The sequence below is a fragment of the Prunus persica genome, chromosome G5 (assembly GCF_000346465.2).
Source record: "Prunus persica cultivar Lovell chromosome G5, Prunus_persica_NCBIv2, whole genome shotgun sequence".
NCBI classification, from domain to species: domain Eukaryota; kingdom Viridiplantae; phylum Streptophyta; class Magnoliopsida; order Rosales; family Rosaceae; genus Prunus; species Prunus persica.
This window is the reverse complement of record NC_034013.1, coordinates 13,022,882-13,158,166: the sequence shown is the minus strand read 5'-3', so window position 1 is coordinate 13,158,166 and position 135,285 is coordinate 13,022,882. Positions and strand designations below refer to the sequence as shown.

General features: G+C 37.4%; 26 protein-coding genes, 3 long non-coding RNA genes, 1 other non-coding gene and 1 pseudogene across 33 annotated transcripts in view; 14 read left to right on the top strand and 17 right to left on the bottom strand.

The window, feature by feature from the left end:
* The window catches only part of LOC18777816 (NDR1/HIN1-like protein 3), a 779-nt gene extending 336 nt beyond the window's left edge, over nt 1-443 (bottom strand). The window contains exon 1 of the mRNA XM_007210794.2: nt 1-443. This exon is cut by the window's left edge and continues 336 nt beyond it. Within this exon, the coding sequence (XP_007210856.2) occupies nt 1-360 (360 nt within the window). The 5' untranslated portion in view covers nt 361-443.
* LOC109949105 lies at nt 1,512-3,127 on the bottom strand. Its single transcript, XM_020563469.1, has 2 exons — nt 2,099-3,127; nt 1,512-1,663 (listed from the first exon to the last, which is right to left on the bottom strand). The coding sequence occupies exons 1-2, from the start codon at nt 2,388-2,390 to the stop codon at nt 1,551-1,553; spliced, it is 405 nt and encodes a 134-aa protein (XP_020419058.1). The 5' UTR covers nt 2,391-3,127; the 3' UTR covers nt 1,512-1,550.
* LOC18777416 (zinc finger MYM-type protein 1) lies at nt 3,350-7,019 on the bottom strand. The gene is made up of 2 exons (XM_020563468.1): nt 6,895-7,019; nt 3,350-6,676 (listed from the first exon to the last, which is right to left on the bottom strand). The coding sequence occupies exon 2, from the start codon at nt 5,394-5,396 to the stop codon at nt 3,609-3,611; it is 1,788 nt and encodes a 595-aa protein (XP_020419057.1). The 5' UTR covers nt 5,397-6,676; nt 6,895-7,019; the 3' UTR covers nt 3,350-3,608.
* On the bottom strand, nt 7,269-8,760 carry LOC109949102. The gene is made up of 2 exons (XR_002271584.1): nt 7,713-8,760; nt 7,269-7,608 (listed from the first exon to the last, which is right to left on the bottom strand). It is a non-coding gene; the product is annotated as an uncharacterized LOC109949102 (long non-coding RNA).
* On the top strand, nt 14,844-17,456 carry LOC18777058 (ethylene-responsive transcription factor ERF113). Its single transcript, XM_020563303.1, has 2 exons — nt 14,844-15,558; nt 16,509-17,456. The coding sequence occupies exons 1-2, from the start codon at nt 15,402-15,404 to the stop codon at nt 17,165-17,167; spliced, it is 816 nt and encodes a 271-aa protein (XP_020418892.1). The 5' UTR covers nt 14,844-15,401; the 3' UTR covers nt 17,168-17,456.
* Nucleotides 20,856-22,911, top strand: LOC18776660 (ethylene-responsive transcription factor ERF115). The gene is made up of 2 exons (XM_020564282.1): nt 20,856-21,523; nt 22,138-22,911. Exons 1-2 carry the CDS (start codon nt 21,391-21,393, stop codon nt 22,698-22,700), a joined length of 696 nt encoding a protein of 231 aa, XP_020419871.1. The 5' UTR covers nt 20,856-21,390; the 3' UTR covers nt 22,701-22,911.
* LOC18777394 (mitochondrial import inner membrane translocase subunit PAM16 like 2) lies at nt 24,324-26,389 on the bottom strand. Its single transcript, XM_007209718.2, has 5 exons — nt 26,248-26,389; nt 25,689-25,759; nt 25,105-25,192; nt 24,819-24,949; nt 24,324-24,699 (listed from the first exon to the last, which is right to left on the bottom strand). The coding sequence occupies exons 2-5, from the start codon at nt 25,689-25,691 to the stop codon at nt 24,571-24,573; spliced, it is 351 nt and encodes a 116-aa protein (XP_007209780.1). The 5' UTR covers nt 25,692-25,759; nt 26,248-26,389; the 3' UTR covers nt 24,324-24,570.
* Nucleotides 26,802-32,604, bottom strand: LOC18778079 (E3 ubiquitin-protein ligase ORTHRUS 2). Its single transcript, XM_007210523.2, has 9 exons — nt 32,037-32,604; nt 30,336-30,868; nt 29,833-29,958; nt 29,316-29,415; nt 29,158-29,219; nt 28,982-29,084; nt 28,642-28,786; nt 28,110-28,324; nt 26,802-27,924 (listed from the first exon to the last, which is right to left on the bottom strand). The coding sequence occupies exons 1-9, from the start codon at nt 32,481-32,483 to the stop codon at nt 27,094-27,096; spliced, it is 2,562 nt and encodes an 853-aa protein (XP_007210585.2). The 5' UTR covers nt 32,484-32,604; the 3' UTR covers nt 26,802-27,093.
* Nucleotides 35,903-38,317, bottom strand: LOC18776055. 2 transcript variants are annotated; one of them, XM_020563556.1, is made up of 5 exons: nt 38,172-38,317; nt 37,937-38,065; nt 37,171-37,851; nt 36,480-36,786; nt 35,903-36,361 (listed from the first exon to the last, which is right to left on the bottom strand). In XM_020563556.1, the coding sequence occupies exons 1-4, from the start codon at nt 38,307-38,309 to the stop codon at nt 36,484-36,486; spliced, it is 1,251 nt and encodes a 416-aa protein (XP_020419145.1). In that variant the 5' UTR covers nt 38,310-38,317; the 3' UTR covers nt 35,903-36,361; nt 36,480-36,483. The 2 variants fall into 2 exon arrangements, with proteins under 2 accessions (XP_020419145.1, XP_020419143.1); XM_020563554.1 differs by having other exon boundaries at nt 35,904-36,786.
* On the bottom strand, nt 44,243-46,737 carry LOC18777515 (floricaula/leafy homolog). The gene is made up of 3 exons (XM_007209120.2): nt 46,194-46,737; nt 45,499-45,923; nt 44,243-44,830 (listed from the first exon to the last, which is right to left on the bottom strand). Exons 1-3 carry the CDS (start codon nt 46,639-46,641, stop codon nt 44,456-44,458), a joined length of 1,248 nt encoding a protein of 415 aa, XP_007209182.1. The 5' UTR covers nt 46,642-46,737; the 3' UTR covers nt 44,243-44,455.
* On the bottom strand, nt 48,745-52,119 carry LOC18776064 (random slug protein 5). The gene is made up of 6 exons (XM_007210644.2): nt 51,640-52,119; nt 49,852-50,104; nt 49,676-49,712; nt 49,448-49,553; nt 49,223-49,333; nt 48,745-49,121 (listed from the first exon to the last, which is right to left on the bottom strand). Exons 1-6 carry the CDS (start codon nt 51,832-51,834, stop codon nt 49,014-49,016), a joined length of 810 nt encoding a protein of 269 aa, XP_007210706.2. The 5' UTR covers nt 51,835-52,119; the 3' UTR covers nt 48,745-49,013.
* On the top strand, nt 60,158-63,198 carry LOC18777436 (probable beta-1,4-xylosyltransferase IRX10L). The gene is made up of 4 exons (XM_007209129.2): nt 60,158-60,660; nt 61,281-61,669; nt 61,893-62,134; nt 62,468-63,198. The coding sequence occupies exons 1-4, from the start codon at nt 60,564-60,566 to the stop codon at nt 62,979-62,981; spliced, it is 1,242 nt and encodes a 413-aa protein (XP_007209191.1). The 5' UTR covers nt 60,158-60,563; the 3' UTR covers nt 62,982-63,198.
* On the top strand, nt 63,511-64,584 carry LOC18776321. Its single transcript, XM_007210565.2, has 4 exons — nt 63,511-63,847; nt 63,938-63,996; nt 64,157-64,274; nt 64,367-64,584. Exons 1-4 carry the CDS (start codon nt 63,594-63,596, stop codon nt 64,449-64,451), a joined length of 516 nt encoding a protein of 171 aa, XP_007210627.2. The 5' UTR covers nt 63,511-63,593; the 3' UTR covers nt 64,452-64,584.
* LOC18776386 (chromophore lyase CRL, chloroplastic) lies at nt 64,829-67,457 on the bottom strand. The gene is made up of 8 exons (XM_007209405.2): nt 66,889-67,457; nt 66,684-66,744; nt 66,551-66,586; nt 66,416-66,466; nt 66,032-66,124; nt 65,406-65,510; nt 65,155-65,247; nt 64,829-65,052 (listed from the first exon to the last, which is right to left on the bottom strand). The coding sequence occupies exons 1-8, from the start codon at nt 67,122-67,124 to the stop codon at nt 64,912-64,914; spliced, it is 816 nt and encodes a 271-aa protein (XP_007209467.1). The 5' UTR covers nt 67,125-67,457; the 3' UTR covers nt 64,829-64,911.
* LOC18776514 (uncharacterized protein At4g14100) lies at nt 67,778-69,123 on the bottom strand. Its single transcript, XM_007209471.2, has 2 exons — nt 68,400-69,123; nt 67,778-68,162 (listed from the first exon to the last, which is right to left on the bottom strand). The coding sequence occupies exons 1-2, from the start codon at nt 68,929-68,931 to the stop codon at nt 67,972-67,974; spliced, it is 723 nt and encodes a 240-aa protein (XP_007209533.1). The 5' UTR covers nt 68,932-69,123; the 3' UTR covers nt 67,778-67,971.
* Nucleotides 69,192-71,487, bottom strand: LOC18776238 (succinate dehydrogenase assembly factor 2, mitochondrial). The gene is made up of 5 exons (XM_007209611.2): nt 71,187-71,487; nt 70,963-71,070; nt 70,742-70,868; nt 69,766-69,834; nt 69,192-69,631 (listed from the first exon to the last, which is right to left on the bottom strand). The coding sequence occupies exons 1-5, from the start codon at nt 71,270-71,272 to the stop codon at nt 69,485-69,487; spliced, it is 537 nt and encodes a 178-aa protein (XP_007209673.1). The 5' UTR covers nt 71,273-71,487; the 3' UTR covers nt 69,192-69,484.
* LOC18776141 (carbonyl reductase [NADPH] 1) lies at nt 72,100-74,889 on the bottom strand. Its single transcript, XM_007209312.2, has 4 exons — nt 74,721-74,889; nt 73,863-74,121; nt 73,546-73,740; nt 72,100-72,984 (listed from the first exon to the last, which is right to left on the bottom strand). Exons 1-4 carry the CDS (start codon nt 74,819-74,821, stop codon nt 72,589-72,591), a joined length of 951 nt encoding a protein of 316 aa, XP_007209374.1. The 5' UTR covers nt 74,822-74,889; the 3' UTR covers nt 72,100-72,588.
* Nucleotides 76,079-78,829, top strand: LOC18776751. Of its 2 annotated transcripts, none has more exons than XM_020563305.1 (5): nt 76,079-76,275; nt 76,576-77,434; nt 77,578-77,739; nt 78,203-78,482; nt 78,569-78,829. In XM_020563305.1, exons 1-4 carry the CDS (start codon nt 76,169-76,171, stop codon nt 78,458-78,460), a joined length of 1,386 nt encoding a protein of 461 aa, XP_020418894.1. In that variant the 5' UTR covers nt 76,079-76,168; the 3' UTR covers nt 78,461-78,482; nt 78,569-78,829. The 2 variants fall into 2 exon arrangements, with proteins under 2 accessions (XP_020418894.1, XP_020418895.1); XM_020563306.1 differs by having other exon boundaries at nt 76,205-76,275; nt 76,509-77,434.
* LOC18776626 (calcium-binding mitochondrial carrier protein SCaMC-1) lies at nt 78,956-82,486 on the top strand. 2 transcript variants are annotated; one of them, XM_007209862.2, is made up of 4 exons: nt 78,956-80,404; nt 80,821-81,606; nt 81,736-81,826; nt 81,971-82,484. In XM_007209862.2, exons 1-4 carry the CDS (start codon nt 79,954-79,956, stop codon nt 82,158-82,160), a joined length of 1,518 nt encoding a protein of 505 aa, XP_007209924.1. In that variant the 5' UTR covers nt 78,956-79,953; the 3' UTR covers nt 82,161-82,484. The 2 variants fall into 2 exon arrangements, with proteins under 2 accessions (XP_007209924.1, XP_020418893.1); XM_020563304.1 differs by having other exon boundaries at nt 80,298-80,404; nt 80,807-81,606; nt 81,971-82,486.
* On the top strand, nt 85,011-87,265 carry LOC18777868 (pentatricopeptide repeat-containing protein At5g61800). Its single transcript, XM_007209106.2, has 2 exons — nt 85,011-87,055; nt 87,154-87,265. The coding sequence occupies exon 1, from the start codon at nt 85,394-85,396 to the stop codon at nt 86,984-86,986; it is 1,593 nt and encodes a 530-aa protein (XP_007209168.2). The 5' UTR covers nt 85,011-85,393; the 3' UTR covers nt 86,987-87,055; nt 87,154-87,265.
* Nucleotides 85,032-85,113, top strand: TRNAS-AGA. The gene has a single exon. It is a non-coding gene; the product is annotated as a tRNA-Ser (tRNA).
* On the top strand, nt 87,296-88,303 carry LOC18777914. The gene is made up of 2 exons (XM_007210998.2): nt 87,296-87,448; nt 87,554-88,303. The coding sequence occupies exons 1-2, from the start codon at nt 87,431-87,433 to the stop codon at nt 88,040-88,042; spliced, it is 507 nt and encodes a 168-aa protein (XP_007211060.2). The 5' UTR covers nt 87,296-87,430; the 3' UTR covers nt 88,043-88,303.
* LOC109949353 lies at nt 94,233-94,706 on the top strand. The gene has a single exon (XM_020564766.1). It carries the CDS (start codon nt 94,233-94,235, stop codon nt 94,704-94,706), a length of 474 nt encoding a protein of 157 aa, XP_020420355.1.
* LOC18776705 lies at nt 98,064-99,833 on the bottom strand (annotated as a pseudogene).
* LOC109949383 lies at nt 100,343-102,908 on the bottom strand. Its single transcript, XR_002271907.1, has 3 exons — nt 102,803-102,908; nt 101,397-102,220; nt 100,343-101,289 (listed from the first exon to the last, which is right to left on the bottom strand). It is a non-coding gene; the product is annotated as an uncharacterized LOC109949383 (long non-coding RNA).
* On the top strand, nt 103,204-106,009 carry LOC18777222 (calnexin homolog 1). Its single transcript, XM_007209816.2, has 6 exons — nt 103,204-103,357; nt 103,466-103,535; nt 104,048-105,177; nt 105,273-105,344; nt 105,428-105,541; nt 105,627-106,009. The coding sequence occupies exons 1-6, from the start codon at nt 103,268-103,270 to the stop codon at nt 105,774-105,776; spliced, it is 1,626 nt and encodes a 541-aa protein (XP_007209878.1). The 5' UTR covers nt 103,204-103,267; the 3' UTR covers nt 105,777-106,009.
* On the bottom strand, nt 109,793-116,340 carry LOC18777915 (ribonuclease TUDOR 1). The gene is made up of 17 exons (XM_007210340.2): nt 116,205-116,340; nt 115,641-115,836; nt 115,350-115,424; nt 115,135-115,248; nt 114,918-115,028; nt 114,600-114,806; nt 114,270-114,488; nt 114,085-114,192; nt 113,695-113,865; nt 113,402-113,599; nt 112,953-113,306; nt 112,625-112,855; nt 112,351-112,542; nt 112,191-112,271; nt 111,907-112,104; nt 111,022-111,399; nt 109,793-110,369 (listed from the first exon to the last, which is right to left on the bottom strand). The coding sequence occupies exons 2-17, from the start codon at nt 115,797-115,799 to the stop codon at nt 110,181-110,183; spliced, it is 2,985 nt and encodes a 994-aa protein (XP_007210402.1). The 5' UTR covers nt 115,800-115,836; nt 116,205-116,340; the 3' UTR covers nt 109,793-110,180.
* Nucleotides 120,703-123,844, top strand: LOC18777088. The gene is made up of 3 exons (XR_002271673.1): nt 120,703-122,543; nt 122,659-122,866; nt 122,960-123,844. It is a non-coding gene; the product is annotated as an uncharacterized LOC18777088 (long non-coding RNA).
* Nucleotides 124,099-127,908, bottom strand: LOC18776302 (putative amidase AmiD). The gene is made up of 12 exons (XM_007210203.2): nt 127,581-127,908; nt 127,342-127,443; nt 127,024-127,248; nt 126,860-126,942; nt 126,673-126,773; nt 126,224-126,347; nt 125,855-126,009; nt 125,491-125,627; nt 125,232-125,402; nt 124,894-125,118; nt 124,577-124,813; nt 124,099-124,454 (listed from the first exon to the last, which is right to left on the bottom strand). The coding sequence occupies exons 1-12, from the start codon at nt 127,698-127,700 to the stop codon at nt 124,341-124,343; spliced, it is 1,794 nt and encodes a 597-aa protein (XP_007210265.1). The 5' UTR covers nt 127,701-127,908; the 3' UTR covers nt 124,099-124,340.
* LOC18776852 (inositol polyphosphate multikinase beta) lies at nt 128,001-130,976 on the top strand. Its single transcript, XM_007209383.2, has 2 exons — nt 128,001-128,356; nt 129,908-130,976. Exon 2 carries the CDS (start codon nt 129,910-129,912, stop codon nt 130,756-130,758), a length of 849 nt encoding a protein of 282 aa, XP_007209445.1. The 5' UTR covers nt 128,001-128,356; nt 129,908-129,909; the 3' UTR covers nt 130,759-130,976.
* On the top strand, nt 134,165-135,110 carry LOC18777948 (germin-like protein subfamily 3 member 4). The gene has a single exon (XM_020564139.1). The coding sequence runs from the start codon at nt 134,188-134,190 to the stop codon at nt 134,881-134,883; it is 696 nt and encodes a 231-aa protein (XP_020419728.1). The 5' UTR covers nt 134,165-134,187; the 3' UTR covers nt 134,884-135,110.

Below are 135,285 nucleotides of genomic sequence, written 5' to 3'. Positions count from 1 at the left end.
TGCCGTTTCGTTCACCAAAGTCACAAAAGCAAACCTTGTCTTTCCATAATATGCAGTGACTTGGATGTCACTGTACTCGAGGCCGATGTACTTCTTGGAGTTTGTGATGGTGATGTTGAGGGCAAGGTTGTAGGAGAGAGAGTGGTTGGTTTTGGTGTAGTTGAATTGGGTAAGGGAAGCATTGTCGACGGAGAATTTCGGGACGGTGGGAATCTCTGTAATGTCGCTAAATATCATTCCGCAAACAAATATTATGATCAGGGCAAATCTCACTACGTCTGGCTTGGTAATTTTGAGATCGTCTGTTTCGTCCAAAGAAGGGAGGTAGCTGCTGCCAAAGCTGTCATCTTTTGCAGACATGGCTGGCTGCTAAAGAACGAGAAGAATATTGGAGAGCTTCAGCTAATTTGAGGGCTATAGAATTAGGTTAGAAATTTTTAGAATACAATGGTGTACAACACACAAGGAAGGAAGGAAAGTAATTATAGGGGAGTGGGGGAGAGGAGAATAATCAGGAAATTGATTATGCATATCCGGAATATTTCTAGAAAAATCTGGAAAATATATTTTATCATCATCCATGGTTTAAGGGATTGGAGTTGTAGAACAACATGGTACTAATCTTTAGGTGATATATTACGTACGTATACGTTTGAAACTCAAACTGAAAAGTCAAATTATGACCAAATCAAGTCACTACATTACAAAAGGGGTAGAAAAAGGAAGAAATCAACAAAATTTACTTCTTATACGTGAGTATTAATTAGGGTTTTCGGTTTGACCTTCACTTGTGTAGTATTACTAATTCACATATTACAATACATGTATTTAAATACTAATATTATACCTTAAGTAACATCACACACATGACGGTGTGATTATCACACTTCAATATTTTGTGAGAATTGTTGATTCCTTTTTTTTTTTTTTTTCTTTTTCCAAATGTTAGGGAGATTGCATTTATAAATTACGCTATAAGTGCAGTACAAATACAAAAGGCTCAAGGGCTAAAATAAACGCCTCTGAGAGGCTACCCCAAACACAAAATGGGAGCTTTAGTAATATACCTAAAATATGAGCTGAAATTATAAATAAATAAAATCCTACATGGAATGTAGTTTAGAAACATACCCAACAACTATTTACTACATACAAAATGAGTGTTGAATTTCCTATAAATTACATGAGTACCACTAACTAACTTAAAAGAAGCCCAATACAAAAAACACAAAAAAAAAAAAAAAAAAATCCAAAAAAAACCCAGCCCAGATTTTTTTAAACAACCCAAACTTAAGTTTTTTTTTTATTTTTAAAAACACGAAAACCAAGGGCATGTCCCCACGACCCTTCATTTTTCATCGAATCTCTACAAACCATGTCATAGAAGTACATTATTAATATCATGTCATACAAGTACATTGTTAATACCATTTCATAGAAAAAGATTGTTAATACCATTTCATACAAACCAAAAAAACATTGTTAATACCATTTCATACAAAAAAACATTGTTAATACCATTTCACACAAAAAACATTGTTAATAACATTTCATACAAAAAATCCAAAAAAACCCAGCAAAACATCCGATATCCTTTGTAGAAACCACCTCCAATTGTCTACAGTTTCACCAGATACAATCGCAAAGGCAAAAGGAAATACCTCTACAAGAAAAAAAAGAGTACATTGTTAATACTATGTCATAGAACCATATTCCTAGTAAAAATCACATTTTGCATATCATAAACTTCAAGTGCACAGCTATATATAGAGCAAAATATAGAGCATGTTTTGTTACTAAAAATCTGTTAATACTATCTCATAGAAGTACACTATTAATACTATGTCATAGAAATCAACTTAGTTGCAAGGTATGAACAGTATAACAACTATTCATACCACTTACTAGAAGTTAACAACTACATCATTTCATTTGCATAATAAGTACGATAAAAATTTACAACTCCATACCACTCAAAATCAACTACATCATTTCATTTGCATAATAAGTACGATAAAAATTTACAACTCCATACCACTCAAAATCAACTACATCATTTCATTTGCATAATTAATTGATCCTTCATTACTCTACATACCATAAACATTGAATCGGAGTGGCTCCCACACATACTTCTCATCATCATTGTGCTTGGTGGTAACAATGACCTTATCTGCAACAAGATAAGCACCAGCAGCCAAGGCTTCCATAAATTCCTTGGTGCCACCCTTGCAATGGTACCAAGGTTGTTCACCAAATCTGACAACAAGAAATAAGAACAAAATAATTAAGCATAATAGAATAATTGGAACAACACAGATAACAATCATAAGCCCGAAGCACATAACTGATAAGGTGAAATAGTATACATAATTTGAATAGTATGTCATTTCACTATAAACTACAGGGATAATATGAAACCATTCACTCCCCGCGTCAAAATTTCAATAGATATATGCTGAACCAATAAGAGAATAACATAGATTTTCTAAATTGAACTAAGAAATCCATATTCATAATTCAACATGGCAAAAAAAGCAAAGAAACTCCATATAGTAGATCAATAGAGGAAAATAAAAAGAGGATATCTTGTTTTTCATTCAATAGTAAGCTCTGTGGGTTAAGTCACAGCGCATTGTGCTACACTCAGGTTAGAGATGCATATTTAGCAAGCATTTCATACCGAAAATAGTCAATTTGATCATCCAAGAAATTAATATAAGTCTTTGCAGTCATCAAATAAGTTCATGTGTATAACAGATTCTAGAAACTTATTGCTTCAAATGAGAAATTGGTTTGATTTCAAAACGCAAAAAGCAATTCCTTATAGCTAAATCTTACAGCCAAATCAAAATGACTAGTGCTACTACATCAAACATGAAACAAGTAAGCCAGCCTCACACACTTGGGTACAAGCTCCTGCAAGGATTAAACTGAACAACAACTACAGATGAGAGACAGCAATGCATGAATTTTTTGCTAACACGTATGATCAATTCAAAATCAACCAACACCAGATAGCAAACTAAAATTCAGAAAACACCTACAAATTGTTTTTTTAATCCATTTTCCACATTTAAACCAGAGATAGAGAAAAAGAGAAAAATCAAATCAAATAGGCAATGCTCTGCCGCCACCTCCGCAGTTGCAACCCCCGTTACCACCACCGCCGCTTCCACAAGACTGGGCCTTGTTGACAGTGATGTTACGGTCGTCGAAGTTCTGGTCGTTCATGCCTTCGATCGCGTCCCTCATGGCATTCTCGTTGCTAAAGGTGACCAGGGCCGGCCCTAGGTGATTTAAGGCCTAGGGCCAAAGTTCAAGAATGTGCCCTTTATAAACAAATAAATAAATATAATTACAATTTTTTATCAAATAATAAATTTTATTAAAATTATAAGAGTTTACAACCAATAATATAGAAAACTTTGGGCCTCATTAAAACCTTGTTTGAGGAAATCGCAATGGGAATAAAACCTCAAACGAAGGAAAAAGAGTACCCGATTGAAACATTACAATCAACAACAAATTAACTTGCATGTCCCTATGCTTCACCTTCATATGCACCTACAAAATAAAAATAGCAATGAAATCCTAATCACAAAAGATCATTTAAAATGTCTTCTTGTTGCAGTTTTAGAAGCAAAATCATCAATTATACTATCATATTTAATGTTTTCCAACATATCTCTTTCAATGCATAATATAGCTAGTCCATTTAGCCTATCTTGAGCCATGGTAGTCCGCAAATAAGATTTTAATAATTTTAATTTAGAAAAACTTCTTTCAGCAGATGCCACAGTCACAGGTATAGTCAGTAATATCCTATAAGCAACCATTACATTTGGAAACATATCCACACTCTTTACAAATTCTAGAATTTTAATGGATGTCCATAGTTTATCTGTTTCAATTGCTTCACTTGGTAACATCACTTGCAACACCTGTAATTCTGACTCTAAATCTCTTGCATCAATATCAGTATCATTGTCATTTTTTAAAGCATTTTCAAGATTCAAACAAGAGCTTCTCAATTCATTTTCATCCAAAGAAGTCAATTTTGCAGCATCAAATAAGAACCCAAAAATAGATTCAAAGATATGCAATTGTTCAAACCTACTTTTCAATTCACCAAGAGCAATATCCACTATGACAAGAAAGTAATCAGTTCTAAAGGATTCTTTAGATGATTGTTGTTCCCTCTCATTATTGGAAATCTCATCAAAATGTCTCTTTCTACAGGTTTGACGTTTTTTAAGAAATACAGGCTCAATTTCCATATCTAATGCAATTACTTTAGCATCAATCATGGCAGAAGTAAACCCATTTATCCTATAGTTTTCAAAAAATAAAACAAGTCCTTCTAATTGTCTTACAGCAACATCAAGACGCATGTCTTCAGATTGTAATTTTTTACTAATTAAGTTAATCTTGTGCAAAATGTCATACCAAATAACCAAGCTTAATATAAACTCGAAACTTGAAAGCTCTCCTGATGCTAAACTTTCAGCATCCCTACTCAATTTAGCATCTTCACTAATTTCAGCTAATTTAAATAAAGCTTCTCTGATTTTAGAAGCTTGAGATTTTATTGCTTTAACACTTTCTATGTGACTTTCCCAGCGTGTAGTTGACAATGATTTCAAAGTTAAACCATCAATATAATCAAGTAACACATTCCACCTTTTTGTTGAATTAGAGAATACCGTATATATGCATTGACATGCTCCAAAAAAAGATTTTGCTTTGACACATGACTTGGCCATATCACAAAGTATTAAATTAAGACAATGAGAACCGCATGGCATGTAAAACGCTCTAGGATTTATATCAAGTAATCTTTTTTGTACACCCATATTTTTCCCTTTCATATTTGATCCATTATCATAGCCCTGCCCCCTTACATCATCAATATTTAGTTCAAGCTTTTTTATTACATCTTGCAATTCATTAAAAATTCCTAATCCAGTTGTATCTTGCACAATTAGAAACTCTAAAAAGTACTCTTCTATATTTATCGGAGTACATGAAACATCTACACACCTTAATATTAAAGTCATTTGTTCTTTGTGACTTGCATCAGGAGTACAATCAAGAATCACTGAAAAATACTTTGCCTCTTTGACTTTTTTAATAATTATTTGTTTAACATTTGATGCTAAAATATCTATCAGCTCATTTTGAATTTTATGGCTAAGATAATGATAATGAATTTTCTTATCTTGAATGAGACGAAAATGATGTTGCATTACTGGATCAAACTCTGAGATCATTTCAAGTAGGCCTAAAAAGTTACCATTGCCATCTTCAAAAACTTTTTCATTTGTTCCACGGAATGCCAAATTATGTGTAGCAAGACATTTCACAACAGCAATGATCGATTCTGACCATAACATTTTTCCAGTGTAATGTATCTTTCTTGATTAGCTCTTGTAGTTCTTTATCAATTGTTTGACTTGTTTTCAATCTTATTTGCAACTCAACACAAGACCTCAAGTTAGTAATGTGTTCAATACTTTTTTCATGTTGTTTAAGCTTATCACCAAGATGTTTCCAGTCTCTAGATCCTTCACTTGCTAACTGACTTCTAGCATGCATTGTTTTAAACAGCTTACAACAGAAACAAAACACTTTATCCAACTCCTTTGAGTACACTAACCATTTTCTATCATGAGTCTCCCCATTTGGTAATGTTCGAAGATAAAAATGTGAAGAAAAATGTCTGCATTGTTCATCAATAGGGAATTTGTGATTATTTTCTCTTATAGGACCATTTTCTAAAAGTAAATCCCTCATTTTTAGATCAAGATTATCCCAGACTCTTGGATCATAAATGTTCAAATTAGTTTCATTTTCATTTTCATTTGTGTTCTCATTTTCATTATGTTCTTCAGCTAAATTTGGTACTTCACGGTTCAAATTAGTTTCAATTTCATTTTCATTTTCGTTCTCCTTTTCATTTATGTCATTTTCATTATGTTCTTCAGCTAAATTTGGTGCCTCACTATTTTTAAGGAAATATTTATTTAAAGATCCTCTTAGGTTTTGAGCGATTTCTTCTTCCTTTTTCTTTTTTTGTCTTTTGAGATTTCCAGAAAGTTGCTTTTTAGAAAACATTTTAAAAAATTTATCATAAACACACAAGCAATCAAGAACAATAAAAGTAAAACTAATTAAATGAAGACAAAGAAAGAACAATAAAACCTGTATTTTGGGTCCTGTATGCTGTGCTCTGGTGTTGGTGCTCTCAATTTCGGAGAGAATAATCAGCTTCCAACTCAAAGTATAGCTTTGTTCCTTCCTTCCACACTTAGTTCCAGAGAGAATTAGAAATAAAAATCGATTTCAAGCCAAACTGCAGACAGAGAGGCTTTGCTTCTTGGGAAAACAATAAGGACGTTGACTTTGTTTTCTTCTAGATCTGTTGGCATCCTTTTGTATTATTGTTTTACAATACCAAGTAAAACTCTTAACTAATATCACATATGCCCTTCAACTTTTAGTTTTTATTTTATTTTTTTGCATATGCATATATATATATGGACTAAAAAATTTTTGTGTGCCCCAATCAATTGTGGGCCCCGGGCGATGGCCCTAGTTGCTCTGACCAAGGGCCGGCCCTGAAGGTGACGAAGCTGAAGTCCCTGGACCTCCCAATCTCACGATCATTGATGATCTAGAAACACAAAAAGAAACCAAATCAAATCAAATTCGTCCATCAAAACCAAAACGCCAGAGTATAATCAAACAAATACACAATAATAAACAAAAATGAAAAGGAATCTATCGATCTTCAATCTTTGGGAGAGAAAGATCAAGTAACATAGAGAAACAGAAGATCAAGTAGCAGAGAGAGAATATACGCCAAACGGCCCTTCGATTCGATGATCTCACCAACAAAGAAAAGGCTCTCTCCAGCGCATCATCGTCGGTGGCCCAGGAGAGGCCTCCGACGAAGCTTAGAATGATGAGGTTGAACAAAAATTGAGGTGGAATAACAAAAACTGAAAATTGGGGTTGAAGATGAAGATGAGAGACTGGAGGTCGTGAAATGAGTTTTGATATGGTGCTGATTAATTCAAATTTTATGTTAAAAGGGTAATAAAGGTATTTCATCTTAATAATTAAATTAAAAAAATATACAGTTGTTGATTTTTGAATTTATTTTGAATGTATTTATATACATTAAATAATATAGAATATTTTTATAATTTTATATATTTACCTAATTTTCTAAAAAAATTTAATTATGTTGTAAAATAATATGGTGGAGCCCCACATGTTGGAAGAGGCTTTGCCTATAAAATGGTTCACTCTTTTCTTTGTAAATATACAGATACATATGAGATTGAGAAAACTCTTAATAAAGATCAGATTTCTACTCTTTCTCTATACCTCAATTCTCTCTACAATTTCTTCTAGATTTATAACACGTTATCAGCACGAATTCGCTTTAACAATACCAGCTGAATTCTTTGATGAAACCCAGATCTTTTATCATTTTTCCCCTTGATCATTTGTCGAAACCTTGGCCGGGAACTTGCTCGATTTTTCTTGCCACTGAAAGATGAGCTGCTTGAACCTGAGCACATGGTTTCAAATCCAAACCTGTTCAAGTTCAAATTTACAGCAACAACATCACATGGGTTCAAACCCAAACCTGTTCAAGTTCAAATTTACAGCAACAACATCACATGGGTTCAAATCCAAACCTGTTCAAGTTCAAATTTACAGCAACAACATTTCAAGGCATGCCACCGAAGCAGTTGCAAGACAAATTACAAAACAAACGCAAAACGACGTCGGTTCACCTCCATTTTTCTCCGTCACTCTCCAGGCTCGCTAGGCTCCAGCGGCCTCGACCTAACCCAGGCCTTCTTCAAAGGCCATCGCTCAGACCATCCTCACCCAGGACCTGGCCAACGAGCTCGTCCTCGTCAACGCCAAACCAGAGAAGCTCCGCGGTGAGATGCTCGACCTCCAGCACGCCGCCGCCTTCCTCCCCCGCACCAAGATCATCGCCGATCTGATGCAATCTGATGCTTTTCTCGCCGTTGATTCTATCCTCCACATCGGAACGTCTGGTGCAATTTGGGGTTTGTGTTCCGCTCCCCACGAGGCTCGTAAACAAGGCCTAGGAGGGGTAGCTCAGGCCGCTTTTGTGGCGAGGTCGGCTAGCTCGTGTGGCTTTCAATATGGACTTGTTGCTGGAATCTGTACTGCTACTCACTGTGGGCTTCAAAGATATCGGGGAAAGAGTGATTGGGTGAATGGTCTGATTGTTGGTGCTGTCGCAGGGGGAACCGTTGCTGCTATGACACGAAGCTGGACACAGGTGGTTCCTATGGCTTGTCTGGTTTCTGCCTTCAAAGATGCCACTGACTATGCTAGAACAACTTGAAATACCTCTCGGTGGAAAACTGTGGCAGAGGAAGATTTTTGACCAAGGATGAAAGCCTTTCAATTGATACGCCCCCTTCATCCTTTGAATTCTGGGTGAAACTAAACTAGGAATGTGATGAAATTTCATTTGGGTGACAACAATTGTACTGGGAGGCTCATTCTTAGACATCTGGCTGGGTTACTTCTTTGGGAGTGCAGGTTCAATGTATGGTAGCACCCACCGAAATGATGAGTTTCCCACCAGCACCCACAAAACATGATAAAGAATATAACACGTTCTCAGCACCCACAAAACATGATAAAGAACAGCACTTTCACTGGATAACATATTATACACAGTAGCAATACTTATATATATAATTATAATATTAAATGGTAATATATTATATTTATTGTATGGTGTAGGTTTATTACCCATACAACAGTATTTTTTTTTAAAGGGTGGTGCGGGTTTATCGTCCACGCCTTTACTTTTATTTAAAAGTATGGAGCAGAATTAGTGCCCATACAAGCACGTTTAATTTATGAATTTACTTTACCGTACATTTAATTTTATTTAAGGTATGGTGCGGGATAAACGTCCATACAGCAAGCAATTTATTTTACCGCACATTTAATTTTATTTAAGGTATGGTGCGGGATTAACGTCCATACAGCAAGCAATTTAATTTATGAAATTAATTTACCGCACATTTACATTTATTTAAAAGGGTGGTGCGGGTTTATCGTCCACGCCTTTACTTTTATTTAAATGTATGGTGCGGGTTTATCGTCCATACCAGTAATTTATTTACCGCACATTTACATTTATTTAAAAGGGTGGTGCGGGTTTATCGTCCACGCCTTTACTTTTATTTAAATGTATGATGCGGGTTTATCGTCCATACCAGTAATTTATTTACCAGCAATTTATTTTATGGATTAAATGTGTTGTATGATGAGTTTTTTTTACAGTATACAGATCAGGACCAGAAGTTCCTTGATACTCATCATACAATTACATCAGGACTTGAAGATCCTTGATGATGATGTTAATATGAGAGCTGGCAGTCTCTCCAGTACTATATTTGTAAACATGTGATTGGACTTGAGGGTCCTTGATCCTTGACATGTAAATAAGGACATGGGGTTCCTTAATGATGTAACAGTACCGTATTAGTTCATAATGCCGTACACATGGATGATAACTGTACTGGCAAATATACTGTACACATGAATAGTACCGGATATATGAATAGTGATGTATACATAAATATTAACCATTTTGGGTAAACCATCACTATTCAAAAGGGGAACCTGCAGTTCCTTAAACTCATGAATGAGCAATTAAATGAGATGCCAGAAAAGTTCCAACAATTAAATGGACAACCCTTGAGGTATTATTGCAAATTGTGGTACGCCACATATTTCTTTGGCATAAGAGAATGACGAATTGAGACTCCCCACATATTTTGTTATATCTGGGCCGGAAGCTCATGAACCCAAATATATGAGATATTAGCATGGCTTTTACTCCATTCATATTTCATGTCCATTTGAAAAGGGCGAATAAATTCTGAGTTTGTGTTTAGCACAGGCCAAAAGTTACATACGTTGAAATATGAAATTTGGGAGAGTCGATGTGGTTATTTGAACCTATAAGGCACAAGGTTCCAAACCGTCATTTTGAAAAGACGTAAAAACCACAGGTGCAAGTTTAAGAATGTACGCAATTATTATAACAGGAACATACAACAGATAGATTTTTTCCCGCAATGAAGGTGCAGGCCCTGTAAAATCTATAAAAATACATTATGTTCTGGAAGCCTATGAAGGAAGAGGACGACGCCTCTTAAGCTTAGCCATGAGCCTCTCATGGTCTCCCAAAATTCTTTCATTGGAGACCTGCAACATGTCTAGCCTTCTCAGTGTATCAACAGAGTACGAACTCACCAATTTCAACAAGGCATTATTCTCTCCTTTAAGTTTCTCAACCTCCTGTTGAGACTCATGAAGCATTCTTTGGAGAGACGAATTTTCAATTGTTAAATTCTCAACCTCGTTTGCTCTGGCACGCAAACGATCAGCCATGTTAGAAACAGAAGCAGCACTCTGAATGCTAAAAGCCACTGTGTCATCAATAGCCTCTTCCTCTGATCTCCCTGTCAACAACATTTCATCCATTGGAGTAATGAAATTCCTAGCTACTATGACAGCAGTAGCATCATTCATCATCACAGAATCATTAACTGTGAGATGACGATTTTTGGATACAAAGGATGGACGCCAAACTTGGGCGTCACTGGTTGTTGTGGGAGTATCATTTAAATTGAAATAATTTGGGCAGGAAGAAGAGGAAGCCATTTTTAAGAAGGTTTCGAAGAAAGCCTTAAGAAAACTAAAGTTTCAGAAAATGAAGGAAGTTAAGTTGAAACGCAGTTGCTCCAATCAAGTTTTGCAAAGGCAATATCTATAGGAGGAAATATGGCTACAGTTTTTTCAGGATCCCAATATCTTTTCGGATCCCCATATTCTCTTTTTTCTTTCCCAGAGTCCAAAACTTCACGTGGCCTCCATTAATGTTTGTCGACACTTTCGGCGTTTTCAAAGTATTATTTTCGTCAAAAGCCGATCTTGCTTTGCGGATTTCACGGAACTACTTTTTCAAAAGTACCCCGAGAATCTCGCAATTTTCCTATGGTTAATTTGAAATTCACCTGTTCTACCTATTCCTCTTATTTGTGTATAAATGTGTTACTAACGAAATTTTCTTTGCAGAAGACATTCAGTTTTCTCCATACCTAGTGATGCGATCTCTACTTGTTTTTCTTATCAGTGAGCACTTCATATGCCCGAGAAGCAAGACTATCTCTGATCATCCATTCAGGAAGCGAGATTATCCCTGATCACGTTTCCGCCACATCAGGGAACTGTGAAGGCGACCTTATGCTCTAATCTCCGGAAGTTCTTCTAGACTAGGAGAAATGAGAGCTGGTTGTTTGCTCCCACCAGCTTCCTTCCTTGATTGCTGAGCTTGTTGTCTGCTCCCACCAGCTTCATTCCTTGATTGCTTACCTTCTCTTGCAATCAATATCACATTATTTTTGCATTTTTTCTCTTTTTATAACTCTCTGTTCATGAGAGATTTTATTTCTTTAGAATGAACATCTGAAGAAAGAATCCATGAAGTGATCCTAACTCTGAGGGTTATTTATTTTTGACAGAAAAAAGAGTTGTGATTTTGCTCTTGCAGGATATAACTAAATCATCAAGCGCTACATTTACTGGGCCGATACAAGCTCGAATGATACTTGAGAAAAGTTTCTCCCACCTAAGGATGTAAGCAATACTTGTGTTATTTTATGTTTATATCCTTATTTGATATTTTATCTTGAAAGGTAACCAAATGGGGAGATAAGTCTGTTCCAAAAGAATGGCTTGTATGTATCCATGAATTATTAATGCAAATTTTACAGATTGTAAGTTGGATACATTGATAATACACTGCATAGATTAAAGTCCCATAAGAACAGAATATGGCTATAGCAGTGATCAATATGATGCACTCCTGTTGCGTAGCAATTGATGTGGATTGAAGTCCCGAAAGGACAATCCTTTGACATGTCAATATTGATATTGTGCACGCCTAATGCGTAGCAAATTATATGGGTTAAAGTCCCATAATATGGGTTAAGGTCCCAGCAATTAATTGACATGAATGTATTAATCTGTGGCATGCCTGCAGCATGACAGATATATGGGTTCTAAATGTTCCAACTCTCTAAATAGAGATTATCCACGCCCTACTGTAAAATAACGCTCCATTGGAGGTTATAATCCACATTCTCACATAATAAAAGCCCCATGAAGTGGCTTGGGTACCCAAAAGCAAAGAAATGCTTATAATTGATGCATGCGCATGCAAATGAGAATGGTGGGATCATGAATTGATGAATGACAATTTTTGGTTTTGGAGTAGCTACTCAAATCATCAATGGGCTGTGTTGATTGGAACCACGTTCAATTATTAAATGTCGACAATATTATTGGCCAAAATGGAACGAGGTAATTCCATTATAAATGAGAATGAACGTGAAAGAACAAACCCACAGTATGAACCCCAAAAGATGTTAATACTGAAATTTATACTTGGGTGTTGGGAATAAAAGGGAATATACCTACTTTGTATAACACACTGTTTCTAGCAGAAACAAGGAATGTTGGGTTTTCTCCATATTTACAGATTCAATTGTGCCCCCATTTATTACACAATTACGAAGACCAACATATTATCTTTAAGGGTTATTAAATGCACGGAGCATATCGCCAGAAGCGATTTCCTAAAAGATGTATAAATAGCTGGGTAAAAGCTATATAATGTGTCATAAAGTTTAATCCCTTTTAAACAAAATCCGTTGAGAGGATTGACATTGCATAAAGCAAATCCCTAAAGGACATGTGCTTGAAGCACAAAATTTGTACTCAATATTAATATGCATAAATTACCTCAGTGAGTACATTGATTATAATGTGACTGCAACACATTAAAGCTTATGCAGAATTCATGAAATATTTGTCTCGATCGAGCATTATACCAACGAGATTCTTGCTTATACTAAGAAAGTATTGAAGCATTTTTATGAGGATTATTCGTTGGACACTTTAAGGATTTTCCGGAAGTATATTGGACCGTACATCGTATTTTCAGATAGAGCTCAACTCTATCACCATCATTTTGGGATGATGTGAGGCATATTTGATGCTATCTCAGCATAACACCATATACGGGCATATTTTTGAGTGAACTTACAAATAGCCCAAGTGTTATTAGATATGCGGACTCTGGAAATCTCTATGGTCGCTTACTGGAAAAAGCTAGTCATGAAGTTTTCAGGGGGAGCGTGGTATTAATAAAGACCTTCATACACTGTACTCTTTTTCCATCATCCAGGTTTTTATCCCACTGGATTTTTCCTGGTAAGGTTTTAACGAGGCAGTGTCGCTCAAGATTGACTCACAGAAGCAGTGTCAACTACGATATTCAGAAAGCTGATCAACAGTATGACTTAAAGATATTTTGCCAAGCATCAGGGAGAGCGCGCTATCAATAAAGATCTTCAAACACTGTACTCTTTTTCCTTCGTCCAGGTTTTTATCCCACTGGGTTTTTCCTGGCAAGGTTTTAACGAGGCAGTGTCGCACGCGCGTCAATATACATAGAATTTTATGTTACACATGATTATGTACTCTTTTTCCCTTTGACCAGTTTTTGTCCCACTGGGTTTTTACTGGCAAGGTTTTTAACGAGCCATATTCCATACATTGTGGTCTCCAAGGGGGAGTGTTGTAAAATAATATGGTGGAGCCCCACATGTTGGAAGAGGCTTTGCCTATAAAATGGTTCACCCTTTTCTTTGTAAATATACAGATACATATGAGATTGAGAAAACTCTTAATAAAGATCAGATTTCTACTCTTTCTCTATACCTCAATTCTCTCTACAATTTCTTCTAGATTTATAACAAATTATAATATCAAACTTATATGATACACCTCCAGTTAAACAAGATTAGTTGAACTTTTTTTTAGAGAGACTTGATGATTTGTTAAAGTCCATGGGTTTCTTCGGCAAATAAAAAAGTCCATGGAGGCTTTCATGTTAGTGGGCCACTTTACATAAACTATTCATATCATTTGAAAAACTTGGATTGGTCTTCAAAATTGGCTAGGTCTTCTCTGGACAAGTACTTTGAGTTAATGCATGAAACCTCTAATCAAGTTTAACACAACACACCTACCCTCGTCCCTTTTCCACTTTCGTAATAATTAAGACTTGAATGAAACAGCAAGTTCGGCAACTATTTAATCAAATTAATTAGTAATTAAGATGCTACAAAGTGCATATGGGGGGTGCTTAGGCAATTGCCGCAACTCTATTCAATTTTTTATTTATACCTTCCATCATATATTTGGTTTTTGGTATATATAATTTGAAGGTCGAAATCAATTTGTGTGTCTTTGCATGCAGTATTTAAGTCTTTGTGGTTGTTTATAAACTTTTGCCACATTTAAAAATTTCAAGCAAAGCATACATGGACTTCGACAAGTTGATTAGAGCGGGTGTGCTCTCCACTCTGCACTTGAGTTAAAATCTTTATCCTCATAATTTAAAATTAAAATAAAATAAAATATTGTCTTTACAACCAAGCAACTAGTTGAGCCTTTATAACCCCATATGACAGAAAACCAAATGAGCATGAAAATGCATGCCAAATGCCAATACAATTGTTAAATAACTTCACATTCCATGCATGATGCATGCTTGACATATGCAGTGTGCAGATATTATTCAGTCCTCTTTCTCTTCTTTGGATAAGTCCATCAACATGTTAATGACACCATCATGCATGATGATCATATCGAGTATGTCAAAGAAGAAAAGCAATTAAATTACGTAAAATAATATTATATAGTAGTTTGGATTGGAATTTAAAAAGGGTAAGTGATGAGATAATCTATGCGCAGTCCTTGGTCGCAAAAGTAAACGCCTAGCTTTATAGTTCAAAAAGAAAAAGGGAGACAGAATAGAAGGCCTTAAAGTTGGACCATATGCTTTTTCAACATATCAGCTCGAAAATTTCACACCACCAAGGAGGCCAGGACAAGTATATATGACTGTATCAAACCCTATCTCTCTCTCTCCTCTTCTTCTTCCTCCCTCCTCCTCCTTGCTATTGTCCTCTCACTTCTTTCTCTCTTCTTGATCTTGATTCATATATATGCACGTGCATCAAAAACAAGAAATATATGTACTTAGTTTCTAGCTAGCTAGCAGTAAGAATAATTAATATTGATGATTTAGCATAAAACTTCATCTATATATTCATCAAGGGTATCAACAAGGTCATAAAGTGGATCGAAAGCATGGGAAGAGGCCCTTTCCTGGTGATGAATCAGAGGAGAAAGCGGAGGATCATCAAATCTTTGAGCCGTTTTCCTCAGCTCGATCTCAGCAAGAGATGTCTGCCATGGTCTCAGCTCTAGCTCAAGTGATTGGAATCACTGACCAAACCCCAGTGGTTCAAGTGCCCGCCGAGCCATTGGTAAACCCCCTGCCCAGCGCCATGGAATTGCATGACGATCAACCTCCTCAACTGCAGGCTGCTCAAAATCAAGGTTTTAAATATGTGGACAGTTGACCAAGATTTTACATATATACATAGCTAGTACTTAAGCATGTTTCATGCTTGCTACTTTATTATTGATTGAGGTCTGTTATACTGACCTAGGATTCATATGGATCGATCGATCGATCGATCTACTACCTAATTATTAGTTGATTTTGTGTAGATTTATAAGTCCGTCATGGATTCATGGACCATGGTCATCATTCTCTCTCTCTCTCTCTCTCTCTCTCTCTCTCTCAATCAATCAATCAATAAGTGCCCTAATCAGGTTTCCGCTTATGATGGATTTAAGGTTTGCTGTAGATTTCCTACCAATGGTTCCATTTCCATCTTAATGATTGTCTTCTTTTGGTGGGCATCTTATTAATGATTGTTGATTAGAATTCTATTTTAATTTCATTTCCAAATTCTGAATCTTTTTGGTTCATTTTAACTTTTAGAAATCATAGTATATATGGGTTACATTATTATTTTTCTGATGAATAAGTAATTCATATGGATCTACTTGTTTCCTAATGCTTTTCCCGAGCTGTTTCTAGCCATATGTATTAATATTTGGTGCACAATAACAACATATGAACAATGCTATACATATGTTACATTTGCTAATAATATTGAGAATAAGAACTATTATGGTCTCATATTAACTGACGGGATTCAGTGTACATATCATCCCCTAATAGAAGTGAGTCTTGCCTCTATTAGGGCAATAGTACACTCAGTGTTCAGTTAACATGGTACAAATAATATTCCGATATTGATGATTACCTCTCACAAGAGATGGATACTAGCTAGCTACCACATATCTTAAAGAAATATATGTTCATGTCATTGAGTGCTAAAGTATTCCTATACCATATCTACTTTCTATTTGAATGTACCTAATTAAGGTGCTTAGTTACTAATTTACCTGGCAAAACACATTACATGTTTGTGAAGGTAATGTGAGGAGAAGGCACTATAGAGGTGTGAGGCAAAGACCTTGGGGAAAATGGGCGGCGGAGATTCGTGATCCAAATAAGGCAGCCCGAGTGTGGCTTGGAACCTTCGAAACAGCCGAGGCTGCCGCACTTGCTTATGATGCGGCAGCTTTGAGATTCAAAGGAAGCAAAGCTAAGCTTAATTTCCCAGAAAGAGTTCAAGGAGGAGATGAGTTGGGTTATCTCACAACAACTGGGCCACAGGACTTAGCAGCTGGGGGGAGTCGAAGAACTGAATTGGCTCATCACAATCAGCCTCTTTCTGATCATCAATATCAACTGCAGGCAAATCCCAATAATGTTAATTTTACTCAACCTGATCAATATGCACAATATTTTCGAGGCGGTAATTATGAGAACCTAAGTTATGATGTTTTACCAAGTACTTTTTACGAGAGAGAAAGATCATTTTTTTCCCAGACTTTATCAGCTACCACTACTACATCTTCATCATCATCTTCAGTGGCCTTCGTACCATCTCAACAAGAAGATCAAGATCAACATGTGCAACAACAACAGCCCTTAAGCTTTTCTATGGCGCAGCAGCCGTTTGGTTCTTCTTCTTCTTCGAGTTCAGACCCTTATAAGAACAAGAAAGACTTTGGACAGCACCCTTAGTATCAAGACAAGTTCCAAGTTTATCTGGGGGAGATGAAGAGAGAATGAAAAAGTGATCTTGGAGCAGAAGTCATGATTTTCATTCTATATATTTGTTTCCTTAAGTTTTCATGCATTAATTGTTTGCTTTTTATGCATTAATTGTTTGTTTTTTGTTTTCTTGAATTAAACCCTTTGTTTGTCATGAAGCTATATAGTTTGCGAAAGTTGAACAGGGTTGACATTAGAAAGCCCTAGTATTTGTTTGACTGGAGAGAGAGATTTTCTGGTAATTAAGCTAAGTATATAAGAGAACATACCAGTTCCATTTATGAGGGTGATATGAGATGATGAGATTGAAAACTTGCCACCTTTTGAATTAAGATACATGGATTCTCCTAACCTTCCCAAGCACCCGAACCGGTCCGGTCGAAAACATAAACATAAAAAGTGACAAAGGGAGGAGCTGATCGATCGATCGATACATTGTATTTGTGCAAATAATAGATTCTCTAATACTATAAGGCAAAGGCCAGCACACAAGGGGACAATAGGCGGTGAATCTGGAGAGAGTCTAGCTATAAGGCAATATAAACACACACAATTTGGTTAGATAGAAGTGGCTAGAACGCGGGTTTGCAGCTAATTCAGGCCAGGAAATATTTGTTCTAAAATCATTATAAAATGTCAACTAATTATAGTGGTCATGAAATTCGGCTATGTGTGACAAATGTGTCAGCTTATGCTCTCGTTCCCAACTATATTTTTTATCTTCACCGTCCTTCTTGGCTATGTGTGACACATATATACAATTTTTTTATATAATCCTATATATAGAATTTGGCACGTTCAATATGTATTTGCTTAATTATATAATATATAGGTTCAATAGGATTTACTCAATTTCATCTAAAACTCCCAGTTATAACGGTTATAAATCCAAAATTAAGCTTCTTAAGGTCACGTTTGGTAGACTCGACTAGGACAGGATTGAACTATTTAGCACTAAGTCGGATTACAACCTCACTAGGTAATCAGGTTCTAAAGGGGTAGCTACTTAATTTCTTTTCATTCACATACATCCTACCTAGACTAATTAGTTTTTCTTTTCTTTTTATAGGTTTGCACTAGTTAATCAAAGGTTCAATTTTATTTGTGCACGAAACGTGTGGATTTTGTTCAAACCGCACACGTTACATGCAATGTAAATGTGATTAGAAAACCCGGCTGCAAATAATTGTTTAAAAAAAGAACTCCTAGAGTGGAAAGTAACCTAATTTTCAAATCAATCCATTTGATAATTACAGTTCCTTTTTTTATATAATTATGCTATGTATGTAACCACCATTTGAACCTCTTGTTGTGATCAAAGTCAAGTGGAATTCTTGAGTTGATTTACCTACAAGGAGTCAAAACTCATCAAGACATAAAAAGCTGGCCATCATCGATCGAATTCATAAACCAAGGACTTCACACTATCCTCCAAGCTGCTATGTCCAAAAAACAAAAGAAAACAAAATCCTCAAACCTTAATTTCTTTGCACTTGGGCATTGCCTCAAGTTGCAAGAGTCAACACAATTATTTTTTTATAAAAAAAAAAAACAAGAAATATTCTATATTGTTCTAGCTTAATTTCGGGGAGATGCAAACGACCTTCTAGTATAGTTGTTTGAAGTATTTATTCATTCATGCAAGATTTTGGGTTCGAGTTCTAGCATTCGTATAGTGTATGGAAGTTTAATATATTATCGCTTCTCTCAATAAAAAATGCTTTCAAAATAAAAAAACTTCAGGTAGACAAGTTGAACTTGAATTCGAGTGTAAAATAAAGAGTATATTACTCTACCCAACTAACCTATCCTACGCTTTTATATCCAATACATACAGAATAGAACCATCTGAAATCGGCGGAATTGGCTCGGTATGTCCCACTCACGATTTTGATCGATACATTCAATTAATTAATGAGTTGAGGAGCTGCTGTTTTGGCGGCTTCTCTTTGACGATGCTCTCTGTCTTTCGGCTCCATTCGTCAACCTTTACGGCTCCAATCCTTTTCCTGCTTAACTCGCTATTTTGGTTGTTTTTTAATTGGTCTTTTCTTCTCTTTGACCAGAAAAATCTCATACTATTATTATTGTAACTAATTATATTTTTGTGAACATCAAATTCATTGCGATAATTGCTAGGTTGAGAGTTCATCAGTCCCTTTTTTCCATATGGATTTTATACCCAAAAAAATAATATATAAAGTTCATAGCGATATAATGGATTGATCGTTCCAACTCTCAATTTTTCTATACTTAATTGTATATATGGAGTATAACGGTTTGGAATTTTTTTTTTTAGTAAGCAATAGTCTAAATTAGTTTCTCATACACACATCTATAATGATGTGGGATTCAAACCTGAGACCTCTGTTTTGCAAGTTAAGATTATTTTTTATTGGGCTAAATCATCTCGTTGGTATAATGGTTTGGACTTTAAATTATGCATTAGCGTAGAATCCTTTACGGGTTAGAGTTTACATAAAACCCTAGATAGCCATAAATATCACAACCCAATCTCAAGCCCACCCTGATCAACGTCAACAAAGCCAGAGCCCAATAAAGATAAATAAACAGACACATTCCAGTGCTAAAATATGGAAATATAATCTGGAACCCTTTAACAATTCTCTCTAAAACATACCACCTCCAAATCTATATTGATTTGTCATCTTTGGGATCTTTTTTTAGAAATATCTTAATTTGTTATTGCACCCTAACTAAATGCTTTCCTCATGAACTTTCTAGAATGCAAATAATAACTTTTTTATATGCATACATTTGTGTTCTGTGTGAACTGGGGAATATGTGAGGAGGAGACAAAAATTCAGAGGAGTGAGGCATTTTGCACGGTAGGGAAAATGGACGGCTGTGATTCACCATGCAAAGGAGCATGTAGTCTGAATCAGCCGAGGCTGGTAAGCTTTTGTAGAAACCTTCTAGACTTAATTATTGGTTGTTAATCAATTCAGCAATTTGAAGACGGATAATCTCCATCTTGTTTTTCAATTTCCTATTTACAAAGGATAGGATGTTGATAGCTGTCTGTTTGTTTAGATGTGTGTTGTTTTTGAATTTCAAACTGATGAGTTAAGCAGCTCTTGTTATCTTACTCTATAAATTCAGATGTAATTCACTTATTCAATCAATCAAAAACACAGAGTTCTTCATAATTTGCCGTTGATTTGTTAAATGTTCGAAGTGTTGACTTGAGTCTCATAATTAATCAATGAGATTTATTTCCTCGTTTAATTAAGAGATTTACTTTCTTATTTTATATAGTTGATTATATAACCTAAAATACTTTGGGTAGACAAATTAAACATAACTTCATCACCAGGTAAATCTTGATCTTGATGTATTTTGTCAATTTAGTTTATGTAGAAGGTTGTAATTCATTATTATTGTTGAGACAAGTTTACATAGATTATTCATTCCAAGAATTCTTGTTATACATTTTTTCCAACCCTCAACTCTCTTTTCTAGGTTCAACGATATTGAACGAACACACCTCTAAGACTTGTTCCACTTTGGAAGATCCAAATCTAGAATTTTCATATATATAAATGTAACTAATGTATCTCCTTAGAAAAGGATTTCTCCATAATGTCCACGAATGAGGTTTGGTTATCTGTAAAGGGGAGTTGAATGACTAGTATCAAATTGAATAGGGTTGACCTCCAAGGAAGAAAGGTGTAGAATGGTAATTAAATAATAATTGAACTAAATTAATTTAAAAATAAAAAGTCTAGAATGTTGGAGGACGTTTTTCTTTAAACGTCCACACCACGAGGACGAAATATATATATAAGTATAAAGATTCCTGTAGCAAACCCTATCTCCCACCTCTTTTCCTCCTCCTCTCATATCTTGTCCTCCCATCTCTTTCTTTCTTTACTTCCTTTGCTGGTCTTCTTGATCTTGACCAATATTTATTGTACTGCTCTGGTGTTGAGTTGTCAGCCATATAATTTAATTCATGTATCAAAGCTAGAACAAATATTTATCATCAGCTGCTCCTGCTGGTGATTTAGCAATACATACATAATATTTTATCAGTTTATATCAATAGCCAGTTTCATAAAGTGGATCGAAAACATGGGAAGAGGTCACTTCCTTCCGATGAATCGGAGGCGAAAGAGGAAGATCAAATCTTCCCTGTTTACTCATCTCGATCTCAACAAGACACATCTGTTATGATTTCAGCTCTAGCTCAGGTAATTGGAAATACTGACCAAACCCCACTTCAACAAGTGCAAGGAAATCCATTAATCACCTCACAATCCAGCCCTGCAGAAAGCCGATCTCAACCAGCACTGCAAGATCGAGGTATTGTTATATGCTGTTAGCCATGTAATCTTTTTTTCTTTTTTATTCCTCTTTTTGTTCCAATCATATGGTTTTCTTCCAACCCTTTTGTTATATGTTATCAATCTTGCATTCATTTCTCCAAATTAATATAATATTTCTTCAATTTAAGTTATTGTTCTTCCTAATTTGAAATATAATATATATGCATATATATTATCCTATGCAGACATCCATATGTTATTATTGAGCGGATGCCATGCATTTTGCATTACCCCTCTTTGCTTTCTTGTTCACAATAGCATCCACGGGATAATAATATACAGACATCCGAACACGGTGATTCAAGAAAGTACTAAAATTTCAATAATTCAATTTGGTGTTCAAATGATATCGGATTCAGTAGAAATGATTTTTGAATGCATATCTACAAAATAAACAATTTGAATTAGTAAAATACAATATACAGTAGGCTCTACAAGGGTGTTCTTCAAATAATTTGAGAGATGGATTCCTCAATGAAAACTACATATATATATATATTGATCAATTTCAATATACAACTAGTGTTTTTGCTTCTTTTTCAGAAATTAATATCTTTATTCTTGTATTCTAACCAATGCTTTCCTCATTAGGGAATGTGAGGAGACAACAATATAGAGGAGTGAGGCAGAGAAAGTGGGGAAAGTGGGCGGCTGAGATTCGTGATCCGAATAAGGCAGTACGGTTGTGGCTGGGCACTTATGACACGGCTGAGGCTGCTGCACTTGCCTATGATGAAGCAGCTCTCGGGTTCAAAGGAAGCAAGGCTAAGCTTAACTTCCCGGAAAGAGTTCAAGAGAGCTCAGAATTTGGCAACCTCACAATTAACACTCAACAACAACACAACTTGAACAATCCGGAAAATGTTGAAAGAGTTCAAGTTGCAGACCCTGTGGTTCCCAATCCTCCTCATCAGCCTATTTATTGTGCACCATATGTTCAAGGTGGAAGTAACAGCGTAGATTATAATGTTCATCAAGTGCTGCCATCTCATGAGAATTACGCACCGCAAATCTTACCCACCACATCTTCTACATCATCTTCCATGCCATCTCAACAAGAAGAGCTCCGAAGAAAGCAGGTTGGTTCTTCTCGTTCGAGATCGGATCTTCCTAATAAATATAGGAAAGACTTTGAAGGCAGTCACTCAAGATGATAATGATGAGGAGAGCAAAACCTGTGTGAACTTGGGTAATTATAAGTTTGATGTGTGTGTTTTTCTGTTGCTTTATTTTCGTTAATTTCTTTCGGGATTTAAACCCTTTTTGCTATCTACTCAAGTTTAGACCATCAAAAAGTTGGAATGATGAAGGTTAATTTGACAGAAATGTCTTCATGATAAAAACCAAGTTTCATTAAGCTATTAACCATATAAATAAGATGCTGAAAAGGTACCTTGAGAGATGTGGGTCATGGGTCATGTTCATGCATGGCACCAGCAGATTCATGTTAGCAGATGCATGGTAAGCCATGTTGTGTGCATATATACAAAACTGAACGTAATTAAGTTGTCGAATATCACAAAGACGTACCCAGAAACCAAACGGGAATAATTTGATTTCTGGAAAGAAGAAGATATTGCTTTGAAATGAATGAATAATATGTAAGCTAGCTTGGTGGGGACTCTTATAAAACGGTCATCGAATTCGGCAGTGGGTGACAAGATTTTGGAGTTTAAACACGACAACTATATGATTGCTTTACTTTCGGAAAAAGGTCTCATGCTTTTTTCTGCTTCGCGCTCATATACAATCTGACAGCGTTTTTTCTGCCTAACAATCATACACGGTCCCATGATAATATATTCTTCAACATTGTTTTACTATATATGAGATTTACGGGGTAAATTTTCAGAGTGACTGTTTATTAACGACATATTACACTCACGACAATGAAGTCTCCCTCTTTCTTTTTCCTTTTCTTTGACTAAAAACCAAAATCGTATAACCAAAAATGGACAGATGAACACTAAATTGTTAGATGTGTGTTTCAACTTTCACATATTATTTTCTCTTCTTTTTCTCTTTAGGGAAAGGGTCAGTGTTCAACTTTGAAGACATGCACAAATATCAAACGCATGAATGGGACAGTTACAACTAAGTTTCATGAATCATGGATACGACCCGCACCATGTAAATGGACATTTGCTTCTATGATATTCCAATGGTATATAATATGACATAACAGTATCATTCATTGAGAGAGAGAGAGATGACTGAATAAGTGGCAGGCAACTTTGGTCGGAGCCAAAAAGAAATCGGCTGGGAGTTGACTTGAGCTCCAGTCTCCACGCTGTGGGTTGACTTGTGTAAATCAGAGATGACTGTTAAGTGGGATGCAATTTTGATTGGATCAACTGTTGACTTTTGGCCACCGCTTCTTCTGCCTTTCATTTCATGGACGACTCGAACTTCTTTTGTCGGCTCCAATTTTCAAACCTTTCGGCTGTCACAGAATCACTTTCACTTTAACCAGAAGCGATCGCTCTCGTGCACATGCTCCACAGTCCACTTCCTCAACAACTAACATAAGGGTCGTCTGTGGACCGGGCCAGGTCAGACCAGCCCAAAATTATTGTACTTTTTTCCAGACCGGACTTAGTGTCGGGCCGGACCGTATTTGGGCCACAACAGTTTAGCACAGCTACTATCCATTATGGAGAGCCTGCTCATTCATGATGGAAATTCTGTTTATTCAATGAAAGTTTTCTTAAGAGCATGTTTTGATATGTGAACAATTTGCATAACGTAATGCAGTTCTTGTTAGCGTTAGGACTTGATTAACTAAATTTATTCGAGCTAGAATAATCGGGCACATAAAAATCATGAGACAAAGGATCCCCATAACACTGAAAGGTATATATTTCCACCAATGCCAGAATATGACAACATAATAACAAAGGAACAATTGGTACAATAAGCAGGGAAATACTCGTGGAGATCGAACAAATACAGCAGCCGGGCGAACACTGAATGCCGAGAAGAATGTTAACAGAAGCGAAACATATTATATTATGACCCTACAAGTTATCCATCCATAGTCCCCTGAGCCTTCTTCGCATAAGCGCCTTCTAAGCATTCTTTAGCTCTATGGACCTTTGACTGAAGATAAAAGCTTCCGTTCGTGGCATTCTGCTTGAACAAGCTGTCGTACCTCTACAATAAGGGAATTTGTTTCAAGAATGAAATGACTGACATTTCTCTCAGAAGATTTGACACTAACATTTAGATGCAGGGAAAACAACAGAGTTCAAAAATGGATGAATAAAGCAAACCTGCGAGATCTCCTCCCATGATGCATGCTCTGTGACACCTAGAACCTGCCTTGCCTCTGGTTCAGCCATAGTTTTGCTTGCTCTTCTGATATTCTGTACTGCTTCCCGAGCAACACCAGACTTTGAAGCATCTGCATTCAGTGATACCATAAAGAAACTATCTTAAACTATAGGTGGTAAGTATACTTGTGACAACAAAGCAGCAAGAAACCTAAGGATCAATTACACACAGCATGCGTATTCTGTAACTTAAAAGAGTTGAATTTGGGATTGCAAGAAACCATACTTGAGAGTGCCTGACGGTATGCTTGGACGAAAGCCCTGCCCAACACTGCCGAGCCCAATACAATCACATTGGCCAGAATTTTGGCAGCCTGTACACACAAAGAACGGCTTAAGTGAAAATCTCGTTGAATTGTAGGGTGGTGTAAATGGAACAAAATAAAAAGTTTACTGCGATTACAGTGGGGAGGGTGTTTGTGGGGTAAAGTTCGCTTTTGGGCATCATTGTCGGATTGGGTTTCCTCTAAATTCTATCATAGACCTTTCTTCTTTATTCATGTGGACTAGCAGGCTATTGTTTCTTAAGATGTTCTTTATTTTTAGAAGTTTTGGAATGTTAATTAGATATATCATCAGGTGTTTCTTGTAGATGGATGTTCAAGGTCTTATATGCATATTCAATGGACAGCTTGTTCAGGAGGAAAATTCCAAAAACAAAAAACAAAACAAAAAAGCAACTGTCTCGTAAAGGGTCACCAACGGAAACTTATTTACAAGTAAAAGGTTAAAAGGTAAGCAGAAAAAAACTACGAAAGATGGCCTGAAGCTGAAGAAGAAACTAATAAATCTATCATTCAGCAGACATACCATCACTGACGAAGAAGCGAATAAAACCCAGAAATATAGTAATACGGCAATTCCGTCAGGATCCAAGAAACCTACAATAGCACAATGGATATGTAAGATATTGTCGTAATCAAATTACAATTGACTAACTATTAGATAATAGAAACAGAAATACAAAACAATTCTAGCATTAGGGCCATGCCACCATCCTCAGATGACAACATCCCAAAACTTTACGACATAAAACCTTACATCAAGAAACCAAATTTGACAGACCCAAAGACACCCATGAATTGAAAACCATCTTTCCACATTGTTCATCATCAGTATGAGAATTCTGGTTCAACAGTTTTCATACAGTTTCTGGTTACAAAATAACTCAAGCAAGAGACGTCTAGTGTTCTCTGAAGAATTTCTCTTTAAGGAAAAACATTATGCGCAAAGGTCTCAAATACGGAGAATAGCTAGAGAAAAGAGGCAATTATTTTTTAGATGAACCCAAAAAGAAAAGAACAGAAATTGGCCGATATAAGTACATCAACAGAGAGAGAGAGAGAGAGAGAGAGAGAGAGAGACTTACAGATCGAATTTGGTGACGACAGGTCTGGGTTGTGGTTGAAGGAAGAAGGGGTTTAGGGTTTTAGACACGGAGAGGGGTTTTACAGAAACTGAAGCAGAGAAAGGTTGTTGGCATTGAGTGAGAAAGAAGCAAAGGACAACTACAAACTTTGAAAACTCAATTGGGCCTTAAACACCGGGTTGGGTTTTTAAATTCGAATCCGAGTCAATCTCAAGTTAAAAATACTAGAGCTTCAGAAATACTTTTAATATTTTTATTCCTTTAACAAGATAAATTTTTTTTAAAGTTAAAATCTTAACCCCCCCAAAAACTTAGAAAACTCTATTAGTCACGTATGCTTAATTGCTTATTACTACAATAAAACAGAACTTACTAATTAACTTTTAGTCTACTTGTAGGTCTTTTCCAATATCAAAACACTAAAACAAATCTTAAATTCGAATCTCCTTCCAACTCCCCTAATCAAAGAGAAAAAATAGAACATCAATTTTTTTTTTATAGGTGCTATAATTGGAGGGCCGAAGCTTTTAAATAACAACAAAATTCAAGACTCATTTAGAAATAGATAGCATAAGAACTTTCATAATTACGAAACCTTACAACATTGATCCATGAGCTACATCAGCCATTGTTTTGTTTTGGCATTAAGTACATAAGAACTGTCATAATCTAAGCAAGCAGACTTTTGACATTTGAGCCTTACAAAAAAAGTTCGTATGCTATGCTGGTTCTCCCAAAAAGAACCTTCAATTTGATCCATAAACTCTGTACGCTATTAGAATTCTCAAAAACAACCTTCACCAAAAACCCTTGTAAGTTCCACATTCCCACCACCAATGCAACCAATCATTCAAAATCATCGTCAGTTTTCACATGCAGAGGACTTGATGGTGAAACATTTCCTTCATCATCACCCAATGCTTCCTCCTCCTGAGCCTTCTTCCTCCCTCGGGTCCTCGCTGCAACGCCGCCTTGAACCGCAGCTTTCTTCTCACGCTTTGCAACCGGAGCCACTGACTTTTTGCTCTCCTTTGCATCCTCAACAGATTTCACTTGCAGTGGACTTGATGGTGAACCATTTCCTTCATCATCTTCCAATGCTTCCTCCTCTGGAGCCTTCTTCCTTCCTCTGGTCTTTGCTCCAACACCAGCCTGACCAGCAGCTTTCCTCCCGCACTTGGCAACTGGAGCCTCCGACTTATTGCTCTCTTTTGGATCCTCATCAGATTGCACCTGCAGAGGACTCGATGGTGAACCATTTCCTTCATCATCTCCCATTGCTTCCTCTTCCAGGGCCTCCTGACCAACAGCTTTCCTCCCATGCTTTGCAACTGGAGCCACTGACTTGTTGCTCTCTTTAGGATTTCCCAGCTCAGAATCTCCCTCCAAACCATCAGCCTGGACAGCAGGAATTTCATTTTCCTCCCCATCATCCGTCTTTGTTGAGCAATCACCAAGATCAAATTTCACACGTTTGGGGCTCCTTGTGGACTTGTGGGTTGAAGGAGAATTCTGCCCGCCATCATTAACGACTTTTCCTTCAGACATCTGAGTGCTAGCTTCATTGTCGGAATCAGCCATTCCTTCTTCACTCGACTCCTCAGGTGGATCCACATTCGGCTCCTCTTCATTTGTAGATTTTAGAGACTCAATCATATCCATTATCTCTCTATTCACCTATCAGGATCAATCCCACAAGACAACGTAAAATTCCATAAGGTAATGTTTCATTGGATGCCAAGAAGACAAAAGAGGATAATCAAAAGCAATTTTTTTCCTGGAGGCAGTCATCTCTATGATTCCAGGATTTATATCTTATCTTTCCAATAAATTAAAACGAAAATGTACGAATGACAACAAACCTGAGGATTTTGAAGAAAATCAGAGATGTCTGTGGGACAAGAAGGGCAGTTCATGACATTCTTTTGAGATCGAAGAGACCGCCCACCTCTGTTTCTTTCTCTGACAAAACTCTTACCAGCAAAAGCACCTTCTAAACACAACTTGCAAAAGTTATGAGCACAAGGTGTGGTTATTGGTGAAGTCATCACCTGCCGGCAAATTTGGCAGCTGAATTCTGCAGATCAAGACAAATCAACATTAGCATGAAATCTGATATCATATACTATAAGCATGTTAACTATCTCAACAATAAACAAAGTTAATGAATAACCTGTTGGCAGAGTCTAAATTAACTAAGTCCATAGAACAACCATCAACCCAGCGGTCAATAGTCTTTTCTAAATGTCTCAAATCTCCCATATCAAACTTCCTTACCAAAACTATGATTGTGAAGGAAGAAACAATACTGATGAAGTGAGTGTGCTTTCCTGTAGGACTGAAAGGGTGGGGTGAGAGGGAGAGAGAGAGAGAGAGAGAGAGAGAGAGAGAGACCTTTCAAGAGCCTATCTCGGACAGTAGTGTTGTGTGCTTTCCTGATTGCTTTCCTTGACCTCTTTCGATCGTCAGGATTTAATGCTTGAACAGGCTTTTTGCTGACAGGCGCTGGCTTTTTCCATGTCCAGCAGCCATCTTTCTCCTGATAACATTGTACAATATAGTTTATGAAATCAAGATGATAATATCAAAGTGCAGTGACCTACTATGAATATTAATTGTCTACAGCCTAGACAGGGACAAGATGTTCTACGACAGAGGAGCCCCAATGACTACAAAACCAAGAAAATAAAATATTTCAAATCCAGTTACGAAAAACTAAAATAAAATAACTTACAACAAAGTCCCAAGATGGACTTTGCTTCCTCTCTGTTATATCTGTGGCTTGCTTCAGCTCAGGAATAGGAGGTAAGGGTCTAGGTCGATCCCCATGTTCATCACTGCAGTTCAATTTGGAAAGATCAATCAAAAAGGTCTACCAAGGAAGGGGTCATAACAGAAGCTAAAACTTACCTCGTCCATGGTGCAGGTTCATTGTCACATCTGACAAAAAGATACCGGCAGACCTTGAACCCCTAATTGAAAAAAAATATTCAGTAAATCAGTTCAGGAAAGTATAGGAACCCATCAGGCACTTCCACAGTCTGGGATAGCATATATTTATTATTTACCTGAACTCCAACCTTTTTCCAACATTTTTCTATTCTGTAGCATCCATCATACCGCACACCTTTCTCAGGGGCATAAGAGGAGCGCTTCTCCTTGTGAGACCTAATAATCAAATGGAAGGGAATAGGTTATGCTCAATGGAAAATGTTTAAACACAATAACAAACAATTGATACCAAGACATAAGACACATAATTTGAGAATTTGACTCATCTAAACAAATCATATAGGATCAGCCGATGTTAAATCAGCCAAAACATAAATGGTCATTCAAACTAGCCCTCAAATAACAGATGAACTTAAGAAAAAAAATCAAAAGTCATTGACCAAGTCTTAACACAGTATATCTAACGGCCAAAGTACAAAAGACCAAAAAAAATTACAATAAGTTGTGGACATCCATGATATTATGAAGAAAAGTCACTTGCGGAGAGACAGATATGCAGAGAGAGAGAGAGAGAGAGAGAGAGAGAGAGAGAGAGAGAGAGAGAGAGTATGTGTTTAGAACATGGATATTTACCTTACCACTCGAACAGGATAACCTTTCAAGCAACTAACTTGGAGAGCCTTGTTATATTTGTCAAATGTCTGGTCAAAAGATTGTTCCTTGTTTGTTCGCTTATTCCCACTCAAATCCCTTCCACCACTGACATGCACATCCATGTAAACAAGGCAGCAAAAGTAAATAAGGGAAACCAGTGAATAAAGAGAGATTAATTGATCATAAACATAAGATGCCTGGTGAGAAAAGAGACCAAAAGATAAAATATGAAAACTTCTCTATGTAGGAACAGGAGCTGGATACAAAAACAACACAATAATTTATATCAATTGTGCACAATATGTGAACATAATAAATACTTGAATTGGAGCCGAAAACCATGGCAATGGCTGATCTTATATGAACAACTAGAACATAGAGGGTTTTACCAATGTTATCATGGTACAAAATAAAGAACGTCAAAAACCTTCAAGATAAATGAAATAGAAGGCACAATTTAAGTGGAGGATCAAGTGACAAACCTTCCAGTGTATAAGAACCACTCTCCATGATCCTCATCATCAAGGTACCCACCTGAAAGCACAACTGACTGTGCACCATGATTAGACTGTCCAGCTATACCAGAAACATGGGGAAAGTGTACACCCCATTGTCTACATTCCAGCCTATCCTCCCAACTTTCCCCAACCAGCACACCTCGATTTCTCTCTGGATCATTTTCAGCAGGAATAGGTCCAAAGTGATCTGATGGAATAGTGACAAATATCTTGCCACTGGCAGCATTTGCTTTTCCAGTCTTCTGAGCCCGGTCTGTAGTGTAGGCTTTGTCAGGCCTGTCTTGGTTTTGTATAAACTGATAAATCTTAGCAGGACCCCCAGTAACATTTGATTTTGACACCTTAGCCATACGGATGGCAACTACAAGTGAAGAGTTGATGCGGGGTTGACTTGCCATTTTGGGAGGAATGGCATTGCGGCACTTTGCACAAGTACGCTTCCCTTGTCCAACCCATTTCTGGAAGCACTTCAGGCAGAAATTGTGTCCACATGGTGTCTGGAAACGAAAGCATACAACAATTTTTTATTAACATGATTTAACTATATCAGTTCAACAATCTACTAATTCTCCTCTGCTGTTTCATAGGCAATGACACAAACATTATGAATACAGACCACATTCACAAATTCTAGATCCCATTTTCCTACCCAAGCAGTTTCTTAGTTTATTGAATAAATGTTAACCAGATCGCCCATTCAAGCCCCATGCAGGATAATATGGGAATGAACAAACTATGTGGACCAGCGAGGATGTCAAATGGTCAGTAAAAAGATTGAATACAGATGGTAGACTCCTTTTGCATTAGTTGGAGCATTAGTAAAGTACATCATGAAGATATTTGAAAACTCAAATTTCAAAAAAATAAAGTAATGAGTGCCAAAAAAGAAATCTAAAAAATAATAAGAACTGCTACACTAAGAACAAAAAAGGTAGAGCGCCATCAAAGGAAAACATAAAGTAAATGATAGGGCCACATTACCCTAATTACAGGATCAGACGGAACAAAAGGCAATTTCACAAAATAAACTAATCAATTCCACATTTGGGCCTATTTAAGGAACCAAGTTGGAGAAGCTACAGAGATGAAAGAAATTTGGGGATATCCGACTAAAATTAAAGCATCAGAAACATAAATAGCGAAAAAAAAACATTTTAAAGAAGAAAAACTTTTAGAAAAAAGTAATAATCAACCCCAAAAGCGGAAGAATACAAAATGAGAGAAAACAAGCTCATCTCATCACGATTTCTCAGGAACATGTTTAATCAGTCGCAGAACAAGGACGACGAGTCCAAGATATATAAAAATAAAAAGAATTACAATAATATTTGTGCCAAAAAGCCCTCACACCAACTCGAATACCCAAAACAAGTTTAAGAATAATCAAAATTTCCATTGAAGAAACCAGAAATTAAATTAAATAATCAGAGGAAACAAAATGAAATGACACTAAGACGATCTGGCAAACGACAATAAAATTTTGGCAAAGAAAAAGGAACAGCAAACGAAGTGTCGTTCATAAAAATAAGCAGTGAATCTAGCACTACATCCAGAGAAGAACCAACACTATCTATCAGCATCCAAACACACCACAACATAAACAAATATTTTCTAAAAATTAAGAAAATAAAAAATAAGAAGAAGAATAAGACGAATCGTACGAACCGTAACAGGTCTCTCCGGTAGCTGCATGCAGAAGCAACAGTAGAAAATTTTATCCAGAACATCCAAGACGTCCCTCCCTCCCTTCTGACGACCTCCGTCGTCTTCGTCCACTTCAGCTTTGCCGCTCAACAGCTCCTGTCGCTTCTTCGCCTTCTCCTGCTCCGTCAACGACTCGTCATTTTCGATCGCCCGGATCGCCGCGACCAACTCGCCGGAGCCGGCGGAGTTCACGGCGGGTGCGGCCGGAGATTCGCCGGAGAACGTCGTGCAGTCTGGGCACTCCCACTGGAGAGTGGATGCCAGGCTTTCGGGTCGGGTCACGAGGCAGGCCACGTGCCAGGGCGTGACGCAGGTCTTGCAGGTGAGCTTGTCCTCGTCCGACGGTTTCGTCTTGCAGAGCATGCAGACGCCGTCGCCATCGCACGGCAGATGGCTAACGTACGCCATGGAGGACTGTACGATAAGGACAGGGAAGTTAAAATGCGCCTGAGAGTAAGAGACTTAAGGACAATGTGAGGGAAAGACGTTGGAGGAGCGATGGATTTGGAAAGACTCGGAATGTATATATTAGAGGGAGATTGAGGGACGGCGGGTTATTGAAATGTGTTGGAGTGGTTTTGAAATTTTGGAGGTAATCTGGTGTGCCGCGGTCTACAGAAGTTGATACGTGTCAATCATGGAATGGTGCACGTTGGTAGAAGTCAAATAAAAGTGTTTTTGTTGACTGATTTCAAATTTTGGTGCCAAATGTCGATCCCGCTTCCGACTTGTTTGAGTGCGCTTCGCCTGTACGATCCTGGCCAGGTTTTCCCACATACAAATAATAAAATACAATTTCCTTTTACGAAAAATAAAATTACATAATGATTTAATTATATTTTAGTGCAGTAATGACGAATCTACCCATGATTTCTTCGTGCCTTTATTGTTCTGCCATGAAGTTTCTTTGTTATATATTACTTGTTTTTATAAAACAAAAGCTAAAAAAAGACATTGGGATGACAAAATACACCAAAGATTAAATTTGTTTGAAAACTATATATTTGGAATTTTAAGGTTTATTTAAAATTATTGAGTAAGTTGCATTATGTACATATTGTGATTCATGTTTTGCACGGAAAAAATAGTTCACTTAGGCCATCTCCAAATCATGAGGCTAAACCCAAAAAAATTCAAATTTTAGCTCAATTTATTTTCCAACCTAAGAAAATTAAGGGGTTAAATTTGGGAAAACCCAAATTTGAGGTCAAATACCAGTCCAGCTATTGCCTTGACTAAAAAACTTTTGAATGTTTCATCATTTATGCTTTTTTGCTTTATATATATATGATAAATCTTTATATCAACAAAATAACGATCATTTTTTGTTAATGTTAATAATTATTGATTATTCGATAAATTTAATCAATGTAATGAATACGTGTAAACATTCAAAAGTATACTTGTTATTGTGTATGTCATTCATTTAGTTCGATTTTTCTAAAACAAAATTGAAGCATAAGGAACCTTACTTATGCCTGTACTGAAGTTGATGTTAGCTTCTTCTTTATTATATGTGATGGAAAAGTCTCCTTTATTTATTGTTAATAAGAGAATGAAGCATAAGGAACAAAATACATTGAATCGTGGATGAAGGTAATCGATATTCTTAACTAACAATTACTGCACATGACTTCATAATTGCCTTAATTTTGCAAACTAACATTTAGGCCATCTCCAACCATGCGCTATATCCCAAATATAGTCTTAAAATAATGCAAAACTCATCTCCAGCCATGGGCTAACCAAAATTTTGACCAAATTTGAAGGGCCACATGTGTCCCTTTAGCCCTCAAACTGGACTAAATGTAGCTCAGCTTTGGCCTAGGCCAAATTTGTAGTGTGGCTCATCCATGCGCTTTTCAACAGTCAACATTGATAAATATAGATTTTTAAAAGCCTTTTGAATGTTTCAATTCGTAGTATTTAAGAAAAAAATATGAAAAATTGTTGGCAATGACGTTGGAGGTCAGACCTATCCACTCCATTTTTTCTTTTTCTTTTTAAATAATAAATGTGGTCAACTTTTCAAGTGTTGTTTAAAAACAATTATAAAAAAGTATTGTTCATGAAACCCATCCTTTTTTGAGCATTAGAAAAAACAAAAGGGAATTACTTTTGAAATGGCACTGTGGTAGTTAAAGAGCTTGCACATGGGCATTATTGGAAATCAAAGGTGCATATTTTTTTTTTGTCATTGCACCTTAGTAATTTAGTTATATTTATCTTCTAAAATGGAAAAGTTAAATGCATTACTCAAAAAGTCCATCTTCTGTATCTTAAAAGTGCCACTTAAAGCAATCCAACCAAATCCCCGGATTTGCGAGAGCAATTAATGGTGGTCAGCAGCTGGGTTGTTGTGACCAATATCTACTATTTTTTTATAAGTGTTACTAAATCAACTCTAAAATTAATTTAGTATATTATATGATTTAAGTACATTATAATATTTAAATTAAAATATAAAATTAATTAAGTACACCATATTTAACTATCAAAAATACATTTAGTATACCCTACACTTTTATCACACAACACCAAACTCGTTCGAGAATTTGCTATCAAACACTATCAAACTACCAAACCCACCTTGTTGTGTTCTGGTACCTCCGTGGATTTGTTTCTATCGCTCCAAATTGAATATATGATTGTGTTTAGACATGTTTTAGTTATTTTTATTTTATTTTCCCTATTGCTTTTCCTGGGACATTGAGCACACGAGAAACACAAATCAATTTAGACTAAATTCCAATATGCAATCGACCCATCTAAGATCTTTAGCCACAAGCTTGTTCATATTATTAACAATCGGCCAAAAGAAAAGTTTGTTGACCCAAAAGCCGTTATCTTCCTTTAAAAAAAATTGGTGTCAGGCAAATCAACTACATATGAGGGAAGTTGTACCTCTTTTTCAATAGCCAATACACCAAATATCATATTCAGTGAAGTTGCATTTCCTCCATTCTACGACGATGATGTGGTGGACGGTATTGTTGTCCAGTGAAAGACTAAGGGGTTAGGCTAAAGACGATAAAACTATGGCGATTGTTTGATTAGGGTTAAATATAATAAGTGATGTACTTATTAAAATTATATTTGTTTCGCAATTAAATAATTCTTTTTAGTCATTTTATATTATGATAAATTAGTAATTTAATAAAAATTTAATATTAAAATATACTCGATTAATTTTAAGATTCATTTACCAGAACTCTTTTTTATTATTCACCAAAACAACACCATCATTATCAGCTTCTTGACTTTTTTTTCACCTAATATGCGTTGTCAAATCACACGTGTCTTCATTTTTCTGTTTGGTCAAGGAGTTATGGCTACTGTGGCAAGGATAAGAAGAAGGTTTTTCAGTTTTCAGTTTTTATGTTTATTTTTTAAGTGAATATTTGAAAGGTGGAAATTAAAAATAATATAAAAATATTATTTTGTCTTTATATTTAATATAAAAGATAATAAAATTAAAGATAGGATCATTGGTCTTAACGAAATTAGAGTTGAAAGATTATATGAACGATTTCGAAAATTGAGAGACTAAAATGTAAATCGAGTCAAAATTTAATGACCATTAAACCTAAAAACCCTTTTAAAAAATAAAAAATTACTTTTATTCTTAATTATAATTTTTGTTGCAGTTCAAAAATAGTCTTCTTCTTTTTTTATATGAGAGAATGGAAGTTACAAATAAAAGCCTACAGTGCATCTTAAAAATAAAAAATGCTATTGATGGAGGAGAACGGATCCAAACATGCCTGTTCTATTTGTGATTAAAACTTAAATTTTTTTTTTTTAAATGACATGATTAAAATGAAACATACATAAAAAGCATGTCAATCTTGTGCACAAGCATTACACGTATCAAAATTATAATATGATACTGAATTGTGAGAAATTCTTGTCTATTGCATTTTCTATTGGAGCATCGACCATGTATTCTCAGTGGACCATGTGGTTTTCGGCGACAGGGGATAAGATGGCATCGAATCTGATACATGTATATTCTCCAAGTAATAAAGAAATAGTTCCCATTCTGCATAGAAACTAGTGACAAAATGTAGAGCTAGGCATGGGTAGTTTTGAATATTTTTTATCCAGAGACTCAAATTTCCCCATTATCAATAGTGGATATTAATATAAAACTATACATTTTTTGGAATAAAACTTTTCAGGTCCAAGATATTATCTTAAACCCAATCTCTCTAAACCCACCAAAGTTTGTCCACTTTTCTGTCTGTCTCCTATTCCCCTGGCCTGACCTGACCCTATTAAAAGTTCTGAAAAGGACAAAAACAGCACGCAAACATAAAACAGAGAAAATGGTTTATGCATGCTCATTGGGCAAGTCCAAATCCTACGCATTGAAACTGAGAAATAAACAGCAAAAATCCACACCTTGTTAAGCATGCATTTTGGGAGAGATTTGCTTGAGTGGAGCAGCTTTCTGAATTGTCGCCGAAGGAGATGAGCCCAATAGTATCCGAGCATCCAAACGTGGAGTGGTTCTTGCACGCGGTGAATAAGTCCTAGTTACTACTGTTGGCTTTGCCCTGGTTGATCTTTGGCGCTTATAAATTGATGGAAGGGGAAGAAGCTTGCTGGGTCCAGGTGGGCTCTCTGGTGTTTGATACTTCCTTTTCTTTTCCAACAGCGCCCACAACAGCTTCTCATCGTTTGGTTGTTCTTTCTCCATGCCTAGAAACTTCGCATGAACAAAAAAAAAAAACAGAGAGGACATAGTAGATTTAAGTATGCATCTCACAGAGTTAAGGGTTTTTAGTAGCTAATAAGGGCTAAATGGTGTGAAAAATGTTAAACAACTACATTAGTAACCAATCATATGATGCGACAGTTGAGATGTACTTATTACATCAATTATTATGACGAACAACATGCTAGTTTCAAAATTATGAAATCAACTAATATGGTTAACAAACATAATGCTTCTAGCTTTACTCAAATTCACTAAGTAATTATTAGTTAACTAGATTAGATGTCATCTTCTAATGTGTCACTGCAACTAATAGGAGCAATAGTGCATATCCAACATTGAAATCTCAAATGCAACAAAGACAAGGGCTGGTACCTTGTGTGGAGCAAAAGCCTTGGTTACTTTGGCAGAAGAAGCCTTATTGGGCTCAGGCAGCAACTTGAGACACTCCTTCAATTTGCTCACATTGTCCTCTGCTTCACGGAGCCTACTCAAAGCCTCAAATTTGCTCGCTTCTGCAACCGAGGCCTTGTTCCTCGCCGCCTCCAACTCAACCCTCACCTCTCTCGCTGCCATTGCCATCTCCTTCACCAAGCCCACTAACCTCACACAACCCCCATCACTCAAATCAGCCTTAACACCCTCCACGTACTCTACCATGGGATCACACATCTGCGCGCCCAAATCCTGCAAAAGCTCCTCCACATCGCTCTCCACCGAGCCCAGCACCGCACCCACTTCGTGAAACGCTGCTCGGAGGAGCTTCAATACTGAAATTCGAAAGGTCTGGTGGTCAACGCGGTCAACGGTGGATAGATAATCGATCGCTCTGTGGAAGAACTTGTGGAGGTAAAGTCGACGGTGAGTTAGGGTTTGGACCATGTGGCTCTGGCGAGCGTTGACTTGAGTCTCGATTCGTTTGAGAATCCGGATCAGCTGAATCAGCTGATCTTTTTGCTTCTCCATTACGAGCTTGCCTGCCATGGCGGCCTTGGCAGCGCAGATCTCTTCTTTCACAGAGAGACGGTTCCGATCCGATGATCCAGATCCGAAACTCTGCGATTAATTTAAATTAGATTTTGTTAAAAAAAATAAGAAAAAGAAGGTGACGTTGCGATGGAATTGTTTTTTAAATTGAAACCTGGCGATGAGAATCGGTGTTTGCTGGGATGATAATGGTCGTGAATCGGTCCTCGTTCGCCATCTCCACCGTCTTGAGACCTACAAGCTTCATCAATGGAATTGCGAGAGAGGCGAAGACCTCTTCCGCCTCCATGATTATACAAAACAATGTAATTGCGATTAATTTCAGAAATATATGTATCAGTTTGAATTCACACGAAATTGAAAATTTGAGAGAAATTAGATATATATACTTGGAAGAGACCGATTCCGATCTGAGATTTGAGCTGGTGGAACGCGATCTTCATTTGCTCGTGGCCTGAGACGACTCTTCTGAGTTTTGACCGGAGCTCCGGCGCAGAAGTCTCAGATAATCTCCTATGGCTTCCCATGATTTGGCGGGAATCTCATCACACTGAGTTTGAAGGGAATTTATTTTTAAACTTTTGAATTTAAGCGCCGCTTTTTTGTTTTGGTTTATGCCAAACGTCCGTCGTTTTGTCACGTTTGAAATAAGCGCCAAAGTGACTCGTCCTCCTGTCGGTTCGCTGTCGTTTCTTGGAGAACATTGTCGTCTTCTGCACCCGGGGCTGCTATTTTATGGGCTGAAACGGATTTTGCCACCAGCCCATCCTAGTTTGTAACAGAATTATTGGCTTCGTGAGTCAACATGACCCATCCCACATAAAAAGTATAAGTCAACTTTTATTGCCGAAGTCGTATTTACAATCCATACATTGGGCCCTACCCTCACACCCCTTATCCTAATTTAAAATCATCATTTCACTCCGCCCTAAGAGCAACTCCAGCAATGAGCTGAGCCCAAGGCTGGTGGGGGGGAAAAAAAACTCGTTCCAGTGGTGAGCCCAAGCTCGGGCTGGGAGTGGGTCCTACCAAGTCGGGCTGGCCTGAAGGCCAGTTCAGCCGGAGATGAAGCCCGCATGTTGTGAGGTCAGCGCGACGCCATCTTCAACGGAAAGAAGCCACGTGTCACACCCCAGCTCTTCGATCTGCTTCACCGAATCCAATCCAACAGCTGGTATTTTTTGGGCAACAAAATTATGAAAAAAAAAATTCTAAAAAATTCTGATTTTTTTTTTCTATAAATACCTATCAATACCATTCACTTTCAATACCAATCCTCATACATTTCATTATACTTCTACTATTATTCACTCTTTACTCAACATTTTTCTCTCTTTCACCTTGTATTTTTATTTCTTATTTTTATGGTTTCTTCTATCGAAATCGAAGGGGCTTGGAGCACCATGGAAGATGTTTCCTTGTGTGAGGCTTGACTCCAAATTTGTCATCGTCCCGTGTCCAGCAATGAGATGAAATTTTTTCATATGTAGAAAAAAATTCATGCCAAATTTTGTGAAAAAATTCCGGGGTCTACTCGTACGGAGATGACATTATCTAGCAGGTGGAAAATTCTCAATAAAGAGTTGGGAAAATGGAGAGATGCCTTGGCAAAAGCGATGGACAACTATATAAGCGGAGAAAATCGTACTAACGAGGTAAGTATTTTATAATTTTTGTTTTATTAAGTTTAATCTCCTAATATATATATTTTGTTAATATTTATTGCATTTTCAATATTTTGTTAATATTTCTTGTATTTTAAATATTTTGTTAATATTTCTTGCATTTTAAATATTTTGTTAATATTTCTTGCATTTTCAATATTTTGTTAATATTTCTTGTATTTTCAATATGTTGTTAATATTTCTTGCATTTCCAATTGTTTCTTAATTTTTCTTGTACTTCTAATTTATTTGTAAGGTTAATTGCATTTCCATTATTATTTTTTTTGTTACTTGCATATTCAATATATTTTAAATATTTATTGCATTTCCATTTTTTTGTTAAATAGATTATTCAAGCACAGATGTGGTTCGATGCAACCAGGGGTAGCAAAAAAAGTTTCAACCATCATGAATGTTGGGAGGTGGTGAAATCTTGCAAACGCTTCATAATTATTCCGACGGGTCCCATCGTTGTGTTCAACGAGACGCCACTCCGTGATTCAATGACATCGGATTCACCTCTCAATTCCTCTATGAGTCAAGACTCACCCATCGAAAAGGAGCCGATGCCCATTGGTTGAAAGGCTGCGAAGGCAAATAAAATGGATAATTCAAGTAATAATAATTTAAAGTTTTTGGAGGAAATTGCAAGGAAAAAGGGCATAATAATTGAAATGGAGCAGAAACAGCAGGATAACGAGTTGGGCCTTCAACCCGAGTATGCACGAGAAAGGGAGTATTTGTGCAAAAAAGATATGGACAAGACGGATCAGGAAACCATGACGATGGATACAAGCCATAAGTCCCCTGAAACAAAACAATTTTGGAAGCTAGAACGAAGGGATGTTATGAGAAGAAGACTTTTCCAGGATGATGGGCCTAGCAACATGGATTGGTTAAATGATGGAAACCATTAAATTAGTTAGCATACCTTTTATGTATTTGTATTTTTCATGTTTTCTATTAAATTTGTTGTAATTCATATATTTTATTTTAGTAGTAGTAATTCTTAATGACTTGTATTGGATTTCTTTATTTAATAAACAAAGCATTCAATAAAATACCTTTTTATTCAACATATTCCATACTTCAAACAAAACAAAATTAAAATAAATAAAAAACTACAAACAAGGCACAATAATAATAACAAACCACAACCAAACCATAATAAATAAAAATACAACACAACCTAACCATAACTAAATAAAACATAACCAAAGCATCTATGCTCCATCATTCATCTTCATTGCCTTTCACCGCCCATATATGCTCCATCAAGTGAACTTGACGCATTTCATGAATATACGAAGATTGCATCTCTGTATATCGATCTATCATCCGGGTCATGAAACGACTATCCCTCACCAATGGTTCCGGCTCAAACGGTTCTCCACTTGGCCCCATGGGCCTTTCATAAATTCGTGTCTAGGCCTTGTTCATTGGATCTGGTTCGTAGACCTCTAAAGCATCATAATCATACTCATCCTCCACAATTATATTATGGAGGATAATGCAAGTCATCATAATGCTTCTGAGGATCTCCTCATCAAACATACGGGCCGCACCTCGAATAATCAACCACCGAGCTTGAAGGATGCCAAAACACTTTTTGACATCTTTCCTGTATCCTTCTTGATAGGTAGCAAATAATTTTTACTTCTGGGATCGGGAATTTGGAATGGATTTGACAAAAGTGGTCCACCTCGGGTAGATGCCGTCAGCTAGATAATACCCCGTCTGGTACATTCTATTGTTGACTTGATAGGTGATATTGGGGCCCTGGCCTCTCAATACATCGTTGAAGACCGGGGATTGACCCCGCACGTTGAGGTCATTTTGGGATCTTGCAACTCCAAAGAAGGCATGTCAAACCCATGTGTCGAAGCCAGCAATGGCTTCAAGGATGATACTTTTTTGGCCTTTTCTATTTCCGTAATCACCTTGCAAGACAGTTGGGCAATTCTTCCATTGCCAGTGCATGCAGTCGATGCTACCAATCATTCCTGAAAATCCTCGAGCTTCGGCTATTTGTAGAAGCCGTTGGAGGTCCCTGGGAGTAGGTCTACGCAGGTAGTCCCTAGTGTATAGAGTTTCAACTGCTTGACAAAATCTTACCAAAGCCTCCAATGTAGTGGACTTCCCCATCCGGGTAATCTCATCCACCTGATCAGCAGATGCTCCATATGCCAACATTCATATAACAGCTGTAAGCTTTTGCTCCGGAAGAAGCCCCAAAATTCCAGCAGCATCACACTTTTGAACAAAGTATGCATCATAATTGCAAATATCATGCATGGCTTTATTGAACAGATAGAGTTGCATTCTAAATCGCCTTCATCAGAGTACAAAGAAGTTGGGATAAAATAATCTTCCAAAAGATTCTTACCCCGAGAATGCCTATGTCTGTCCACATTCCGGCGGCGACCTTGGTTCTCTTCATCTTGCAAAGCCACTGCTATGACAACTTGTTCATGGACTTGTCTCTGCAACTCATTGATTTCATCTGCTCTGCGGTTTCTCTCATTTGTTTCTCGCTCTTGCCTCTCCAAGCATCTCCTAAAATCTTCCATTGAGAATGAATGGAGTATCAATTCTAAACTCTGAGAAATGAAAATATAGAAAGATGTGGTGTGAGAGTTATGAGCTGAGCCTCTGGTTTTATAGAAAATTTTGGCAAGATAGACATGCCACATGGCTTGATTTGATTGGATGAAAATCTTATCTGAAATTTGAAATTCATCTGAAATTTGAACCCAAAAATTTATTTGAATTTTGAATTTTGAAATTCATCTGAAATTTGAACCCAAAAATCTTATCCGGAAATTTTATCCGATTATGAATAGTCTTGATACGTAGGAACCCGAAAATCTTATCCGAAAATATTATCCAAATTAATTATTTTCATTAAAAACTTTGTGAAAAAAATAAAAAAATGAATAGTAATTGCCCTTAGCCATGGCAATGGGTGGAGACACAAAATACTATTTGCAAGGGCAACTACTATTCACGTGAATAGTGGCTGCCCTAGCTCCCCCTTGCCATGGCTAAGGGCAAATGGGTGGAGTTGCTCTAAGTTAAAATCATCACATACACGAAGAATTGGTAGTCCATCTTCAATGGTTGGAGCTCTAAAAGAGGTTGATAAAGCCTAATTTAGACCTTCAATGGAATTTTTGGGGCTCTTAAGGCCATCTTCAACTATGTTTGGGCTAAATTCAAATTTTCACCCTTCAAAATACAACTATTCATGTATTTTTAGGACTCAAATTTTTTTTTCCTCCAACCTTGTAGACTCATAATTTGAGTATGCAACTTTATTAAATTATTTAAGGATAATTAACCCCTAAATTTTTTTTTCTTGTTAAATTTTCTTGACATTTTTTTTATTTCAACACTGGTGATTTAATTTTCTAAACATTTTAACCAAAAAAAATTAAAATTCTAAAATATAATAGAATTTCACTTTTTTTTAAAAAAAAAAAACTGCAAATCAGATTTGTTTTGAAAATATAGCCGCTGCCCAACAAGATTGAAATGTGCACCAACTTTATTTGCATACCCAAACAGAAATGTCAGCGAGCCCAGCAAGGTTAGTCATCACGGGGCTTCTAGCCAAGAAATAAATAAATAAAAAAAGAAGATTTTGGGCCTAGAAAAAAATTGAGTTCAAGCAATATTGGAACTAGAATTCCACCACAAATTTGAGAATTTTCAAATTTCCACCCCCCAAAATACATGGGTTGGAGAAATTTTTTGGACTCAAAACTCAAAATTTGAGTTTCCACTCTTTGGGTTGGAGATGGTCTAAGGCATCTCTCTCATAGTGAGAGGCTCCATATCCTGGGCTCTATATTAGGGGTTTGTTTTTTTATTTTTATTTTTTATAATGATGTAATATAATTTAGGTGCTATTTTTGTTTTTTTGTTAACTTATTGATGTTATTTTTTTGTGTGAACATTTCAACTTAAACAAAAATAAAAAATTGGACAAGATTCAACATGGTTATAACACCCAAAAAAAAAAAAAACCAATGAGCCAAGCGTGTTGCTATTGGTCAAATGATTTTTTAAAAAATAGAAAAACTGGTTAGCAACCATCTTTTGCGAGAAAGGATCCGGAAGTCGCAAGGGGCGTCATCAACATAGCAAGTGGGCTAAAGCTTTTCTTCCATATGGGTCCCATTGAGTTTCAAGAGTTTCAACCATATCCATACATTTAAGTTCAGCTCCGATGAAGCTCAAGGATTTAGGGCCTCAAAATTGGACAATTGGGGATTTTTTTGTTGCATGAGTTTACATTTATAGGAGCCCAAAGGTGGAGCAGCCCGCTTTAAAGCCTCCATTGGGGATGACCTTAGTTGGTATAGATTTCATCTCAATCAATAGTTCACAATCGTTAATAACGTCAGTGAGTCTATGTAACTTTTTTTAAGGGAGAGGTTATAATAAGGAGTTTAAAGTGATGAGGCTATTTGAGAAGACCAATCCCACCATCAAAACATTTAAAATGTTTAAGTCCCATGATTTCTTTACATTTGTCATCAACGTAAAAAATGTTTTTATTTTTATTTTATACATACCTAGCATTTTTTATTATTATTATTCTCATACATATAAATAAAATTAATCTCATATGAATAGTAATTTTCTTTGGATTGCCATGGTAATGGGTAGAAAAGCAAAACAAAAAAGAGTAGGGCAATGACTATTTACATGAATAGTGTATGCCCTTACCCTTTGTCATGACACCATAGGTGAAAGTGCTCTGAAAAACACGCATACAATTACACATTCCATTTACAAGCACATTAGATTTTTATCATTGTAGATTAGTAAAAACTGTTAAATATAGCTAACTTTTGAAACATCAGAACACAAAGATCCTAAATAAGATTCATCCATATAACTGTCTCCGTTCTAAGTTCTAACCTAAAGTACATAAAACCCACTAGTTAATTTCCTCAAATTCTCTCTTTCTTCAAAGTCATATCGAGGGGCATGCACTTTGATCAGTAGGGTAGGTGATCACGGCCACCACCGTCACCACCAGAGGCAGAGCTAGAGGCCGTGGCATTGTTACGCTCAGTGTGACAAAGCTGCCGGACCTTGGTGGGAACATACCAAATGGAGAGGCGGGGATGAGAATTGAAGATGGCATCAATGTCCCAGCCTTGGCCTGCTGCGATGGCCACAAGAGGCTTGTAACATGCATGTCTCCAGGCCCCCACATTTTCGCCTCTCTCCTTAAAAACTCTCCTCAGTGCATTGGAGGCCTCCTCGTCCAAGCAATGCAGCGCATAGCAATGCACGTAGTGTCGCATCTTGGGCTTGTTGATGTAGCTTGCCCCTGCCTTTTTTGCAAACCTAAACACTTGGTTTGTTACCTGCACAATAATTCATGTTCACACAACCAAAATACAACAATTCACTTGTCATGGTCACAAGATAAATTATTCATTATTTATAAATATCGGATACTTAAAGGTGGTGACTTTCACACTCCAATTTTATCGATTTACACTTTTCTATTTTTTTTTTTACCTTGGAAAATAAAAGTAGATGATAAATCATCAAAATATAACAAAGTGCGGAGTGCAAACGAACAAAACGTGAGTGTGAAAATCTCTTTCTTTATTAAGCTAACCAATTATCCAATTATACGTCATATTAACATCATTATTGGAATCACTATATATTTCTAACAAACCAGATCAAATTTAGACCAAAGTCGGATTAAAATATGATCTTATTCACAAACCCAATTTTTTTTTATTTTTTTTATAAATTTATTGTGAACTTACTCTGCCACATAATCAATGAAAAATTCAGACCCGGTCCTAGCTCAAACATTATATTGATGCTGTCAGCAGTCTGTTCCAATTGAAAGTGTCGGGCCACTAGATTGTAATGTTTGTACTTGCGGAAATGGGTCCACATTGACCAGGTATGATAGTCCACGCGACAAGTTACTATTAGTATTTACTATTTACCACAGTATAAATCAGCGTATGCATTTAGGCTATGAAGACGGGAAATTGGGTAAACTCCGTACCTTGGTTGGACATTTTTCACCGCGCTCCTTTGCAATGTTTTGGACCTGGATCAAGAAATCACGGCACTGCTCGTAGAGATGGAAGAGGTAATCTAGGCCGTTCTTTTTGCCACGTGCCACCTCCCCAGGCTCAGTCACAATGAACGGGTGCTCCCTCTGTCTCTCGCTCAGCAACCCCCCTCCTCCCCCGTTCCCGTGCCCATTCATGTCGTCCAAGTCGTTGTCGTCCCCGTTGTCCACACCCTCATTATGATCATTATTATTATGCCCCCTTCTTATGCCATTGAAATTCCTATATTGCCCCTTCCTCGTCCTTCGCTGCTTCTTCCGCTTCTCCCCTGCCGCCGCCGCCACCACTTCCCAGGCGGCCCCTCCGCCGCTCCCCACCATCTCCTTCTCTTGTTGCACCGGCTCCTCCGACAACCCTACAATCCCATGCACCCCATGTCATATACATACATATTAAATATGTTTTATGATGAAATATGGTAATAATTAAATAGTTTGACATGTTATATTATTAAATAAAAATTAGTTTTTTGTTCGATTCATATAAAAAAAATGTTTTGTGATGAAATATTGTAACAAATTAAGATTAAATAATTTTACATCTTATGATGAAATATTGCGTGTATAATTTTATGCTAACATGTAAATTGTCATTCTAGGAATTCATGTAATAGTGACTAACGAACCTTCTTGGGAGAGAGCATCTAGGGCATTGGTGGTGGTGTCGCCGGAGAAGGTGTGGCGCCGCCTCGAGTCCTCGTCATCGAGGCGACGACGCTCTGCTCTGACGGCGGCTTTGATACCGTACCTCTCACCCACAAGCAAATCCCACCTGAATATCTGAGAGAGGCTACTCATCATGTCGTCAAGCTCACCGTCCCTCATATCCAAAAGGGTGTTCACAGTAAAGCCGAGCTCGGCTATCTTCGCTGCCGTGTAGTATCTGACCCCATAAGCCTGGAACAAGTCCTCAAGCCCTCCGAGCTCTCTCTGCGGCCTCACAGCAGCGTAAGCCGCAGCTGCAGCGGCAGCTTGAGGCGTCACGGCGGCTTCTAGCTGAGCCCGGCTCGGCGGAACAACCATGCCTCGTAGGTCCCACTTGAAGAGGCTCGCTGAGAAGGCGTCTGGATCCATATTTTCCCAGAGTTTCAAAACCACACACAGATGAAGACCACAGCTTCTTCTCTAGCTTTGTTTTTAGTCTTTGGCACTGTGGTTGGTGTGTGTAGTGTTCTGTTCCTATAAAAACAAGACCATTTTAGTTTATTCCGAAACTGCCCTCTTACATATGGGATGTTTCCCGAGGAACTAAGCAAACTGGGGTTTGATGGTTTCAAACTCGACATTTCGAAATCGAACCGGATTAAAACAATCAGAATGAAACTCTCTTTAGGGTTCTTCTAATTGGTCCCACCACCCAATGAACTTTTAAACTTGTTATGTTATGTTATGTTAGCCCTAGAGTTCACCCTTGAGTTTACGATTTTTCTTTTTTAATAAAAATAATTATTTTATTAATGAAACTCATGCGTGTAGGTGAAGCTCCTCAGAGTGCTAAAACTGCTAATAAGAAGTGAAGTTTTCCAAACTTTCTTGCTTCTTTCTTGTTGTCTACTTGTCTGCGTGGTCTCCTAGTTTATGACACAAAATCAACATGTTGAAGGGCCCAAAATCTATGACGTGATTTTTGTTGGTTACATTGGAGTTCGAACGGGTTCGAACTGGGTTGCCATAAGGAGCGGAGACGACCACCGCTGTGGTGAGGCTCTATGACGTGATTTTGAGATGCAAACACACTCTTATTTTTGGGTTTATTTATTTATTTTCGGCAGTAGGTAGTAACAAGAAATCTTTGACGGTGAAATTGATGGGGGGCAAAGCTTAGTAAAATTGGCATAATGGAATGTGGAGATTAAGATTGGCGTTTGTGTAATAGATGGTAATTTTCACAATCACAATCACCATCATCATCATCTCTTCCTCGGACAACGTGACGAAAACCCATATCTCTGTAGAGATTCTCAACCTTCAATTACCCGAACAAGCCAAGCATGCAAGAGGGGCAAACACGTCATTCCACATGTCATAATAACGAGTGAAATTTACTGTTCCCCTTGCGCGATATAAGAAGTGGCAGGGAAGTACAGAGTCGGGCAGTGTTCTGAAAGGCTGCTTTTCTGTACTTCCCAAAGACAAACGAAACCCATATCCATCTTCTTCTTCTTAGGCTATTGTCACGATCAGGTGCATCTCCACCTACGTGTTCCCGTTTATACAGCGACACGTGGCCCTGACGAATACGATGTTGTTGGGACTCCCACCCACGTGTCGCGCGGAGGACGGCGGAGGATCTGGTGCGGTGGTGGTGGTCCACGAGCCTTGCCCAGGTAGACGGTTCTGATGATGAATGATGAACGATGAAGTGGTGATGTGATGGGGTAGAGAAATTGGAAATTAAACGCGAGGGGGTTCACAAGTTAGTGACTTTATCTTCTTTTCAGAATTAATAGTAAAATATTAGGTTAACAGATGGTACTTGGAGGGGGAGGACCAATGGGGAGGCGACACGCAGTGTACGGGGTTCTGGGCAGTGGATGGATGCTACCAAAGCTGAGCAAGACGACCTGACTGGGATGAGTCAGTGGCTCAGGGAGCTCAGGCTCAGGGGCAGTCAGGCCAGTCAGGCTCGCTGGAGGGAGCCCTGGCTTTCACATTGAGTCATTAACAGTAGTCTTCCTTTTACCTTCCTTTATTTTTTGGATTTATTTGTTTGGTTTTTGGTTGTTACGATTTTTTAATTGTTACATGTGATCTTTTAAGGATCCAATGCACTGTTCACTTGTTGATGTGATCTGTTCCACTTTTTTTTCTTTGTAGTTTGTACCAAAAACAAAAAATTCCACATGTGTGTGATGCGTGCTGTGAATTATATACTGTAGAAAGTGGAAGTTGATTTTGGTCCATCCAAAGTAGGTTACTTTGAAGAATTATTCTGAATTATTGATTTTCAAATGATAGTCAGTTTAAAGGAGTTTTAATTTGAATGAATATTGTTTACTTGCATTGGAATGAGTATTCCTCACTTTTCCGATTCATAACGTCTCATAATTCTAAGTAAGTGAATATAAAGAAGTCATGAATTGGAGAATTCAAGAATAAAAAAGAATGGATGAACTAGGCAAATTTGGGTTCCAATGGAACCACCCACATGGAATCATGATTGTCCCGTGGCATACCCAACTCTGCTGGGCTCAAATAGTTGACAACCATAGAATGATACGGGTCGGGCATGGATTGTTTTGTTTTCGTTTTGCTTGTAGCACCAAAAGGACTTATCATTCATATATAGTTGGGTGTTTGCTTGTTAGTTTCTCAGTTTTTTTTTTCTATTTTCTTCATGGTCTTAGAAACACATATGGTACAAGATGGTTAATGACTGCATAATAACTTCAATTCAGGTACAGCCTTCAAGTTGTACTGCACAAATATGAGCTTTTGTTCACTTCCTAGATGGGAACCAACGGCAGTTGGCCTCCGTATATCTCCGGAAGTTGGCTTTCGTCGATCTCTTCCAGCAGGGTTGATTTCAGCATTTTGTTCTCCACAAATACTATCTGCACACAGAGAAGGAAGATGGTGCATATAACTAACTATTATATAATAGGCAGGTCAAGTTATTAATTTATAATTTTACATCAATGTGAGTCGTTTTTACCTTCTTCTTAGTTTTGTTGTCAATGAAAGGGTAAACGATTTTCCAAACTGTCATAAATACCAGCGGCGCATGGACGATAAACAGCTTCCCTAGTCGTTCTGGATAGTAATCCTGCAAATATTTAGTAAACAGTTCAAGAAAAGCTTTCTGAAAATTATTTGGTAAACTGTTTGTTTATCTTGTTTGTAACAGAGAAATGAAAATGGTGTAGAGCAGAACAGACACCTGCAAAATCGATAGAGCTCCAAGGTACCCTCGGATGTCACTGTTTGAATATCCCCATCCTTCAAGGTCTCCTATGGCAATAAACTTCTCCTGTCCTGGTGGGATCCTGGTACATCATGTTCAAAATCGTCACATAAAACAGATCGTCTAAGGTCTACTGCTTCGTCACGTTATAATTCCGGGGGAAAATTAGCTGAAATTAAGTTCAGGGTGAAAACGGCAGATTACCTTGCACATGTCTTGTCGAGGCCATAAACTACATAACCTGTACAACATTAGAAAATATACTAGTAGTATTATTAGTAGTTTCAAGCTTTAAATCTCTTAAACGATCCAGTGATTTTGCAGCAAGACTTTTTATTTGCTCATTTAGAATTGACAAAATGTGTGGAAAAAAAACGTACGCTTGAATTCCTTAAGGCCGTCTTGAAAGTGTCTATTGCCACAGACAACCGCTATTGGACGTCCCTTCTTGTCTGATCCCTGTAAAAACATCTTGTTCTGTGCAATTTGGTTTGGCACCTCTGAAGCAGAAATGAAACCGTTGGGAACAAAAGTTCGTCTCCATTTCAAGTACTTGAGGAGCATGGCAGATGCCTGGCTTATGTCGAAATCGCGCGCATGCAGGAACCTTCTGATAGTCGGGTCATCCACTTCCTGCACACAAATATTGCAGCTCCACATTACCAAAACATCAGATTGGTGATTAAGAACTTGGTGCAGGCATAGCTTCTGCTCTATTTTTTTTTAAAAAAAGACTAGAAGGGTTGAAGTTCCCTTGTGTTGACTATAGATTTAGTAATATTTGTACCAATTATAAATGTAGCACCTTGGAGGAAGGATCTTTCCTTTCAATAAGTGCTCTTACAAGACGATTTCGGGTCAGCTTCTCCTTTGATTCAGTGCTGCTTTATCCATGATACTCTTCTCTCTCTCTCTCTCTCTCTCTGTCCCCCCCCACACATATGAAACAAGTCCTTGACAGAGATAGAGCTAGACTGCAAGTTACTACTGCTGAGGAATATAATATGTATGTGTTTTGAAATTTGAAGTAGGTGGAACTGTAAGCACCATATGCAATGCATGGCAGATCTCTCTCTCTCTCTCTCTCTCTCTCTCTGAATTTGGGTTGGCAGAGGCTCATGCAAAATGCCAGTGTTGTAAGAATTGTTCAAACACAGGGTTTGTTACAAATGCTTGTATCAGAAACAACTTTATTTGACCATTCTATCTATATATGTGTGTCATTCCATGGTAGGTTTAACATGATAATTTCATGACAATTATATATAGTTATATTTATTTATTTGTTTACTTTCTTTTAATACAATGAAATTGTAAGCTACTCTAAATTACGAAAAAGGGGGATCGAAGTCGATAATTTAATATGAAAATTTTACGACAATGAACATATAGTTATTAAATGGTGACTTTTGTTACTATAATTTTATTTTATTTTGTATTTCTCAAAGCGGGGACTCATATTATTGTAGAGTTTCAAATCTCCACCTCAAATTGTCACTTTTTATACAGAAAAATAAATATATTTTCAAAAAATAAAATGGGACTTATTTCTGACTCAGATATATCTTGTTTCCTTGCTGGGCCTATGTCATCTTGTGTACTATAACACAACAGTAAATAATGTTATATATATTTAAAGGTGACTGGAGATTTTGATGGCGAGCAGTGCAAGGTTTTCCCCATCAAGGTGTTTTTTTTCTTCTAAAAAACGAAAACAACATTACAGCCGGGGCTCCCCTCAGGAACCCTAAATTCCATACATCGCACAACACTTTATAATAAACAGTAGAAGTAAATGAGAGAAAACAAATAAATACTGTATAGGTCAGATTTTTTTTTATCTTTATTTATTTTTTCCCCGATATTAACCCAGCTCTACCAACTTAATAACATGCAAGTCTCAACTAAATCTATACGCAGTACCAAAAAATATATATCAATAACGTATCATATACTGTAGATTGATATCGATACCAAACACTCTTTTTCTGAGAAAAAAATGACTGATGTACCCCAAAGAACTAGAACAAAATGTGACACTGCAGCCAAAAACATTTAAATGATATGCACCTTCTCCAGCCAAAAACAAATAAAGAAACAAGCTATAATATTAACAAAATTAATTAGATATTAATGAAAAGATTAAGGTTAGGATTAGGAACACTAACCTTGGAGGAAGGATCCTGGGCTTCAACAAATGCTCTCATGAGACGAATTTTGGGCAGCTCCTCCAACTCACTGCTACTTTCTTGAATATCATTATTATCTGCATGTGAAGCTTCTCCAAGCAGTACATCTTCTTTTCTGTCCATGCTTCTTTCCTCCTTGTAATGATCGTTTACATTTGAACTCAACGCCAACATAGTGCTCTTCTCTCTCTCTCTCTCTCTCTCTCTCTCTCTCCCTCTCTCTCTCTCTCTCTCTCACAAATGCAGAAAATGAGAGATCTAAGATCTTTGACAATATATAACAAAGATGACTGGTGCTGATATATAACAAGATGACTGGTGCTGATAGAATCCGCAGAAAAACGTGCCAAAGATCACTTCAACAATGAACTTTTTGTGAAGAAAAAGGGAGAAGAATTAAAGGCAGAGGCCCCATCATCAATTAATTTTTTCCCTGTTATTAGTTGAGCCTACATTTAATGCCCTTCCAAAGTCTATAGCTACTTGCATTTTGTATGCATACATACATATCAAATCACCAGCAATATTAATTTTCTTTTGAAGAAACACTATTCAAATCCGCATAAATAAAATTCGAACTCAAGTACAGGAGGACCGACACCAAATTCAACATTTTATTTTTTATCAAGTTATTGAATTACCACCATAGACCATAGTTATTAATTGCTTGAACCTAACACCTTGTTTGAAGGCCAAGAAAAGCTTACCTAATTCTCCTTTTTGAAGGCCAAGAAAAGCTTACCCAAACCCTTTTATGAAATTTTCAGAAGATAACATATATGTTAAGTTTAGTAATTAGGGTTTACTAATAGAACACGTAGGGGTTAAAATTTAATCAACGATTTGAAGACCCAATAATTTCAATGTTTAACAACTAATTGCTGAGTTAATCAATCGGTTCAACAGATTAGGTGATAGATGGAGAGTCAGTGTCGATTTGTGCATGAGGCCATCATGACCTTTATGCACATGTCCAATTTATTATGTATCACTATTCCAACAGTTTGCATTTATTTAGAAGGACGTGGTCACAATAATTCGTCTGTATTTTTGCACTGGAATTAATCTCATAATAAATGGAAAATACGTGTCGTGTTTCTTTCATTAATAATTGAAATTACTAAATACCTTGTGAGATTGCATCCATACATTTGTGATTTGCCAGCTTATTAACTTAACAAATAGAGGAAACCAATGAGTGTTATAGATACAGCTGTCTCATTACTTCGTTACGAATAAGTTTTTCTGTTAATGACATTGACAAGCCGAAATGTTTTAGGCCATATTTGGTATATGACTCAAAAAAGTAAATTTTAAAATAATAAATTTTTTTTTGAAAAAAAAGAGTTTTCAAAAAGTGATTTTAAGATCTGAAAACTTGTTTGGTATTGAACTCCAAACTATTTTTAAGATTTTAAAAATTAAAATTAAAATAAGAAATTCAGAAACCCTAAATTCCCAAATTGAAATTAACGAGAGAGAGAGAGAGAGAGAGAGAGAGAGAGAGAGAGAGAGAATATAAAATCTTACTCTTTTTTTTTAAAAAAATGATGATATTTTTGAGTGTTTTTTGGATTTGAGTTTTTAAAAATGGGCATATCAAACGAGTTTTTATGACTTTAGACTTAAAAATATATTTTTGAGTTTATAAAATTGAATCTAACTAAAATACCAAACAGCCCTTGAATTTATTCAATTGACTTTCATGAAAAAAATTTCAATAAAGAAAAAGGATATTCGGACAATAATCATAAGTATTATTGATTTCAATTTGTACTCAGATTTTTAAGTATAATAATACTGAGTCTACATGCCAAGTTGCCAACTTATTAGCAAATCTAGCAGTATTTATTTTGAACAAAAATATCTAGCAGTGTTTAGCTAATAACTTCCAAGTCAACAAATTTTTTTTTCTTTTTGGAAAATAACAATATTAAAAAAAAATTTAAAACGAAAATAAGATGGGCTCTAATTTTTTTCCCCGGGAAAAATAAGGTGGACTTATTTTATTCAATTTATGGTAAAAATTTTAAACCTGTTATAAACTAAAGAGAAATTGGAGAGGGAATTGAGATAGATCAAGCATAGAGATCTGATGTTTCTCATTGAATATTTTCTGTGTATTTACAATGAAAGGGTGTGAACCCTTTTGTAGGCAAATAATTGGACTAAACTTCCACTTGGAGGAAGCTTCGAGGAAGCTTCAAGTGGGCTCCACCTAATATATTTACAACACTCCCCCTTGGAGACCACAAAAGATATGGAATATGCCTCTTTAAAAACCTTGCCAGTAAAAACCCAGTGGGACAAAAACTGGTCAAAGGAAAAAGAGTACATAATCATGTGTAATATAAAATTTTGTGCGCGTGCGACACTGTCTCGTTAAAACCTTGCCAGGAAAAACCCAGTGGGATAAAAACCTGGACGAAGGAAAAAGAGTACAGTGTTTGAAGATCTTTATTGATAGCACGCTCCCCCTGATGCTTGGCAAAATATCTTTAAGTCATACTGTTGATCACCTTTCTGAATATCGTAGTTGACACTGCTGCTGTGAGTCAATCTTGAGCGACACTGCCTCGTTAAAACCTTACCAGGAAAAACCCAGTGGGATAAAAACCTGGATGAAGGAAAAAGAGTACAGTGTATGGAGGTCTTTATGAAAACCACGCTCCCCCTGAAAAATATCTCATGACTAGCTTTTCCAGTATGCGACCATAGAAATTTGCATAGTATACCCTAAACCTTTGAGCGACACTGCCTCGTTAAAACCTTACCAGGAAAAACCCAATGGGATAAAAACCTGGATGAAGGAAAAAGAGTACAGTGTGGAGCTGAGCTCTATCTGGTCTAGTATACTTCTGGAAAAACATTTAAGGACCAACGGATAAGACTCTCTGAGTATAAGCAAGAATCTCGTTGGCATAATGCTCGATCCTTAAGTCGAGACAAATATTTTGTGACTTCTGCAGAAGCTGTAATGTGTTGCAAACACATTATAATCAATGTACTCACTGAGGTAATTTATGCATATTAATATTGAGTACAAATTTTGTGCTTCAAGCACACGTCCTTTAGGGACTTGCTTTATGCAATGTCAATCCTCTCAACGGATTTTGTTTAAAAGGGATTAAACTTTATGACACATTATATAGCTTTAACCCAGCTATTTATACATCTTTAGGAAATCGCTTCTGGCGATACGCTCTGTGCATTTAATAACCCTTAAAGATAATATGTTGGTCTCCGTAATTGTGTAATAAGGGGGGCACAATTTAATCTGTAAATATGAAGAAAACCCAACATTCCTTGTTTCTGCCAGAGACAGTGTGTCATACAAAGTAGGTATATTCCCTTTTATTCCGAACACCCAAGTATAAATTTCAGTATTAACATCTTTTGGGGTTCGTACTGTGGGTTTGTTCTTTCACGTTCATTCTCATCTATAATGGAATTACCTCTTTCCATTTTGGCCAATGATATTGTCGACATTTAATAATTGAACGTGGTTCCAATCAACACAGCCCATTGATGATTTGAGTAGCTACTCCAAAACCAAAAATTGTCATTCATCAATTTATGATCTCACAATTCTCATGTGCATGCGCATGCATCAATTATAAGCATTTCTTTGCTTTTGGGTACCCAAGCCACTTCATGGGGCTTTTATTATGTGAGAATGTGGATTATAACCTCCATTGGAGCGTTATTTAGTAGTAGGGCGTGGATAATCTCCATTTAGGGAGTTGGAACATTTAGAACCCATATATCTGTCATGCTGCAGGCATGCCACAGATTAATACATACATGTCAATTAATTTCTGGGACTTTAACCCATATAATGGGACTTTAACCCATATAATTTGCTACGCATTCGGCGTGCACAATATCAATATTGACATGTCAAAGGATTGTCCTTTCGGGACTTCAATCCACATCATTTGCTACGCAACAGGCGTGCATCATATTGATCACTGCTATACCCATATTCTGTTCTTATGGGATTTTAATCTGTGCAGTGTATTATCAATGTATCCAACTTGCAATCTGTAAAATTTGCGTTAATAATTCATGGATACATACAAGCCATTCTTTTGGAACGGACTTATCTTCCCATTTGGTTACCTTTCAAGATAAAATATCAAATAGGTATATAAGCATAAAATAACACAAGTATTGCTTACATCCTTAGGTGGGAGAAACTTTTCTCAAGTATCATTCAAGCTCGTATCGGCCCAGTAAATATAAAGTATCGCTTGATGAATCTTGTTATATCCTGCAAGAGCAAAAATCACAATTCCTTTCTCTGTTAAAAACAAATAACTCTCAGAGTTAGGATCACTAAGTATAGAGACAACTGGATGTCTTCTGCAAAGAAAATTTCGTTAGTAACACATTTATACACAAATACAATGAATAGGTAGAACCGGTGAATTTCAAATTAACCATAGGAAAATTGCGAGATTCTCGGGATACTTTTGAAAAAGTAGCTCCATGAAATCCGTAAAGCAAGATCGGCTTTGAAAATAATACTTGAAAACGCCGAAAGTGCCGACAGGCATTATTAGAGGCCACGTGAAGTTTTGGACTCTAGGAAAGAAAAAGATAATATGGGGATTCGAGAAGATATTGGGGTCCTGAAAAACAGTAGCCATATTTCCTCCTATAGATATGGCCTTTGTAAAACTTGATTGGAGCAACTGCGTTTCAACTCAAATTTCTTCATTTTCTGAAACTTTAGTTTTCCTAAGACTTTCTTCGAAACCTTCTCAAAAATGGCTTCCTCTTCTTCCTGCCCAAATTATTTCAATTTAAATGATGCTCCAACAGCAAACAGTGACGCCAAAGTTTGGCGTCCATCCTTTGTATCCAAAAATCGTCATCTCACAGTTAATGATTCTGTGATGATGAATGATGCTACTGCTGTCATAGTAGCTAGGAATTTCATTACTCCAATGGATGAAATGCTGTTAACAGGGAGGTCTGAGGAAGAGGCTATTGATGACTCAATGGCTTTTAGCATTCAGAATGCTGCTTCTGTTTCTAACATGGCTGATCGTTTGCGTGTTAGAGCAAACGAGGTTGAGAAGCTGACAACTGAAAATTCGTCTCTCCAAAGAATGCTTCATGAGTCTCAACAGGAGGTTGAGAAACTTAAAGGAGAGAATAATTCCTTGTTGAAACTGGTGAGTTCGTACTCAGTTGATACACTGAGAAGGCTAGACATGCTGCAGGTCTCCAATGAAAGGATTTTGGGAGACCACGAGAAGCTCATGGCTAAGCTTAAGAGGCGCCGTCCTCTTCCTTCAGAGGCTTCTAGAACATAATGTATTTTTATAGATTTTACAGGGCCTGCACCTTCATTGCAGGAAAAAATCTATCTATTGTATGTTCCTGTAATAATAATTGTGCACATTCTTAAACTTGCACCTGTGGTTTTTACGTCTTTTCAAAATGACGGTTTGGAACCTTGTGCTTTATAGGTTCAAATAACCACATCGCCTCTCCCAAATTTCATATTTCAACGTATGGAACTTTTGGCCTGGGCTAAACACAAACTCAGAATTTATTTGCCCTTTTCAAATGGACATGAAATATGAATTGATAATATCACAATATAGTAGTTAAAACTACTATATACCCACAATCTCAAGTTCGGGATTTCTCATATATTTGAATCCATGTGCTTCCGGCACAGATATAACAAAATATGTGGGAAGCCTCAATTCATCATTTGAGGTTTATACTGATATTATCCATTTCACGGTGTATTCTTAACAACCGGAATTCACAAAATATATTTCTTCCTTGAGGTGTCGATTATAACATAATCGAACTTTATTAAATTCATCATTTTCTTATGCCAAAGAAATATGTGGCGTACCACCATTTGCAATAATACCTCAAGGGTTGTCCATTTAACTGTTGGAACTTTAGGTTCTCAACACTGTTAGATTTTGAACTTCAGGCCAAAATCACATATTCTCATGGTATGGACATTTTTACAATTTTCTGTACATATTTCTGGACTTCAAGCCCTTACATAATTGTCCATATTTTGAGGAACTTCTGGCATCTCATTTAAGTGCTTATCCATGAGTTTAAGGAACTGCAGGTTCCCTTTTGAATATAGTGACGGTTTCCCCAAAATGGTTAATATTTATGTATACGTCACTATTCATGTGAATATTACTATTCATCAAGTCATGAATACGTATCTATTCATCTGCCAGTACAGTTATCATCCATGTGTACGGCACCATGAACCAATACGGTACTGTTACATCATTAAGGAACTCTAGGTCCTTATTTACATGTCAGGGATCAAGGACCTTTAAGTCCAATCACATGTTTACAAATACAGTACCGGAGAGACTGCCAGCTCTCATATTAATATCATCATCAAGGATCTTCAAGTCCTGATGTAAATGTATTGATGAGGATCAAGGAACTTCTGGTCCTGATCTGCTTACTGTAAAAACTCATCATACAGCACATTTAATCCATAAAATAAATTGCTGGTAAATAAATTATTGGTATGGACGATAAACCCGCACCATACTTTAAATAAATAGGGTTGTATGGGTAATAAACCTGAGAGCTTCTCGTGCTGTACATTACCACTCCAAGGTAAATAAAATCCGTCATCAAAACGAACATATATATATTATGAATTAAAAATGGAAATGAATAATATATGAAACTCATCCTATACTAACCGCATATATTGATTTCAATTCACTTTATATTAAGCAAGAGATTTTCGTACAATGCTATTTTCGCCAATAGCACAATGACAAGAGAAATAACTTTTCATTGCATTATTGCTGAAGTTTTTCTGCTAGAAGAGACTAGACATATATAATTAAAGTAATCTCTCTGTCTGTCTCGTGCTTATGTGATAATAATTAATATTAGATACTTCAAATATGTCTTAGTGACATTACCAATCAATTCATAAATAAAATATTAAGGCAAATGGTGAGTGGCTGTGGCTAGTGACATTACCAATCAATTCATTAACATTAGATACTTCAAATATACCTGATTCACTGCTAGTGCCTTACAGCTGTCCGGGTCGTTCTCAGCCGCTTCAATCTGGACGATGGGGAGGATACGTTCTTATATTAATATATAATAAGAAAAGTAGGGAAAGTGATTAGTGGAATATCACGCATGCTCCAGGCTTTTAAATCAGTTGCCTTTATCCTGTCCCCAAGCCAATTACTTTCTTATTCTAATAATATTTTAAACCAAAGTAGCTTTCCAGGTTTGAAAACATGCCCCTCCTTTTCCACTGCTACCACTATTCCTGCACCAATTAGCTTATTAAATACTGTAGAGAAATAATAAAGTAATAGAAAGCAAGGTGGGTTTGCTGTGTTTTTCAACAACGAAAAGCCTGGGATGACCAGTTATGAACCAGAAGCTCAAAACATCTTCACAGCCTCAAATCATCATGAAAACGTAGATCTCGATAAGACCTACGCCAATCCGAGACAAAGTAAGAGAAAACAATCCTTCCAGAACAGATCTGCAGGAGAAGAACCATGGAGGCGCATAGAGATGTGAAGGCCTCGATGGCTTGGTGGATGAGCTCCCGGTTGGGGGAAGAGTCCCATTTGCAGATGGAGGCTACCGACCTGTTGCCCAAGTCCCATTAGCTCAGCCTCCCTTGTGGGTCTGTGAGTGAGGTCTTGACCCCCTCAAGGCAAGTGAGGTCGTCTTCAATGGAGTAGCAGAGGAGGGAGTTGCAGAGCACCAGTGAGACAACGCCCACAAAGATCTTCACATCTTCATCGCAGCCAGAGCCAGATGCTCCCCCCCAAGCACCTCCAATCCAGTTCACGGTCCGCAAAAATCATGACCATGGTGTGGAAGGCCTCCAGAGCCCAAGCCAAGCTGGTCAGCACAAAGTGCCTCATTTGCCACGGGCCAAACTGCCCGCAGTATTTTTGGAGCATGTCGTCGATGCACAGCTTCTCTGATTCGTGCTCTTTGGTGACGTCTGTGGTCCATGTGAGGCTAGAGCTCATGGCACCATCAGTTGTGTTCTTCAGGTCGCCTTTTTGGGCGTAGGGGGAGTCGGAGACTTGGTGGCTTATTGCTCTGCTTCAATTTTCTATTATCTCCCTCTGTTTCTCTAACACAGAGACATACAAGGAAAGCTGAAGAAATGGCAAGAGAGAGAGGAAGGTAGGGGAAAGAATCCGGGTTTCATCAGAGATTTCAGTTGGTATGTTTGAGCGAAATTCGTGCTGATAACGTGTTATAAACTAAAGAGAAATTGGAGAGGGAATTGAGATAGATCAAGCATAGAGATCTGATGTTTCTCATTGAATATTTTCTGTGTATTTACAATGAAAGGGTGTGAACCCTTTTGTAGGCAAATAATTGGACTAAACTTCCACTTGGAGGAAGCTTCGAGGAAGCTTCAAGTGGGCTCCACCTAATATATTTACAACAAAACCACTCAAATTTTTTTATTATTAACCAAAGTAGAAATATTTGGTATTCCTAATCAGAAAAGAGCAGGTTGAGGGTTGGTCTTCGGTGTCGGGGACTGAGATGGATTTGCCACCAGACCAGCATGGAGGCTGAATAAAATACAAAAACAACAGCCCAGAGATCCGCGTACGTCTTGGTTTCCTTGTTTCTTCAGACCAAATTTACTTTTTCATTTCCAGCTCTGCTGCTGCTGAAGCCAGAGACTAGACTAAGAAAAAAGCCCAACAAATTTGAAGGAATCTTTCCACCGATTCTGCTTTTGACGTCCCAACTATAATCTTCTTCAGATTTCTGAAGAACCCATCTGTTTCCTCTGGCTCATATATCCTCCACCACCCTTCTGTTTTTGTTGGGTTACTGATTTTTTAGCTGAGGAAGCAAAAGGATTGGGCAGAAAGATGAGAATTTGGAAGTTGGGTTTTGCTGTGCTTCTTTGTGCTGCCTTTCTGTTGGGGATTGGCTCAGGGGAGCAGGCCCGCACTGAGAGAATTTCAGGTACGGAGAAAGACTTCATCTTTGTCGATTTACATGATTTAATTCTTTTGGGGTTTGCCATTTTGTTATTTCAAGTTTCATTTTGCTGTCCTTTACTGCCATATCAGTTCTGATCACTTGAAAGTTTGGGTTTTGATTGATGGGGTGCTTTGGAATGTTTGTAGGTTTTGATATTTTAGGGATCTGTTATCTAAAATTAGTGTTTAACTGTTTCTATGCCTTGGCGGGTGCTGATTTAGCTCTTATTGTTCTTACTTTGATTTGACAATAAACAGGTTAGTCTGGGAATTAATCCCGGTCTCAAAATTTTAGTGTGATGCTTGCTGTTTTTCAAGTTAGCTATGAAGGCTTTGATTTTGATCCTCTAATAGTTGAAGTTATATGTTGTAATGCTGGTTTATTTAACTGGAGTTGTAGCTCCCAGAAGGGTAACAAAGACATAATGCCATTGTGTCCGTGCTTATGAACTCCAAGAATTATGTTTTTTTTTTGTTTTTTTTTTATCCTTTTGCATTTGTTGGAGTTTTCCTTGAGAAGTCTGTAGACTGTGTATAGATTCAGAATATACTGAGAAGTTTAAGCGTATTAACTTAAGTTTGGTTTGTTTGCACACAATGTAGGTAGTGCTGGTGATGTCTTGGACGATGACCCAGTGGGGAGGTTGAAAGTTTTTGTGTATGAGCTTCCAAGCAAATACAACAAGAAGATTCTGCAGAAGGACCCTAGATGCCTGAACCACATGTTTGCAGCTGAGATCTATATGCATCGGTTTCTCCTATCCAGCCCCGTCCGAACCCTTAATCCTGAGGAAGCTGATTGGTTTTATACTCCTGTATACACTACTTGTGACCTGACGCCCAATGGCCTTCCTTTGCCTTTTAAGTCACCACGGATGATGAGAAGTGCGATACAACTGATATCTTCAAATTGGCCTTATTGGAACCGGACAGAAGGGGCAGATCACTTTTTTGTAGTGCCTCATGATTTTGGAGCATGCTTTCATTATCAGGTTAAAAGCTTGGTTTGCTTCTTCTTGTGCCCCGTCATATCTGACAGACTGAATGCATATTTGAATCAATTGGCCTACTCTTGTTAGCTTGTTCCTCATAAGCCTGTAGATCTTCATTCCTTCATGATGTACTGAGCTGTCATTATGTGATGTTAATTTATTTTATCTGGCATGCCAATTATCTCTTTTCCCCTTTGCATAATGGTTGCCTATGTTATTGCAGGAAGAAAAGGCGATTGAAAGAGGAATTCTTCCCTTGCTCCAGCGTGCAACTTTGGTTCAGACTTTTGGGCAACAGAATCATGTTTGCTTGAAAGAGGGCTCAATTACGGTTCCTCCTTATGCTCCTCCACAGAAAATGCAAACCCACCTAATTCCTGAGAAAACTCCTAGATCCATCTTTGTTTACTTCCGTGGATTGTTTTATGATGTGGGAAATGACCCAGAAGGTGGTTATTATGCAAGGTAATGCTTACAAAGCTTATAGCATTCGAGGGTGCCCAAAGCATCCTTCCATTGTTGTTGCCGGTGAAAAAGGATTACGTTAAACATATTTGAAAAGAGAAGTCATGCCATTTTATGAAGTTAAAACATGACAGCATTTATTAAACAAGATATAAACCTCTGATAGGTGTTTAAAAATAGTCAAAAGAGGGCAGAAATATATAATGCAACTTTCTCGTATTGCTATCTTTGGAAGACAGAGTTTAGGGTTCCTTGGTTTGCTAGATAACACTATGATGGATTTAACTGAAGATAGGAGATGTCTGAGTCCAACTTTGTTCTATAACTTTGCAGAGGTGCACGAGCAGCAGTGTGGGAGAACTTCAAAGACAATCCTCTTTTTGACATTTCCACTGAGCACCCCACCACATACTATGAGGACATGCAACGAGCAGTCTTTTGTTTGTGTCCGCTCGGCTGGGCTCCTTGGAGTCCAAGATTGGTTGAAGCAGTGATTTTCGGCTGCATTCCTGTTATCATAGCAGATGACATTGTTCTACCCTTTGCTGATGCGATCCCTTGGGAAGAAATTGGCGTGTTTGTAGCTGAGGAAGATGTCCCCAACTTGGACACCATACTCACTTCAATCCCACCAGAACTGATATTAAGAAAGCAGCGATTGCTTGCCAATCCTTCAATGAAGCAAGCAATGTTGTTCCCACAACCTGCCGAAGCAGGAGATGCTTTTCATCAAGTTCTGAATGGGCTTGCGCGTAAATTGCCGCATGGCCCCGGTGTTTACTTTAAGCCAGGTGAAAAGATCCTAAACTGGACTGCAGGGCCAGTGGGTGACCTGAAACCTTGGTAGCAGCTATGACTTTTGCCGCCTCTGCAGCCTCCGAATTTTACAGTAGTAGCTTTGTTCGTTGTAGTTGAGATACTAATCGTCATCACCGTGTAAAAATTTGTGAAAATTTATCAGATTACAAATTCTTCTTTTGTACTTTGACTTGGGATTGATACAATGTCATTGAAAGCCATGATGGTGATTGTTCCATCGTTTAATATCTGAAGTGACTTATGAACCCAGAACTCTTGTTTCAATTCAATTAACTACTCAACCTGCAGCTAGCAATTAGAAAAGGACGGTCCCACAAAGAGCAAGGTTGGGACTCTCTTATGGGGTTTGGTTCGTTTTAGGGGCAAAATGGTAATTTCAGTCATGTTGGCGGAGCATGAAAATTAGAAAGGGATGTTCACATAAAAATAAAAATATATAATAAAAAACCAAAAAAAGGAAGACTCGGGAGGTTGCTGGTGTTTGTTGGTTTGTGGGGATTATGGATGCCACGCGACACCCAATGGGAGACTCGCATACTTCCAATTCATCTTTTTCTCCCCACCACTCTCTTATCTCTTCATATCTTCCTCTCATTCCTACTACACTGCTACACTCCCACAGTACTATCCTAAGTAGAAGATGGCCCTGCAATTGCAGGCACCCTCAACAAGAAGCCATCTAGCACCGCCATCTCCATTAGCAGCTCCGAAGGGCAATGTCGGCCTACGGCGGCCGTGGGATCGTTTTGCTCTAAAGTCCTCCTTCTTCTCCTCATCACATAGCCTATTGCTGCTTTCTCCTAAGCAACAGCAAAAGTCTCTTGCTTCTTCTGCCGCACCCAAGTTCTCCATGCGTGTTGCCTCCAAGCAAGCCTATATTTGTCGCGATTGCGGGTACCATATATAACTCCTTCCTTGCTTTGTTTTTGTTGTTTTGGTTATATAAAACGTTATTTGAATTGGGTTCTTGTTGTATTGATGCAGGTATATATACAATGACAGAACTCCTTTTGAGAAGTTGCCTGACAAGTATTTCTGCCCTGGTAATTTACTTCGTCTTACATATGGCATCCATTTCACCATCAAATTTACAGCCTTTAAGCCCCTTTATGTACAAATTTGTTTGGTTTGAGGAGTTTATCAAGTAAGACACCAACAAACAACCCATGTAACTTTATCATGATGGAAATCTGTGGCTTGCAGTCTGTGGTGCTCCCAAACGGAGGTTTAGGGTATACCAGCCTCCGGTGACCAAAGATGCAAACAGCAAAGATGTCCGAAAGCAACGAAAGGCGGAGTTGCAGAGAGAAGAAGCAATTGGGTAAGCCTTGATATTCCTTTCAGTATGAACTCAAATATATTTCTTCCTTGTGACGAATTGGACACTTACATGCTCTGCTTAACCTGGAACAGGAAGGCACTGCCTATTGCTATTGTAGTGGGAGTTGTGGCACTTGTTGGATTATACTTCTACATTAACATCGGCTTTCAGGGCTAGATAGTTTCATAGTAGCTGCTAGGCTTTCAGGGATAGATAGTTTCATAGTAGCTGCTACTGTAACATCAAATGGATTGGGCACAATCATTTGTATAATTTCATTTGATACATAGAACCATATCTTTCTCTTCAATTTGCTTTGATCACACCTACAATTCAATGCATAATAAGGATAAAGATATACCATTGCAGTAAGAATTCACTTCAAATAAAAACAATCTCACTTCCAATGGTTAGGGATGCATTCCTGAGCATGTTGGCAACTTTCCATGTACTACACCAACCTTTCATACACTCGGCAGAGTGGAAGATACTAAATTTTGCTTGTAACATAAAGTAGCATATTAAAGAAGACAAGACCAGTGAGAAAAATAGGATAACTGACAGGAAAGACAAATAAATAGACTTGAGATACCAAAAAAATTTGAACATTTACATAGGATGGTAATATGTAACATGATTATTCTTGCAATACAAATGAACCCTCTATTCTTTTCTCCAAAGACTGCTGAATAGGAAAATTTAAAGAAGAAAACATGTCATTGGTACTAGAGGCAGGTGCAGGCTTGAACTCGTATGGACCTTCCTTTGGTCCCCAAACCTGTAACAATACAAAGAAGTTTGATTTATTCCTGGGAAAACTACAACATTAAAACATCCAATAAGGTGATTAGAGTGATTGAGTAAGAGTAGAAAAACTGACTTGATTTCCATCGCCATCATATCCCCTATCCCAGGCATGTATCTCATTATTTTTAAGAATTGAAAGTTCCGAAGTACAGTACGCTGCTCCATTCTGTTATAAAGGGGAAAAATGATATCACTTAATAGTAGTAATTTGATTCATTGCAGTTTCAAGTAACCCAACTCTTATCCATTGGTGCAAAATAAGGTCTTCATGTGATCAGCTCACATTTGAGGGGAAATAAAAAAGATAGAGTAACAAACAATTACCCATAGATTAGGGAAACTGCCAGGCGCAGTTGAACCTTCATATAAGCAGCGTTTCCCACGCTCACAACGTCTCAGATGTATTGTTGTCAAATGCTCTGCAATATCCTGCAGACAGATTAAATTTGAATAAATACTTGAAATTATGTCTGTAAATGTAAATGCTTAAAAATCAGAGAATCTGATGCCCGGGAAAAAGAACAACTCCAAAGCATAAATATGATTTTAAGTTCTTACTCACAAGAGTGGGCCTCAGACCTCATAGGCAAGGTTAGCACAGAAAAAAAATAAGATCAAGGGTCCCATGGTACTAATTACATTTCCCAAATTATAGCATTTAAAAACAATTCAGCCTTGTGAAATTCTGAAGTTTTCAACAAGTCCATCTTAGATTAAATTTTGAAGTAACATCCTTTCTCTGAAAGGTTTGATGCAATAACTTCTATCCGGTTGATGCTAGCCAGTTGAAAATCAGCTATAAACTCATCTTAATATTTTCTACACCTGAACTTTAAACTGCATTTGTAAGCCACAATAATACATAATATGTCTGATACCAGAGAACCTAAAAGTATGCATTGACAAACTAAGATCGTGAGTTTAATGTGATTATGAGACTAAAAACTAACCCCGATAACTTCTTCAGGCAAGGGGCGCTGGTCCTTTGAGCGATCACAGAAATTCTTGTACTCCTCCGCATCTCTAATTGCATATGAGCTTAGCTGCTCATTAATGAGAAGTTCAAAATATTAGAAAGTTACTGAATCCCAAGATACATCTCACATTCTAGTCCCATGCTAGTGTGTATGAAGTAAAAGAGCTCTAGTAATGATTTACTTAATGAATAAATCTAAGATAGACATCGTAAATGTACGCTCTCCAAAAAGGGTTGGGAGGGGTGGAATTTTAGTCTTTTAATGAAAGAAGAGAAGTTCAAATTACACATAATACATTACAAGATCATTAACAACATGCTCTTCAAATTAAACTGCAAACGAGATTAAAAAGCTCACCTCAACATCACATTTCAACTCTTTGGAGCAAGGCTTCACCATATAAAATCTCTGCAAACAGGTAGCACTAAGAATCACTAAAGAGAAAAAAAAAATACCAGGCAAGTTAGGTAAGAATTGAAGGCAACAACATACCTGGCGAAAGGGCTTCTGAGGAGTCCTCCAGAAAGCCTAACAAAACACACATATTTAAGCTTAGATTTGCCACAAATAATAAAGTCTACAGCAAAGAAAAAAGTTACTGGCTTTGGTGTAGAACTATGCTTACTTGTTCAAAATACAAGACCTTAGAACCATCCACCATTTCAGCTGCTGGGCAAGTAACCATCCTGCAACAGATGCCAAAATATTATTCAATAATGAACTACAAACAACTCAAACCAAAACCCAATTGAACTGAATTGAATTGAACAAGAAATGAAGGACCAAATTGGCACAATTGGGTAGTTTAAAAACTGGATTTTTGGACCAACCTGATGTTGAAGTAATGGTCAGGATCTCTAGCTGCTTGGTCTTTGGAGAACTTCTCGCCGGAAATAGAACGAGAAACAAGGCGGGCATGGTCCCAGCGGGTGGTGGACTTTGTAAGCCGCTTCAGCACAAGAGCTCCACCTATCAGTACCAGCGTCTTCACCACTAACCCACGAGCCACGCTCCATCCGCCTGAGGAATCTGAGCTCCCGCCACCCGGCTCAGACCCGATAACCATTCCCTTGATTTTATTGCAATCTCACTGCCTCTCTGTGTTTACTACGACTACAACTCGTACCATTTCAATTGCACTGCCTATAGAGACTCGGCCACGGCCCACAGCTCCAGAATTTTGCGTATAAAACCTACTTCTTTTTTCTCACTGTATCGAAAATTGAAATGATCAATTATGGAGACGGGAAATTGATCAAATGGGTTGCGTTGGATTTGTTTGGTTCATCGAGACCATTTATCTGGATTTCAGAGAAGTGTCGAGCTATTCTCGGCCGTCGGCTTGTATCATATTGGCGCTGTAGTATATCACTCAACAAACGAAAATAAAAAAGAAAAAGAAAGAAAGAAGATAAGTTGGGTTGGGTTGGGTTGTGTTGTGATAAAGAGCCCATAATTGCTTGGCCTATGGGCCAATACATATACATTTTCAAGATTTTTCAAAAGCCCGCCCGCGAATATTTCTCGGATCATTGTGATCTAAACATTGTTATACGAACAACGATTTTTACCGATAGTCTGACATATTATGTTAGCAGATTAAGTGAGGTTTTTCAACCTGTGAGAATAGATCGAAAATTTGATGACATACCCTATGCAACATAGCATTACATCATGATGTTTCTTTTGCACTATTGGCACCAGTGGTCATGGTTAGAATTTTTGCTTTGCAAGTAGCACAGACGAGAAGTTTGATTCACATTCGCAACATATCATATTGCAAGTGTTTGCTAGAATGCCAACTAAAATTATAAACGAGAATCACTTTGCTGCATCCCAAAAGCTATTTCAAACATGTCACAAGAGAACCAGCTTTCTCTAGAGAAATGGCCATTGGCTAATTCTAATGGCATTCAGGTTGCACGAAAACCAGCTCTCATCGAACTCCCATGAGAATGATGACTTGTCATATATTCAAGCACAGAGCTCCTGCTCCTGCTCCTTTCTGCCTCAGCCTCCTCCCCAAAACAGTAAACAGGAGCCTCCCACTTGGCATCCCCAAGCACAGCTCCCACCTCAAATGTCATCACATGAGCATTAAACCCTACATATTCCATAAACCATTATCATCAAAGAAAATGAAAAACACCCTAATAGAGAACACAATTCCCATTAGTGAGAACACAATCTAATAGAGAATGTTGAACCCGTCAATCTAACGGCTACAAATACGTTACCATCAAATGCAAAATTTAGCCTTCAACAGGGGTTATAAAATTATGCCAATAAGCAACAACAAAAAGCTGAAATTGGTAAAGGGTGATGTTCTATGATCGTATACCTGTGTAGAAGACCCAGTGGACGGGTCTCCTAGTGAGGACATCTTCATAGTACCAGATGAAGTCAACCTTTTCCCACACATTACACAGGAAACCATCCACGTGGCGCTGACCCAGATAAGTAGCACCATCAAGCCAATTGGGCCGGAGAATGCCAACAGGGAAATGCAGGGTCTTGCATTCTCTGTTGGCGTCCAAGGTGTAGATGAAGGAGGTGCCATTGTCCCACTCCAGGTCGTAGGTTAGCTTCCCCAGCTGGCTCTGGATTATGTTGAAGTTTCGGCCGTTGGGCCAGTCGTACCAGAGGTCCACAATTTGCAGAGCTCCCTTGCTGTTGTTCATGAAAAGCACAGAGTGGAATTGGTGGGGCCATGCTGCTGGAGCTGGGTCATCAGAGGCTGATTCTACCAATGTCTTCGACATCAATGGGAAATTGAGGCGCATCACAAGGAGGAGGAGGAGGAAGAAGAGGAAAGACGGGGACTTGGGTAGAGTTGCAGAGGCCATTGTTGATGATGCTTCTCTTGGGTTCATCTGTTATTGCTACAGAGAAACGAGAGCCGTGAGGTTCAGGATTTTAATCCATTCAGAAAGTTATCCCCACTGAATATGATACTTTCTCATATGTAGCCAGCTAGAATGCAAAATTTCCACTTCCACCCACAAATTCTATCGGGTATTTATAGTTATACCACAAACCATTGATTGGTTCATTTTACATTTTAGACTTCGATCCATGAACTATGCCTATGGAGGAAAAGAACACACCATATGTAAACAACGCCATTTGAAAATTACCAAACTTTATTTTCTTTCATTATAAAAACTGAAAAGTACGCAGATCCTTGACCGAGAATCTCAGATTAAGTGTATGAATTATATACTATTTTACAATCTAAAATGAGAACGATGGGGCATTTCATGAGACGAGATAGAAGACATCTACTCATACCTTTTCGTTTTATTGTATTGCCATTGTTATTTAAATTAAGACTAGGCATTGCAACTTTTCAAACATTTTATGGTTGCAAACTCATTACAAATGAACGTGCTATTTGGAATTTAGCTTGAAAAGGTGATGGCAGAACTACTGGTTCCCGGTTATAGGGCCGCCCTGGCCCTTCTTTATATCATCCCATCCTCTAACCCATGGCTGTCCAGGCGTTGCCCGTGTCTCAGGAGCAGCGTAGCTGTTCAGGTTGTTCAAGACCTTGTTGCGTACTGCAGTAAAAACCTACAAAAACAGATCATTTGAATGAAAACTGAATCCATGAAGAATATCGCAAGAACTGGAAGTTTAAATTTTAGATTATATCACACGAATAATATAGCAATAAATGGAATCTAAACTTTTAGATCATATCTCACAGGATTAGTCTTGAGTGCCTCAGGGGGTTGCTCCTGGCCAATTAACCACTTCCACAGATATGGGTTTTCCTGCAGAAGGGAAACATGATATCAGAAAAGAACATGAAAAGTTGAGCAAACGTCTCTCTCTCCCCATTCAACTAAGGCAACACCTTGCATAGTATCAATACCAGAAACACCTTGCATCTTACCTCCAACTTGGCTTACATCAAGCACATGTATAGGGAATATATCATGCCCTCAGTGCTAGATAAGATTTCAAAGGTTATTAGAAGCATACTATTTACTTAACACACTATAAATTTTGTTATTTCAACTAGGATGAATTTGTGCTGTTTGAGAAGCTGTTGGATGATGAAAATCCAATGATTTAAAACATTGTATGTTTCTTACTAAACTATTTGATTTCAAGTGCTTGAAAACTCCTGATGGTATACATACAATTCAACCCAAAAAAACCAAGTCAATTTTCTAATTCTCTTATTCAAAAGTGTAATAAACAGACTGAGAAACAGTGACAAGAAAGTATAATTCCATAACTGAAGAAGCTAGAACCACGCCTACTCTCAAAAGCGCTGGATCCCTTAGGCTGTTGTGAGTTAAATGCTCAGATTAATAAAAATATAAGTCCTAAATTAAAAACGAAGGACCTTAAATGCTGTGCTAACATATGCTGGGAATCACCATGAACACGCACATCTAAGCTTATCTTCTATATGGAACATAACCTCACACCAGGCATTACTAGAATCCAGTAGATGTTAGGACAAGTAAATATTAGCAGCTAAGCTTGTTTAAAATATATTAACAAACTTGCTATTTAAATTCCAAAGAACAAATGTTGAATGCGGCACATGATTCTCTGTATTTGTTACAGAATAACAAAAAATCATTTGAAAGGAAAGCACACCCAAAAAAAAGCAGCAAACTTTGCAGGGTAGGTATGAGATGATCAAAGCAATGGAAAGAAATTTACCAGGTCAAGGACGTCCACAAGAGATTTAATTCCATTTTCATCCATGGAATGGATATGCTCCTCCACCCATTTGCCCAGAACCAAATCCAGCTCCAAGAACCCTCTCTGCTTGCTCCTATATATTAGTCTGTTTCGCAACCAAAACCATGTTTGTTTCAGAAAAAAAAGAAAAAAAAAAGGGAGAACACCAAAAGGAAGAAGATGAAGATAGAGTTAGAGACCTGTTGAACAAGCGCCTCTTGCTCTCCTGGTTCGAGAGGTCGATATCGAGATTGCTGGTGGTGCCGATGGAATAAGAACGCTGAACCAAACCATACCCATATTGAGGCCTGGAAACGAAATTAAATTACCCATCAACAAAATCAAAGCCAATTCACAATAAAGCCAACGGCTTTACGAATTATTATTAACAACGACGGCTGAAATCAAACAAACAGAGAAATACCTGAGAAGGGTTTCAGTGGGCGAGATTGAATTGCCGGATTTGAGGGCTCGGTGCAGGCTGATCAAGCTTCTTCTCAAGCTCCCCATATTTTCTTTTCTTGTTTTTAGAATGCTGTTGTGTTGTGTGTTCAATCACGGAACGCAAAGAAAAGGGGGAGAGAGAGAAGCGAGATAAAAAGGGAGAGAGAGAGAAGCGAGATTGTAGTGGTGGGCTTCATGACACTAACAATGCAAGGGCATGTGCACCCAATGGCGTCGTGGCCTTTCTTCGTCCATATGGTTATGGCATCATGTTAGGAACCAACCCCTCCCTTGGGCCATAGCCTTAGCACAAGAGATCATCTAGCTATTTTCCTCAAATAAGATCCGTGTATTCAGGAGTTGGTTAGTTTCTCTCTCAACCCATTGCCAGTTGGCAATCGAAGCTAGCTGAATAAACACCAGTCTGCTTGGTGGAGAAAGCATGAATGAAAATATAGTTGTCTACTTTCCTTTCTTCCTTCTATTTTTGCAACGTTTTCCCTTTTAGGTCCAAGGTCCCAACACATCAAAAATCAATTCATGTGCAGCGTGACCAAAACTTTTTATGTTTTTCCTCAGTCTTTTTTCCTTTCTCTAACCAAAAAGAAAACTTTGGTTGATCTTGTATTTTATTACTGATTGTCGTAGTTAATTTTTGGGAACATGATAAATATTGCAATCCAAGGAGTAAACAAAGTAAACTTCAAGTAAGATTCATCTGATCTGAGTTTGTTGAATTTCTTGTATTTTGGCTCCACCAAGACATAATTCTAGTGTGAATAGATTTTGCTACGTTTCTTTGGTGGCTAGGCATACAATCTTTTTATTTGTCGCATACGTATAATAAAGATCTCAAACACCAAGAAAATTCAAATGTTCTTGGAAGCAAGGACTGGTAGAGCAGAATTTGACCAAAATAATAAATAAGAAGTGTTATTTCCAAACACAACACCAAATTTGTTCATAGATGCACCAAGAAAAATCACTTGCATTGACAGGTAAGCCTAAATGAAAGAAACAGAGGCATAACAATCACTAGAGTGAAGACTTCCCCAACTTAATCTAGTCTTAGTCCCAATTAGTAAACAAGATTGGGAACAAAACGGTGCTTAAAGATTCGAGCTTCCGATGATACAGAAGAATGTGGCATACCCTTGTCGACATCACTAACATTGGATCGTCCATCCTATCACATCCTACAGTGAGTTGATGGCTCTGTTCTTCAACAGAATTCATGAGGTATTCCCTCATGGCGTATTGCAGTGCTGAAGATATATTTTGCATTACAACTTTTACTTTCATTTTGGCTGTAGCGGAAAGGAAGTCCATAATGAAGCAATTGAAGTACTTCACAAAATCTGTTAGTCTTTAGCCAGACTACCTTAGAAACTTATCTCCCGTCTCTCAGCAAAAAATTTCCCTGTTACTGCTTGGTCTGGAAGCAAGGCAAGCCAGACTGCAGTGTCAGCTCCGTCTTCAGCTGAAATATTCCCAGCATAACCTGTCATTGCAGTCTTGACCCAACCTGGGCAGTAACAGTTGATATAAATTTTCTCACCCTCTGGTCTCTCTGAAAATATCCTCGCCATTAGCCTGGTATAAGTGTTGACTGCAAGCTTTGATATTGAGTAGTCAGTGAACGTTTTAGGCCACCCACCTGATTCCCAAGTGCCCTCTTGTACTTGTTGTAGAAAAGTCGAAACTGTTTGATCAATCATTTCTTCTGTGAGCGTGTCAATATTGCTAAGTTTCTCTCTCAAATTCGCATCTTCAAGTTTCTGCCAATTACATAATAGTTTGACATGGTCAGGGAAACATGAATAAATTTTGTTAAGCTTCTGGTACATTCTCAATACATAGCATTTGAATGATATCATTCAGTAGGGGTTTAAATCATATGCAAAGCACTCATTTACAAATGGTTGTGACCTTATCTGTCACTAATCCACCTCATATCATATGCACCCATGGTTTACCAACAGTCTTCATGCCATTGGGACAAACATAAAGGCAGGTTCTCAAACATTTCGTCAAAAGGGGATCTTAACACTGCTAGCGGGTAGACAAGCACCAAATCCTCTTCCTAACTTCAATGATCCAAACGGGACATTTTGAAAATCCATCCAAGTTTAAGCCTTTCAGGCAAACCAATGGATCATGTCTTTCCACTCACGCATGCAACCAAAGATTTCATTGACCAAGGAAAAGTAGTGAGCTAGTCATCTCCAAGCACATAAACACTTTCCAAGCCCCCCTCCCGCCACATTCGTGGGCGTACATAAAAGGATGAATTTTTATGACTACAAAAGAAAGCAAAAAAAAAAAAAAAATTCACTTACATTTCGTTTGCCATTTGTTCTACCCAATCTGGAGCTCACATTAACAATTCGACCTCCATGAGCTGAATGTTTCATCAAAGGGATCATAGCTTGGATCATATTTTTGATGCCATAATAATTTGTAGTAATGACCTGAGAGGCATACTCGACAGAATTATCAGACCCTTGATTGAAATTAACAGCTGCATTATTTATCTGCAAACACAAAAGAGTAGCAAAAGAATTGGAAAAAATTAGAACCCACATACCAAACAACAAAGTACTGCTGGGCAGTGAAACTGTTCATATTATTACGAGAAATTATATGAGCAACTCACCAGGATATCCAAGCCACCATAATTTTGTTTCAACCAATCACAAAACTCGTTGATGGACAAAGTGTCTAACACATCGAGCTGATGGCAAAACACATTCAGACCACCCTCTTGGAAGACCTTAGCTGCTTCAAGCCCCACACTGTGGTCTCTGGATGTGAGAATAACAGTCACCCCATGTGCCGCAAGCTGCCTTGAAATCTCAAACCCAATCCCCCTATTGCCCCCAGTAACCACTGCAACGGTCTCTGCTGACCACCACCTACACACACATGCATGCATTCCCAAATGCACAAATCACAACTGGAGTTTCTGTTATGTTGCATTTAATTCTTGAAAGAAATTGCATAACTAACACAGATCGTAGCAGCTAGAGTCTATGACAAGAAAATTTATTCACAACTGGGCTCATTGTTTTCTTGTGTTCTTGATTCATGAACATGAAGAAATTGCAAACTCACAGAATAAACTGCAAACTTCATGAAATAAACTGCTTAATTAACAAAGATGATACCGGCTAGAGTCTATGACAAGACAATGTGTTCCCAAATGCACAAATCACAACTTGGTTTTTTGTTTTGTTGTGTTTTTAATTCATGAACATGAAGAAATTTCAGAACTCATAAAGATCATTACACCTAGAGTCTATGACAAGACCATGTATTCCTAATCCAAATGCACAAATCACAACTGGGTTTTTTGTTTTGCTGTGTTTTTAATTCATGAGCATGAAGAAATTTCAAAACTCAAAAAGATAACAGCTAGAGTCTATGACAAGATCATGTACCATCATCTTCTACTCTATCAGAAATGGAAATGAGAGCAAAGCAAATAAGAAGTAAAAAGTAAAGGCAAGCCAACCTCTGGTGATCAGAATAAGGAATGGTTCTGAGAAGTGATATTTCTTGGAGTCTCTTCTCTCTTCTCTCTTTGGCCCTTTCAGCTTTGTCAGATTTTCCCATATCTCCTCTGTTTGTTTAGAAATTCAGAGTTGGAGTGTAATGAGCGACGGAGCAGAGAATGCAAAGGTTTCATCAACATTTTATCACATCCGCCGTGGCCCTAGGGACAAGAGGGCCCCACAACATGCCACGTGTTGGCTTTCGCGCCTGTCGTGGACTCTCTTGCTGGTCAAGTGCCGATGTTCTTTCGTCAAAGGACACCCGAAATTTCGGATTCCGTCTCGCCCATTCCCTCATATAGCAGGCCCAACTTACGGCCCTGAGAAAGCCCATTTTTAAACCCATTAGTGATAATTTTTTTCAATTACAGGCCTTGCCCATTTAAGCCACCAACTGAATCAGCTATTAAATTCAGTTCTAGATTGTTTATCCCCTAACATCAAATTTGTTACTCTACTTTACAGATTTGAGAGGGGAGCGGCTACAACGAGGAGTCTAAAGTGAGGATGTTATTTGAGGAGATCAGTCTTATTATCAATAAATATAAAGAAATCATAAGACTTAAATATTTTAAATATTTTGATGGTGAAATTGGTCTCCTCACTTTAAACTCCTCATTATAGCCTCCTCGAATTTAAGAGTGGTATCAATTTTAAGGTATTTTATTTTTTGTCATTTTGGGCTTGTTTAGTTGTTCTCTATTATGGGAAAAAACCTTCCTTATATACCACTGTGTCATTGTCTCATTCTTTCTATATCCATATATCTTTATGGCAATTCAAATCATGAGCGATGAAGAAAGAAGACAACAATGCAACGGAAATATAGAAATATTTTTTCTCCGAGTTTGGTCTTTCTATGTGGGCTCCTTTTCTTTTGTTGGGTTGGTTCTTTGAAATAACCCAAACCATTCATTTACTAGGGGCCAAATTTATGTAATATGAAAAGAGACGCGTTTGGTCTTGTTAATAAAAATATGGACGGCATGCGTATCAAAAGGTTGCTTTCTAAAAATAAAAGAAAATAACAAACATCACTTAAATTGTCTTTTCTGCCCAGTTGATGAAAACTATAACAATGTTACAGTACAATTTAATTTTTCGTAGTCAATTCTTATGCGTCATGGCTGAGGCCACATATTTTGGTGTGAAAGTGAAACATGGTTAAGGTCCCAAGTTCTTCTATCGACCACGGACTATACGACACGCCGTGTATTTCACAAATCGTCATCTCTTTCGTAAGCTGTTGTCCTTGACCCAGCGAAAGGACGCGCATTAATTCAACACGCACATATTTCCAGTCACTCTCTTCAGAGTTTATTATTTTTTCTCCTTTTCTTGCTGAATAATCTGTCTGCAGTTTGAACGGGTGCACACTCGCCCGTAATGGATAAATAATGCGTGTAAAATGAATGATTTATATCCAATAGACTCTGAAAGTCTCCAACTTTATCATCAAACGCAGACCAGACTCTTGCTGTGGCTCTCAGACACTACTTCCTCCTTCCATTTTTGGTACGCTCTCTTCAGTCTTTCCTCTGTATGACTCTGATTTTGATAATTTTATTGGACTATTTGTTGATTTCTGCATAACCCATTTGCCAAATTCACCTGTTAATCCATAACTGATTCAAGGAATGCTAAAATTCCACAACCCATATCCATAATTCTAATAAATTATAAAACAGCACGAAAGAAACCAATTCTGTACCTTACAAGTTCATGTTTGATGTTTCTTTATGATACAGAGTGCAAAACTTGAGCTTGTGTTAGAGTATCTTTGTTGTTTGACTAGAGGTTATCTTGATATTGCAGCGAAAGAAAAAAAATGGAACGTTGTTTTCAAGGTTGGGTGGTTTTGTTAGCTATGCTAGTACTGGCAATAAGTATGCCATGTTCACATGCTATTCGGGTAACCAAAACTAAGACCAGGTCTGGCGTTTATGTTTCTCCTAAGTTTGTGTTGGCGCCAGGATCAGTTGCAGACAAATATTACTATGATATCCCCTTTCCAAAAGGTCATATTGGCCTCAAGAGTTTCAATGCTGAAGTAATTGATGAAGAGGGGAATCCCATCCCCCTTCAAGAAACTTATCTCCATCATTGGGTTGTTGCTAGATATTATGCCCGGACAGGTTTTGTTGAGCCAGAGGAGACTGGTTTTCAGGAGCTTAAAAAATCAGATTTTACTTTCGTGAGAAACACTGGAATGTGCCAAAATAATGTTCTTGGACAGTATTTTGGACTTGGGTCGGAAACACGAAACACATCCACTCATGTTCCAGATCCCTATGGAATAGAAGTTGGGAATCCTGCAGAGGTTCCTGCTGGGTATGAGGAGAGATGGATGCTCAATGTGCACGCCATTGATACACGGGGTGCGGAAAATGGTTTGGGGTGCACTGAATGCAGGTGTGATCTGTATAATGTCTCGACGGATTCACGTGGTCAGCCTTTGAGGCCAGGTTACAAAGGAGGTTTATATTGTTGTTATGATGGTGTACAGTGCAGAGTAAAACAGGGCTTTAATGGTGCCAAGAGAAGCCTATACTTGAGATATACTGTGAAGTGGGTTGATTGGTCTGATGCAGTTGTGCCTGTCAAGATTTATATCTTTGATGTCACTGACAGGATGAATCATTCAGCAGGACCTTCTATTGTACATGATTGCAGGGTACGTTTTACGGTTTACCCCATCCTATGATATGTTGTAATATTATTCTCTCTAATGATGATAATGTATCAATATTCTTGTGTTTGCAGTTTTTATGAATTTAGTTCCTTTTGTGATTGAGTCTATATCTTTCTTCGGTGTAGGTTGAATATAATGTCGAAGAGTCTTGCAGTGCCGCTAGTACAGCTAGTGACAGGTGCTTAGACAACCAATGGGCAATGGTTACCATGCCAACTGGTGGTTATGTCGTCTATGGTGTAGCCCATCAGCACACAGGGGGGCTTGGTTCAACTCTATATGGAGAGGTGTTTTTTTTTTCTTCCACTCAAAATAATTTGGTTTCTGCTAGGCCTTGCAATATTGTCTTGCAGCATTGGTAGAACTCGAAATTCTTAGATAACCGTCTCTACTTACTGGCATATGGCCTTACCATATTCCTGTATGTATTGAGGCTTGCATGCATTACCAAGTAAAGTTTTTGCAACCAGATTGCAACAATTCACATCTTCCCTCCTGGCCATTTTCTAGTTTTCTTTAAGCACTGCATCGTGATCTCTTCCTGTACTATATTTCTAGTCAAGATTTTTCATTGTCTGCCAGGCTAAATTGAACTGCTCCTTGTCTCTCTTTCATGTCCGCCTTCATGCATGTGTGAAAAGCATGTCTGATATTTCCATACGGCTTTATAATATTTACTACAAGGCTTTTGAACTTTTGGTAATCTGTTGTGTTAAATCAATCTGCTTTTTTGTGGTGAATTTTTCTTAGGATGGAAGGATTCTATGTTCTTCAATACCAATTTATGGAAAAGGAAAGGAAGCTGGAAATGAGGCCGGTTATATTGTAGGAATGTCCACTTGTTATCCTCAACCAGGCTCTGTCAAAATAAATGATGGGGAGACTCTGAGTGTGTTATCTAACTATAGCAGCACACAGACTCACACAGGAGTAATGGGTCTCTTCTACATTTTGGTTGCAGACACCCTGCCAAAGTCCTCCTTGCTTAGCTTGGACGCTCCACTCTGAGTAATCTACAGTTAAAAGGAAGGTTAGCCGATCCAAATAAGCGTTTAAGATTGCGTATCACCGAAACGCCAAATTCGTTAGTCTACTTACATGGTTTTGTTCTTGCAGATTTTGCAGTGTTATTAGCTGAAGCTGCTGGTGTCCGCCATCAAGAGCAATGAGGAAGTATTTGGCGATGGCTATAGGAGGTTGATTTTGGTGTCAACTTTTATGTACCAAAAAATGTATGCGTCTTGAATCTACTTCTCACTCAGCACTGTGATATGTAGACATACGTAACCTATGTACCCTTTTGGTATAGCAATAATTTTAGCTTCGTGTTCATGTGTTTGGTCAAATGTAATGAATTAAGGCTCAGATTCAGTCTGTTCAATATAGAGCCTCCCCCTCAACCTCTCATTTTTGTGTGTGTGTGTGTAACGTGTTTGTGGTGGTATGATGATAGGAGTAGTTGGGTTTGGGAGCATGACATCAACGGGGTTTTTTGGGTAGATTTTATCAAAACCAAGAGCCCCTATTTTGGTAAGAACAAACAATATACTTTGAATACGCACGTTAGTATTTTCATACTATTACAAATTACTCCATTGAATACATGCGTTAGTATTTTCGTAATCCCATGGAAATACCTCAAAATGTGACACAATAATATTCCAAAATTTGGAACTAAGAAATATTATAAATTCCAAAATTTCCCCAACCCTTTCCTTTCACATTGAAATCCATTTGAGTTTCAGAGTGTGTTTTTTTTACAATACGATTTTCTAAACTACCCTATAAAAAATAGAATTAAACCCAATGTAAGGAGACATACACTGCACGAACAACTTTGTACATCTTTCAGACTCACAGTATATCTCTGACCAAAAAACAAGACTCACAGTGTATCTAAAAATACAAAAATTAAAGTTGGGATTCTTCTATGTGATATGTCAGAGGTGTTGAATTGAAAAATTATAGAAAAAAGAGACAGAAAGTGAGAAATCTCACCATCCTTAGGGAAAAAGAAAACTGAAAATCATAAAAAAGGAAGAAAATAAAACGTGGAGGAGTGAAAGGCGACCAGACACGAGGAAGAATATCCACGTCCATTCCAGAGCGATCCTTCTCCGTCTCTCATATATCTTTGGCTCTTCCCCACTTCACCTCCTCCTCCAATTTCCACTGCAGTTAATATATTAAGGGCACTGGGCAGTTATAATCTGTGTTACCGGTACGCTCTTAATTACCATTAAATCCGATCCAACCCAATCACCCAACATTGAAGAAGATGAGGCCCCATCTCTCCCAACCCTCATTTCAGCGTCTTGTTTCTATCTTCTGTGAACGGTGAGGACTGAATTGTTGTGAATTTATGATCCATACCCGAAAACCCATCAACCCATTTGCCCAAAACCAGCATCACCTTCCTTCCCTGTGCCTGGTGATTGATTTGGTTACCATTGAAGGTTGAAGAAGACGAAGAATTTGAAGAAAAGGAGAATTGGGTTCTTATGTCAGGGGCAAAGCCGGCCGCTGAGCATGTCGGCTTCCCCAACGGGGACGCAAACAAGCCCAGTGCTGACGGCTGCTGCAACCCAGTGAAGAAAAGCGGACCCATTTCCATGGATCACGTTCTTCTGGCCTTGCGCGAGACCAAGGAGGAGAGAGAGATCAGACTTCGAAGCCTTTTCAATTTCTTCGATGCTACGAATCTTGGGTACTTGGACTATCCACAGATCGAGGCCGGGTTATCGGCGCTTCAGATTCCGCCGGAGTACAAGTACGCCAAGGATCTTCTGAAGGTTTGCGATGCCAACAGAGATGGAAGGGTCGATTATCTCGAGTTCCGAAGGTACATGGATGACAAGGAGCTCGAGCTGTATCGGATTTTTCAGGCCATTGATGTTGAGCACAATGGCTGCATTCTGCCTGAAGAGCTTTGGGATGCTCTTGTCAAGGCTGGTATGCCCAACCAACCATACTTTCTCCTTCTAAATTACTCATTATCTCTAACTCTGTTATGCTAGTTTCTATGTTAATAATGAGGGTATATTCATTGGCCTGGACCCATGTAGACTGTAGAGCATTGATTTCATAGGATCTTTTTCTGTCAAATGGTTAGAGGATATTGTTGGTGCTGCTGCTTTGAGGCATTATTTATAGTATTGCTATGGCTGTTATATGACTTACACTAGGAACATTTTTTTACCTGTGTGTTCTGCATTGAGCTTGATGGGAATGTATAGATGTGAGCGTAATATAAATTTGCACATATGTCTAAGAGAATGAGAAAGTGGGAGCATTCCCTTTTCATAGCCTTCAATTGGACAGCTTTTTCATTTTCCATCTTATAAGCCCTGGCAGTTTTTGTTTTGTAGGGATTGAAATGGATGATGAGGAACTCGCGCGTTTTGTAGAGCATGTTGATAAGGATAACAATGGAATTATAACTTTTGAAGAATGGAGAGATTTTCTTCTACTTTATCCACATGAAGCAACGATTGAGAACATATATCATCACTGGGAAAGGGTATGCCTTGTGGATATAGGAGAGCAGGCTGTTATTCCAGAAGGAATTAGTAGGCATGTTCATAGGAGCAGATACTTTATTGCAGGGGCTATAGCAGGTGCCGCTTCTCGTACTGCTACTGCTCCTCTTGATCGCTTGAAGGTGGTTTTGCAAGTTCAGACTGCACGTGCTTCTGTAGTTCCCGCTATAAAGAAGATATTGAAGGAAGACGGTATCCTAGGGTTTTTCCGAGGTAACGGAATAAATGTTGTGAAGGTAGCACCTGAAAGTGCTATCAAGTTCTATACTTATGAAATGTTAAAAAAGGTCATTGGAGATAGTATGGGGGCAGACTCGGGAGATATTGGTACTTCGGGTAGACTTTTGGCTGGTGGTATAGCAGGTGCAGTGGCACAAACTTCTATCTATCCTTTGGATCTTGTGAAAACTCGATTACAGACTTGCACTTCAGAAGCTGGAAAGAGTCCTCAGTTGAGGACATTAACTAAGGAAATATGGATTCATGAGGGACCCCGGGCCTTCTATAAAGGTCTGTTTCCGTCTCTTCTTGGGATTATCCCCTATGCTGGCATCGACCTCACGGCCTATGAGACCTTAAAAGATATGTCAAGGACATATATTCTTCAAGATAGTGGTACAATTCTCTGGTTTTCCATTTTTTGTTTTAAATTTCACTCTCCTTTCTTTATCTTTTTCCTCTATGGAATATTTTTTGAACATTTACTTTGTAGAATTGCGTTTTAAAATCTTCACTTTGGTGCAGAACCTGGTCCTCTAATCCAGCTGGGCTGTGGGACAATATCTGGAGCTCTAGGAGCAACATGTGTTTATCCATTGCAGGTTATCCGAACCAGGTACAATTTCATGGCTGAAGCCTACTACTGTGGTTATTTATTCTTTTTAGTGGGGTGCCTATCCAAATTACTTTATTTTTTCACTTCATCTTAAGTTTTGCTATTTCCTTTTGCGGTTGTGTTTAATATATTATTTCTTTCCAGATTGCAAGCTCAACGTTCTAATACAGCTGCTGCTTATAAAGGAATGTCTGATGTATTCTGGAGAACCCTTCAGAATGAAGGCTATACAGGTTTCTACAAGGGATTGTTTCCAAATCTTCTCAAAGTTGTGCCAGCCGCAAGCATTACATATATGGTATATGAAGCCATGAAAAAAAAACTAGATCTGTAGTGAGAGTTGGTAACTACATTGATCTTGTAGTTAGAAATTGTAACGGAGTTGATGATGAAGAAAAAGAAAATGATATTACTAGTTAAGTAGGCGATATGATTGTTATATGACAGATGGTTTCCCCCTTCAGGATATGGGGCAAAGGATTTTCAATTTTGTAGTCAGAAAGTCTTTTCCGGGATTTATGGAAACTTACTATTGAGAAACCAGGTTACAGCCCATTTTGAATTTCACAGCAAAGGTGGTAGGTATTATCTTGTTCCTTTTTCCTCTGTGTTTGTTGACTATATCATTAATGAATACTGAAAATTTAAAAGTTTCTGTTCTTCCCCCTTTGTTATATTGTTGCTTTGCCATCAGGATCTTTTTGCACGATTTACAGCAAGATTTGAGTGGAACATGAGGCTATTCTCTATACTGATCCATATGTGGTGAGAATTAACTGAGTTTCATATGTGATCGGTAGATATTGCAGCTGCAATATCTAGTTTGACTCCATACCGTACTTCTGCATGATAAGCATATGTACAGGGTGTGCCCCAAGGCACTGTGCTTGCTTGCGTTCATAATGCATGTAGTATCTATGTTTCATTTAGCCACCACCTGTGATACTTGCCTTGAAAGCAGATTCTTATGATGTTTAGGTAATTGATAAGATTTGGAATTTGTGATCCCAAGTCATATATAAAAGATTTGATATTGATGCTGAAAGATCAGCCTTGATTTTATTTAGGTTGATACTTCAGTGTGCGAAATTGTTTTTAAAAGGTATCTTAGATAATTTGAAATGTGTTCATGAGTGTCTACAATTCTTTTGATTAGCTGTTTACCTGTGTTGCACGGTAAATTTGTGATGTATAGTGCAAAAAGAAACTCAGAGGAACAGACGAAAGATAAAGAAGAAAACAATGCAAAACCAACAAACTGGAGTTTATTCAATTCTTTCCAAATTGGTTTCTCTGAACTGAGATACAGCAATTGGCCTTGAAAAGCAGCCATCGATTGGCACATGAGACCCAGAAAAGCCAGAAACAAATCTAACCCAATTGCACAATTGCTTCTTTTAACTACTGGAAAGAATTAGAGCCATCAAAATAATTAACAAAAAGCAGAAGTGAGGAAGCTGCACTAACATAACCTACGATTACATAAAGAGTTTGACATGTGAAATAACAAATCCGGAAGAAAGGCTTGACCTTCCCTTTGCCTCAATGACTTGCCTGTGACCGCTTCACATCCCACTAAGGGAGGAAGAGGCTGATATTGTTGACCAAACGTGTAGAAATTCTACTAAAATTCATCATCTTCTTCCTCTTTTTCCTCCACATTTTGTGTGTCTGTGCCAGAGAGAGCTTGTTAGGTTAAAATGGCAGTGAAGTGTTTTTAGCTGTTGCTTCAAGTGTATGTTATATAGAGGTATAAACTTCCCAACCGGGTGACTTCGGCGGTGGCATCCTGAATTTTTAAATTATAATGGAGAAGGAGGAAAAGGAAAAGAAGACAAAAGCAAACAGATCAGCAGGAAGAATCACATGTGGAATGTACATTTTCTAATGGTCCCCCTAAGCATTATTCTCTTATTGGGTAAGTGCTTATCTTTTGCTAAGAATATTATCATTCTTCATCTGCTTTACATCAATTAGAACATTAGTCTTTCAACACTAAAGACTCAGGAGAGAGAGAGAGAGAGAGAGAGAGAGAGAGAGAGAGAGAGAGAGAGAGAGCCGAGAAATGCTGAGGAAAATGAATATTAAGACCAATGGGTGGAAGTATTTTGCTAATATCAGTCATTCATGCTTAAATACTTGATTTTTGACTATTGATTTAATGTGAATTTCACAGTGATTTACGGTCAGAAATCACTCATATACGTGTATACGACTCACCATAACATAATTTTTGAGTGGAAATATGAGACAACATGTGGAGGAATCCTTCTCGAACGAAGAGATTAGAATGATAAACTAATGGAAAAAAGTAGTTAAAGCTGTAATAAACTAGCAGCAAAAATAGAGGAGAATTTGGAAGTAGATTTGCACCGTCCATTTTCTTGCCTCCATACTAATGCTTGTGAGAATCTGTGTGTCCAAAGCCACTAATCCACTTAGTGGGAGACCCAAATGTTGGAAAAAAAACTCCATGTCACTTACTAAACAATAAACCTCTTATAGATAAGCAAGACCTACTGATAAGCAATAGGGAACAACTAGACTTTGGATTTACTTTTTAGCCACTAGATCCTTCATGGATTTGTAATTGCTGCCCTCTACATTTGTGCTCTATGCAATAATTGAGGGCACTACAACTATGTCAAGAGATAACTTTTTTTTGGGCAGGATTGTGTAAGCCTTGCCTTGTATGTAAATAGAAAGTTCACATAACATAATAGAAATTCATACGAAAATAACACATGAGTTCATGTTGTGCACAATTTTTCAACAGATGCTTTATTGAAAATTAGGGTTTTCTTCAACTTGAAGTCGGGTCATACTCGTATGTCTGTCTTATTATCGAGAATGAGATTATTGTAAGTCTAACCAAAAAAAAAAAAACATAAACTAATATGAAAAAATTATTATATAGCATTGAAATATCCATTTATATTATACCACTACCATACTACAAAACATCAAAGAGCAATCCTATTTCTTCAATTTTTTTGTGTTTTCTTTCTTCAGTTTCCTTTCCCTCTTAAATAAATTCAAAAGAAAATGGTTTGAACATATTTTAAATAATTTATTTGTTTTGAGCTTAGATTGGACGACGAAGCCCAAGAGTCTGTGAGCTCTGTTTACAACATAAGTATATTGTATATTGTATAGTGAGTTGTTTCCTATATTATCTTTTGTCTCTATCTAAGTCACAAGCAAGGTGGACGTGCCGGAGTGGTTATCGGGCATGACTAGAAATCATGTGGGCTTTGCCCGCGCAGGTTCGAATCCTGCCGTCCACGTTTTTGTGATCCAATTAATTTAATTAATCACACGTTTATTTTTATATCTCCGGCCAATTTTACCGCCAATCTTTTCTTTCTTTTTTCTTCATCAACCACTGAGAGTTGGAGCCAATGAGAACCAGAGCAAATCAAATTGAATGAAATCCTCCAATGCGAACAAAATCACCACCATAATCACACAATGCAAAGGCCCCAAGTTAGTTCAAATTCTCCCTCCAAACGTCCTTCACCTAAATGATCAAATTAAAATCACAGGGCTCTCTCTTTTCTAGATCAAATGAAAGCCACCAATGCGAACAACATCACCACCGTAATCAAACGCTGCAAGACCCCAAACCAACTCCTCCGACTCCATGCTCTCACCATCACCAATCCCACTCTCACCAAAACGACTTGTCGTGATATTATCACCTCCAGCATCCTCCACGCCTTCATCTCTCTGATCCCTTCTTCCTCTTCAACCACTTCACTCTGCTATGCCGTCTCTCTCTTCAATCTCATCACAAGCCCATCAACCTTTTGTTTCAATAACATTATTAGAGCCCACACCCTTCTTTCTTCCCCTCTCTCTGCTCTCGGCTTCTTTGCCCGTATGCGCCGGTTTTCTCTCCCCCCGGACTTCCACACCTTCCCTTTTGCTCTCAAGGCCTGTGCCCAACTTGGGTTTTCTTCGTTTTTCATCTCTCAGGCCCTTCACTCGCAGGCCCTCAAGTTCGGTTTCGCTTCCCATTTGTTTGTTTCTAACACCCTCATTCATGTCTACTCGATTTGTCATCACCTGAACCATGCGTGTAAGGTGTTTGATGAAAGTTCTCGCCGGGATGTGGTCTCCTACAACGCCATGCTCGACGCCTTTGTTAAGGCCGGTGAGGTTTCTAGAGCGCGTCAACTGTTTGAAGAAATGCCTGTGCGGGACTCCGTCTCGTGGGGTACCGTTTTAGTTGGGTATGCTCAGATGAATCAGTGCGAAGAAGCGATTCAACTGTTTGATCAGATGCTTGGTTTGCGAGTTATCCCTGATGATATCTGCTTGGTTTCTGCTCTTTCTGCTTGTGCGCAGCTGGGAGATTTGGAACGAGGGAAAAACATTCACGATTACATCAAACGGAACAGGGTTCGACTCAGTTCCTACTTCTTAACAGCGTTAGTGGACTTGTATGCCAAGTGTGGGTGCATTGAGACTGCCCTGGGGATCTTCGAGGCAAGCCCAGATAAGAATGTGTTCACATGGAACGCCATGCTTGTTGGGCTTGCAATGCATGGCCACGGCAAGCTGTCACTGAATTACTTCTGCAGAATGATAGAGGCCGGAGTTAAACCAGATGGGGTGAGCGTCTTAGGGGTTTTAGTGGGCTGTAGCCATGTGGGTTTTGTACATCAAGCCCAGAAGCTTTTCGACGACATGGAAACAGTTTATGGGGTCCCTCGAGAGCTCAAGCATTATGGATGCATGGCTGATCTGCTTGGGAGAGCAGGTTTGATCAAGGAAGCAATGGAGATGATAGACAAGATGCCAATGGGTGGTGATGTTTTTGTGTGGGGTGGGTTGCTAGGAGGGTGTAGGATACATGGTGATGTTGAGATAGCAAAGAAAGCGGCAGAACATGTAATGGAGTTGGACCCTGAAGATGGTGGAGTTTATTCAATCATGGCCAACGTTTATGCAAATGCAGAAAAATGGGATGATGTGGTGAAGATTAGAAAATCCATAAAAGATGCTAAGAGGGTGAAGAAGATCAGTGGTTGTAGTTTAATTAACTTGAATGGAAGCATCCACAAGTTTATTGCAGGGGATAGCTTGCATCCTCAATCAGAAGCAATATATTGGGTTTTGGATGGACTTTGGAAGCATCAATTCGAAGCATGCTAAGCAAGTTCTGATTTTTATTTTTGTTATCATACTTCTACAGATCTTACATAGGAGAGAAGTTGAAATTGGGTATGCGGCCTTCATGTTTGCTACTCTGACGTAATAAGTATTTTATTAAGCTTTTGTCCCTAGTATAGGATAAGAATGATGCTGACGTGCTACTTCAGGAGGGTTCTACTGGCACTGTGCGCTGTTGGTTCTTGAACACGTGTCCCATTGGGTTCTGCACTGTGATACGTGGCTCCAGAACACTCTACTCTTTTTTCTTGATTACGAGAACTCTCTATTCTTTTCAATATTCATTCTTATAAGTAAGATCCAGCTGCAGTTACTTTCAAGTTAAGGATCGCTTTCATTTTCATCAAGTTTGTGTTTAACTGAGACTTGTTACTCTTACTGTGGAAGCATCTACTGTCTGATTTCTATATTTCTCTGCGTAAGATCATGGCTTTTAGATCAAGGGTATGTGAGCTCATTTCCTCTTAAATTTCTCATGTAATTTTTTTAAATTCTTCCTGTACATTTCTGGGGTTTTCTTTTACTTACCATGTACAGAAAATTGTGCAGAAGCATTGGGAACAAATGGCGAATGGGTTAAGACAATATGCAACCTCAACCTCACCCAAGACGAAAGCCTACACCCCAAGTGCTGGTGTCACTGCACAAAACCAGCAGAGCTACAAAAGGTTCTTAAGGGGAGACTTCGTGCCTGTCTATGTAGTTCTTGGGATGATAACAGTGTCACTGGGGTTGGGGCTCCACACCGCGATGCATCAGCTGAAGCACAACCCCCATGTCTACGTGAAGAAGCAGCGACGCGAGACGCTGCCGGAGGTGGTGGAGCCGGAGCATGTGGCGGAGGAGGCCGAGAAGTTCATGACGAACTCGTTTTTCAGGAAGGTGGCTCATGTTGAGGAGTATGACGGCTACAATCATGCCGTTAAAGATCCTACCCGTAGAGATGCTTTTGCTTACAAACCCTCCAACCCGCGAGAGCGTGTCGTGACTCTCAAGGACGTTGGAGCAGAGCCTGTCCAACCCAAGGCTTCATACTAGTTTCCTTTTTCGATTTTTTAGTCTCTGTTTTTCGTTTGCTGAATTTCTTGTCTGTTTTTTTTCTTTTTTTCTTTTTCACTGCTATGGCTTTCTAGTAACTCCCATTTGAGTTGTACTTTTTGGGGTTGGAGGAAGAGAGCCATTTCTACTACTACTGGTGATCGTTGTTTACTGTAACTTCACTCTGACATTGTATATATTCCAAAAGTGCTGACATCATTGATGATGTCAATTATATATATATATATATATATTCTCATAGAGCTTTCATTGATGGAGCTTTATTTGAGGGACACTTGGGCTAGTTTGGCATTGCGTTTTTAAAAAAAATTGCTGGGCTGCGATAATAATCAGCTGTGAAAAAACAGCTAGATGTTTGGTAAATTGTATTTGAAAAACTGTTGTGAGTAGTTAAAGTGTTTGATAAATTTTTATCAAAGGTGTTTTTAGTGTGTATAATGACTTAAGAAGATATAAATATGAAATTGTTTATTTTTTTCTTCTTTCTTTTTCTACTTTAAAAAAAATCAACTTTACAACATAAATTTTTGTCTTTTTTTAATTTACACTTTTTTATTAAAAAATTTAATCTAAAAATATTTTTTATATTAATAAAATATAAATACAAAATATTAAAATTAAAAACAAACCAACCCATCACCTTACCCAACCCATCTCTCTCTCTCTCTCTCTCTCTCTCTCTCCTATTCTCTTCTCCATTGCCTCAAAACACCGAAAACAGAACAACTCAGATCAAGAATTTTAAAACAAAAAACTCAATCCAAACCCAGATTGTTTGAGTTCATGGTCCTTTGTTCTATGTATGTGAGTGGGATTGTAAGATTGGATTTTATTTTGGTGGGAAGCTTGGGGTTTGATTTTCTTTGGCTGGACATGACGGAGCGGGGAGGGAAGATGGGATTTGGATCTTTTGTGGTTGCATGGTTTGGTAGTTGGTAAAATCATTGAAGGTAAGGTTTGCTTTATCGTTTATTTTATAATTTATATGTTTACAGAGTTATTCACTTCTCTGTTTTTCTCTTGCTCTCAAATTTTAGATTTTGAACTATTCTTCAAGGTTGTTGGGGCTTCTTCTTCGCTTGAGTATGGATTCTTCTTTGATTTGATGGGGCTTCTTCTTCTCCTTTCTCTCTGCATTTTTTTTTTCCGAAAATTTTATCTTCTCCTTTCTCTGTGCAGTTTGATTCGAGGAGTGCAGATGGGAGTTGTGTAATTGGAGGGACAAGGACTATCCATTTGAAAAATAAGTGAAGGCATTATGGGAAAGCCAAAATTTCATTCAAACCACTGGTTAAATTTTTTTTAAGCAGCTTTTGAAAGCTGCCTTCTCCCTGCTTTGGAAAAACAGCGGTCACTGACCGCAATTTTTTTTAAAAGCTGATTCTTGATGTTTACCAAACACCTTAGTTTTGGAATTTTTTTTTTAAGCTGCTTTTTTAAAAATTTAAGTACTCTCAAACGCCACCGAAAGTAATCAGATAAAATTCTAAATTTAAGCACTCCCTATAGTATAACTTATAGGGATCCATTGTAAATTGTATTTTATTAATTCAAACTATCTATTTTGTAGATGCTTATTTAAAGATTATCTTTATAAAAAATCACTTGAATCTAATATTATTTGATCATTTAATTGAGTTATTAAAATTTTAGTACTTTTTAAAAGCACTGTGTTTATTGATTTTGTAAGACACAATTGGATGTTGAAACGGTTTTTGATTTGTCTAATTTTTTGTAAGGATGATTTATGAATGAAGACCTGAAAAATAAATGGTTTAGATCATTGGAAAAAAAAAAATTTGTAAGGTACCTTAAAGGGCGTTCTTCAAATAAAATTATTCTTTAATAATCTTTTTAAATGTTTTTAATTCGTGTTATTTAAGAAAAAATTATAAAAATTTACTGGTCAAATTTTTTGTAAGGATGATTTATGAATGAAGATCTGAAAAATATATGGTTTAGATCATTGAAAAAAAAAATTGTAAGGTATCTTAAAGGGCGTTCCTCGAATAAAATTATTTAAGAGATTCTTTAATAGAAGGTGATTATATATATAAGTCTTTTTAAATGTTTTCAATTCGTGTTATTTAAGAAAAAATTATAAAAATTTACTGGTCATGATTGTTGGAGCCTAAAAAATTATGTTTTCAATTTTTAAATGTTTTAAAATATTTAAAATGTTTTCAATTCATGTTATCACACATACTTTTTAAATGTTTTAAATGTTTCAATTCATGTTATTTAAGAAAAAATTATAAAAAATTTCAACACATGTCACTTAAAAATCATAACCCAAAAAATTATTAAGATTTCTTCAGGATAAGACGTTCCACGTGGACACAAAATCTTATCAGAAATCTTGTCCTATATGGAATATTGTCTCTAAATAGTAGTTTAATTAAATAAAATAATACATTGGTCATGACTGTTGGAGCTCGAAAAATTATGTTTCCAATTTTAAAATGTTTTCAATTCATCTTTTAAATGTTTTAAAATGTTTAAAATGTTTAAAATGTTTAAAATGTTTTCACATATACTTTTTAAAAATTTTAAATGTTTCAATTCTTGTTATTTAAGAAAAAATTATAAAAAATTCAACACGTGTTACTCAAAAATCATAGACCGAAAAATTATTAAGATTCCTTCAGAATAAGACGTTCCACGTGGACACAAACTCTTAAAAAAAATTAAACCTTGCAATATTATATACGATCCGTTAACACGACACGAATTCATACAAAATTATCAATATTTGGGTTGAGCTTACTAAGTCGGGTTGAAAATGGATGAACCCATTAGCCACCCGTTAAATATACAAGTCGTGTCGGGTTCATTCGCGAATATTCGCTATCCATCTGTTAAGGAGGGTAATTTTGTATCACAATTCATATTAAAAAAACTAAACACCCACCTAACTGACTTTGTTTTTTATTATTCTTCTTTCTCTCACTGAATCTCTCTTGTCTTCACTTTATTTTTTTTACTCCTCTCTCTCTCTCTCTCTCTCTCTCTCAATCTCTTTTTCCTCTTCTTGTTTTCTTCTTCTTTCATGGCACGGTTTCCTTTTTCTTGCTATTTCCCAAGTTTTCATCTTCTTTATTTATATTTATTTCATTCTCTCTTCTCTTTGTGTCTTTTTAGAATCCAAAATTCTTTTCTTTTAATGTAAAAGTTGAGAACCAGTGAAGAAGTCTTCACTGTCTATCAATGTGGGTTGGGGTTTTGAGGGGTGTTTATGAGATGGATATTTGGGGGAGAGGACAGATAGAATGGGTTGATGGCTAAGCTCGGTGATAGTTGTTGGTTTTTTTTTTTTTTTGATGTTTATTCTTAACGGGTCGTGTCAGATATTTACAAATTATAACGGTTCATGTTTGGGTCTAGTATTTGTCACCCGTTAACTTAATAGGTCGTGTCATGATAACTCTTTAAGTTAATAGGTTGACACGAATACGACCCGAAACCCGTTAGCACGACCCGTTTGTCAGGTCTATCATAAATCTTGTCATATATAGAATAGTCTCTAAATAATAGTTTAATTAAATTAAATAATACATAGTTGTGGAATGTATGAGTGTTGTACCATTGTTTGTCTCAAAATAATAAAATAAAGATGACCTTAAAATATAACCATGTATGGCTGAAGATGGAAAAATTTAATTATGTACTACGTTTAGCCTTATCTAGAGATGACTTTATGGAGATGTCATGACTTTATGGAGATGTCTATCTACTTTCTACTATCTATAATGAATGAATGAATGCAAATGCCTATGGGTCTCTCAAAATTACTAAATTAATTAATCACGTTTCAATCAATCACATGGACATGGTAATCATTCAATCACATGGGGTAATTCAAGAACTTTTTTGATGCCATCAGATCAGTGATGATGCTCAAGGAAATTGAACTTAATCTTATTGAAGAACCAAAACAAATAAAATTTAATATTAATTTGAAATGAATATAAAAGCTCCACACAAGAAATTGAAATATATGAATTATAATTCTCTTTTTTTTTCTTTGATTTATTTGTTTGTAGGCTTGAAATTAAAAACAAACGTCCACAACTGTCAAATCTATGTAAAACCGATAAATTTTGCTTAAGAGAGAGGATTTTCTCATTAAAAAAAGAAGAAGAAGATGTACCTGTGTGAAAAGAGTAATTAAAACTACATACCACTCTTCTAAATCCATCATACGTATGTAATTAAATCTATCACATGTCTGTAATTAAAGTATGTAAACATCTCAACAACTTTGTTGTTGAATCCTAATTAATGACATAATTATAAGAGATATTTAATAATATGGAGATTCACTATTATACCCAATATAAGAGCCCATATTATAAATAAAAAACTCTATATGAAATGGACTTTAGAAACACACCCAAAGCCCATTTACAAAGTAACAAAAATGCTTTTAACTTCTTTTAAATTACAAAATTGCCATTGATTTCTTAAAACAAACTCAACCCCAAAACCTCATAAAAAAAAGCCATATTTTTTGTGAGCCCCGTACATGTACTTTTAAAGAATATAAATTATCAAGTATGGGCAAGAACACGAATCATCTCGTGCAAATGCATATCCAATAGCCAACATTAAAAGTGTTGACGTCATTGATGATGTCATCTGTAGATATATATATATATATATATATATAAGCCTTTTTAAGTGTTTTCAATTCGTGTTATTTAAGAAAAAAATTATAAAAAATTATTGGTCATGACTATTGGAGCCCGAAAAATTATGTTTCCAATTTTTAAATGTTTTAAATGTTTTCAATTCATGTTTTAAATGTTTTCGATTTATGTTTTCACACATACTTTTTAAATGTTTTAAATGTTTTAAATGTTTCAATTCGTGTTATTTAAGAAAAAATTATAAAAAAATTCAACACGTGTTACTCAAAATCATAGCCCAAAAAATTATTAAGATTCCTTTAGGATAAGATGTTCCACGTGGACACAAAATCTTATCAGAAATCTTGTCATAGATAGAATATTGTCTTTAAATAGTAGTTTAATTAAATTAAATAATACATTGGTCATGACTATTGGAGTCCGAAAAATTATGTTTCCAATTTTAAATGTTTTAAATGTTTTAAAATGTTTAAAATGTTTTCAATTCATGTTTTCACACATACTTTTTAAATGTTTTAAATGTTTCAATTTGTGTTATTTAAGAAAAAATTATAAAAAATTCAACACGTGTCACTCAAAAATCATAGCCCAAAAAATTATTAAGATTCTTTCAGGATAAGACGTTCCACGTGGACACAAAATCTTATCAGAAATCTTGTCATATATGGAATATTATCTCTAAATAGTAGTTTAATTAAATTAAATGATACATAGTTGTGGAATGTATAAGTGTTGTACCATAGTTTTTATAAAAATAATAAAATAAGGAGGACCCTAAAATATAGTCCTGCACTATTCTTTAAAAAATTAATATTTTAGAAGGCTAAATTTTTAGCTTTAGACTATATTTAGCCTTATGACTGAAGATGACCTTATGGAGATGTCTATCTACTTTCTACTATCTAGAATGGATGAATGAATGCAAATGCCTATGGGTCTCTCAAAATTACTAAATTAATTAATCACGTTTCAATCAATCACATGGACATGGTAATCATTCAATCACATGGGGTAATTAAACCCTACATAATTTAATTTCTATAAACAAACTATATAAAAAATATTTAAACTCCTATATTGAGTATAATAGTGAATCTCCCTAATTAGATTTGATAAATAGCTATGGTCCATAAGTAGAAGTAGTAGAAATTACATAATCAAGTTCAGATTACAACAGAGGAAAAAAAAAATTACTAGGCTTAACTTTGTTATATTTGAAGACGTGAAGCACGCCTTAGTTGTTTTATTTGAGGGCTTAACTTTCAACACTGCCACCTGGCTTGGCTTTGTTTTTTTGTGGCTTCAATTTTCTCCGTTATCGCCGGCCATTACGGCAAGAAAAAGAAGCGAAAGATGCATGCATGGTTTGGGTTTGCTTGATTATAAATAGCACAGCAGGTTGGAGCTAGGAAAAGCAGTAAGCAACGAGAGAGAAAGAACGAGAGAAGTGAGTTCACATTTGTATACATTAAAAAAAAAAAAATCAATCATATTCAAGCGCGAGCGACAGATCATCAGAAATGGCATTACCAACAGGGTCTTCAGCGCTTAAATCAGTCACGCTTGAGAGATACGTGGTCTACATACGCAAAGAAGTCTACCCGCTGAATGATGTTCTCGAATGCTCCGGAACGGATCCTGAGAGCGCAGACGCAACGTTCCAAGTGGCGGCGGACGCTCAGGACCCCAGTCTGGTGAATATAAAATCCTCCAACGGCAAATACTGGAGGAGGGCAGACAATGAGAGTTCGTGGATTGTGTCCGATGCAGTCGAGATACATGAAGATCAAGACTCGTGGGAGTGTACACTCTTCAGGCCTGTGAAGGTTGATGACGACCCACAAAACAACAGATACAGATTCCAACACGTGCAACTCGGATACTATATACAGCCACTCGCTAAATGGGAGGGTGAACTCATACTCAATGCACACCAAGAAGCCACCAACGACGACCAAATCTTTGAAGTCATTTCCAAAGAGACTCAAACATGATCTTCCTATTAAGTTAATTTGATGTTTGTGGGTAGCGTCGCTGGAAACCCTCACGAGACTTCACTCGTCCTATCAGGGTCACCTATGGGTTTAAAAGGCTTGTTGCATATGCTAAATGCAATCGCGTTCCCTGCGAAAGTGGCATTTTTCTTAAGTTTTCCTTCTGTTGTGATTTGGGTTTCAATAATATTGCATGCAGCTGCTGCTCATGCATTAATTTATGTAACCTATAGCTAAGACTATCTGTGGGAATAAAAGTTGTGCTTGTTTCGTTTTACTATTCCAATCTAGATTACTTGATGCATTCATGCATTACTTTCATGATCCAAGAATTACTCGGGTCCTTGACTATTACAAGGTTAGTGAGAATAATTGACACTGAGAATTGTCAAGCAAGATAAATAATAATAGTTCAATCCATGCATTTTAAGGTAGGCACATTAGAAAATCGAAAGGGGAATTAAAGATTCTAACAAAATTCTCAACACATATATTAACATCTCATAACTTTTGTTCTAACCGTGATAAACATTTATCATTCAATCGATAAACGTAGGGAGATTCACTATTATACCCAATATGGGGGCTCAAATTATAAAAATATCCTATATAAAATGGACTTTAGAAACACACCCAAAACCCATTTACAACATAACAAAAAAGCTTTTAACTTCTTATAAATTACAAAACTGCCATCAATTTCTTAAAACAAGCCCAACCCCAAAATCTCATAAAAATACCCAAAACACTCAATAGGGTATCAAAGTAATTTAATAATCAATATTAAATTCAATAAGGCCAGCTATCATTTTTTGGGTTTTTTTTTGGTTTGTTTATAGGAATTCAATTGTGTAGGGTTTATTTATAATATTAGTGCTAGAAATGGGTATATCACTAAATATCTCATAAAGGTATTATCGATAATACACATTGAGACATACTTAAGTAGTTTCTTGATGACATTCATCAGAGAACTCTGACAACTGCGAAGCTCTAGCAACTTCAAGCAGTTTGATTAGTTTCTTATTTCCACCAATACACGCTGCATCAAGTGGAGTGCTTCCCTATCTGCAATCAGGAAGTAGACTAATTAGAAAGGTTAAACATGCATGTTGGAATTATTTATTTTTTTAAATAGGCAGTCCCTTGCTTTAGTCTAAACAGAATACTGTTGATCTTCTCGTCTATTGCCCCTATAACTTCATGTATAGAAAAAGGAACTTGTTTGTGAAATGACTTATAGGATGACTTAGAATGTCTAAAGAGGGGTGAATATGCTAATTTAAAATTATAATCAATAAATAAAAATTAAACTTCGTAGCAGGATTGATAATTCTCAAATGTGTTGAGCATAAAATAAAAGAACACGTAGAGAATTATTTTATGTGGTAAAACCTCACCTCTGGGAAAAATATACATTGGACTCCTCCTTGCAACACAAATCCACTATAGAACGATGATTACAAGAAGTACTTACACACTTATCCTAGACACATTCTAGACAATGCTTATCGACTTCTTTGTAACTCAACTTATGTCACGGGATGATCTTTCGATGCTCCTTATGTTGAACATAATAAGGGTCACGATTGCTTCAAGCTCGCCAGAGGAAAACTGCCACTACGGTCTTGGGGCCCTCAATCGTGTGAGTCATCGAACATGCAAATGAATGCAATATGAATGATGAAAGTGTTTGATAAATCACCAAGTAAACATGGAACACTTAATGATTTATCTCAAGGATATGCACAACAGCTTTTCTTAGGAATTCTAGATGCTCAAAACAAATATATCAAAGCTATCTTACAACCAAGGCAGCACGTCCTATTCTTATACAAGACCCATTCTCCTTTTTTTCCAAGGGGAATTGCATAAAGTCAAGAGATCAAATCTCGCTAATCAGATTTGATTCTTTCCACAATTGTCAGCTTATGCAAGCTTTCAAATACCTTACAATCCCATCTTTTTATACAAGGAAACCATATTAATCAATGAAATCAATTTGGGTATTAAAAGAAACATGCTCTCCAAGTCAGATATGAAAAAGGACCTTTTTACTTAAACTAGAATAAGGTCCAATAAGGAAAGTAATCTCAAAAGATAAAATTTAATCCTATTAAAAATAAGACTAATATAAAAGCATTTGAGTGAAATAACTCCAACTAGGAATCGTATAATGAATGCATGATTATGTCATAATTTACTTGAAATCAAGTTCCTTATATCGATCAAGTCATACTTCAAAAATCGGGGATTGAATGTGTTGCGCCAAAACTTTCAGTAAGAGATATTCACACACTAATTCCTGACCTATGCTACAGTTTAGGAAATGCCAATACAATTTTCATACTAACAATCTCCCCCTTTGACATTTCCTAGACAAAACACATATTACAACTAAAAAGAAATTGCATGGGATTTAACAAATGAAACCTACTCTAAACTCGAAGCTCTAAATCCCTGCACATTATGAAACAACAAAACCAGTGAAGCATGTGGGAGAAGAAATGTAATTCAAAGCAAACTTACAACACACAGTCATCTCTCCCCTTTTTTGTCAGGAAATCCAAAAGGGAAAGAAAGAACATAAGGGAGCATATATAATAACAAAAATAAGAGGAGAAAATCAGTTTGCAATCCCAACATATAAAGGCATAGAGATTAACCAAAGAAGCATTAAGGGGCTTTATCTTGTCGTGCTTTTCATTCTTTCCCTCTAAGTACGATTTATGAGTTTGTAGATAAAGTTGTTGTGGTATCATTGTTAAAAATGTATGACAACTTCGGAAAGTCCCAGGCCAAATGAAAGAAGAAAATCTTTTGCTTCTTCTTTGATTAAGGGTGGCCTCTTTTCTTAATTTAGAACAAAAATTAATACAAAAAATTTCAACCTTAGATGCCAAGTTTGTTAATTTATGTAAAAGATGCCCACTATATGAAAAGTAAAGAACAAGGCCCTGAATTTTTTAGAATAAAGCCTAAAAAGCATCAATTACACACATAAAATTGCAACTATAACTCTTGGGCAAAAAGATTTTATAAGGGGCTCATTTTTTTGGGGGCCCTGTGCCATCGCTTAGCCCGCACACCTTGTGGCCGGGCCTCATTGATGATGACAAGAGTTTGGAACATTTTGAGGATGCTAATGTCTCTTTCATTCCAAGAATAGCTCATTTATTAGCAAAATGCTCGACTTGAAATACTAATATAAATGCTTTTACTAACAGAAATAAAATGCTGCTTTTGACTTGTAAAAACTTTGCATATTGTCATCTATCAAGTAAGAATTGCTTGTTGCACAGCCTGAGAGTTGAACAAAACTTTAGCTCACATTGTTGCTGAAAATACAAAACCCCCAAGCAAATATTTCCGATCGTATAACTTTATTAATTCCTCTTACAGTCTCATATATAGAATGAATTTGACTATGTAAACAATCTGCAACAGTGAATTCATGAACAAGGCCATCTACTTCTATGAGAGAGCAGCCAGGCTGCTTTTGGATACCCTGAAGAGGCATACCTTTCCTCAGCTTGTTCACATCATAACACCTTGATGTTGAAGCATATAAATTGGATAATAAAACACGAGACTCAAACCTTCTTGGTTCCAAATTCTGCCAACTCTGTGTTCCCGTAAGTCCTGCATGCAAAAAGCAGAGATCGCCATATGACCACATCAGGATGAATGGGCATAGCTCTTATGAACTTCTCAGCCTCATTTAACAAATTAGCACGACCAAGAAGATCCACCATGCACCCATAGTGTTCAATGCGAGGAACGAGTTTATAAATTTCAGACATGGCTTTGAAATACCGAAAACCCTTTTCCACAAAACCGCCATGGCTACATGCAGACAGGACCCCGAGGAATGTGACCTCATTTTGCCTGACATTACTTGACGCTTCCATTTGTGAAAACATTTCCAATGCTCTAACAGAATCCCCATTCATAGCAAGACCTGTACTCATGGCAGTCCATGTAAACACATCTCTTGAGCTCATGCCATGAAAAATTTCAAGAGCCCTTTCAATGTCTCCACACTTGGAGTACATGTCAATCAAAGCATTCTTCACTGACATGTTCATGTCAATGCCGCTTCTTTCGCAGTAGGTATGCACTCACCTTCCATGGTCCAATGCACCTGAATGCCCACATGCAGAAATAACACAAGCAACCATTGCCGCGTCTGCTTCAACTCCTAATTGCATCTCACGAAACAATTCTATCGCGTCCTTGAACGAGCTTGACTGCGTATAGCCTGCAATCATAGAAGTCCAAGACACCACATTTCTGTGTGGAACTCTGTCGAAAACCTTTCGAGCATCATCCATTCGCCCGCACTTCGCATACATGTCGATCAAAGACGAACCCAGGAAGACATCCAACGCAAACCCGCTTCCAAGCACCAACCCATGAATTTTCCTCCCCAAACCAAGAGAACCCAACCTCGCAGACGCAGTGAGAGCACTGACCAAAGTCACCTTATCGGGCCTCGTAGACCCATCACTGAGCATTTCCTCAAACAAGGGCATCCCAGTTGCGATGCCTCTGTAAACACCCAGAAATAACGCTGTTCCAAGACACCACGTCGCGAACCAGACCCGATACCAAGTCGAAGACTTTACGAGCAGATTCAAGTAGGCCACACGCAGAGTACATAGAGACGAGGCCATTTTGAACGAAAACGTCATCATGCAGTCCGAGAATGAGTGTCAACCGACAAAGCTCTTGGCCTTTGTGGGGAAGCTGGAGACGACCGCATGCTTTGAAGAGGAAAGGGAAGGAGTAATTGTCCGGTAGGAGATGGGGAAAACGACGACGTATGAAGTTGTAGAGACAAAGAACTTCTTGTGGGGAGGAGCTGTGAGAGTAGGCTTTGAAGATGAAGTTGCAGGCGAAGACATTTGGGTTTTGAATCTGAGAGAAAAGGGCGCGAGAAAAGCCGAGACCGTGAGGGAGAGAGCGAAGGAGGAGCTTGCTTGAGACGAACGAGTCGTGGGCTAAGACGCCTGAAGTAATGGCGTGGGACAAAAGCTCGTAAAACTGCTTGGCCTCGAGCTCATGGTTGCACTTTTCTAACAGAGCAGGCCATTTTGATTTTGTTGTGAGCAGTCGAATTAACATTTTGCCATTGAAGGCTCTTTCGTTGATTTTGATGTGCTTATAAATTATAAATTATACTGTGCTTAACCAAAAAAAATTATAATGTTACATATCACTTATTGAGAGTTGAGGACATAGAATATAGGACCTCAAGTGTAAGAATACATGTCATTTTTAATACGAAATGCTAAACCATATAGAAATTATGATAAACTCCCCAGTGGGCAAATTTTTACGGGAAACATCATCAATGCCAAGAGCCCTGATATATGTTCATAATAAAATTAGTCCAGCTTCAAGGAAAATTGTATGGTGTACGTATTTATCTTAATAAGTTTTTCTTTTTTTGGGGTAAATACCATGAGGTGTCCCCACATCCGAAAGATGGGATTAATCTTTGCTCGGGTTTGGCTTGCCCCTGTTCAACCACACCTGCGTCTAAATTTGAAATGAGATAGAACTCCGGATGTATCCCTTGCTGCATATCCAAGGCAGTTCTCATCACTGTGCAACCATAAACATACACTGTATAGCAAGCAAATCAAACATCGGATGAATCCCAGATACAATTCCACACAAAGGTGAATGATCACCCAACAATTACCGACTGCCGGTAGGTGCTTTGAATTCCAATACCAACAGTTCCCTATGAAGTTATTAATATGTACATTACAAGAAGGGAAATCTTCTTTTCTTTTATGGTCTCATTTCAGGGAGTTTTCAACATCGATTACAAACTAGAATTTCACATCTTTTTTTTTTTAACTAGCCTCTGGAGAGCTTCAGTTGCATATTGAATCCATGAGCAGCATAGAAATCTATCATTTCTTGCGTATCCTTCGTTCCACCTGTCACACTGCCAGAAACGGTTTTCATACTTGCCACGCAAATGCACAAGTTCATTATTCTTCATATTCTCTCCACTGCAGCCGCTCCAAACCCCCGAACCACAGACAGCCTCAAGTATACTCTCCACAGCAGCCTCTCTAAACATTCATATCGTGAATAAACTCCAAAAATTCAGGGAAGAATTTCCTCGTGTCTTCATCTAGTTGTTCGATCTTGATCGGAGAGTAATAGTGTTGATTCAAGTTGCGAATAAACCATCATAGCGTGAATACAATCCAAAAACTCTGGGAAGAACTCCCTCATGTCTTCATCCAGTGATTTAATCGTGGTTGGAGGGCGGTAGTGTTGCAAATAAACCTCAACAAATCAATAGCAGTACCTCCACTGTAGTCTGAATTTTTGTAAGCATAAATGCACCTCATATAATACTTCCACTTCTTCATTTTGCTATTTTCATTCCAATTCAACAAGCTATAAAAATGAGGAGAACTCAACACCAACTCCAATTTTTTTGAAACGAACCGTACGTCGATGTATGCAATTGTGAAGATCTTCAACATACGTCATCATGTCCACAGCATCCATAAAAAACGGATGGCCTTTAATTCTGTCCACATAATCATCATACCTAAAACAAAACAAACAAAATGTCAAAAACAGATATTAATGCAGTTATAATACAAAACAAACTTACAACAAATGCACAAGACTGACAAAACTTTAGATGAAACTTACGACAAAAGCGCTACACTAACAAAACAATAGATGAACCAATCCTTCTCTGCCTAGCAACCAATGGAATTGGGATGACTATGTCTCTGCAATTCAAAAAACAAAGAATCCAACATTGTTTGCAAATCACGAAAGTCCTTAACCTTGTTCCACAGCTGCTCAGAAGGATCAGGGATGGGAGATGCTGCTGAGGTTGAGAGAACCGCGACCTGTCAAATTTGTTTTGGTTGGGAGATGCTGCGTATTTAAAAGCAGAGAATGTGCATTTGTCGTCTTTTTCGTTTTGTCATGATCGGATATCTCGTGCCTTGATGTTTGTTCGGTGACAAGGGGGGTGCCTTACTGGAAGGGTGGGCTGCTGTCTGCCATCCGAATTTTGAATCCACGTTGGAAGAGTGGCTGAGTCCTTCCAACAAGGAACCCACTTTGTCACACCGGACATCAAAGGACGAGATATCCAATCATGACAAAACCAAAAACACAACAAATAGACATTCTATGCTTCTAATAAGCAACATCACCCACCCCAACCAAAACAAATTTGACGGGTCATAGTTCTCCTATGAAATTCAACATAATCACGCCATTACAGTATGCGTCCACGGAAGTGCTAGGGAAAGAAAACCTATTCAGCCAAGCATCCACACTAGATCCTTTGCTTGCAACTCGACATCTTGTCTGATTTGGTCCAGAAAATATGCCTGCTCTTGTATTGTGTTCTCAAATACATGTTGCTGCTCTTTCAATGCGTTAGCAAAAACAAGTTGCTGCTCTAGCATTGCGTTTTTAGAAACAAGTTGTTGCTGCAGTACCTGCTTATCCATAATCTGAAACCACTCACAGAAAATCGACATAATTTCAGGCTGTTAGCTAAGGATTTTAACAAAAGTTAAACCAATAAATTGGGAGAGTTACATCTGTTTTGAACATAAATCTAAGAGTCTAAACATATATAAATACAAAAAACAGGAGTAGGGCATTGGTCACAGAAATAAAATTCTACACAAAATTAGGGAGAGTTAAGTCTAAAAATAGAGTGAAAATCACAGAATATATATAAGAGGGTAAAAATATCAACGAAAATCACAGAATGCAAAACATACGATTAGGGCATTAGTCACAGAAATAAAAGTCTAAACAAATACATATATAATTATAAGAATGAAAGTCACATAATGTATACAAGAGTCTAAACATATCAACGAAAATCGCAGAATTTTACATATATTTGGATAAGCTAATGCACATAAGTCTCTAAGCAAGGGGAAATCAGAGAAAGGCAAAGAATTTGAAATTTACATAAAAGCATTGCATATTCAGATGGCAACCAGAAAATCAACAAGAGAGAGAGAGAGAGAGAGAGAGAGAGAGAGAGAGAGAGAGAGAGAGAGAGAGAGAGAGAGGGAAACCTCTTGAACGAGAGAGCACTCAGACCAATGAAACGAGAGAGAACTCAGACCAATCCGTCCGATTAGAAAATAGAGAACAGATCTGAAGAGAAAAGATCTTCAGATACTCCAAACACAAAATACAAAATGTGGGAAAAAAATTGTTTATATTTTCATAAAAATAAAATATAGACACAAAACGTGAATTGAGTTGGCCCAATACTCATTTTGGGCTTTGACCTGGCCCAATACTAAGAAAGAACAGAACCAAAAAGTTGGTCGCAAACTCGCGAGGGACGCAACGATGCGTCAAGTTTGTTACGTGGCGATACGCCATTGCCCCATTGAACGTGGCACGTGATTTGATTGGTGGAAGCAAGTCGAAGGCAGCGTTGTAGAGATCTATATGTAGAAGAACTAGAACTCAGTATCGAGAAAGTTGTCAAGGAACTCGAAAGAGCGAGAGAGAGAAACAGAGAGATAAAGATGGTTAGGGTTCGCGCTGGTGTCGTTCCGGTGCTGTTTCTGCTCGTAGCTTGCTTTTCATTTCAGCAGTTATTTGCTTCCGACGATACGGTAATGAATCTGACTCTTCTCCTTCCTTTGCAGTTGTTAGAGTTCTAAGCTTTAAGTCTCAGATTCAATCCCAATTGCTAATGAATTTTGATTGATTTGGCGTTTTAGGTCTTTTACGACTCATTTGATGAAACATTTGAAGGTCGCTGGACCGTTTCTAGCAAAGATGACTACCAAGGTTCGTCCTTTCTTCCATTTTTATGCAAAAAGCTGATATCTTTATGTTAATGAATGCGTATTTGGTTGTAGATATTGGATCGTTTTGCGATCGATCTGAATTGTATTAAAAAGGTTGCCATGTATGTATGCCAAACTTAGATCATTGTGCTAAGCTATCAGCTCTAGATGGACTTAGACAACCATACAAATAGTTCGATGGGAAAACTTGTAAATTTTTGCCTTTTACATTCATGAATATTTACATGATAGGATTTTCAAGGTGTATAATGAAGATTTATCAGTAATGAGTCCTTCTGTTATGATGGGATTGTTTATTGTGGGCTTGGATTTTGTTCTTGGGCGATCACATGGTTTCTGTGAATCATAGTGATTCCATAACAGAAACGAAGTTTTTTTTTAATGTTACCTGCTTAACCAACCTGAAAATTGTAGCTCATCCATCATGATTTTGGCATATTTCTTTCCATTTTGTTTGTTGGAAACTTATTTTATTTTCTAATTTGCATTTAGGTGTGTGGACTCATTCAAAGAGTGAGGGACATGAGGATTATGGCCTTCTTGTGAGTGAGAAGGCTAAGAAGTACGCAATAGTGAGGGAGCTTGAGAAGCCTGTGAGTCTGAAGGATGGAACTGTCGTCCTCCAATTTGAGACTCGTCTCCAAAACGGGCTTGAATGTGGTGGTGCCTATCTGAAATACCTTCGACCGCAGGAGGCTGGATGGGAACCTAAGATATTCGACAATGAGTCTCCTTATTCGATCATGTTTGGACCTGACAAATGTGGACTCACAAACAAGGTTCACTTTATTTTTAAGCATAAGAATCCCAAGACCGGAGAGTACGTTGAGCACCATCTGACGACCCCTCCCTCTGTTCCATCTGACAAACTTTCTCATGTGTACACTGCCATTCTGAAACCTGACAATGAGTTGCGAATTCTAGTTGATGGGGAGGAGAAGAGGAAGGCGAATTTCCTATCAGCTGATGATTTTATGCCTCCTCTTATTCCTACCAAGACAATTCCTGATCCAGAAGATAAGAAGCCTGAGGATTGGGATGAGAGAGCCAAAATCCCAGACCCTAATGCTGTAAAGCCAGAGGACTGGGACGAGGATGCACCCCTTGAAATTGTAGATGAAGAAGCAGAGAAACCTGAAGGATGGTTGGATGATGAGCCTGAGGAGATAGATGATCCTGATGCCACAAAACCAGAAGATTGGGATGATGAGGAGGATGGTGAATTTGAAGCCCCAAAGATCGAAAACCCAAAGTGTGTGACAGCCCCTGGTTGTGGTGAATGGAAGAGGCCAATGAAGAGAAATCCAGCTTACAAGGGAAAATGGCATGCCCCACTCATCGACAACCCTAATTACAAGGGTATCTGGAAGCCTCAGGAGATTCCAAACCCCAGTTACTTTGAAGCCGACCAACCAGACTTTGAGCCTGTAGCTGCTGTTGGCATTGAGATTTGGACAATGCAAGATGGAATATTGTTCGACAACATTTTGATCACAAAAGATGAGAAAGTTGCAGAAACATACCGGGAAACCACCTGGAAACCAAAATTTGAAGTTGAGAAAGAGAAACAAAAGGATGAGGAAGATGTTCAGGGTTCAGAAGGGTTCCTCTCCAGCTTCCAGGTACAGCTTTCTGCAATATCAGTTCTATTTGGTTTTATGGCATTTATATGATGGTTACTTGGCACGGTTATTGAATGTATTTTCAATTCCTGCAGAAGAAAGTATTTGACCTCCTATACACCGTAGCTGATATTCCCTTCTTAAGTGCCCACAAGTCTAAGATAATTGTAAGTCATCAGTATTTTGTTCATGATCTGTTTTGAGGGTGATTTTTGTGGAATGCACCCTAAAATCCAAGCTTGTCTTGCAGGATCTCATTGAAAAGGCAGAGCAACAACCGAATCTCACCGTTGGCATCATTGTCTCTATTGCGGTGATCATCTTCACAGTATTTATCAAGCTACTCTTTGGTGGGAAGAAACCTGTAAGTGTTGAAGGCCCTTTAGAAGAACTAAAGAAATACTCGTTATTGCTGTTGCTAAATGTTGCTTTGTCTTTGTGTTGTGCAGGCAATAGTTGAGAAGAAAACCACTGGAACCGCCGATGCTTCTAGCAGTGAGGAAAAGGAAGAAGAGAAGGAGAAGGAAGGTACTTCCTCTGAGAACGAGAAGGAAACAGCTGCTGCTCCCCGCCGAAGGACAGTAAGGCGTGAAAACTGAAGTGAGAAGAGGGAAAGCTACTGATTACAATCTTCACTTCCTTTATCATCAAATTTTGAGCCTAGTTGTTTTTGTGTAGGTCATTCTTGAATGTCGGAATTTTTTTCTTTTGCCTTTTTTAGCCTTTGTGTTGAAACAGTTAATGTATCAGGAGTGTAATTGACAGATCTATTAAGCTGTGATACTTCATTTCCAGATTTCTATGACAGCAGGTGATATTGTTATTGTAGTTCCGTCCCGACTCTAATTGTTGTTGCTATACCAAATGTTACATAGCTAATCCCTCAAAATTCGCAAAATTAAAGATGCTCCTCAACGCGAAGAGGTCGATGTTAGTCAAAATTGGATGTTGATGGAGAAAAAAATTTCGGTGTTTGATTGCGAACTAACAATTCTGCTGATTGCAAAATTAATAGGAAAACTTATTTACACCATTTTTGTCTAAAATCCCACGTATAATTCTTTAGGGTATGCGATTTTGGTTAGCTGATTTTAAGAATTAGTATGAAATTGCATTTTTTAATAAATGAACCCTTAGAGTACGTTTGGTTTACGAATTAAACTTCTTGGGAGTAAACTTTCCATGTCTAATCCCATGAGATGAGAATGGAGGATGTCCATTCCCATGTTTGGGAACGCTGGAAAATGAGGACTAGGAAAATGTTATTTTCTCTCATTCCCATGTTTGGTTTGTGCAATATTAGAAATGAAAAGTTGATCGGTTTTCCAACACCACCTTTAATTTTTTATTATTAAAAGTTACTAATATGAAGAGTTTCTTAAGGGTCAAAAATGGTATTTTAAAATAATAACATGGGTAAGTTAGTCTAAAAAAATCGCATTAAATACTTTCCCAAGTGGGGGGAAAAAGTTTCCCAAGGTGAGCCAAGGGTTTGAACTTCCCCTTACATGGGAAGTTCATACCCATGAGTCCATAATTGCATTCTTAAGAGTGTACTTACCAAACATGGGAATACAATTTGAAACTCATTCCCAAACTCCTAAACCTTAAACTAAAAGTGCCCTACCCTTTGAGAGCATGTTTTTCTTATGCCCCGAGAACGCTTTTATTGCACATTTATTACCAAGTAACCCCATTGTAAATTAGGGACATCTATTTTGTCCTTCAAAAACTCTGTATTTATTTAATAAACAGAAGAAGAAAAAAAATTGATTCCTTGTTGCACAAACGAACATTTGAATTGGAATGTGGGTTACATTCTCAAATAACTCATTCTGAGAATCAATCAGGCTAGGTTTCATTAAAAAGAAAAAAAAAAGAAGAAGAGAAGAAAAAAAGCAGAAACAAGACCGATTCAGTAATATAATATGAAAACAAGCAGTATTTCCTATTGGAGACTTGAGAGAGTTCAACTCATCAATAGTGAAACTTCCTGCAACAGAGCCATGGGGTCATATGGCTTTGTGTAACATCCACCGGATGGATGCATGAGAGTCGATAGTGAGATTTTATTTTCGGTTGGAGTCAATAGCGACGTTCTTTTAGATCTAATGATTGTCTAATATAGTATTAGAAATTTAATATATATTGTTAGCCTATTCTCAAGCAACGTTTAGGTCAACTTTTCTTTTAAGTCTAATGATTATCTAATATAATTTCTAAAACTTGATATACGTTGAAGGGGCTTAGTGGTGGTTTTTTTCCCTTATCCTCTTTTGCTTTCTTTTCTTACTAATATTGGGCAACACATGTCGTGTGGGTGCAACAATAACAAACATCTTGCAAAATTTGAGCATGGGTAATAAGAGGAAGCTTGTACCAGTACCACCTCATACAACAGCAGGCTGCGAAATTTGGGGCTCTGATTCAAATGAAATACCAGTTGCTCTGAAGTAGTGTGAAAGCTCATTGGAAAATTATTTTCGTTTTTATTATAAGAAAATTGGACAAGCTTGGCCGAGATATAAATAAGGATTAATTACAGTTTAGTATTATGTGGTTACACTTTTAAGACATGTTAATCCCCACATTCTCAATTTTTATAAAAACATATGTTGGTCTTTTAAATTTATGATAATGTGGTTCCATCGTTAGGATTTCCATCATCTCTCCGTTAGTTGCCTACGTGGCATTATGGATCCCACATTTTTTAAATTTTAAATTTTAAATTAACTAAAATATGAATAAAATATTAAAAAACCAACTACAAAATAAGAATAAAATAAATATAAATAAAATGGCTAAATTGTAGCAATGGTCTCTCGACTATTACTTGACTTGACTTTTTGTCCCTTATGTTGCAAAATTGTTACGGTCGTTCTTCAATTAGATCTCGCGTTACACCACTAGTCCTTTCATCAATTATGTTTGTTTTTCTGTCAAAATTGATCACATATCAGATACATGATAGATATTTTAGAAGTAACTAAGACTTTTACCTAGCCACCACCTCCTTCTACCTAAACCCAACCGCACGCCATCCTCTTCCCCCAAAATATGCCCATCCATCTACCTCACCAACCCAACAACCCAAACCATCCCAGATGGCTCAAAGCCTCCAGCACCTTATGGTGATAAATTCCAAGTCTCCTCTGGTATGTCAACCACTTCCCCTCCAAACCATGATGGATTTTATCTGGACATAGTAAAATGCATCAGCATGGTTTTCTTTGCCTCCAACCAATGAGGTGTAGCTCAACTTTGGGTGGCTCAAGACCTCCTGATCCTCTCCAAAAATCAACTTCCCCAATCATCAAACCCTCCTTCCCCACATCCTCAAATGGAGAGACTGGGTTGATTTTTTAATGATTTTATTTATGTAATAAATATTTTATATTGGATTTCCCAATTTGCCTTTAATTTTATCAAAAAATTTAACTTTGTTGACGAAAAGACCAATAATACAACGTGAGGTGGAATTGAAGGATTCCCATAACAATTTTGCAGACACGAGGACGAAAAGTAAAATTGACTCTTATTTGAGGGACATTGCTACAATTCAGACTACATACAACCCATTATCTCTCTCTCTCTCTCTCTCCTCTGCGCACTCCCTCTCCCTCTTGGTTATGCAGGTTGCTAAGTGAGGGGTGGGACGAGGGGGGAGAAGAAATCAATCTGAGGGGGTGGGAGAAGAAATCGAGGGGAGAGGAAGGGGAGGGGGTCTGGGTGGTTGGGTTCCGGGAGGGGGGTTGGTGGGTGAAAAAACAGAAAGGAGGGATGGGGAGGGGGAGATGAAATCGGGAGGGGAGATCTGAATGTCAACAAAACCATATTCTTCATCATCATCATAACACTCAAAATTCAAACCAAAAAAAGGATATCTGGTCTTGGCTTTTCATATACCAGATCTTGTGCTATACTTCTTTCTCTCTCTCATCATAGCTCCAACCTCCCCCGCCCCTCTTCCCTAACCAGCCAACCATTGATGCCCAACCCCGATATTTATTCAGCCCACCTAGCATGTCTATCTAGATCCCGAAACTCTAGATTCGTCGAGGAGTTCATAGCCCAACCACAATAAAAGATCCAACCACCACCGAAGCCCAAGGTCATGTGCTCGTCATCATCGCCAAGTTCTTTGGCCTCTGCAACGCCGACACAGTAACTCACCAAGTTTAGATCCGAGAATGAGAGAGAGAGAGAGAGAGAGATATATATATATATATATATATATATTATGATAGAGGCGGCGGCTAAGTTCAACGAAGGAGGAAGGGGGGATGGGATTTGGGGTGTGGGTGTCTTGATTAGTTTTGGAAACTTTTGCAAATGCTTGTGTTTCTTTGGTCGAGTAAAAGAGTTTGAAGATAAAACATTTTTTTATGGCTAACATTGTCAGATTGTTTGGAGAGAAAGAGAGAGGTCCTATGATTTTTTTTTTATATCTTTTTCTTCAATATTTTTCCAAAAATATAAAATTTTATTCATATTCTAATCAATTTAAATTAAAAATAAAAATAAAAAAATGAAACCCATAGTGCTTAACGGCAAGATCTAACGAAAATCCTAACGGCAAAATCACATTGTAACAAATTTAAAAGACCGAGATACGTAATTGTAAAAATTGAGAAGTAAGAAATTAACATATCTTAAGAACATAACCACAAGTACTAAACTGTCATTAACCCTACAAATAACAAATAAATGAAAAGCACAAATTGTTAAGCTTTTTGGTCGACAGACAAAATTGTCTGTGCTGGCCTCAGAGAGACTGAACACATATGGTTAGAGTTTACCTTATTGGAATTGTCTAAAAAAAATTGTTCCCTCATCTAAAAAACCAGACAATCCGGGAGACCGAAAACAAAACTTAAGCAAGTTTTTGCTGCAACATGTTCCTTTCTCTCTTACTCTAAAAAGCAGATGATATATGCCTATAACTTAACCTCATCTTAGGCCACAGGGGATGTAACTTGGTTTATGTCACTACTATTGTATATTCATCGCTTGCCAGCAGCCTTTCTAACGGGAGGAGCAATGTCCTCATCATCTGACTGGATGTCTCCATAGCGCCACATCCCCCGCCTATCAGCCCTTGCTTCTTCCTGGAACTTTTCCAAGTTCTCGATTGCTGTCTTCCGCTCCTTGGTTTCCCGTTTCTTCTGTTTCTCTAACCTAGCAAGTCCTTCCTGAAAATTCCAAAAATTTGAATAGGTGAGATTCAGAAAGAAATTCAGGAGAAAAGCTTTAAAAGATTAAGATAAGCATTATACGATTATATATAATGAGGATTCTATTAAATTGAAAATGGGACACAGCCAGTAGGAAATCTGGCAAGCCCTCAAAACTTGGAAAGAAGCATGGCTATGACAATGTTTTAGAGTATTATTAATTACAAATAACATTACTCGTAAGTTCACAACAGATGTATTAAGTTCTTCCTTAGATTAAAAGTAAAATGGATTATAGATCACATAAAAAACCCAATATAGTCAGAAATTTGGTATGTGTATTACGTATAGGATGGTAAAAGGGACTCCCTCAAATATATTCACAAATTTGGAATAGGATGGTATTATGCAATATGGATACGACTCCCTCAAATGTAACACAAGAATACCACATCAGACTCCTCAAACAATTTAAAATAAAAGTTAGAAGTTCCAAAACTTCAAACTGCTATATGCTTTTATCTTTCCTTTTGCAGATGATGTGCATATGACAAATTACAACAAAATAGATATTTTCAGAATGGATCAGTTCTGCTAGGTGCATATGAGAAATTTAAGAGACACAAGCTTTAAAAGCACCGCAAATAAAGAAGAAGGTTATAACTCATACCTGAAGCATGGCAGCATTTACACTGATCTCAGCATCCACAGCAACAAGAGTCACAACAAGAACCGGTCCAGTTCCCTGGCCTTTAACTTTTCCCCCTGAAAGATCCCTTTCCTCAACCATGGCCCTAAACTCCATGGAACTATTTAATGTGTGCTCACTTAAATACTCTGCTGCTTCTTGACCAAAGTCCTCCTCCAAGCTCGGGACTTTAACATATGCAAGGCTGCATAATTGAGCAAGACCAGGTGCAGAGGAAACCGAAGGGTCAAGAGGCCGTAACTCACTGTAAGGGACAACCTCTTGATTACCATAATCAATGTAGAAGACTTCAAACTTGTCTTTAGGGGATTCCACAGCTCCTCGAGGTGCATTGACAATCTTTGCGTGTGAAATACAAAAGTTAGAAATTTTGAAAATATTCAAATAGACTCGGCAAAAGGAACATTCAATGTACTCACACTCAGATGTAATTCGGTTAATGTAAACTATCATGCTAATTATAGACTCTGTTAGTGAAACTTATTATATCAGCAAGTGGCAAGTGGTTATAGAACGTTCACTTTCCATCAACATCAACTATGAATATAGAGAAATCTCCAGTTAAAAATAAGAATAATCTTTTTCCTTGAAGCAAAGGACTGGAGATAAATCTTAATCAATACAAAATGTTTGTCATCTCAATTTGTTCATCAGAAATATTTTCCAGACCCATTTTCTTGTAAGAAAAAATGCTAACAATGTAAAAAATGGAACAGTTTGTTAGAAAAAATGGGAAAGGGAGGAAAGGGAAAAAAAAAGTATGCTGTAATGCACTGAAATAACTCAGAAGATTAAAAAAGTTATTACAATTGGAAAATAAAACTGATTTTTAAGGTTGTAACTCACCATTGCTCGGTTCCACGAATTATCTGCACTAAACTGAGCAAGGACAATGTCACCCTTCTTAGGATTAAAAGCACCAATCACGGGAGCTTCTTGAATACTCAAGGATGCAAGCTGTTGCTGTATAGAGGCAATTTTCTGATCACCAGCTGTCTGAACATAAAATTTACCACCACTTCCCAAAACTTCTGTTACCACAACCTGAAAACAAAGAGCATGACAGATGTTACTTAACATTTTACAGCACATAGAAGGGGCATTAATTGATGCAATCGCATTCCAAGTACCTTTAGCACTTCTTTCTGTTTGTTGTTGTCGACAGCTGAACCATTGGAAACTTCCTCTCCTTCAACATAGTTCTCCCAAATCTGCAAAGAAAAAGAAAATAAATTAGCATATTTAACAGGAAGACAGCTGTATTATACAGGTATTCTGTGCTTCACATACTTTCAATTTCTGCCTTTTTGCAGATTGCTCAGCTTGTTCAAGAAGGTGCCCATCTGGGATTTCACCGCCAAAGGAATTTTGAAATTTTGCCAGGCCAGCTTCAACAAGGGCAATCGCCACATTGGTCTTTGACTTTGACTCCCACAAAGATCCCAAGAAAGTTCCAGTTCTATCAACAGTCTCGACTTCAATCTGGAAAAGAGAGACAATTTTATCAAAGCAAGAACAAAACCAAGGGGAAAGCTACTATATTTTAATGCTAAATGAGATTAACCTCAACATCTCTCTGCATTATTCTTCGTCTCATTAGCGCAATTGCTTCATCTGAATAGGGCTCCCCACGACCGGAACATCTGACACCAGAGAATGCAAAGGCAATGCTGCATGTTTCCTTGGGAATCAATAGTTTAAAACGATGGCCACTAAAGACATATTCCACAACGGCAGGAATTTTCCTCCTTTTTTGTAAGAATGGAAAGAAATCTCTGGCTTTCTTAGCTGATGCCTGGAAGAGACAACATGAACAAAGGAATGAGTGAAATTTATATTCCGACTCTTACAACAAGAATCCATCCCTTTAATGACTATATTTGATTTCTCACCTGCATCAGGTCTGTAATGTGCATCACTGGAGGATCCTTGGCAGAATGTATTCCTTTTTTGCCAGCAATAGCACGTGATTCCGCCGAAAGAAGGGCATCATAATAGCTTGACCGCTCCTCAAAATCTCTATGTCTAATAACAGTGCCAAAGCCACGTGCAACCACCAGTTCAGCGACATTCACCCCAGCTGGCTGGCTACCAGGAGCAGATGAAGCAGGTGCTGGAGCATCATCACCCTCAGCCTTTACAAGGAAGACTGATCCAAAATCCATGACTCTGGAATCTGCAGGTCCAGTAGAAACTGCAGCTCCATCTGCCGTGATCTTCCTTGAATACTCCATTTGAACATTCACCTGCAAAACATGCCACATAAAATTAAAATTTATTTCCAACCAAGAGAGAGATTTCTATCACACAGAAATCAATGTATCAAAATTGGTTCTCATACTTGGAGTCCAATAAGGCGTGTTCTCAGAAACTCTTTTGCTTCACGGGCATATGGAGCCGGCTTTTCTTCTCTACGAGGATTGCCCATTTTCGGGCACCTAATACTTGAAAGATTAACTCGCCTCTCTGCTAGTGGACTGCCGAATGGAACAGAATCATCAGCAACAATGACACAGTCCCCGCTAACAACCTCCACAACCTGGAAGAAAGCAAAAATCAGTTATGTGCGAATACACATGACTAAGCATAGTGTTGAGATAAATTTAGATAATCATAGATTCAAGTAAATACTACCTTGCCAGTGAAATTCTGGTCATGAATTGCCTTTGAATTTGTAACTGGGGGTACGTAGTTTGTCCAGATCCTCAACTTGCTTTTCTTAGCTTCAAGCTCTGCAGCCTTCAGCCGCCGCTTCGCATCTTCTTCCATCATGTTAGCACTCCATTCAACGTATTTTGCATAACCCTGGACAAGCATTGACAGCATTCCCCTTAGAGGTCTTACAACAGATAACTACAAGTCTGAGAGAGGATATAAAAGATCTGCAAACTAACATTAAAGCATGCAAGAAGCTACATGGAAAAGATTGAAAGCATGTGATAAGTATTCCAAATTTCAGTAATATGAACACATTAGTCATCGTCAATGTTATATGTGAAATCACTGCAAAGTTTAAGCTCTTACATTTTCAACAAGCTCCAGGGCCAGGTCTTTCGCTGAGTCCCCATCCGGGTAATATACTGACCCAATCAAATTACTGAATTTGTCAACACCTTCCAGAACGATGCGGACCTATAAATCAACCACAATATTCATAAAATTGTAATAAACTCACTGTCCAAGATAACCTAAAGTAGAAATTTCCTTACATCTCTATGCAGCACACGAGTTTCTGTAAAATGTTTAGCTTCCAGTGCAAATGGATCAGCAGCAATTTCAACAGATGATGTTGTTGAAGCTACAATTCTTTGGGCAGAAGTTAAAGGGGCTCGAGGCTCAGTGGAAACATCACCATTTGTTTTATCGGAAGTTGTTTCTGGTTCAGCAACAACTTCTGAAGCTATAGGTCTCCTTCCCACTGATGGGGCCTAATTGGAACAGAGAAAAATATGTTATATATTCATAATAGTACTTTGAATATGAAGTAGATAGAAACCAAATTTTGTGCACACTTGTCCAGATGCAGAAAGAATGCATACCTGAGTTCCTGCAACGAATACTTGAACAAACTGAAAATCGGGAAGCAAGTAGACCCGAACTGTGCTTCCATCACGAACTTGCTCAACGATACCTTCCATGGGCCTGCCCTTATTTGCAGCCAACAGACTCATGGCATCTAAATTGCTAGGATCACCAATGGCAGAGGGAGGCAGAGTCCTAATGGATGTGTCAGCAGCACCAGGAACCTGCAATTAAGAACAAATGATAATGCTTATGTAACAAATTTGAAGTTAACTTCCAACATGCTGTAACAAGTTATATGTACAATATAAGAAATAAAGAGGGAAAATGCATACCTTGCTCCAGAGACCAAGGCCCTGGGTGTTAGCTTGTTCTTGGAGACGTAGCAGCTCAGCAATATAAGGACTAGCTTCTCCTTTCTGTTGGTTCTGTTTAACCTCCTTGACCTGCACACAAAAATAAAAAAAATAAGATTCAGCTTACACCCATTCAGATTAAACATTAAATACAAAAATAGCAACCAATAGATGTAGAAACAAAAAAGATAAAAACCTTTGCCCAGCCTTCAGCAACAATCAGCATTGCAACATTCTTGTCACCAAGAAAAACAGAGCCAAATTCTCGCCCTATCTGTTGTACAATGTAGTCCACTTTGAAAGCCACCTCCTGTTGGGAAAATATAATGAGGTGGATGCATCATGCTTATTGTTTTTAAAATGAATACTATTATAATAACAAAGCAAAAAACAAGTATTTAAAATAAGCACCTTTCCAAGGCAGAGCTTCCTCAGAAACTCTCTGCTGTCCCATGCAAATGGCTCATCCTTGGTAGTTCTACGAGCCTAGCAATACAAAACAGAACAATAACAACAAACCACCAAAAGAACGTCAACAACCGGGCAAATCCACGACTAATGCAGAAAATTGAGCTGAAACAAAATCATAATACATAACAGCACACTCCTTGAATGATGAAAAAGACCAAGAATTTACAACAATGCTACAAAAACAGGAAACTAAAAATACAATGGAACACAAAGGGATGTTAATTGTTTTACCAGTTTCGGAGCCATAAGGGATGACAAAGTGATGGTTCTTTCGGGTGGGGGTCCTGCCTTGTTGGCTGTGAGGGCCATGATGACCAACGAGTCCCCTGAAGGAACAGCCTTCACTCTCCCTCTGTACCATCCTGTGGCCGCAGCTGTTGATGATGCCATCTCAACAGCCTTCTTGTATTGATAGAGATCTACACCACTGAATCCAACACCACCAACCCAATTAAGTTTCAAACATCACATCATTATCATCAGCACTATTTACATCTTCAACCCAACATGCAAAGCCACAATCTTTACAATTACCAACAATCACATCCATATCACAACAACTTCATTCAGATCCAAAGTCCAAACCAACAACATCATGCATCAATACGACAACGACATTTTTAATATCACATGGCCAAAAAAAGAGAATTGAAAAACCAGTTTGATTATTGGATCTACCAACGAGTATTCAGTCAAAATCTTTGTAATTACGCTTAATGTAAACAACAGCAATCCGATTAATGATCCAAGAGAAAATTCTCAGAGAGAGAGATCTATGAATGTGAAGAAGAATACCAAGCTGGATCAGATCAGGCCCTTCGGATCTATCCGGATTGATGTGGTTTTCCGGATCCTCGGTTCGTCCAACGGCGTCGTCGAGCGGCGGATCAGAGCGAAAGAGAACGAAGAGAGAGAGATTTCGCAATGTGATTCATAAGCTGCATATATAGACGACGATGAGCTCTGCATCCAGCAATACGTTTATTATATACCCCGCGTTTTGGCTCGAAATTACCCAACGTACCATTACGGTCTTTAAATCCTAGTTTGAATAAGATTTCCTTTTCTGGATTTATTGGGATTATTATTAAATATTAATTAGTTATTGGTTATTTTTAGTGGTGATAACTTTGAAATTACGATCCTGTCCAATCCCCCAACTCAGCTCTTATCTAAATTCTAATCCCAAAAATATTCTGACAGAGATAGGGACAAATTAACCGGCCCACTTTATCATGTCATATTTTTGGAACCTTGATTTCCTCTCCTCCATGGAGTTATTTAACTAATTACTCAATTAAGACGTCACCAACTCTCATGTCCCCAACAAACAAGAAAATAATCTCTAATAAGTAATCACAACGATTTTCTCTTTTTAGACAAACAAGGATAATATTATCACTAAAATAAAATGTGAAATTTAAAGTAATTAATCAAATATAAAGTCCTTCTATGGTAGATCTATACACTATTGCAATTTACGTTTTAACTGTTGGCTGAAGAGATTAAAATATCAAAATCAGACAATCGATAAAACAATGCACTTGCACATCGTATAGCACATAATGACACTTAGATGAAACTTAAAATGCAAATTTTATATGGATAAATTAAAAACGCAAACTTTTTATCTTACGATATTTTTCCTTTGACTTTTTTAGAGATGGGTCCAATGTGGAATTTTTCTCTTGATTACATTTCCTAGATCTTCTAGTGATGGGTCCTATGTGCACCCCACAATATTTTAGATTTCTCATAATGTGAGAGAATTTAGAAAGTACTGTAAACATTTGCCTCTTCTATTACACTGAAAAAATGCTATATTAGTATAAATAAAAAAATTACAAAGACTAAAGTTTTTTCATGCATAAAATGGTAAAACCCTTTTTATGCGACCGTTATAATTTTGTATTATTATGAAAAATAACGATCAATTTTTCATCCCCATAAATGCTTCATCCCTAATAGAATCTCATAATGCATTAAATTCTGGAAATTACAGCGGGTTTAATGAAGAAAGTGGAAGCTGAAGATCTCTTTCACTAGATTTGGGTTTTATTTTTCTTTTAAAGAATTCTGAGTAATCATAGGCTTTGACAGTGCTGGCGTCACCACAGGCCTAACCTTTTTACCACTCTTGGGCAAAAATCTAGAGAGATAAATATGGAAGAATAATTTTTTTTTTTTAAATTATCTGCCTGGTAAAAGAAAAAGACAATCGCAGAGCAGTGTGCCGTGACAGAGGCAGTGGTACTTTCCTGCCACTTCCACAAACTGAGTTTCTTTCTGTAACTTCTTTGCTTTGCTTTGAGTGAAAGATAGCTACCTACACATGCAATCTGGCTTTAAACATAAACAGCGCACAGAAATGGTAAAAAAAGGTGCAATTCTATTTTCTGCTAACAGTTTTGGGTTTTTTTTTCTTCATGTGTTTGATTAGATATAGAGGTACAATCTAAATAAAGGAAGGTTTTATTTTCATAAGACTTTGATCATGGGCCTAGATTAGTAAACATTTCCATATATATAAGAGACAATTTTCAGCTTTTTTTACAAACCCCTTTCCCGTTTTCTTTTATTTTATTTTATAAAAAGGCAATATAATTTTGTTAGATTAATTTAAAAATAAAAAAAAAGGAGTACAAAAGACAAAGTCTGTGTCCCTTTCCCTTTTCTTATTTTAGACTGTATAAACAAATAAATAAAATTTCCCTTTCCCTAATATTGTTTCATCATATATAGAAATACACATTAACCCATACTTATGGGCCTTTTTTTTTCACACACATCACATGAGCTGTAAAGCAGGCATGAAATTAAACTTGGGCTTTAAAATGCAGCAGCCTGGGAGGGTAGGAAAATGTGGGTGGATTTGGAATTGAGTCATTTGGTCCAAGATCATCAATAGGAGGCCGTTGCTTATGGCGATCACTGATCAGTCATAGACTGGTATGCCACTGCTAGAGCCTGCACATTTAAAAGAAATGATGTATCGGAATCCGAAGGAAACAGAACACTCACAATGTGATCACGATGGGGAGCATAAATGCTGGTGGTGGTCGTGGTTTTTCGACGGCAGTCACTGCAAGGTCAAGGTGGATTAGATATTTTGGAAAATCCTGCTGGAACAACAATTACTGGCGTCCCTACAAGGTTTCCCATACAAACTCTCTCCCAATCAGCTGCATTGCCGATGAAGGCATCAACAATAAAACTGTCCCGTCCTTTTCGAATTAGCTTTCCCTTTGATGCCTTCATTGGCAATGCAGTGATTGATCATCTCAGATCTATAAACAAGACAATAAACTGATAGTTAAATATTTAATGGATTAGTCACATTAAATCTTTGATGATCAATGACCTGAGGATCACTTGGAGTCCAACCATCAACATTTAATAGTGTAACTAACAGTTGAAAATTTGAGCAAACGTACTGGAGGAACAGGTAGAGTCTGGACCCTACTAACCTAACTAGTAACTTGGTATCTGGGGTTATGGTCATCTTGTGCAAAAATGTGCCTACCTGTAAAAAGTTCTAAGCAACAAAGATTTCGAAATGCTTTCCTCAAAAGTACAGCCTTTTCAGTTTATGTTTGTAAAAAGGAAATCCGATGAAGTTAAGTTTCTATAAAGGTACATTTATAAGCCACATATAATCATGAGGAGCACTTGAAGATTTCTAAGCTAAGCAGAGATTACTCGAAACAAAATTGCAGGACAACAGATTACGGATGAAGGGAATGGAAATGCTAAGCTGCTCACAACTACAGAAAAGTACACCAGCTGAGGTGCAGGCAGCAGGTCCTGATGACGAACCCGTTGTGAATTCCTCAATATTCCGCGGGTTCCTTGTCCTTCCGCCAAACCAGGATGTCATCATATGCTAGTGATCCAGTTACAAGCTTTGCCGTTTAACGAAAACACGTAGCTGGAATTCATTTTCAAAAGGTTTAGCACCTCTCCTCTTGTACACCCAGGTTTCACTGCCAAGAGCTTGGTCTTTGAAACTTTTAGAACCCCACGTTGTTTTGTAGTGGGGAACGGACATTATATCCTTCAATCCATAAGGAATCCCATTGAGAGGACCTAAAGCACAAGTAAATATGTAATTCTGCTTAACATCACAGCATTAATTCATTAACAAAGCAGATTACTGGAGGGTAACTGGTTCACCCCAACAACGTTGCATAAGGTGCTATACTATTTATTAAAAACAAATAAAAACAAAAGAAAACACGGTAAAGCCGAGCGGCTATACTAATTTTTAAGAAATATTAATAAAACCTAGTATCGCCGCGTGGCTATACTATTTTCAAAAAAAAATAATTTAAAAACCGAGTATCTATGGGGTATAGCCGCACGGCTACAGTTTAAATTTTAAATGGTATAGCCGCGCGGCTATACTATTTAATTTTTTTAAAAATGAAAAATAAAGGACCCGCCTAGCTCTTAGGGACCCACGTGTCAAAATAGTACAGTCGCACAGCTATACTATTTATTAAAAAAAAAAAAAGAGGACTTGTCTAGCGATTAGGCACCCACTTGTCAATACTATTTATAAAAACCGGATATAGCCGCCTGGCTGTACAATTTTTTAAAAAAAAATTCATAGTATAGCCCCACGGCTATACGGTTTAAATACATTATATTTAAAAGGTATAAGCACCCTCCTATAAACATGAAAAATACATATGTACATGCACAATATATGTATTGTATGTTTGCTTTTTTTAAAAATGAATTTTACCGAGTTTTTATGACGTGTACAGAACACAGATATTTTATTAAAAAAATACATAATTACGTGTATAATAAAATATTAAACGTAAAAGTGCTAAATTCTTTATACGGGTATTTCCATAGAAAACACTTGAAATTTGACAGCACCCCAATATTTAAGAAGATTGTTTTTTTCGCTTTGTCTAGAAACAACTTCATGACTATATATCGGCTCCTCAGAACAAATGACATGGGTAAAAACAAAATAATTACAAAGAGAGGCCAAAAATGAAAGATAATGCAAGCACATAGAGAGGGAGAGAGTGTTATCATATTTGAGAAAGAGAGAGAGAGAGGAGAGAGAGAGAGAGATGGTTGTGGAATTACTGGAATTGGACTGTTATAGCATACAACTAACTGAATTAAAGAACCTGCACCATTGTAACCCAAAAAAAAAAAACTGCACCAAAATAACTGGCAGTGCCACGTAGCATGAGTTGGACACTTGTGCTTTTGCATGCCACTCTCATCTCTTGTATTTATCTTTTGCTTTGTTTCTGATGTGTGTCATAATTAGAAGTAGCCCCTTGGGGGTGAGTGTGTGCCATTTGATTTTTTATTTCAGAATTAAGAAAGAGAATCCAACCAAAAATATATATATTATTGAGGCGGCATGAAAGAGCTTTGAGTTTGAGTTTTGTGCAGCCATGGATATCATCACTAGCAGACTTGAGAGAATTGAGCTTGAGATTTATGAGGCAGAAAAGGAAAAGCTTCAAAGGGAGGAAACTCTGGGGGCTTTCTGGGAACACATGCCTGCTATTGATCCAATTCTCATATGAGATCGTATGCTCTCTCTCCAAAACCAAATATGCTCACTCGAAAGCAAGAAGAAGGCCCTGTTCAAAGAACAGCAACATCTCCTTGTGCAGGCTGTTACTCTTGGGTGACAAATTCTAATTGTCTTTTTTATTGAAGCTTGTACAAAAAATCTATATATACATATATATATATATATTCGTGACAGAATTATGGGTTAGCTAGTATGACTGGCAGTTAAAGAAAGGAGACATTATTTCAAGGCTTTTGGAATTGAGAGAGACTGATCCAAAGTACTTGAGACAGTGTTCGTAAAAAAAAAAAAACCCTAAACCCGCCTAGGCGCTAGGGGCCCGCCTAGGTCCTTTTATTTATTTATTAATTATTAATTATTGACTTTAAAGAAAACCTGTCTATAACTTGATGATCAGAGCATATGTGTGTACAAAAATCAGTGCAGTGGATGAAACTCTTTCTTCGTTTGGGTGTTGATGCTGCTGCATAAGCAAATTCTCTGCGATGGCATTTCCTGTAATTGTCTCAGTTTTCCGTTCCTTGTAAAAGAATGCACGAGTAGGGTTGATGGCGGCACACAGGCTGGAGCTTCCATATAGATATGATGTTTTTAGTTCAAAATTCGTTGATTGGTATGTACTCTGCATGTGGGTTTCTGAATAGTGCACGTACATTGTTTGATGAAATGTTGGAAAGGGATGTTGTTTCGTGGAACTCGATGATTAAGGCAATGAATCTGTTTGGGAAGATGAACAAGAGAAACATTATTACTTGGAATTCCATGATTACTGGGTTTTTTTCAAGGTGGTCAGCCATGGAACTTTTCCATGAAATGCAGATCACCAGTGGTGATATGGTTAGGCCGGATAAGATCACAATTGCCAGTGTCCTTGTAGCTTTGTGCTCATCTGGGTGCAACTGATCATGGGATATGGGTGCATGGGTACCTGAGGAGTGCCTAGAGAGTGATGTGGTCATTGGGACAGAAATTCATGTCTTCCCTCAAAAGCCCCTTTTTTGTTAATTTTATTTGCTTGCAGAAATACATGTCTATATGTTGAAGAAGGAAGTTCTTTCCATGATTGAACATGAGGTTTCTGTTTGTAGTTTCAATTGTTCAAACACACACAAATACACGTGGACAACCTGGTGTGGCTAGCAAACCGATAACTGTTGTATATTGTATATTGTTTTAGGGTGTCCATGATAAATCATTCAACGTCAATATTTATATTGCTTTCATCATAAGTTATTGTTGTTTGTTTAGCAAATGGTACATTTACTGCTTTTCATGATATAATATTCTAGTTCTACTATCCACTCATCTATGATTTTTTTGGGTGCAGAAAACTCTAGTAAGTTCATTCGGTCAATCACACGAAGCTGCTCCACCTCATCTACATTATCCTGGTCTTCCTCCCGAAAAGGCCTCCTTAGATCTAGCTCCAGAAGTTCTTCGAAACGGACTCATTTCAATGGTGGTCTTTTTTATAACAATGGAGCAATGGGATCTAGATGCCATTCGTTAACACTAGGAAAGCTATATGCTTGGGAGAAAAAACTCTATATGAGGAGGTGAAGGTAAAATATGAATCTAACAATTGTTTGCTTTATTCAGCTTTATTGATTTCTCGTACTGCACAACCTAGATAATTTGAGAATAACTTGAATCATCTTTAAATTTTGTATGTTCAAGGCTGGAGAGGAAACCATGAGAATATATGAGCGAAAACACTCCCAATCGAGACATGGCCTAAAGACCGGGGACAAAATTGGAGTTGAAGTTGAGGAGTTGCGTTCCAGAATTTTGGTTGCCATAAGAAATTCTGAATAATCAGTCTTCAAAAAATTCAAAAGCTGAGAGATGAAGAGATGCATCCACAACTTGTTGAGTTGCTACATGGGTAAGATAGATCACAGGAATCTATTTGTACTATATGAGAGGCCTGACATTTTTTGAATTTTGTTATATGAGCTCTCTTGCCCACTTTCTGCAGGCTAATGAGGAACTGGAAGATAATGCCAGTATCTCATGAAACCTAAAAGAGAATCATGTCTGAACTGAAAATTTTCAATTGGTCATCCTATGGAAAGTTCTCTAATGAGTCACACCAGCTTGCTACTCAAAAGCTTGAAGCAGAACTTCAAAATTGGCGTGCATGCATTGCAGAATATGTTTCTTCGCAGATGTCGTATATTGAAGCTCTTCATGGCTGGCTACACAAGTTTGTTACCCCTGAAACTGAATCTTACACAGGAGCTTGGTTTTCACTTCGACCGTCTAAAGTCAACATGATACTTTCACTTGAAATTTGTCACAATTGGTTAGTTTGCCTAGATAAGCTGCCAGATAAAGATGTCACTTGTGCCATGAAAAGTTTTGGGAAGGATGTACAAGCCTTGATGGTCCAACAAGGCAAGGAGCATCAACAAAAGAGGAAGGTTGATGGGCTTGCCAGAAAATATCCTAGGAAGGTTTTGGCATTTGAAATAATGAAAAGTATTCTTCAGTTGAAGTTTTTTGAGAAGGAAATGAAATTGCATGCACAAAAAGGCTTGACAAAGATGGAGAACGAGTTGCGTGGAGATGGCGAAACATCATACCAGCATGAAGGACACAAAATATTACAGTGAATGGATTTCAGAAGGGGTTTTCGTCAGTTTTTGAATCCTTGACTGAGTTTTCAAAAAGTGCTATGAAAATGTATAATGAATTTATAACATTTAGTGAGAATGCAATGAGGGCAGATGACACAAGTAGCAAACCACCTGGCAGCATCCATGTTGAAGCCGATGACAGTTGAAAAAACATTATGTTTCAAGGGATTTGAGAATGTTAGGAACTTTTTAATTTTTTATTATTACATTTATTTTTTAGGAAATTTTAAGAATTGATTCATATGATTGGTTGTTATATCAGCAACGTCAAGATATCCACGAGTAAGGTTTGTTAACCTATGTCAACCAAGAAAGGATCCTCAAGGGGCTCGTCTCTGTATGAGAGGTCATCCGGGTCCCTTCCTCTAACAGCATCCAAAATAACAGCACAATCTGCAGCACTTCTACAGACAGGGCCAACCTTATCCTGTTAAACAGATGAGCTTCCGATTTTATTACTCATTGCAATCCCCACCCGAATAAGAAAGATCAGATTCAGAATTTATGCAAAAGAAGAAAAACTGTGCAAAACAGATGTGCTAAAATGTATATCAAGCTATGGGATTGGTTCTTGGAATGTGAGCTACATCAATTTTCTTCTTTTTTTCCTTTTTTGTTCATGTACATCTCACAATGTCATTGTGCTGGCACATATTGACTATTTATGCATGAAACTTACACCAAGTAGAGGCTGAGGCTGCAGCAACAGTTCCTCTAAGACTACGATGATGTGGGAGAACTTGGGATTGGGTCATTTGGTCCAAGATCATCAATAGGAGGCTGCTGCCTATGGTGATTGGTGACTGATTGGTAAGCCATAGCAAGTGCAAGAGCCTGCACATAAAAAATATAAAATATATATATATAAAAAAGAGAGAAAAATATTAAACAGTTAGTATTTCTGACTTAAATTAATTCCATAGGAAAAAAAATTAAATAAGTTGGCTTGAGCTTACAATATGGTCACGTTCAGGAGGAGCATAGATACCGGTGGTGATAGTGGTTCTTCTTCGAGTGGTGTTGTTAGGAGGTGGATTTGGTATGTTCTTAAACCCTGTTGGAACAACAATTACAGGCAAACCAACTAGATTTCCCAAGCAAACTCTTTCCCAGTCAGTTGCATTGCCAATGAACGCATCCACAGTAAAACTCTCTCTTACTTCCCGGATTAACTTTCCCCTTGCTCTTTGTGCCTGTAAATAATTATGGTAATTTACACTTAGGAAAAAAAAACTTAATTAGTTGATAATTAGAAAGTGGAGACAACATTCACCTGCACATAGTCTACTGCTGGAATTACACGTGCACGCCGGAGTTCGGTAGGCCATTGTTCTTGAGCTTCATAAACATCATCCTTCCCTGATCTCTGCCACTCATCAAAGTGAGCCAACATATCCACGTCCATTGTAAAATTTAGGATGCCTTGAACAGAGTCAACTGTGTAGTTTAGCTTGAAAGGGATCATATTTACACCTTTTGATGCAAGAACATGAACAACCTGTAAGAAACTATCTGTATTAAGCTCTAAGAAAAAGAATCAACAATGGATAATGTTAATGATCAAAGGTTCGGATAATCTATTTTGTTACTTTCCAACTAATTAGCACTAACCTCCATCTCAGCATCTTCTAGATATCCAACAGTAAGCTTTGTAATGTCAACTGAAAATGGATCATCAAGGAGAATGTCTCTTGATGAAAGATCATCTGGGTCCTTTCCTCTAATGGCATCCAGAATAATTGCACAATCTGTGGCACTTCTACAGAAAGGGCCAAGCTTATCCTGATAAGAAAATGAACCATAAATTTCTTATATTTACAGCAATAAAGAAAGACATGAATGGAACTCGCAAAGAGAAGACTAGAAGTACCAAGCTTTCCGATAAGCTCATTACACCAGTTCGGCCAACTGTGCCGAATGTTGGGCGCAATGCTGTCACTCCACAGCGTGCAGCAGGATAGGTCACAGAACCAGCTGTTTCTGATCCAATTGCAAATGGTACCATACCTGTGAAAGCTATCTTGTTTATATACATAGCAATGGCATTGTATAAGATTTTAAAGGAACTTCCAATGAAGTCCTATATATCAACTCAGCCTATACGTATGTAGAAGCCATATATTTCTATTGGGATGAAGAGCAACATGAAATGCATTTCAGCTAAGCACAGAGCCACCAAAACTAAGAGAAGATGGAAGGTATTAAAATGCTGAGGGCTCAAATTTGAATAGTACCAGCTGATGTGGAGGCAGCAGGTCCGGCTGATGAACCTGTAGAGAACTCCTCGATATTCCAGGGGTTCCTTGTTCTACCACCAAACCAGATGTCATCATATGCCAGTGATCCAGAAACAAGCTTAGCAACAAGAACTGCCCCTGCAGACTTCAACCTAAATTGAACGGAGATCAACTAATGAGCAAAATGCAATTTAAGCTGCACTGTGTTGGTTTATGAGTGACATGTCATTTTCTTGGCACTTAACATGCCAAATCATAAGGATAGGAGGATAGTATATGTGACATGTCAGCTCAACTGCCACACCAGTTTGTGAAAACAATTTTTCTCAAATCCTGAAATCTTCAATACTCAAGTTTCTTTGTAACCTCTTGTACACCCAAGCTTCAATGTCCAGAACTTGATTTTTGAAACTTGTCGAACCCCAAGTTGTTTTGTAGTGGGGAACTGCAATTATATCCTTCAAACCATAAGGAATCCCATGCAGAGGACCTATAAAGAAAGTCAATAATAAATGAGGATATTATAATGCATAAACCGACTCAAATGCCACCTTAGAAATACTTTTCCTACATCATCTATTTATCCTAATAAGGTGATACCCTAAGGTGGAAGAATGCCTAATCTTAAATAGCTCGGGAAAAGAATTTGATGATTGTCTCTCTATCTCAACACAAGCATTTGAGGTCTACATATTAGACTGCAGGATGAAGATATATGAAAGATGATGGCTCAAATAATGACTTTGCTGCCAAAAAAAGACAGGCAAACATGACTGTGCATGATATTGATGACATTAATAAGAAAAGAGATGTACCCAAATATACTCCTTGAGCAAGAAGTTTATCAGCCTCTTTTGCTTGCTTGTATGCTAATTCTTCGGTATAAGTTACCACCGCCTCAAGAGCATGATTGTACCTAGTTTTCCCACAATGAATCAATAACATGACTAGTCCTGAGTATTATAATAAAGCAAAGAAAGTATTTTTAGAGCTCACTATTACCTTTTAAGTCTTTTCAGAAAAAATTTAGTAAGCTCCTTAGATGTAAGTTGCTTTGTCTTAATGAGCTCTCCCAATTCAAGAATCTGATGGGCACCCAACAAGTTAACTAACTCAAAATATAATCACATTCATTAATATGTATGGCTTTGCAGCAACAGACTTACACTCATAAAGGCAATATCTTGTTCACTTCTGGGTTTTTTAATGCCAGACAGAGAAGGGTACTTGAATCTTTTAGTTACATGCTGTGATTGCTCACTGCCCCAAGCAGAATTGAATACCAAGTAAGACGGGTCATGCAAACCTCCATTCACTGAAGCAACTAATTTTCGATTAGCTGTGAATATAGGGATGTTGAACTCCTTTTGACCCTTCACAATCTCCAGAATCTAAAAAAGTACATAGAAAAAAGGTTCAAACTTTATCACTGACATGGTCCATAGAATGCATCAAAGGCACATAAATACTACAGAAGCGATCACCTTTGTGTTATTGAAGAAACTGGAGTCAAACAACTCAAATGCACATTTAAGTGGGTAAGAATGACCAACTCTTGCCCAACAAACACTGTGCTCATCACTCTTCTAATCAAATTACACCCAAAAAAAAATAATTACACAACTGAAATGTAAAAGAATTTTTTTACTCTCTTTTTTTCACAAGATTCAAGAATCCCAATTGAACATGAATATGAATAAGAGAGTTGAAGAGAAATAGTTACCACATTTTTAACATCTGAAGCAACAGTGCGGCAACAGATCACAGCTAGAAATATGACACAAGTGATACCACTGTGGGTCCACCCACTTACTAATGGAAGATACTTCTCCTTCAGCATCATAGCTTAGTGGCTTCCTTGCTTCCTAATCACTGCAAAGCACTGGTCTAGTGGCCTCTCTTTCTCTGCCGATTTGCATAGCTAATGGTCAAAACTCAAAACACGTTTGACGTTATGCACAAGCTTGCTTGTATTTACCATTTGAACTTTCAAAGATGCTGCTGCTGACTAAACACTTCACTTTCAAAGAATAATATTTTTATGGGGGACCATAGCTGGCCTAATTTTTTTTTTTTTTCAAATATTGTAAACAAAAGTTGAACAATAGAAAAAGAAGAAAGCTTTACACCTTTTCTTCTTAGCAGCTCAGGGGCACCATGTGGTTGGAGCCTCTGAAAAACCAGAAGAAGACAGTCATGGCAAAAATGGAGGTGAAAAAAAAATTGGTGGGTTGAGGTTCAGTTGGTAAATTATGAGAGTAAATAAATTGGATGAAATTAATTTTTTCTTTTTTTAAGAATTTAGTGAGGTGGGAAAGGGTGAATGGGTAAAAAGATTCTTCACTACGTTTGGCTTCGACAAATGTACAGCGCTGCAGCTTTATAAAAAGGTTTCTCTTTTGCTGATAAGAAGCAAAGGGAGTCTCTCTTTTGGCCGCAAAAATCCAGCGAGTGACGTAAAGGGTTGTTCTCCCTCGCAGTTATCGCCAGCCATTACAGGTATATCGTCTATGGGTCTCTTTTTCCGACTTTGCTGTGACAATTTCTCTGAGAAAGTTAGGGTTTTGGTTTGCAATCACAAAAAACCCTAAACCCACTTTCTTTTCTATTCAATCAAGCTACATTTTGCCCCTTGTTATGGCCAATTGATATAATTTGGTTACATAGTTGAAGTCTAATGTGGTTATATAATTTGGCCAATTGAATCTGCTTACTGCTTTGCCCATTTTAGATCCAATGCTTCTCAGTTTCTCTTCTAGTTTTAGAGGAAAATATGGCTCTTTGGTTGACTATGAAAGTTAATTTTGGTCCCCTTTGCTTTGTTGTATGCTTGTCAGAATTTGCTTGGCCTCAAAGCTGTATTTTACTTGATTTCTATATGATCTCATATAGAATTTTGAGTAGTTAGATGTGTTTGTATAGTTACTTTTGGAATTCTTTGCGTTGCCATTTTTCTGTTTAGTATCACAAGCGCTAGAAATTTGCATTACTGGATGATAATCAGCCTATTGGAAGTCCAGAAAACAAACTAAATAAAATAGATTTATAATTGTAAAGCTTCTAATCTGGCAAGTAAAGCCTGTAGGGTACATTTTCCAAGCCTTTATTTGAAATTTTGTTGGGGCTCCATGAAACTTGGAAATAATAAAGATTGATGATAATACGGCAATACGAAACTAGGAAACACAATTTTCTTTACTTATTAGGTATTTGAGAAGCCCTATATTAAACTTATTCATCCAACCAAAAATACACAGAGGGGTTCTGGAGGTTTTGATTTCCTGGAGCATGTCACTAGATATACAGCTTTGGTATGTAAACATGATAGCGGGAATTTAATAGTGGATGCATAAAGTTTAAGCAACAGCTGGTATATGGCTAAACCTGGGAGGATGCCTAACAGTCAGTCGATACGGCTTTTGAAATTAAGCATAATAGTGGACAAAATGTATGTGACCAAGTAACGGAAACTCAGTCCATTGTACCTTGAATGGTTGTTTGACATGCCCGGTAGTACTCTTATTAGGAGACACTAAGTTTCGGGGGTGGTCTTTGAAAGTTGAGATGTGAGGTAACTCTTCAGTTGAGTTTTCTCAACATTAGCTTAGTTTTGCATTTGGATTTACTCCAGTATACATCTTGCTATCATTTTGAACCTGCTTTTCTATGGGGACTAAGAAAGCATTAATTATCTTTGAATTGAATGTGCTAAGTTGGTGAGTTTTAGCATAATAGAGAACTCATAAATTGGCTAAGTAAACTATCCTTGTGCTCTAGTGTTTTAAAAGCGAGCCATCCACATTATGTTGACAAGTTTGTTTGGTTTGATTATTCTATATTAGGAAGTGCAGAAATGTGCCATCTCACTTCTTGAAGATGAGAAGCTCATAATTGATATACTCAAGTGGTTTCTTTATTGCTAATAAAATTTTCATCCTTGAATTCATAAGGGCACTATATTTATTGTTCACAAAATATTAATTGTCTACTGCCTACAATGACAACCTCTTTGTAATTTGATTACATCTAATAATTTTCTTTACATTCTAGTTATGCTTAAGGTCCCAGATCATCAAGTTGCTGGCCACCAAGCCGGAGATGGGAAGCTTGGCCCTCTTATAGATGATTCAGGGCACTTTTACAAGCCTCTTCAGAATGATGGGCGTGGATCCCATGAGCTAGCATTCTATACATCATTTTCTACTGATAAGAGGATTCCAGACGACATCCGCAAGTTCTTCCCTGTCTTTTATGGCACTCGGCATTTAGAGGCGTCTGATGGTTCTGGCTTGTATCCTCACCTTGCATTGGAAGATACTGTCTCAAGTAGAATCAATCCATCTGTATTGGACGCAAAAATTGGTTCCAGAACATGGTACCCGCAAGCTGCTGAAGATTATATCATAAAATGTCTTAAGAAAGATAGAGAGACCACGAGCCTGGAGCTGGGGTTTAGGGTATCTGGACTTCGGGTTTATGGAAACAAAGAAACTGGATTTTGGAAGCCTGATAAGAAGTGTGTTCTAAACTTTAGCATTGAGGATACTAGGTTAGCTCTGAGGAAATTTGTGTCTTCTAACCCATCTACAGATTCAGATATCAAACCAGATTGTTCTTTTGCATCGACTGTCTATGGTGGTCCTGCTGGGATATTGGCACAATTGTTGGAACTGAAGTCATGGTTTGAGAAGCAGACCATTTTCCATTTCTATTCTTGTTCAGTGCTGATGGTGTATGAGAAGGAGTCAATACTGCAAGGGAGGAATTCAGGTGCTGAAATCAAACTCGTCGATTTCGCGCATGTCATTGAAGGCAAAGGTGTTATTGACCATAATTTTTTGGGTGGGCTCTGCTCCTTGATAAAATTGATCTCAGATATTGTCACCAGTCCTAGTGCCTGAACCAAAGCATGTCAGCTCTGTGAGAAGAATAGATTTTCAATTTCTCTTCTCATAATGATCCATTTCCTTACTACTAAAATAAATAGACCCAGCTCATGATTTCGGGTGCTGATGTTTTTTTCAAATTTTCAGAACATCTATTGATCCTAGATGTAAATGTGCCATGCTTATTCTGGCAAAACTGGAAAGTTGAAAACATTTTGATTTAATTGCCTCCACACAATCTTGTTAACTCCATATAGTTGAAAATATTTACCCAACTCTTTTACATGCATTGCTTGTCCCATCAGATGGAAACAGTGCTGCTAATAACTGACATCATATCTTTTTATTTGAATTAAACTAATGACAATGCTTTTGTGTGTTTAATTTTTATCCATTTCATTGTTTAAAAGTCAGTGCAGCCATTTCCTTTCCTGTAATGGCAAGGAAGACTGCAGATTCAGGAATTATATAATATAAAGCTTATGAAAATGTCAAAAACTTGTCTGGGGTCCACTATGGAGCTTTCAATAGCCGACCTAGGAGGTAAACAGCAAAAATATGAGTGGTATTTGAAGCACAAGGACACCCAACTATTCAGGCAAAAACCAAGATGATTGTCTTTTAAGCAATGCACTTCTTACAACATAATCCATTTCAAATCCAGCAGTGAACTCCAAGCTTAACAAATTACTTCCATTTCTTGCAATCTCAACATCATTAGTTACTATTATATATACACATTAAAATCAAATACTGATAACCACACAAAACAAAAGCACCTAAGATGAGTTCATCTTTTTCCTGCTGCATTGTCTTTCTCTCTGTCATCTGTTTTTGCACTAAAATCTGCTCTGCAGATTCTGATAATCTCCAGGACACTTGCCCTACATCCCCATCAGCAAAACAAATCATTTGTAAGCAAAGGCATAGTGCTTATTATATTCCCTTTCTTCTTGTACGGAGGCGTCTGTCATTCAGTAAACATCAGCTATAAGAAGCCAAATAATATCAGGGTCGATAGATGCAAGAACTTGAAGGGCATTCATAGATGCATCACGGAGACCTTGGAGGGCATTTACAGATGCATCACGGAGACCTTAAAGGGCTTTAAATATATTTTCACATTGCACCAACAATAAAAATATAGATTTCTCTGTAGGCCTATTTTTTGAGGTGCCCTTTGTGAAAATCGCACATCGAAAATCCACACTCCTATAAAGGTGTTTTTATAAACAAAACATTGTGATGGTTTGGTAAGTGTGGTTAACATTGGAGAGTTAGGCCAATGGGCTTGGCTATAGGCTTGGCTTTGGATTTGACTTTCATTAATCTATATATATAAAGCAAAAGGCAGAGAATGGTGAAACATTCAAAATACCAGAAAATGCCCTTGGTTAATGCAAACATTAAGAATTCAAATTATTAATTAAATGAGGATAATATGGTAAATTCACACTTTTTCATATTTAAAAAAATTAAAAGAACAAAAAAAGAAGATAATGGATCCTATTTTTATGGAACACAACTACCCATTATCTTTTTTAATTCTAAAATAAATTTACTTATTTTTTTTAAAAACCTCTCGCAAGCGCGGAAGCGCGTGCAGAGAGGCTAGTAATTATTATATTAATCAAAGACTTGGGTCATGTGGCTCTTCGGCTATGGGGAAATTTAATTAAGACACCTAAACGATTTTACAAAAGACTTAACAAATAGAAATTAATTATTTTGTAGACTTTTTCTTTAATTTTTTTATATTAAATAATAATTAAAATATAATTACTAATTAGAGTAATTCAAAAAGGCTAAGATATTACTTAATTACATATATTAAATTAAAGAAGTGGGCGAAAAAATATTATATATATATATATATTTTTTTTTTCAAGAAAACCTCTCCCGACGAAAGTTCGTTGGCACAGATCTATGCCAGCGAAATTTTTTAGATTAAATTTTCTTTTTAAAATGTATAGCCAGGATGCGCCCAACGCCTATGTGTCACGTGTCACAATAGTAAAGCCGCACAACTATAGTATTTATAAAAAAATTATTTTTAAAAAAAAAAGGTATAGCCGCACGGCTATACTATTTCTTAAAAACATTTTTAAAAATCTAGTATAGCCAATCGGCTATATATATAGACCCGCCCAGCCCTAAGCGCCATGTGTCAAAAAGGTAAAGCCGGACGGCTATACTTTTTTTAAACATTTCGAAAAAACTAGTATAGCCGCACGGCTATACTATTTTTACACAAAACTGAGTATATATACTCTTTTTTTTAATATATATTATTTTTATTCAGTAATATGTGAGAATTACGTGTATAATACGTGAATTTTGTGTGTCTTATTGAATTTTTTGTAAAAATTTTGTGTATTTAACATGAGAAATAGGTGCGTACGTGTATAATATATTATTAAACATGAAAGTACTAAAAATTTTATACGGGTAATAACTCTGCAAAAGTAAAAAATCAAAAAGAGACAATAGATACTCGAGTAATGGCCTAACAGTAATGAATAGGACTCTTGGGCTATAGAGAAATTTAATTAAGACACCCAAACGATTTCATCGAAAACAAAGGTGTTATTGACCATAATTTTGGGGGTGGGCTCTGCTCCTTGATAAAATTGATCTCAGATATTGTCACCAGTCCTAGTGCCTGAACCAAAGAATGTCAGCTCTGTGAGAAGAACAGCATTTGTACTAATAACATCATAGATTTTCAATTTCTCTTCTTATAATGATCCATTACTACTAAAATAAATAGACCCAGCTCATGATTTCAGGTGTTGATGTTTTTTTTTAAATTTTTCAGAACATCTATTGATCCTAGATGTAAATGTGCCATGCTTATTCTGGCAAACTGGAAAGTTGAAAACATTTGGATTTAATTGCCTCCACACAATCTTGTTACCTCCATATAGTTGAAAATATTTACACAACTCTTTTACATGCAATTGCTGGTCCCATACGATGGAAACAGTGCTGCTAATAACTGACATCATATCTTTTTATTTGGATTAAACTAATGACAATGCTTTTGTCTGTTTAACGTTTATCCATTTCATTGTTTAAAAGTCAGTGCAGCCTTTCCTGTAATGGCAAGGAAGACTGCAGATTCAGGAATTATATAAAGCTTATGAAAATGTCAAAAACTTGTCTGGGGTCCGCTATGGAGCTTTCAATAGCCGACCTAGGATGTAAACAGCAAAAATATGAGTGGTATTTGAAGCACAAGGACACCCAGCCATTCAGGCAAAAACCAAGATGATTGTCTTTTAAGCAATGCACTTCTTACAACATAATCCATTTCAAATCCAGCAGTGAACTCCAAGCTTAACAAATTACTTCCATTTCTTGCAACCTCAACATCATGACTTACTGTTATATATACACATTAAAATAAAATACTGATTACCACACAAAACAAAAGCACCCAAGATGAGTTCATTTTTTTCCTGCTGCATTGTCTTTCTCTCTGTCATCTGTTTTTGCACTAAAATCTGCTTTGCAGATTCTGATAATCTCCAGGACACTTGCCCTACATCCCCATCAGCAAAACAAACCATCTTCATCAATGGCTTCCCATGCAAGAACCCAAATGACAACATTGCCCCTGATTTCAAAACTTCCAAGCTGACCAAAGCTGGCAATACAGACAATTTCTTTGGCTCCTCAGTGAATATAGTGACTGCTGCAGAGTTGGCAGGCCTCAACACCCTTGGCCTCTCAATTGCAAGAACAGACCTCAGAGTGGATGGCTTGGTGGCCCTTCATTCTCACCCCAGAGCTTCTGAGCTGTTCTTTGTAAGCAAAGGCACAGTGCTTGCTGGGTTTATTGACACCCAAAACCGGGCCTTCCAGAAGATTCTTAAGGAAGGAGATGTGTTTGTGTTCCCAAGGGGCCTGCTTCACTTCTCTCTGAATGCTGGGAATGATTTTGCCACTGCTTTCTCAGTGTTTAACAGCCAAAATCCAGGAGTTGTGGGCATCTCTGGTGCCATGTTTAAGAATGATCTGGATATGATATACAAGATAACAAAGGGGTTTCTCTCTGATCACTTCAAAAATGTCACTTTTCCCGGTTCTTCAAGTCTTAACAGGCAGCAATTCAGAAACTTAAATCCTATCATATGAAGATTATATAAATATAGTTCTTTGTATCTACTAGCAGTTAAATGCATAACATTGTTTCAATTGTGCCATTATAGTCTCAGCAGTTTGCTCTGGGCTAAGAACAAGAGTGATCATCATAAATTATAAGAAAGACTGTCCCCTATAATGTAAAGCTTGGTGGCCTCCTTTATGGCTGAATAATGTTTTGATGTTTCCTATTTCCAGTGTGCTGCAGAATGTTTTCTATTTCAAAAATGTTTTTTTTTTTCGTGCTAGTTAGTTATTTATTTATTTTGATTACATTGGAACGAATCGAAACATTAACCGATCGTTTCATCCTTAGTTAGGAAAAATGACTAAAAAGATTAAATATAAAATAGGAAAATAATATAAATATGTGGGATAGTAGAATAGATTTATTCT

Excerpts from the sequence above, each read along its gene's own strand:
- LOC18777948 (XM_020564139.1), top strand. The coding sequence starts at position 134,188 with ATGAGTTCATTTTTTTCCTGCTGCATTGTCTTTCTCTCTGTCATCTGT.
- LOC18776141 (XM_007209312.2), bottom strand. The coding sequence starts at position 74,821 with ATGGGAAAATCTGACAAAGCTGAAAGGGCCAAAGAGAGAAGAGAGAAG. Across the intron at positions 74,122-74,720 it reads CCTTATTCTGATCACCAGAG|GTGGTGGTCAGCAGAGACCG; the intron begins GTTGGCTTGCCT and ends ATGTGTGTGTAG. Across the intron at positions 73,741-73,862 it reads ATGGTGGCTTGGATATCCTG|ATAAATAATGCAGCTGTTAA; the intron begins GTGAGTTGCTCA and ends TTGTGTTTGCAG.
- LOC109949353 (XM_020564766.1), top strand. The coding sequence starts at position 94,233 with ATGGCATTACCAACAGGGTCTTCAGCGCTTAAATCAGTCACGCTTGAG.
- LOC18776514 (XM_007209471.2), bottom strand. The coding sequence starts at position 68,931 with ATGAACCCAAGAGAAGCATCATCAACAATGGCCTCTGCAACTCTACCC. Across the intron at positions 68,163-68,399 it reads CCACTGGGTCTTCTACACAG|GGTTTAATGCTCATGTGATG; the intron begins GTATACGATCAT and ends TGGAATATGTAG.
- LOC18776302 (XM_007210203.2), bottom strand. The coding sequence starts at position 127,700 with ATGATGCTGAAGGAGAAGTATCTTCCATTAGTAAGTGGGTGGACCCAC. Across the intron at positions 127,444-127,580 it reads CTTCAGATGTTAAAAATGTG|AAGAGTGATGAGCACAGTGT; the intron begins GTAACTATTTCT and ends TAATTTGATTAG. Across the intron at positions 124,455-124,576 it reads CTCCTGAACGTGACCATATT|GCTCTTGCACTTGCTATGGC; the intron begins GTAAGCTCAAGC and ends TTTTATGTGCAG.
- LOC18776064 (XM_007210644.2), bottom strand. The coding sequence starts at position 51,834 with ATGTTGGCGTTGAGTTCAAATGTAAACGATCATTACAAGGAGGAAAGA. Across the intron at positions 50,105-51,639 it reads CCCAGGATCCTTCCTCCAAG|GAAGTGGATGACCCGACTAT; the intron begins GTTAGTGTTCCT and ends ATTTGTGTGCAG. Across the intron at positions 49,334-49,447 it reads GAGCTCTATCGATTTTGCAG|GATTACTATCCAGAACGACT; the intron begins GTGTCTGTTCTG and ends AAATATTTGCAG.
- LOC109949105 (XM_020563469.1), bottom strand. The coding sequence starts at position 2,390 with ATGACATACTATTCAAATTATGTATACTATTTCACCTTATCAGTTATG. Across the intron at positions 1,664-2,098 it reads ACTCCGATTCAATGTTTATG|AGGTATTTCCTTTTGCCTTT; the intron begins GTATGTAGAGTA and ends TTTTTCTTGTAG.
- LOC18776386 (XM_007209405.2), bottom strand. The coding sequence starts at position 67,124 with ATGGTTATCGGGTCTGAGCCGGGTGGCGGGAGCTCAGATTCCTCAGGC. Across the intron at positions 66,587-66,683 it reads AGGTCTTGTATTTTGAACAA|GCTTTCTGGAGGACTCCTCA; the intron begins GTAAGCATAGTT and ends GTGTTTTGTTAG. Across the intron at positions 65,053-65,154 it reads ATGATGGCGATGGAAATCAA|GTTTGGGGACCAAAGGAAGG; the intron begins GTCAGTTTTTCT and ends GTATTGTTACAG.
- LOC18777394 (XM_007209718.2), bottom strand. Across the intron at positions 24,950-25,104 it reads ATACCGTCAGGCACTCTCAA|ATGCTTCAAAGTCTGGTGTT; the intron begins GTATGGTTTCTT and ends CACTGAATGCAG. Across the intron at positions 24,700-24,818 it reads CATGGGAGGAGATCTCGCAG|AGGTACGACAGCTTGTTCAA; the intron begins GTTTGCTTTATT and ends CCCTTATTGTAG.
- LOC18777515 (XM_007209120.2), bottom strand. The coding sequence starts at position 46,641 with ATGGATCCAGACGCCTTCTCAGCGAGCCTCTTCAAGTGGGACCTACGA. Across the intron at positions 45,924-46,193 it reads AGATGCTCTCTCCCAAGAAG|GGTTGTCGGAGGAGCCGGTG; the intron begins GTTCGTTAGTCA and ends ATGGGATTGTAG. Across the intron at positions 44,831-45,498 it reads GTGAAAAATGTCCAACCAAG|GTAACAAACCAAGTGTTTAG; the intron begins GTACGGAGTTTA and ends ATTATTGTGCAG.
- LOC18777222 (XM_007209816.2), top strand. The coding sequence starts at position 103,268 with ATGGTTAGGGTTCGCGCTGGTGTCGTTCCGGTGCTGTTTCTGCTCGTA. Across the intron at positions 105,178-105,272 it reads GGTTCCTCTCCAGCTTCCAG|AAGAAAGTATTTGACCTCCT; the intron begins GTACAGCTTTCT and ends CAATTCCTGCAG. Across the intron at positions 105,345-105,427 it reads CCCACAAGTCTAAGATAATT|GATCTCATTGAAAAGGCAGA; the intron begins GTAAGTCATCAG and ends CTTGTCTTGCAG.
- LOC18776055 (XM_020563556.1), bottom strand. The coding sequence starts at position 38,309 with ATGGGAAGCCATAGGAGATTATCTGAGACTTCTGCGCCGGAGCTCCGG. Across the intron at positions 38,066-38,171 it reads TCGGAATCGGTCTCTTCCAA|GCGGAAGAGGTCTTCGCCTC; the intron begins GTATATATATCT and ends ATAATCATGGAG. Across the intron at positions 37,852-37,936 it reads ACACCGATTCTCATCGCCAG|AGTTTCGGATCTGGATCATC; the intron begins GTTTCAATTTAA and ends AATTAATCGCAG.
- LOC18777915 (XM_007210340.2), bottom strand. The coding sequence starts at position 115,799 with ATGGCATCATCAACAGCTGCGGCCACAGGATGGTACAGAGGGAGAGTG. Across the intron at positions 112,105-112,190 it reads AACAGAAAGAAGTGCTAAAG|GTTGTGGTAACAGAAGTTTT; the intron begins GTACTTGGAATG and ends CTTTGTTTTCAG. Across the intron at positions 110,370-111,021 it reads TAAATGCTGCCATGCTTCAG|GAAGGACTTGCTAGGTTAGA; the intron begins GTATGAGTTATA and ends TGGAATTTTCAG.
- LOC18777868 (XM_007209106.2), top strand. The coding sequence starts at position 85,394 with ATGAAAGCCACCAATGCGAACAACATCACCACCGTAATCAAACGCTGC.
- LOC18778079 (XM_007210523.2), bottom strand. The coding sequence starts at position 32,483 with ATGGCGTACGTTAGCCATCTGCCGTGCGATGGCGACGGCGTCTGCATG. Across the intron at positions 29,959-30,335 it reads TGGTTCTTATACACTGGAAG|TGGTGGAAGGGATTTGAGTG; the intron begins GTTTGTCACTTG and ends TGTGCATGTCAG. Across the intron at positions 29,220-29,315 it reads GGAAAAAGGTTGGAGTTCAG|GGGTTCAAGGTCTGCCGGTA; the intron begins GTAAATAATAAA and ends TTTTTCAATTAG.
- LOC18777058 (XM_020563303.1), top strand. The coding sequence starts at position 15,402 with ATGTCTGCCATGGTCTCAGCTCTAGCTCAAGTGATTGGAATCACTGAC. Across the intron at positions 15,559-16,508 it reads GCAGGCTGCTCAAAATCAAG|GTAATGTGAGGAGAAGGCAC; the intron begins GTTTTAAATATG and ends ATGTTTGTGAAG.
- LOC18776660 (XM_020564282.1), top strand. The coding sequence starts at position 21,391 with ATGATTTCAGCTCTAGCTCAGGTAATTGGAAATACTGACCAAACCCCA. Across the intron at positions 21,524-22,137 it reads ACCAGCACTGCAAGATCGAG|GGAATGTGAGGAGACAACAA; the intron begins GTATTGTTATAT and ends TTTCCTCATTAG.
- LOC18776626 (XM_007209862.2), top strand. The coding sequence starts at position 79,954 with ATGTCAGGGGCAAAGCCGGCCGCTGAGCATGTCGGCTTCCCCAACGGG. Across the intron at positions 81,607-81,735 it reads ATATATTCTTCAAGATAGTG|AACCTGGTCCTCTAATCCAG; the intron begins GTACAATTCTCT and ends ACTTTGGTGCAG. Across the intron at positions 81,827-81,970 it reads TTGCAGGTTATCCGAACCAG|ATTGCAAGCTCAACGTTCTA; the intron begins GTACAATTTCAT and ends ATTTCTTTCCAG.
- LOC18777436 (XM_007209129.2), top strand. The coding sequence starts at position 60,564 with ATGAGAATTTGGAAGTTGGGTTTTGCTGTGCTTCTTTGTGCTGCCTTT. Across the intron at positions 60,661-61,280 it reads CCGCACTGAGAGAATTTCAG|GTAGTGCTGGTGATGTCTTG; the intron begins GTACGGAGAAAG and ends CACACAATGTAG. Across the intron at positions 62,135-62,467 it reads GAAGGTGGTTATTATGCAAG|AGGTGCACGAGCAGCAGTGT; the intron begins GTAATGCTTACA and ends ATAACTTTGCAG.
- LOC18777416 (XM_020563468.1), bottom strand. The coding sequence starts at position 5,396 with ATGTTATGGTCAGAATCGATCATTGCTGTTGTGAAATGTCTTGCTACA.
- LOC18776852 (XM_007209383.2), top strand. The coding sequence starts at position 129,910 with ATGCTTAAGGTCCCAGATCATCAAGTTGCTGGCCACCAAGCCGGAGAT.
- LOC18776321 (XM_007210565.2), top strand. The coding sequence starts at position 63,594 with ATGGCCCTGCAATTGCAGGCACCCTCAACAAGAAGCCATCTAGCACCG. Across the intron at positions 63,848-63,937 it reads TATATTTGTCGCGATTGCGG|GTATATATACAATGACAGAA; the intron begins GTACCATATATA and ends GTATTGATGCAG. Across the intron at positions 63,997-64,156 it reads TGACAAGTATTTCTGCCCTG|TCTGTGGTGCTCCCAAACGG; the intron begins GTAATTTACTTC and ends TGTGGCTTGCAG.
- LOC18776751 (XM_020563305.1), top strand. The coding sequence starts at position 76,169 with ATGAATGATTTATATCCAATAGACTCTGAAAGTCTCCAACTTTATCAT. Across the intron at positions 76,276-76,575 it reads ACTTCCTCCTTCCATTTTTG|CGAAAGAAAAAAAATGGAAC; the intron begins GTACGCTCTCTT and ends TTGATATTGCAG. Across the intron at positions 77,740-78,202 it reads GTTCAACTCTATATGGAGAG|GATGGAAGGATTCTATGTTC; the intron begins GTGTTTTTTTTT and ends AATTTTTCTTAG.
- LOC18776238 (XM_007209611.2), bottom strand. The coding sequence starts at position 71,272 with ATGGGGAGCTTGAGAAGAAGCTTGATCAGCCTGCACCGAGCCCTCAAA. Across the intron at positions 71,071-71,186 it reads CCCACTGAAACCCTTCTCAG|GCCTCAATATGGGTATGGTT; the intron begins GTATTTCTCTGT and ends TTTCGTTTCCAG. Across the intron at positions 69,632-69,765 it reads AGGCACTCAAGACTAATCCT|GTTTTTACTGCAGTACGCAA; the intron begins GTGAGATATGAT and ends CTGTTTTTGTAG.